Raw genomic sequence first — 142241 nt, forward strand, 5'->3', positions numbered from 1 at the left:
TGATGGTGCAGGTATGTAACCCTAGAATTTAGGAGGTGGAGGCAGGAGAACCTGAAGTCCAAGGCCATCCTTGATATGTAGTAAGCTTGAGGCTAACCTGGGCTACAGAAAATTCTTTCTCAAAAACGAGCAAAGCAAATTGTAGCGTTTATAGGACTATATACAAAACCCACTACAAATGTGTTTTACTCTGTAAATTATATGTTAATTTTTTAAAAAAGAAGAAACAAAAACCAGATTCCATCGCTCCTCCTTACAAACCTGCACGGCAGCCTCTCCCTCAGCTCTCCTCCCGCTGGCAGCAACTTTTTAGTGGGTCCAGAAAGGAAGTGGAAATCAGAGTCAGTATCATTGTGTTTTATTTTACTTTTGAGACAGAGTCTTTCTGTAAAGCCAGGCTTTACAACGATCCTCTGTTCCCAGTATTGTGATTACATGGGTTTCACCACACCTGACTTCCAGGTCATTGCCAGCGTGCCACCCCTGCCGCCATCATCACTAAGACAGGATAATAGAGATTGGAATCTGCTGTGTAGCTCTGGCTGCCCTTTAGTCCCAGCACTCGGGAGGCAGAGGCAGGTGGATCTCTAAGTTTGAGGCCAGCCTGGTCTACAGAGTGAGTTCCAGGACAGTCAGGGCTACACAGTCAAAAAAAAAAAAAAAAAGAAAGAAAAGAAAGAAATTAAAAAAAAAATTGCAAGTCTGCTGCCAGGTCTGGGCTGTCCCAGCCTAAGCCTCCCTTACCCTGTGACTGTCACTTAGACTCTCATCCCGACCCTGCTGCAGTCTTCCTCGGGGCTTATAATGGCCGTGCCATTCCTGGCATTCTCCTGCCCAGGGCCTTTGCACTGCTGCTGGGAACATTCTTCTTTTCTCTCTTCCTTTACTTCTTGTTTCAAATGTCAGTTCCTGCCTGGCGTGCTTAAAATAGCTGCGCTCCCAGCTCACTTTCTTTTTCCTGAACTGCGCTTGCGGCTCTCCACGATGTGTTTGTTTATCTGTTCACTTCCCTACACTGGAATGCAGGCTCCGTGTGCTAAGGACTGTGTTGATTTTCCTCGCGGTTGCACCCTGGTGCCACAATGTTTACACACAGTTGGATGTATGCTGTTCCGGTCTCCCAGGACCATGCGGTCTGGCTGAGACTGCTTCATGTGTGGCTCTGTAAATGGTAGCGTGCTGGCAGCCATGTCCAGTGTTGGCTGAGTGAACCCGCAGAGCTGAGGGTTCATGGGGTCTCATGGACCTGGTGAGACCCGTTGTTCCCCTGGGGCCTGCTGTTCTCTGGAATCCCTCCCAACTGGCTTTTCCAAACTCCCCCTAGGGAGCCCCCATTCCCTCTGGGGACTCTAATAACCCCCATGGAGCTGCAGGCCTTACAGAGCTGCAGGCGTTGCAGTAGCCAGGCTGAAAGACTTTGTAGGTCAGTTGCGACAAACTCTCAATGCAGCCGTACAACTGATGGCTTCCTACAGCAGAAGATGGCACTTGCTGCAGGGAGGCTGCCCTGGTTGGGAGTGTGGAGAGATAGCTACTTGTGAGTCCACACTTTCTTGGCTGCCACGGATCTGAGTGTGGAAGCACCAGGAAGAGAAGGCGAAGCCTCTGCAAACAGGACTCCTCCGTTCCTGATTCCCCAGGCTCAGACACTGTGAGAGTTCACGAAGACCACGAATGACAGCTCCATTCCCTAGACAGGGCACTGAGGTCGAGGCAGGGGTAACACCACTGATGTCACAGAGCGTGCTGGGGCTTCAGCCCCCCCTCCCCACGCCACCCCAGTAGCTGGAAGCCAACAGAGGCCGCCTAAGCAGGCCTAGGCCAGGCCAGAGGGCTGGAGCCAGGCATGTACCCTAGGCGCAAGTCAGGGAAGGTAGTTCCTTCGAAGCCAAGGCTGCATTTGAGGGACCCTGCAAGTTCAGACTGGCTGGACAGTTATAGGCACAGACTTGGAGGTGGGGAGGGAAGGATGGGTTGTTTCCAAGCTGGACGGTTTGTTGGAGGAAGCAACAAGTATAAGTATAGCTGATGTGCTCTGAGAAATGGGAGAGGATAGGCTTTTGGGGGGCAGCCCCAGTGTAACCTGGGAAATTTATGCCCAGTTCTCCACCTTTTCTGAACATGTAGTTCACAGGCAATCCTGTCTGTACACACAGGCAGAATATTATATGTGTGTGTACGTATCGTGTGTATATGTATTGTGTGTGTATGTGTGTGTGGTTGGATATCTATCTATCTATCTATCTATCTATCTATCTATCTATCTATCTATCTATCTATCTATCTATCTATCTATCTATCTTCTGAAAACCAAATGCTTTCTCTGGAGAGTGTCTAACCACTTCTTCACCCAGAACACACACACACACACACACACGCACATGCACACACACCTATGTACAAATATACATGTGTGTGTGATGCTATTTTAGGATGCAGAAGCTCCCAGTTGAGTGAGCCCCCTTTGGGGATTTTAGGGAATGGAAACAGGCACAAGGCCTGGGAAAATGGGCCATCAAAGCTGCCTGGCCATTCAGTTAGCCATGGAGGAGGGATAAGAGGGCTGCAGGGTCACAGAGGATGGCTAAATATAGGGACACTAGGAGATGGAAGAGGTTCCTGTCAACAGCAGGGGGTTCATCCAGTTCCTTCTCCTAGGGGTGGGGCCAGGATGCTGGAGAACCAGGGTGGATGGGTCTCCAAGTGCCACATTGTCTTGGGCTAGACTAGACACCTAGAGGGGCTGGGGCTGGAATCATGGCCAGGGTGGTCATGACCGTTGTGCCTGGTTCCCACTCTTTGTTCTGTTCAGCCTATATTTAGAGTTCAGGCTTGGAGGCGTGTCCTCTGAGGACCAAATGGTTTCTCTGGGAGGCACATATGGATGCCTGCAAGGGAAGGAGATGAGGGCTTCTCTCAGAACATCAGCCTCTGCCCCGCTTGTCTCTGAGGTCCCAGGGAAGACAAGGTACCTGTTGGCTCATTGCTGTATCCCCAGAGGTCAGCAGGTCAGGCTTTGTTCTGGGGCTGAATAGAACCCCAGGCTAGTGCCTTGGAGGATAACATATCAGGCAAAGACTCAACAATGTGTGCCGGGTTCAGAGAGAGCTTGAATCTAAATGGCGTGGGAGCCAAGTGTGAGAAAGGCTAGTCGAAGCCTAATGGGACCAGGAACGTGGCCAAGGACTCTGATGCGTAGCCTGGAAGCATCTAGAAGGATAAGCCTGTAACCCATTCTTCTTTTTTTTTTTTCCCCATTCTTCTTGGACATGGGGTTTCACCATGTGGATCCCTGGTTGGGCTGAAATGCACTATGTTGAGCAGGCCCCAAACTCAGAGAACCGCCTGCTGCTCTCTGCCTTCTTTGTGCTGGAAAAGGCGTGCCCACCACACCCAGCCACAACCCTTTTAGAAAAAAGTTCTAGAACTTTTACTTATACTTACCTTCTTAAAAGGAACTATTTAAGCTCTGCTAATATTTAAGATACCTACGAACATTGGCCACCTCATCTTAGCCACACTGTGGTTGGCCACATGGTCCCTCTAACAAGCATCATAGTTTTGGCTTTTCTGTGTGTGCCGTCTTGATCAGCCTGACACAAGACATCCCAGGGGCACTCACTTTATAAAGACAAATGGTAGACTCTCTGTAGAACGGATTATCAGCAGAAACAGCCACAAAAGCATACTCCAACTCCTCATAGCAAGGAGTTTCAGAGACTGACCGTCTTGATGGTGAAGATACCTTTTCCAGTCTTAAGAAGACCCAACAATACCTCTGTTTTGGCTCCCTCAGTGGGAGGGTATCTGATACAGACCAGAAGAGGACACCAGACCTCATTACAGATGGTTGTGAACCACCATGTGGTGGCTGGGAATTGAACTCAGGACCTCTGGAAGAGCAGGCAATGCTCTTAACCCCTGAGCCATCTCTCCAGCCCAACTCAGCCCTTTTGGGAGAGGGCATGGATGGCTAGGTAGGAAATCCACACAACTGAGCCCAGCTTTGCAGAGCCCCTTGGCACGATTCTGTTGTTGAAGTGGTGACCTGGGACCCCCGTCACAGCCCACATGGGAAAACAGGGAAATAGACTTTTATAGCTTATTTTGATGATTGATTGATTTGTTTGTTTGTTCAATGCGTATGAATGTTTGATTGAATGTATGTCCGTGTCCACAGAAGCCAGAAGAGGCAAGCAGGGCACCCACATCAGCCTGCTCCTCACCGCCCGCTTTCACTTTCTAGTTCCGCCTCTTTCCACAGCTTGTGAACCATTCTGCTTCTCTTTCTCTCCCATTTCTCCACCCTATACTCATTCATCACACGGGCACTCACTGGTGCTGCTGGCACTCGCTGCGGCAGGCACCACACAGGCCGATCCTTGAATGCCTCCAGGCAGCCCCGATTGTGAGGACCCAGGCTGCCCCATCGCGTCTTTTGCCTGAGGCAGGACTCTTTCTCTGCATCTTTAAGGGGATGCCTGCAAGGAAGAGAGGAAGGCCCATCCAGTGAGACAGCGGGGAACACTTTGGGGGACGGGGGCTGAGCCTGGAACAATTGGGGAAAGGGACCCAGGTAGAGGGAATGACTAGGGCAAAACCATAGGACCACAAGAGATAGCGAAATTTCTAAAGGACCAGGGAGGTCGCTGGAGGAAGCTTGGACTCCGGAGGCTCAGGGCCTGCTCCAGTTAGCTCCGGAGGACCTGAGAGTCAGCCACACTGTAACCCTTGGAGGAGAGAAAGCCCTGAGGGAGGGTCCCAGGCAAGTCTTTGGGCCAGAGATTCTCTGCTTTCCCAGGCTTATGAGGAGGAGCCCTGATTGGGGAAATAGAAATACATCTGGTTAACCTACAGACCCACAATGGGGAGACTAGGGCCCATGATGGGGAAACCTTGTTAGCCAATTATCTTTAAGAGGTGGATCCAAGTTAAGGCGTGGCTTTCTGGGACTGGGAGAGAGAAAAACAAAAAACAAAAAAACCCGACCCAGGTGCGCTCTCTGTGTGATTCCCCCGCGGGGCACAGCTGAGTTTGGACTTCCTGTTTTGTGAGTTTCCCCCTTATAATAAATAAAAATATAATTGTTTTATCCTTTAGCTAGCCTGGTTATTTCCCGAATCGAGCTAATTTCTACAGACCCAGAAAAAAGGCGATTGCTTATCTCAGAATACACTAGAATATGGCAGCCAGATAGGAAGGTGTGGCCCTTCTGCCAGGGTTTGAGACACCCCACGCGAGGAGCCCTAGGTAGAGGACCCTTGGCTCTCTCGCTGGTGTAAGTAGGGGAGTTTCCCAAGGGGGCCTGCTTCAAGACAGAAGCCTGTTTGCAGGGCTAGGCCACCTCTCACTGATGACCTAGAAAGGGAGGATCTGTGGTCTCCTGGTAGGCTGTTCAGAACAACTCCTGAAGCTCCCAACCTGGCTTGGAGGGCTTGGGGGAGAACACGGGAGGTACCCATGCTCTTCCTGGCATTGCCCCTCAGCCCAGCTGAGCCAGGGAGAGCGGCCCTGTGAGCAGTTGGTGAGGGGAGTCAGAAACCTCAGCTCTCTTAGGTCTGCAGTTGCTCTAGCAACAGACCGTGTTGTGGTGCTTCAGAGGCCCAAGGGCCTGTTAGTCAGAAGCAGGCAGGGGTCATCGTGTCCCCTCTGGCTCCGGAAGGCTTGGCAAGCTGGTTACGTCTGGGAGGGGTCCAAGGAGAGTCATTGTCTGGCTGCACTAGAATGAGCTCAGCCCAGAAGCAGTCCCTGTACGCCCTTTGGTCTGCTTTCATGGGGACTTCAGGCAACCCGTACCCTACTCTCCACAGGGGCAAAAGACTCTACTTACCAGTGAGAGAAGGCCAAAGGGGAGACGCTGGCTCAGCTTCTACTTAGCCCTGCAAACAAACTCCCCCCTTGAAGCAGGCTCCCTTGGGAGGCTCCCATACTTACACCAGGGAGAGAAAGAACCAAGGGTCCTCTACCCAGGGTTCCTTGTGGGGGACACCTCAAAACCTGGAGAAAAGGCCACGCCCTTCCCATCTGGCTGCCATAGTCTAATGTACTCTAAAGGAGACCAACACTCCTTCTCTGGGCCCTAGACTCCCCACTGTGTGTCCGCAGGTTTCCCAGGAGATGCACTTCCGCCTTCTCAATCAGAACCTCTCTCACTCCCATAAGCCTCCACTCCGTCCAGCCCTGTGATTTCCCTACATGGCCTCTCTCAGCATACATTGTCCTGCCTGCTGGGAATGCCTTATCCCATTGGCTGGCCTGTCACCTCCTGCTAACCTTTACCTGCCTGGCTGCAGTCAGCGTCCCCTACTATGGCTCTTGCCGTGGAGCTGAGGTTGAAGGAGGTAGAGGCCTTGCCCCACCTGGACCTTATGAACAGGCCTCTCTCAGCTGTAAAGAGACGGGTGGATCTAGGCGCTTCAAGGTAGTTCAGCAAGGAAAGGTACTGCCTCCACTTCTCACAACCTGAGTTTGATCCCTGGGACCCAAGTTGAGGGAGGAGAAAACTGATTCCTGAAAGTTGTCCTCTGACCGCGCATGCACACACACTCACACACACTCATACACACACCCTGAAAGTTGTCCTCTGACCGCGCACGCACACACACTCACACACACTCACACACACTCACACACACTCACACACACTCACACACACACCCTGAAAGTTGTCCTCTGACCGCGCACGCACACACACACACACACACACACACCCCAACATACAAATACGAAAGTATTAGATAAAACAGAGACAAGGAGAATTGCAGGGTCAATGACCCGCCAGCAGTCCCTCCCTAAGTGTCCCCTTTCCCGCCAACTGGGGGAAATCCAACCCTGCAGTTGGAGATGCAGTCTCGGAATGACCAGCGGACACAATCTCAGGGGCGTCACTTCCCTGCCTGTCTCGCTTTCCTCCACGCAGAGGAAGAGACTTGTGACCTCACAAGGAGGAGGATTACAGCAGAGCTGGTCCCATGTTTCTGGACACATTTAAGGAATTGATATTTTTATTACTATGTGGGCGTCTCTTGTGGGTTTTTTTTTTTTTTGGTTGTTTGTGGTCACACCCACTCCCGTCACCCCTTCTGTGGGGTAGATAGACTGGGGCCTGGAGAGAACTCCACCCTGGGAGAACCTGCCTCTCGTCTGAATGTCAGGAAGCCCAGGTCAAGCGTAGCTGACAATCCCTTGGTCCACCCCATCCCACGGGAGGGCTCAGAATAGATCCAGAAGCCCTTCCAGGAAGTGGCGTCCACACAGGGAAAGGCAAACTGAGGGATCAGACCCTCCCTTCTGAGGTGATGCACAGCAGGTTGTGTGCTGCCCGAGTTGTGACCTCATCCTGCAGTCTTCCTGGTCTTCCAGGCATCTTTCTGTCTGTCCCAAATCACAGCTGTGTGGCACTGTGGCCCTGTGGATCCACACAAGCTGGTCCCTCTACCTGGGTCATCTTCCCAGAATAAGAGCTCCTGGGTGGGGCGATGGCTCAGCAGGTAAAAGTGTTTGCCGTGCCAGCCGGTGACCTGAGTTAGAGTCCCCACATCACATGGTGGGAGCAGAGAATCCATTTTCCTCTATCTGTCAGGTGAGGAAACAGGCTGAGGAAGCTTAATAACCTGTCCTAATAACTCAAAGACCCCAGGACTGAAAACAAGATGGCTAGGAAGCCTGTGCCCCCTCTTGCATCCACCACACATCATCCTGCCTCTGATCACTCCATGAGACAAATTGTCACGGCCTGACATGAAGGCCAACTCAGCAAAGCCACGTGTGGAGAAGCAGTCCCCAGTGCCACGCCACACGCCGACTGCTCTGCCCACTGCCCGTGGCGTCCTCTTTGGTAGAACGTGATTTCTTATACTGATGAACTCAGTGAACTCTAAAGCCTGGGGGATGTGGGAGGCCACACTCTTCCCGACCCCAGCACCGAGGACAGTCAGGGTAATGGCGTCTGTGTGGTAACACCGTGCCGGCTGTGAGCTAAAGGCTTTGCCTCCCTTTGTCCTCACAAGGGCTAAGCAGTGTGGACACTGTTTTACAACAGTTTTACTACCGGTAGAAGATACTGGGGTCAATACAGGTTGTTGGGGACCTGGATAAGCATGCCACTCAAACACCAGGACCACTCCACTCCTAGGCTGCCCCTGCTTGTGGCCAGGCACCTCTGACCCAGGAACTTGCCAGGGACACCTTCCTGCACTTTCTCTCTTTTAGGGGCTACAGGATGTGGCTATAACTGACCCTAAGGACTTCTTGGGATGGTCCTCCCTGCTCCCTGTGCTCTGTTGACAGAGTGAGGGTTAGGGCAAGAGTTTGAGCATGAAGTCACAAACCTTGGTCTTTTCTCTGCGGTCATTTGCTGTGCTATGACCTTGGGTCACTCATTCACCCGCTGGCCTCCCAGAGACCCTCTGCCAGGTGAAGGGAGGATGTGTGAGCGGCAGGGCCGGCGCTTGGCAGGGGGGTAGGCAGGAGGAAGCCTGGGCCTAGAGTCAGAGTACCTCGGTGTGTGTGGTGGTGGTGGGAGCTAAGGAATAAGGGCATGAGGGCAGAGGTGCTCTTCCTTTTGTGGGGACTGGGGGTTGTTTCGGGGCACTCCCCATTTTCCTCTTCTGTGGGAAGAAGACACTTTTCCCCTTGGAATGTGCCTCTCTACCTCCCACGAGCCTCAAGACACAGACGGTCCAGCATTTGGACTGAATTAAGTGCTCCAGACATCAGCAGCCTCTGAATCATGGGCTGCCGAGAGCTGGGGGGCACACGGGGAGCACTGGCGGTTTGTGCACCGTCTATCGGCTCCGGGAAGTCTATAGGGGTACTCACGGAGCAAGGGACACGAGGCATCCCATGCCATGACCCACTGCAGCTTTCCTCTGTCTGCTTTTTAAAGTGGGCTCCTCTTAATTTAAGAGTTCTGCATCCAAAGACAGAAAAATCACCCATGACTCTGATGCGCTCTCTCTTTACAGAGGTCCAGAGAATTCACAAACCAGACAGTGGGAGGGTGGGATTAGAACCCTTTGTGGCTCATTCAGGCATGGCCGCCTTCATTCAGACATTAAGTCAAGGAGTGAGCATCCACTGTCCTCACTGAGCCAGACACAGTGGGGGCTATCGAGACACAGTGGGACCCAAATCGCACAGGGTCCCTGTCCTCAGATCCTAAAGCTTAAGGAACAGCATGCTTAATAACAGGTCTCTCATTAGCACTTCTTATGCCAGTTCTTTATATGTTACCATGACAACTCCATGAGGTATATAAATTTCCAATTTATAGATGAAGGATTATAGGCACAGATAGGCAAAAGAATATGCATGGGCCAGGCAGTTAATAAATGGCAGAGTTGGATTTGAACCTCCAATATCTGACTTAGGACTGTATGCTTGTTTGCACTTAGAATATAAATGTATCTTTTAGCCACGATAATGTTAATGAGTAATCTGTAATGTAAATAGATTGTGTAGCTTATCATCTGTGTTAGACTGCATGCCACTATATAAACACAGTCCGTGCTGCTCTCTGTGTGATGTATGTATACACTAGTGATGGAGGTGGGTCTTGTATTAATCTGTTCCTTTCATTGGTTAATTAATAAAGAAACTGCCTAGGCCCATTTGATAGGCCAACCCTTAGGTGGGTGGAGTAGACAGAACAGAATGCTGGGAGAAAGAAGCCGAGTCAGTGAGTCGCCATGATTCTCCCACTCCAGACAGACGCAGGTTAAGATCTTTCCTGGTAAGCCAGCTCGTGGTGCTACACAGAATATTAGAAATGGGTTAGATCAATATGTAAGAGCTAGCCAATAAGAGGCTGGAACTAATGGGCCAGGCAGTGATTAAAAAAATACAGTTTCCATGTAATTATTTTGGGTAAAGCCATGCAGGCAGCAGGGTGCCGGGGATGCAGCCCCGCTGCTTCATATTACAACACACCAGGAATCCAGACATGACGAGGTCAGGGTGCCGAGGCTGTCAGCCATGAATCCTAGGGAAATAACGCTTGAGTTAAAACGGAAGGACATTTGTGTGCAATCTCATCTCACAGATTTTCCCACATGGGAGCTGCCGTGACTGGATACACACGTTAAGGAATGAAGTCAACCTCCCACCTCACACCAATACAAAAATCAACTTCAAATGTGTCAAAGGATTGACACTGTGAGACTCTTGGGAGAATATATTGTCCCAAGTCCATGTGGTCTTGAATGGTTCCTTAAATATGGCAGCAAGAACACAAGCAACAAAAGGGAAGTCAGGAACATTGGAGATGATCCAAAAAAACCCCAGCTTTTGTTCTTCAAATTAAACCATCAAAAGAATAAAGCCAGAATATGTAGAATGGAAACAATTTTTGTAAGTCATGTACCCAACAGGATAATTGTATCTATAATATATAAAGAACACGTTCAGAACCCACTTAGGATCTGGGAAGCCGTGTCTCTAGATTGTGTGACTGGCCAGTGGGGCCCTGGAAAGATGACATCTCTAGCCATCAGACAAACACAGTTCAACCACAGCCACACTAGTCGTAACGGCTACAAGGGATATAATTTCAAAAAAGAGTCAAAGTGTTGACAGAAGTGTGTAGCTGTTGGAACCCTAATTCACTACTGGGCAACGTGGTGCAGTTTCTGTGGTGGGTCTGGCCATTCCTCCAAGGGTTATGCTCTGTGATCATATGACCTAGCGATTCCATTCCTGGGAATTTTCCCAAGAGAAATGAAAACATTTGCCCACACAAAGACTTGCGAACACAGACATTCACTAGCAGTTTTTTAATAACTAAGATGGGGAACCCACTCAGATGCCTACCCACTGGTGAATGAATCACCAGGGTGGCACCATCCCTGTACTAGGACATGATTTGGCAATATAAGGAGTGAAGTACTGAAGTTCAGTGTGGCTGAACCTTGAGAACATGATGCTGAGTAAAAAGAGTCAGGCACGTAAGATCTCATGCTGTGATTTCATCCGTGTGGACTGTCCAGGATAGACAAACCCATACAGACAGAGATAGTGGCTGCCCTAGTTAGAGGAAGCGAGTCACTGCTGAGGAGGACAGTCTTGGAGGGGGGTAATGTCAATATTCGGAAACTGGTGTTGGTGATAAGTGCGCAGTGGTGCTGTGATTACCATTAATGAGTAAAGAAACTGCTTTGGACCTAGAGCAGGGCAGAGCTTAGGTAGGCAGGGAAAGCTAGGCTGAATGCTGGGAGAAAGAAGGGCAGAGTCAAGAGAGAAGCCATGGAGCCGCCACCAGAGTCAGACATGCCGAAACTTTGCCAGTAAGCCACTGCCACGTGGCAATACACAGATTAATGGAGATGGGTTAAATTAATATGGAAGAGTTAGCCAATAAGAAGCCAGAGCTAATGGGCCAAGCAGTGATTTGATTAATACATTTTCTGTGTGGTTATTTCAGGTCTAAGCTAGCTGGGCGGCCAGGAACCCACAAGCGGCCTCCTTACAACACCATGGTGAATATATCAAAATCTTGAATTATATACTTTTAATAGATAAGAGTTATAAAAATAAAATAGTGGTTATTTTAAAAAGGTGACTGAAGAAATGTTGACTATGGGCCTGGGAGGGTCAGGGTTTGGAGGGACCTGATACATAAAAGGCACTGGGATGGGGAGCCTGGTGTGTTTAAGGAAGCAGAGGAGACGGTATAACAAGGAGAGGGAAGAGAAGAGGCGCCCAGAGCTGGTCATGGACCAGAAGTTTCAGTCAGGGGACATGGCCCCTGTATTTGCTTGGGCTGTCCTGCCACTTCCCCCTCTTCATTTCACCCTGGGACAGGATGCAGGGCACGGGAGTCCTGGTCACTTGTCAGCCATCCCTGTAAGCCCCAGACCTGACGCTTGCTGTGTGGCGTGGGCACAGTCTCTCTCTCTCTGAGCTCTGGTCTGCATTGTCACACGACTTTCCCTCCCTTCAGCGCTGAGCCCCTGTGAGTGGAGACCATGGGATAGTACCCAGCAGTCTGTAAAGAAAGTTCAAAGGTCACATGCTGCATCTGCGCAGCTGCCTTCCCCTGCATTCCAGTTCTGGGGGAGCAGGGCTGTGCATCCCTCATCTGGGCCTGAAGCTGGAGGGAAGGCTCCCAGGCCTGAAGGTCTCCCCACCCAACATTCAGGCAACTGGCAAGGATATCTAGGAGTAGGGGACCTGGGAGTCCCAGAGCGGTCCACATCCCAGGGCCTGAGCAACTGGACGGCAGTGCAGAAGCTGGGTCTTAGCAATGCTGTCTGTTCATCTGTTCTTTGAACAAACACTGAGGCCACCGTGCAAGCTGGGAGTTCATTCTGCTCAATGCCAGCTGTGGATTGACAAAGGCTGCTGAAGCTGGGGGATGGCCTGGGGTCCATCAGGATCAGAGGAAGCCAAGTCAGCGAGTCAGAGAGAGGAGGGAAGGGGGCCTTCTGGTCCGGCTTCTACACTGTGAACGCAGAACAAAACTCCACAGAGGCCTGTGGAGCTTGGGCCCTCAGCCATCACAGGTACAAACCGGCCTGTGGACATGAAGCGGCTGGGAGGGGTTTGTCCTTCTGTTTTTGATATTGTCCAGCTCTGCCCTAGTCCCCCAGTCAGCTTCCTGCTGAAAGGGCCCGGCCACCTTCCATCCATTCCAGCCACCTGCGTCAGACCTGCTACACACATCTTCCCAAGCTGGGGTTGAGCCCAGAACCAGGTCCCATACCACCATGCCTGGTACGTCCTCAGCAGAGCCTGTCAGCCGAGCCTGGTTTCCAGGACCCTCTGGTGGCATCCCTGATGTGCCCAAGCAGCTGCAACCTCCCCTGCCTCCCCTTTCCCATCAACCACTCCCCTCCCTGCCTTCGATGGACTCTAACATTTGCTGGCTATCTTCAGACTGGGATACCCCACGGTGTCCCAGCCCCCTCCCCACCTCACCCTCCATCCCCACCTCCTCACAGTATCTTCTCTCAGACACATGACTGATCACAACCCTCTGCTCACCCTTGAGGCAAAATCTGATTCTTCTGAATGGTCATGGAGGTCATTACTATTTTTTCTGGCTCTTGCAATCTTAAGAGCTGCTGTTCTCTGGCCCCTCCAACTGGCAGTATTCCTGACAGCAAGCAGCCAGACCTCCCGGTTCCCACCTTCCAACTCCCTCTGCCCAGGACTCATATCCAACTGCCTAGGAACCCTCCTAATATTTCAAGGATCGTATCTTCCAAAGATTTTCCCAGATGGTGGCACTGAGCCCCCTCCTATACCCTCAACTTCTCATTCCTTCGTACTTCACGCAAACCTTGAGGGCAATGGGAAAGTTCTGGGTATGTCAGGATCAGGGTCCTTGAGTACCCAGCCCTGCTTGTCTGCTTCTCACTAGAGCACAATAGGGGAGGCTTTGGGGATCCCAACCCCCATCTAAGGCTTCCACTGTGCATTGCATCTACAGTTCTGCTGCTTGGGCTGGCACCCTGGTTTCCTTCTCTGCAAAGTAGAAATGACACCCTTGCTACTACTCCATGGGGGTCCGAGTGGCACCTGGCACGCAGAAAGTGGTATAAAAGAGTACAGATCCCAAAGCTCGCCAGCTTGTGTGCCATGATTTTCTCTTCCAGTCAGGCTGTCTTCTTCACTGTGTATGTTGGCCAGGGCCACACTGAGGGAAAGGCTTCAAGGCCCCCCCTGAACCCCAGCGTAGCTCCTAGGGGCAGTACACATCCTGGATATCGATGAGGAGGACCTGGGGGACATTGCTGGCAGGCCTGCCGCAGTAAGACACACTACATCTGTCTGTGTCTTCTCAGGGCTGGGCCACAGGCACGAAGGCTCACATTCCCAAGTACCCCAGACGTGGCTGATAAGGACGCCTCTGCCTCCGGTCTGGGAACTTCTCTGACTTAATCTCTCTAGATAGGGCCAGGAGGGGGAGGGGAGGCATGCCTCTGGTTGTCTGAGAAGTCTCTAGAGCAGGCCTCTTGCTCAGCCCCACACATTGCTTCAGCTCCTGCAGGCTGGCTGTTCCCTCCTCTGCTGATTCCCATTCACCCTTGACCAGGGCCTGTCAAGACCCAGCCAGCCCTACTTGACTTCCTCTCGTATTTCGGTCAGTCCATGGGCAACCCAAGAAGAGGTCCTCACTGGTTGGAGGACACGGGGGCGGGGGGGACTCAAAACTCCTCTCTGCCTAGGCCTCTTAAAACCTACCCCTCTTTCCTCCCGACTGATCCATTCAAACTCCAGTTCCCGTAAGAGGCTCTCCTATGACAAACAAGGATTTGTCATGAAAGTTGTTGACCTGTTCAGGGGCCCCAGCCTGGGCTCTGCAATTCAAGCTGTGGCATAGAAGCAGGAGGGGTAACTGCAGGTCCATCACCATGAACTGTACGGCTACCCTGTGTTGAGTCACCAGCCACCTGAGACAGTGTCTTGACAATAACATTTATTTTGCTCTCCAACCTGCCTTCTGGCAGGGCTCAGGGGAGAGTTGGATTCTGTTTTAGGTGATCTTTACTGGGCTGGCGGGACATCTGGGGACGGCATTACGTAAAGCATCCTTCACGGGCACATCCCACCGCTGAGGCTGGCTGTTGGCTGCGACTTTAGCCGAGGCAGGGGCTTTCTCACCACGGGACGTCACCATCTTCATCACCAACCAGCAGCGAAGGTTACGCTTAGGAAGTGACTTGACGTCACTTCTGCCACATCCTCCTCATTGAGGAAATTCCAAAGGTGACAGTCCCCAGAGGAGGGGTGATGGATTCCATTTCCCCATGGGGGATTGATAAGGTTTCAGTTCAAAGCACTGGAAAGACTCCAGAAGTCGGCTGTAGAAGGTTATTGTTGGTCACGGGGGCCTGCTCTTGGGGATCTCAGAGTGCTTTCACTTCTTAGATGGGGGTACACACTGAAAGCTCCTCCCCCATTGGAAGCTTAGTCTCAAGTGGGGGAAGGGCGGAAACTATCTACCGAGTCCTAGCAGCAGTGATGGTCCTGCTGTGGGTACCAAGGGCCTTGTTTCCCTGGATCCCCACCACAGACCTCTTACAAGTGGGCCATGCAGCCTCTGCGGTGCAGGGAAGGCAGCTAAGGTCACCAGGAGCCACCAGGGAGGCTGCAGTTTGAAGCAAGCTCTATGCGGCTCTGAAGGGCCTATGTCCTGGCTCAAGACAGAGAAGGCACAGAAGCTGTAAGAGATCTTCACTTCTTAGTGTCAAATGGGATATTTCATCTGTCGGAGACTCAGTTTCCTTATCTTCCCAGTGAAATAAAATAACCCCTGTCCCAGGCTAGGCATGGCCTCCAGTCAGCCCTCCTAGATACCCAGCTCTTCTAGATAGTACTGGGGAGACAGGTCAGCAGACACCTGCGGAACGGCCATTGCCACTCACCAGCGGGGATTCCCCAGTTCCTGTTGGCTATTTTTAGACTTTGTGGGCAACCACAGAACCACATGTGGGGTTTAACACGGCCATCCGAGTCCGGAAGAGTGAGCAACTGCTCTGATGACGGAAGACAGGCATCTGAGGTCAGGGTGCACCTCGCTTTCTTCCTCGTGGCTCTGGCTTGATGCCGATTCCTCCTTTACATGACTGTGGGCCATTGCAGCCATGGCAGTGAGCATTTTCACCAACTCTAGGTGTCTTCTCAACTGAGCAAAAGTTGCCAGAAAGGAAGCTGGGTGGGGGTCAGGAATAGAACAGGTCTGGCTTTTACTCACTCTGCCTCAACCTCCCCAAGCAGATGGAAGTTCACAAAAATTAGTTAGGAATTCGGATGTGGGTTCATAGTTTAGCTGTAGGGAACACTGTAGCCTGGGTCTTAGAACTATGCCCCTGCTTGCCACATAGGTGACTCTTGCAGGGTAATTTCTTGCCATGACCAGAAGAAAAAGGCTTTTAAAAGCCCTAAGGACTTAAGGTCAGAGCCCCTCCCAATGCACACATGGGAACACTTTGGTGCATTGCTGCCCTCATCACCATTTTGGTTTACTGCGGTATCCTGAAGGCCTCTGTCCCTTCTCTGAGGGGCCCAAGCCCCACCCCGACCCCACAGGACCCCATTCTTACTTTTTGGGCCCCAGGAAATCATGTTTCTGGAAGTGGTTAGGACTCAGAAGTTCTGTGATTTCCCAAGAGAAAAAGAAAGAAAAGACAGAGCTACCGTTGTTGTGTGCGCTCACACACAAGTGCCATGGGCACAGGCACACTTGCCTCACAAATGCAGGCTTGAGGATCTCCAGCACACACTCATTCAACAAACACAAACACCTACTCATGTTCCCACACCAGGATGCCTGCCTCCCCCACATCACAGAAACCTTACATGAACATACCTATGTTCCCGCTCTTGTGTACATTAACATACTTACATGCATGCTTTATATAAAAAGGACAACCTGGGCTGTGGTGCACACCTTTAATCCCAGGATTCAGGAGGCAGAGGCAGGCCGATCTCTGTGAGTTCAAGACCAGCCTGATCTACAGAGTGAGTTCCAGGACAGCCAGAGATACATGGAGAAACCTTGTCTCGAAAAACCAAAAAAAAAAAAAAAAAAAAAAAAAAACCCACAAAATGCATAAATTTACACATATTGACATATATCCCACTACCATACGCTTTAGTGACAAGCAGGTGCATATACTCAGAGGATATTTGTCTGAACTATGAAATCTTGTATACACATAGATTCTTACGAAAACAAGGGCTTATCTGTGCAAACACGAGTATATGCATATACTCACTTTGCTTATATTCATACCCAGTAACAACCACCACAGATAATGAACGTCTGCACACTCAGAACACACCTGAGTCGTTTGCACACGCCTGCATACCCACACTACACGTGGAGACACATACAAAAGCACCGTGTGCTCACACGGCCTCTTCTGAGCCCCGAAAACCCCCAGCCCCTTGTGCGTAGGAGGTCAAGCCTTCCACACGGGGGTCATGGTGGAAAGTATGACCTGAGCTATCTTGTCAGAAGAGCGAAGGCAGGGTGGGGTTCAGGGGGGTTTCCAAGCTGTTACAGCATCAGTGTGTCTGTGTGACCAGGGCTACCCTAGCTGATCATCTTCCGTGGGTTCATCCAGCCGTTTGAGACATTCAGACTCAGCATGAGAATTAGTTTATTCTCAAGGAGGGAACCAAACCCTGAGGCTTCCTGCATGCAGACTGCCCAAGGGTTAGGGGAGGGGAATGGGTCTGGGGTCAGACTGGGGGGTGCATGGTTGCAGGAAAGATGCTGAGCAGGCCTTCTGGGAATATTAGGCATTTTTCTAAAGATGTGTCAACCCCATGACCAACTCCCAATCAATGTTTCGAGTGGCCAGTTTGCTGGATTTAAATGCTGAATGTCTTATTAAATTTGCCACTTGTTTTTCCAACTCAGTAGCGCACAGGGCCAGGTGAGATGGTTCAGCAAGTAGGTGTTTGTTGCCAAGCTGCTGACTCCAATCCAACCCTCAAGTCCCACGTGGTAGGACAGTCCGACAAGCTGTCTCCTGACCTCCACACATGTGCCTACACACAAGTGTAATAAAGATTCTGAAAGTGGGTAGCAATTATGTTAGACACATTGATATTTGTTTTCATTTTGCATGCAAAATAGCACTTTAAAGAATGTCCCAGAGGCCAAAAGTTATAGATCAAAGAAGGACTTAGCCCTGACTGCCTTGTAACTCGTTCTGTAGACCAGGCTGGCCTCAAACTAACAGAGATCCACCTGCTTCTGCCTCCTGAGTGCTGGAATTAAAGGCGTGTGCCACCAGCACCTGGTCTGGGGAACGGCTTTGTTTAATAGAGATGCTTAACACTTGTTCCTGGAGAGGAACTTTCTGGAGACACGTGCCAGGAACAGCCTTCTGGAAGTCCTGTAGGGACGTTCTGGAAATTCCTGTCTCCAGTAGCCATATGACCTGGAACTGCGTTCTTCTCTGTCTTCCCTTGTGAGTTTGGCCAAGTCCTTGTTTCTCTTAGGTCCTCAATCTCTTCATGTACAAAGGATTCAACTTCTGACATTTCACAAATCCCTCCAGCATCTTTGACCCCCCGTATAGCTAGAGCACTGAGCAATGGGCTCCAGAGAAGGTGCTGATTCTGTTGGGGGTGGACCAGTCCTGCTGGGAAGCCAAGCTGCTGTGTTGTGGCCTCAGTCTGAATAGTGACATGATTTCAGGCAGGGCGAGGGGGTGCTGGCTATGCTGGCTGCAGGGTGGGGCTCAGCTAACTTTCTTTTCCTGGTAGTGTGCCATAGTAAGCTCATTTCCCTTTTCTGCAGGGAAATGCCATTGACATCACAACACTGGATTTTCAGCGGGCCCGAGAAGAACTCGTGATCCTCTAGAAATGTGCGCAGCAGGGTGAGATGCAAATGCCCCCCGGGGAGATTAGCAGAGCTCTCATCTGAGGCCAAAGACATGTGGGCCAGCCCAGGTCCACAGAGGGAGGGTAGCATCTTCCTCATTCATTTTAACAAGTGCCCCACACGTCCACCATCTCGCCCAGCTCAGAACCCATCCTCCACCTGGACAAGCTGCCTCCCCAAACCCTCCTCCTTGCAATAACACTCATGCCCTTGCTAGGCTACCCCAATATGGGCCTCCTTGTTCTTCTCCAGGGCAGGTTCAGCTTCAGCTCAGTCTCCCCCTACACATCCCGACCTTTTTCTCCAGTCCATCCTCCACTCAGTGGCCTAGTGACATCAATGATGCGCAGAATCCATGATGTCACTCTCCAGCTGTAGGGAGTCCCAGGGTGCTTTAGGTGGGCATTGGGGGCAAATTCATGTAGCCCCACCCTCCTCTCTGCTGCTCTTCTCAAAGACCCCTTAGCTCAGAGACTATAGAAATAGCCACCCTTTTCACACCCTCACCTTTGCTGGTAGTCACCCCTGGGAAACTTGGCTGCCCTCTCCCTCCCTAGGGGGATGCTCATCTCTTGATCTGTTAGGTTATTTGGGGGCAGTTCAAAATATCAAGGGCTTTTATCTGTAAGTATTGTAACCTACATGGCATTCCAAGAATACTGTTCTGTAAATAATAATAGTAATAATAATAATAATAAATTCTCTTTCTGTATACACACACATACACACACACAAAGAGAGAGAGAGAGGTGAAATACTGTGTTTCTTATTAGTTATGTTACTGATTTTCAGAATCAGTGGGTTCTCAGCATTTATAGGAGTTATCCATTGAGGGACGGTGTTGGCAGGTGTTGTCTTGATTTTTTTATGTCATCTGCTTTTCTACATTTTTGACCCACAAGGATCTTTGACTCTTCCTGCATCCTAGTGATCCAATCCTATGAATATTTTGTAACTTCTTCACTTTCTGGTATGACAAAATGTACAGATTGCAGTCTCTGTGGAGACCTAGAATCCTGTTCCCCTCCCCAGGAGTCTTGTTTCTTTTTATGAAAAGTGGTATTTAGTGACCTCAAGTCTGGGAGCTTGGTTGCTTTTAATACCGTTTTGTTGGTTTTTTTTTTTTTTTTAAGACATTTTCAGTAGGCAGAGCTGGCAATTTATTTTTCTTAATGAAACATATATCAAGAATTCATAGTCAGGCAGTGGTGGTGCACACCTTTAGTCCCAGCACTCAGGAGGCAGAGGCAGGCAGATCTCTAGGTTTGAGCTCAGCCTGGTCTACAGAGTGAGTTCCAGGACAGCTGAGGCTACCCAGAGAAACCCTGGAGTTATAGCTCAGTGGGCAGAGTGCATGCCCAGCATTCACTAAGCTCTGGGTTCAATCCCTGGGACCACTTACATTGGGTATAGTGCACCACGCCCGTCTGCACTCTATGCGCTACCATACAGTCCGTGAACCAGGCAAGGGGCTGGAAATTGAAACACAGAGAGACACACAGACAGAGACAGAGGTCATCCTTGAAACAAGAATGCCCCTTTATTGTGTTCCAGGGCAGCTTACATAGGAATTCTTAACTGATAGCCACGCCCCAGCCAAACCCACCAGAAACCACTCTCCTGCCATCAGGAACTCCTGAGGATCTTGTGCTCAGAGCAGCTGCAAACATTACAAGTTGTTTACCAGAAATTCAGGATCTGGGGGTGTTCACAGCTCCCAACGATTGGGAATGGTGATATGTGTCTGCAAACCAAGTATTTGGAAGGTAGAGGCAGGAGGATCACACATTAAAGATAGCCTTGGCTATACAGTGAGTTAGAGGGTAACCTAAGCTATATGAGACTCTGAAAAACAAGCAAATATCGCATCTATATTTGGACGTCTATACCTAATGCTGGGAATTTTACTTGCTAATGATATTGACATGATTACTGACAGATCGGAGGAGTTGGCTCTCTCCTGCCCCCATTTGGGTTCCTGGGATGGCAGGCTCGGCACCAGCTGCCCTACCCCTTGAGACATTCCATCAGCCCTAATTTTCTTTTATTCTTATGAGGTATATTTTTTTGTTTCTAAATATTCTACAAGTTAGGTATTTTCAGTGAAGATCTTTTTCCATCTACTCTTTGAACCCATTCCTTCCCTTAATGTTTTCAAAATATTTTATCTATCATCTATCTATCTATCTATCTATCTATCTATCTATCTATCCATCTTACAACCTGACCACTCCTTCCCCTCCTTCCTCTCCTTCCAGTCCTCCCAAACTCCCTTCCACCCCCTTCATCCACTCCTCCTCTGTTTCTATTCAAAGGAGGGCAGGCCTCCCATGGATGTCAACCAAACCTGGGAGACCAACTTGAAGGCTAGATGTGGCAACCCGGCATGAAGATATGGGTCCTAAAAGCCAGCAAAAGAGCCAGAGACAGCCCCTGCTCCCACTGTTAGGAGACCCACAGGAAGACCAAGCCACACAACTGCCACAGCTATGCAGAAGCTCTAGAGTTTTTTTTTTTTTTGGTTTTTCGAGACAGGGTTTCTCTGTGGTTTTGGAGCCTGTCCTGGAACTAGCTTTGTAGACCAGGCTGGTCTCGAACTCACAGAGATCCGCCTGCCTCTGCCTCCCAAGTGCTGGGATTAAAGGCGTGCGCCACCACTGCCCGGCCTAGAGTTTTTAATTAAAGAAAATGTGCACGTTTGTGCATCCTCTTCCCTTTCTGATAAGTGATAATGCATGGCGCATATTTTATCCAACTTGATTCTCTCACTTGACGCCGTGCCCTGGAGACCGTTCATCAGAACAGTCAGAGAGCCCCTCCTTCCCTCCTGGGCAATCCTCCCCTATCCGTGGCCCTTCAAGTGTTCACACTGCGGAGGGCCCAGCTGTGATGGCTTCACACGCATGTGCTTTGCTTCGGCCAGCGTATCTTTGGAACCAATTCCTAGAAGTGAGATTGCCAGGACGAAGGGTACACACATGTAATTTTTCTAGAAATCACCAAATTCCCCTCCATATATGGTTCCCGCCATCCCATATTCCCAGAAGACAGGGTGTGTGAGAAGGTCCGTTTTCCCACGGTACTGCTGAGGGGGTCTGCTCTCCGGCCTTTGGCTCGTCGCCAGTCCGATAGATGAAAAATAACATCTTGGCCCAGCTTTAGTCTGATCACGCAGAAGCTTTAGAACTTCCTGTATGCTCAGGGCTGGATTCACTTCTGGGTGCCCAGCGCCCAGTGTGGAGAGAGCTCGAAACAAAGGAATAAACACACACACACTCAAGTGGGCACGCACATACACATAGACACACACACACACAAACACACACACAAGTGTACGCACACACACACACAAGTGTACGCACACACACACACACACACACACCATCCCCTCCCACATGGGCACACCCACGATCAGGTAGGAAAACAGTTTAGGAAATGAAGTATTGACGAGGTGTGACTGACATGACCCAGGTCACAGGTCCAATGGGCCTCAGGGCTGGGACTAGAGTTGCTTTTTCTTTTTTCTCTTTGTATGATTTAAAGTATTGGTTTTTCTGACTTAAAAGTGAAGAGTGGCACCCAACAGAGTCTGGAGAGCACAAGAAACCGTAAACAGGAAAATTCCACCTGGTCACCCATTTTTTCCCCAGGCTTGATGTTTCTGCCCATGACTTTACACAAAAATCCCTTAAAACATGTAATCTATTTATTTGTGTGTGTGCGTGTGTGTATGTGTCGGGGGTGGTTGTGTGTGAGGTAGAAGGACACCTTGTGGGAGCTGATTCTCTCCACCATGTGGGTTACGAGCACTGAACTCAGGCCATCAGGCCTGGTGACAAGCATCTGTCAAGCCTGGTGACAAGCATCTGTCAAGCCACCTGCCAGTCCCCTTTGGTTTCTTCCCGAACACTCAGCACATGTTTTAGTCAATAATGAATTGTCAGAGGCAAGCTACTTGTGATTTCCTCACAGTTTTGTATGCTGGAAGTCCAAGCAGTGAGGGCCTGACCTTGGGAAGGGTCTCACACGGAATCGCAGAGGATGGATGTGGAATGGAAGGGTGAGATCTGGAACAGGAAGCTGGAGGGTTGGTGTGATGGGTGTTTTTTGTTAACATGACACAAACCTAGACCCATCTGGAAAGACGACTTGATTGAGAAACCACTTTCATTGGATTGGCCTGGAGGCAAATCTGTAGGGCATCTTCTTGATTAGTGTTTGATGTGGGAAGGCCCAGCTTATCTGCAATGGTGCTACCCCTGGACAGGTGGCCCTGGAGGACATAAAAAGGCAGGCGCAGCAAGCCCAATGGGGCAAGTCAGTGAACATCGTGCCCCCTTGGTTTCCGCCTGAGTTCCTGCCTTGATGACAAATTGCAGCTTGTGGGGGTGAACAAACCCTCTCCTCCCTAAATTGCTTTGACTATGGTCTTTATCACAGCCGTAGGAACCTGACTAGGACAGATGGGGGCCGGCTCAGCCTCCTACGGTGTCCCAGGAGAGTTGCATCAATCTCTTTGGAGGAGGTATTCTCAGCAACCTCAGGACGTCATGTTAGACTAGGCCTCTTAAATATTCCATCCGCTCTCACCTCACCACCTAAAGAGCAAGCTTCCAAAGCACGAACCTTTGGGAGGGACAGCCAACATCCAAACCACACGCCCCATTCACGACGGCCCTGCCAACGAACGGCCGGCCTTACGCCGCCTTCCCTATTTTGACACGCGTTGGTATATTTCTTTTTTGTTACCGCTAAACTTCCAGATCATTTCCAGATTTTTTTGGTGTTATGAAAATATTCTACCATGTTGATCTTTGTTCACATTCTGGGTTTTTACTCCTTAGAATTGATTCCTGGAATCCCAGTCCCGTGATCCAAGTTCTTGGTTTTTCTTGGCCACACTCAGGGGGAGTTAGTTAAGCTTTGCCCGTGACTCTGTAGAGTCCCTGCCTTGGCCTGCATCTCAGAGTCTTCAGTCTTTAGTCCAGATGCACATCCAAGACCACTCAGAAGATGGATGGACTGTGGCCCACCCTGAACAAGGAAGGGCTTCTGGTAGCATCCGCTTGTAATCTCTGCCTTCCCAGGCTATAGACAAATGACCTGGAGCCCATGGGGGAAGCCACACACAGGCAGACGGGAAACTAACAGAGGGGAGGGGCAGTTTGGATGCCGAGCAGGTCTGATTTGTAAGCACTCACAGGGTAGAGGAGCAAACGCTGGGGTCAGACCCTTCCACTCTGTGAAGGATTGATTGCACAAGTCCGAGATGGTAGGCCCTGGGGGAGCTGTTGGAAGTAGCAACAAGTGAGCATCATGGTAGGAACATAACTCTCGACAGATGAGGTGGGGCAGTGGGGTTCTCCAAGCCGCATCCAGAGACGCTGAGTCTTATCCCACAGACGGTAAAGCAGGGCAGGGCGGTAATGTTCAAACTGAGATCAGTCCTGAGGCTGCTGGGGCTGGGGGCAAGATTGAGGGTGGGAACTGGGTAAATGAAAGGAGAGGCCACCCCATGCGGAGACACTGTGGACACACCACACAACAGAATCCACACGAGAGGATGAGATGAGTGATATCGGTGACACAGAATAGAAAAGTTGCCCCAACTGTTACAGATGACTGTTGATAGACAAAATCTGCCATGGATCCTAGGCTGCCTGAATTCCCGTCTGCTGAGTGTGACAGATTCTTGCTCCGTTTCCCATCGTCCAAGAAGGTAGCATGGGCTTGTCTCCGAAGACCTTTATGCCATCAAAATCCTGAGCTCCACAGGCAGCCAGGGTTCCTGCAGGGAAGCAAGGGAGGAGCCTGAGCAGAGGGAATGCCAGGGTGGGCTCATGGTCCCAGCTCCGTTTCTCCACCTCATCCATCTTGCAGGGCTAATAGCAGCAGGGTGGCCTGGGCCCAGGCCAGAGACCAGATGCAGGAGAGAGGAATCAATCGTCTCAGCTGGAAGGACAGAGAGGAAGAATGCAGAACGTCCAAAAAGCTGTGAACAACTTGTGGGCTCTGGCTGGGTGCCACCTGCCAGTAGCGAGCCAGGGTGGGGGAGGCAACCCCATTTCCCCTCTGTGCATCAGGGCTGCAAGCCCTGGATGACTGACAGCATTGGAAAGCAAACCCTGCCTCTCCTGGGCTCACTAGGTGTCACCTGGCCGCAGGGCTAGCCTCACCCCACCCCCACATAAACTACTGCTAGCAATAGCACAGATTGCTGTCTCTCCTGGCCTCAGCTGGTTCCCGGGACGGCTGTTACACTCCATGGCTGCCAGTGGCCGTGGAGACCTCCTGTTTGCCTGTGGTTATCTGGCTGATGGGAGCCTGTGAGGGGAGCCTGTGATGGTTCTCCTGGCCTGGGCTGGAATTCCTTCTCTATACTCTGAATGGGACAACTCGGGTCCTGATTCCATCTAATTACAGTCTCTCTGGAAATGCCCCATGCCAACTGGCTTAGAGCACATGGGATCCTGTCTGAGGGCCAAGAGTTGGGGGGGGGGACATTCAAACAGAGTTGGGGTTCTCTGAAGTAGTAAAGATGTGCCTGTGGGCCCCCTCAGTCTCAGGGGGACTGAATCAGGGGGGACATCCAGATCACTGGGGCACAGAGGGGAAGAGTGAGGGCCACCCAGAGGGTAAGTGACAGAGACAGAATTGTGAAGAATACGTATACAGCAAATCCCGTGGGCTGCAAGCTCCCCTCAAGCCCCTGCATGGTTTCTCCAGGCTCAGCTGGTCTGCCAGGTAGGGCTAGCTCTGTTCTAGTCTGTGGGTGCATGTACTTACCTATCACCCAAGTTGCTTTAGAGCTGACAGATCTCAACTGGGATCCAAGGCTAGGGGTGTGTGTTTTTGTTAACTGTGAAGTGCTGTGGAATCACCAGGTTTCCCTTCTGCCGGACACACTGAGCACCAGCAAGCTGTGGGGAACTGGCAGGCTTTGAATCTATTCGGCAACAGAAGAGGACATTATTAGTTCAGAGAGGGTTGGTAACCTGCCCATGGTCACACAGGACTAGAACTCAGGCCCGGTTTCCCAGCCTTGTCTCTTGCCCTAGGCTTGAGAAAGGTCCAACCCTAGCCTGAGGTGCAGGGGAGGTACAGCTTCAACTTGCCTGTGTCTGCTTGCACGTCCTCCAGTTTTTCGGGGGCCGTTCTTCAGGGGTTCACTGAGGCAAGGCCACACTTCCCTCAGGCGGCTTCCTGTTTTTGCCAAGCAATGACCTTTTCGGGACCTGGTGCCAGCAGGCTGCAGCTGTTGCCAAGGCCTTGACTTCTTGCAAGAGAGGAAGAAAAGGACCTGGTCCCCAGGGATGCAGCAGGTCTATGCTCATACACGGCTCTGAATTCTGTCATCCTTTCTGACATGGGCATGCGCATGCATGTTGGACTTGTCTTGGTACCCAGAAGGCCCAACTAGATAAGGTTCATTCAGCAGTTCCATGGACATTTATCCCGGACCTCTGAGGAGCAGGGCAAGGTGTGGCTGCAGGATCAGAGACACGCAGGACGGCCCCCCTTAGACTGACTGGCTTAGACCTTGGTTATCTTCCTTTCATGGCCTGGGAAGCTCGGAGTTGGTCCCTTCCTTTACTGTGGACTGTTTTGCTCTGAAGTCTCAGGATGCATGGGAAAGGGCCCCTGAGGGTGTGGAGAACCTGTAGAGGTGAGAGGGGACCAAGGTTTGGAAATGAAAAGCCTGGAGCTGGGACCTGACTTTGGACTTCACAGTTCCTCCATGATGCTTTTTAAAAAATTAAAAACCAGGCCTGGCGTGGTTGCACATGTCTTGGGAGGCAGAGGCAAGCGTATCTATGAGTTGGAGGTTAGCCTGATCTACGTAGTGAGTTTCGGGCCACCAGAGCTACGTAGTGAGACCCTGTCTCAAGAAAACAAACAAAAAACATTTTAAACATTTTATATATTTACTTATTTTATGGGAGGGCCCTCGGTAGCATGAATGTGTAGTTCAGAGGACCTATTTCCTTCTACTGTGTGTGTTCTGGGGATCAGACTGAAATCACTAGGCTATGCAGTAAGTGCCTTTACCTCCCTAGCTATCTCCTGCACCCCTCTGCACCCCTCCCCACCCTAGCAGCTAGTCCAACTGCCAGCCTCCTGGGATTGGAGCTGCTGGGAGGGGGGTCTATGGACCTATGGGATGGGGGGTCTGCTGTGAATGAAATACGCAGGAGAATGGATGAAGGGGATAATGGGAGGGAATTGATCGGTCCCTTGTGTGTTAGGCACATAGATATGCTCAATTCGACTCCACAGTGAGGGAATGCTGTCCCATAGAGGAGGCCCTCGGCTGAGAAGGCATAGCCAGCAGGGCCCTTATTCAGGATCTGCACTGAAGATGCTGTGCAAGGCTGCTTTTACTCCAGGCCTCCTCTCCAGAAGGGCTGTGTCCTGCCATGTCCTGATGTGTCCTGACGTGACCTGCCTTGTCCTGTCGTGACCTGCTGTGTCCTCCCATGTCCTACTGTGACCTACCGTGTCCTGCCGTGTCCAACCTAAGCACTAATCAAGACTCATGCTAACAGCCAGAACCGCCCCATCACTTGGCCACATGCCTGAGGCAGGGGGATGACTTGGCAAGACTAGCTTCCCCTAGGACCTCTGGGATTGTTTTGGGGCCTGTGCTGCAGCAGAGTACATGAGGAGATTTCCAAAGACGGGCACATGTCTGTCTCATCCTCTTTCCCAGGAAGGAGTGTTCCTCTGGGCCTGGGGACCTGGGAGAATCATAGTATTCTTGCTGAGAATCTTGGGGAGCAGTGGCCTGGTCTCAGGTCTGTTTGCCCACCTCCAGTTGGGCCTAGACATGTGCTGGAGACCGTGGAGATGCAAGAGGCAGAGACGCCCTGCTGGACTTTAGGGCTTCCAGCAGTCCCCCGGGGAGTCCCTCTTGATTCAGTAGCAGGAAGAGGCCGGGAGAGAGATTAGTCCAAAACTGTTAGAGTTTGCCTTCCTACAAAAGTAGGGTGTAGGTCTGGTACGGTGCAATGGGTAGACTGCTTGTCTAAATGCAGGAAGGCCTGGGTTCTCTCTCGAGTACCTCGTGAACTGGATGTGGCGGCTCATGCCTGTAATCCTAGTATTGAGAAGGTGGAGAGAGGATGATCAGTGGTTCAAGACCTCCTGGGCTATATCTGATCCCATCTCCACATACAAACAAACAAACAAGGCCCCTATCCACTCCAGAAACAGCAGAGTATGAAACAAGAGCTTGGTGTAACTAGTTTCCCATATATTAGGAGTAAGGGGTGAAGAGAGGGGACAGGGAATGGAGAAGCCAAAACCAGGGAGTATTTCATCGGTCTCTACTGTGGACAAGGGGGCTGTATTCATCCATCACCTGAGAAAGCCCCAGAATAGTCCCAGAATCATCAATACACAATGGAAGCCGGGAAGGGACTTATTGACTCATGTCACTTCCCAATGAGGGATTATAGACGTCTGAGCAGTGCTGCCTACGCAACCTCATCCCCATGATATCAAAGAACCCCAAGCAGCCTTGGAAACCTTCAGCACAGGGTGAGGGTAGAGCCTGTACCAGTAAGGAATTGTCCACCCTGGCTGTAATTTACATCCAGCCCAAGCTGAGGTAGCTGTGCAGAAGCATCCTTAGTTGTCAGTCTAAGAGGATGGCTGGAGCTCAGCTGAGTGTGAATGCTGGGTATTGAAGAAGCCGTGCTCGGAGTGGGACAGGCATGAGCTTTGCTGTCAGGTTTCCCGACTTCCAACCTTGGTCCACACGAAGCCCATGTCACCCTGGAGCCACAGTATCCTCAACTAAAAAGCTAGGTATGGTGGCATGTGCTCCAAACCGTAGAGCTGGGGAGGCAGAGACAGGCAGACCCCCAAGGCTTGCTGACTAGCCAGCCTATACTGATTGGGTGAGCTTCAGGCCCACAAGGGACTGTGTCTCAAAAGCCACATGGTAGGCATCCCGAGGAATTCAAGTATGACTTCTGAACTCTCCACGCCTATGGACCCATGTGTGCAATATGAGGTTGCACATACATCCTAATTAAATGCTTATGAGAATCAAATGAATGTATCTGGCAGAGTCCGATGTTGAAAGTCATTGCTTTCTCCCTTGTTAAAGGACAGACTGAATTCTTCCTCATTTCCTGTCTCAGCCAGACCCACTCCCACCTCCTTCAAGGCTGGGACCTGTATCACCTGTATGACCCAAAGCCCTGGCTCCCTGCCTGTCATGTAACTTTCCCCTGGTCTCAGCCTGGCCAATGCATCAGCAGCTCAGCCCCTCACTGCCCTACAGAGGGCGGAAACCAAGCGTCCTTCCTTCACGGGCCTCCGTGTCCATTGGGTCTGGGACTGTCTGTTAGAAGGGGAGTCTCCGCTCATTCCCCCAAATTCATGTGTTGCAGTCCTAACCCCAGAACCCCGTGGGATTGGGGTCATTGCAGATGGAGACTGGCTGGGGTGAAGTCATGCTGAATGACGTAGGGTAGGCATCCAATATAGTGCTTGGTGCATTTTTAGAATTTTGAGTAGAAAACATGTATATCAGTAGGCCATGTGTAGAGTGGGGTTACTTTGCCATAGGTTAGAATATCAGAGATTAAAAGATAGGTCTGGAATTGATTCTCTCTAGTGCTTAAAGGCGCAAAGCCAGGCTAATGCTTTGATCTTGAACTTTCCAGCCTTCAGAACCATGAGTCTTGCAGTTTCTGCTATTTTGTTACAGTAGCCAGCACACCATCTGAGAAGCCAAGAGACAGTTTCTTTTCCTGTTGCAGATATAATGCTTTCTCCTCATTTGCATACGGTCTTCGCATATCTGTTCCGGTATTCAGCCAGCTTTTTGTTGCAGTGGAGAGCCTGCACTAAGGTGAAGGGTGTGTCTTTGGCCTCAGAGCCGAGCCAGCCCATGGTAGGCACTCAGGAAAAGGGCCCGAAGCCCTCCAGACACAGGCAGCCCATTCAGCCTGAGATGGGCAGGTACTGAGAAAAGGAGGCATGGGAAAGACTGCAGATAGTGTGAGCAGCCACAGGCAGCCAGGGTATAGGCTCTATAGTAGCAAGGAGGGTGGCACCAGAAATGTTGAGGCACACTGTTGCGGGAACTTGAGGGTACATTCAGTTGGGAGATTATGTGGCAGTGGGAGCTGTGGATTTGGGGAACCATGCTGGGGAGTGGGGAAAGTATTCTACGGAAAACAGATGGATCATGATGAGGCCATGCAGAGCAGTTCCAGCAAGCGAGGGCACAGGTTAGACCCCTTATGAGCATGAGTTGGGAGACAAGACAAGGGTGAAATGTCGGCCAGGGTTAGTAGAGTCTAGCATGCACAAAACCCTGGGTTTGGTCCCCAGCGTTCCATAAATCTGGAATAGTGGTGCACACAGTAATCCCAGTACCTGGGAGATACCGAAAGGAGGGCCAGACATTCTGTGTCATCTTCAGGCACATAGCAAGTTCAAGGCCAACTTGGGTTACTCTAGACCCTGCCTCCGAGAGAGGGGGGGAGGGAAAGAGAGAGAGAGACAAAGAGAGAGAGGGAGAAAAGGTCAGTTTGATTGTTGACTGGTTTGTAGTTATTTTACTTTTAATTAAACTTTTATTGAATTTATTAATTTATCATTTATTGCGGTGTGTCTATGGGTCTGTGTGGCACAGCACACACATGCGTTGGGAGCAGTGAGACCCCAGATCCTGAATTTCTTGTTTTCCCCTGATCTGAGTGCCTACAGCTGCTTTGAGCACGAGACCTTCAGGAGTTCCTGATGGCAGGAGAGTGGTTTCTGGTGGGTTTGGCTGGGGCGTGGCTATCTCTATATAATCTGCCCCTGAACACGATAAAGGGGGCATTCTTGGGGAATTCAAGGATGACCCGTGTCGTTGTCTTTCTGTCTGTGTGTGTCTGTGTATTTTAACCTCCAGCCCCCTTGCCCGAAGCTCGGGTAACTGGGTGCCAGTGCAAAGAGCGCAGACACGGGGGCGCGGTGCACGGCACACATGGAGGTCAATTCCTTCTCCTCTCCTTCCAAATGTGAGACCTGGGATTGACCTCAGGTTGCCAAGCTTGATGGCAAAGCACCTTTTCTCACTGAGCCATGTAGGTTTTTTGTTTTACTTATTTATTTTTACTGTTTTAACTATATGTGGGTGGTATTTATAAGTGAGTGTGGGTCACTGGAGTGGCCCTGGCAGGTAGCTGTCCCGGCAAGAGGGAAAGTAAGACACTGAGTTTTGATCATTTTTCTGTCAACAAATAGATTCTATGTTTAGATCATGTTGGGCAGATGGCAGATTTTCTCCCATCTAGACGGATACTCGGTTCTCCCCTGAAGCACATGCTGCCGGTGATCAGTAGGTTTTCACCTAGTAGGAGGTGTTGGGGGAGGAGGGATGGACTCACAACAGAACCCTGGGAAGGCATCCCCAGCTTGGAAAAGTGGTCCCGGGCAAGTTGGAAGGTCTGCTGAGAAGAGAAGATTCCCGGATGCTGGAGGACCAGGGAGCCCAAGGATGAGAGCCCGAAGAGCTTTGGCTGTCCTGCAACCAGGTCAAGCCAGAGCTTGGCTCTCCCTTCGACCTCTCCGCTTCATGCTGAAATCCTGCTGTCCCTGTAGGCAGCTCAGATGCCTTCCAAGCCTACTCAATCCTCCAGCTGTGAGGCCTGTGATCAGCTGCAAACCTCCCTCACCCCTGACAGCTTCCTGAGTTGACGGCCCGCGTCTCCTCTCCTCGCACAGCAGAGGTTTTATCTAACAGTCCCCATGTTTCCCACAGACCCAGCACCCAGAACCTCGGGGATGCCCAAGCAGTCGGGCATGACAAATACGCATGCATATGAGCCCCGTTATACAGATGGACATCTGGAGACGTAATAGTGCAATTTGCCCTCACCTCCAAAGCAAAGGTGGCCCTTGGAGCTAGAGTGGCCCCAGTTCTGAGTTTGATTTCACAGGCAGAGCTTCCTCCAGGCCAGCCCGATGGGAGGGGTGGGGTGGGAGCTGGGTCCTGAGAACCAGCTGGCTAGAGAGACTTGAAGTTGGGAGGGCCAAGTTCAGGGAAAGCGCAGCTGTAGAGGGACCAATCTGTTTATTATGCTTGGTCTGTACTCCAAACAGAGCTGATGGATGGAGCCCCTCCAGCTCTATAAACAGCTCAGCCCTCCCTCCTTCCCTCCAGCCCCCTCTGTTCTCAGCACAGCTGTTTCTAGGGAGACAGAAGTGGCTGTGGGGTGGAGAGACGGGATGAGAAGACAGGGTGGACAAAGATAAGAGTCCTCAAGGTGAGGGGAGCTGGAGGACAGCAGAAGCTGACCAGAGGGCACACTTATGCACTATTGCTGCCCCTGAAAAGTCCGCGTCCTGCCACCCACTGCCTCTGTCCTCTCTGGATCCCCTGGGCCTGTCTGAGGGTGGATTTAAATCCAAGAGTTCAGAAGTACTGGAGGGCAGGGTCCATTAACTTGGGAAATCTTTTCTGAGCTCACATTCCCGGGGGACACACATACAGGGGACTCTGGGTAGGAATTTTTTTCCCAGGGCTCTTGATCTGATGGTGGGTCAGACAGAAACCCAGTGCTAGAGCTGAGGGGTCCATGGGGATACAGGCGGCGAATGAAGAATCCAGGCTGCCTCCTCGGAGGAGGTGGTCCAGTCAGATAGAAGCAGCAGGAGTTTGTGGTTGGGTCAGGGTGGGGGGGACAGACCTGGTGGGGGAGGGGTAAGCCTGGGGCTGTGAGGGTCAGATGCTAGGGTCACCAATAGTCAAGGTCATCAGCTCGTTGCTGGACGTGGTAGTGCACACCTGCCATCCCCATACGTGGAGGAGAAGGCAGGATGATGATGGGGAGCTCGTGGTCATTCTTATTTATTTATTTATTTATTATGTATACCATATTCTGTTTGTGTATGCCTGCAGGCCAGAAGAGGGCACCAGACCCCATTACAGATGGTTGTGAGCCACCATTTGGTTGCTGGGAATTGGACTCAGGACCTTTGGAAGAGCAGACGATGCTCTTAAACTCTGAGCCATCTCTCCAGCCCGCTCATGGTCATTCTTGGCGACATAGTCAATCCAAGGCCCACCTGAACCACAGGATACCGTGACTCAAAAACCAAAGAACAAGACGTAGGAGAGATAGCTGCAGTGGGTAAAAGCATTTGCTGCCAAGCCCGACGATCTGGGTTCAAGCCTCGATATCTACAGTGGTAGAAGGGGAGAACTGATCCTCACAAGTTGTATTCTGACCACCATGCACATGGGCTCAGACACAAATAAAACAAAAAAAACAATAAGAAAAAACTCACTGGCTTCAGAGAGGGAGGAACCTGGTTTAGGTCTCACCTCTAGAATCTCAAGATATAATAGGAATCTCTTCGAGCACTGTAGGAAGAAGGTCCATCGACTGCTCAGCCTGGGCTTAGCCGGATGGTCCACAGAGATGGTGACAGCAGAGAGGAGCTGTCACTACCTCCCAGGGGCGTGGAGGCTGTCTGGAAGACAAAGGGGTTTGCGTGGGCAGCTGACCAGGACCCTGGGTCTGGTGGAGTGAGATGGTGAGGCAGCTGGAGGGGTGGGGTACCCTAAGAGCCCACTAAACTGGGTGGGTTGAGCGTGACACCCCAGGTGCCTGTGACATAGCACACGAGGGGCCCCCTCTCCTAGAACTGGCTGAGAGTCCAGTAAACCGGATGTTCTGATGACCTAGTTAGCAGCTGTGTTCACATTTCCCTGAAAACAGGAATCTCTGTCCCACTGGGGATCTCGGCCAGGTGAAAGGGGGTCAGGGCCCTGGTGGGGTCCTGTTGGAGGCGAGGCCCACAGGTACTAGGCTGACCCCAGCCCATACGATGGCCTGGTCCAACTATGCCTTCACGGAGCCCATGCGGCGTGCCTCCCCAAGCCCAGGGCTGTCCTATGAAACAGCGGTGTCTTCTCGGGGGTGTGAGAGTGCAGACCAAGGATGCGCGGGAGAGGCTGGAGGCAGAGAAGGTACTGAAGGAATCTCCAGGAGAAGGCAAGGCTGTCTATCCAGGGCCAAGTGGCCACGTTGGCTGTGGGATTGCTTCCAGGTGCTTGGAGGGCGGGGGAAAAGGTTGGGATGGAAGAGAGGCAGGGTGGGGAGGAAGACCCAGAGGCCAGTGCCTGAGTGTTGCTGTACTGAGTTGGGCCCGAGAGACCAGCTAAAGTGCCGCAAGCCAAGTGAAGAGACTGAGGCAGGCATTGCTGTTCACACTCCAGATTCTGAACCCACTTCTCACGTGACAATCTCCCCACTGCTGCCCTCAGTAAGGCAGATCCTCCCTTCCTCAAAACTCTTTCTTGGTTCCAAGTTCATCTTGACGGCTTGCCGACTAAACTCTCCGGTTCCCTAGTCCCTCTAGGCCCGGAGACCTCAGTTGGGAGGTCTTCATCTGGAGGTGGCTGGAGAAAGAGGACCTGAGGGAGGAGAGAACGTCATGGATGGGGTGAAGGAGGCCAAGGGTGAGGTGGATGGCTATGGTGACCGGGGACAAAGACATGAATCTAAAAGTATGCAGATCTTCTATAAGAAGGCCTTGGGAGACCTCAGCTAAGACAGGGTAGGGTGGGCTGAGGAATGGATGGAGGGGATCTGCCATGGAGAGCTGGGGAAGGTGGGATGGGAGAGCCTTTCTCTGTACCCACCCTCCTCCAATCTTTAAACAAAGGTGTGGGGGGGCGGGGCTGGGGACACAGACACTGGCTGCAGACAGGTGGGAGGGGTCACAGTCACTACTTCCAGAGAGTTGGGGTAGGGCAAAGGTGGTGTTGGATGTGGCAGGGTTATAAAGGAGGCTGAGGCCCAGGGTGGAGCCAGCTGAGAGCATCAGTGTCCTCTGAAGTGCCTCATGAGGAAATGCATGCCACGGCCTGGGGTACCCAAAGTAAGCAGACTGGCAGGCCACAGTTTCTCCAAAATTATACTTTAATACATTCATGTGAGTTATACAAAGAGCCGGTCCCAGGGCCTGGCAGCGGCCAGCCCTGGGAGGTGACAGCAGCATTATGGCCCCGGGGCCGTGCGTTGGCCTCCAGGCCGAGTGCTGTGCGCGGTAGCACCTAGACCCCACCGGCGCAGCCCGTGGGGATGCTAGCCCTAGATTGCCCATCTGTTCTCTGAGCCTTTAACCCTCTCTGGGCCCAGTTTCCTCATCTGTAAAGCGGGACAGAAAGAATGGTGTTTCCATCTTCCTGTACGTTACCGAGCGTGCTTGCAGACTGTGGGCCAAGGCACAGCGGAACTGATAAAGCAGGTTCTAGGATTGGGCCCAAGGCCCTCCTTTCTCCCTGCAGCCCACAAGAATGAGTGGAGAGTCTGAGGGGGTCTTGCTTCTTATTTTCCATGCCTGGTGAGGATAGGCATGACAGCTGGTGAGAGTCAGAAACCACACAGGTGACCCGGCTGGGCACCTAGCTCAGGGCCTTGGGCGTGCAAGGCCAATGCTCTACCACTACCAGCAAGAGTCCAGCTGGTCTTCTCCTGTTCCTCCCACAGTTCCTGCCGTTGATTTGTGCGACCCTGAGCAAGCCCATAAACTTTGTTTTCCTTTTCTGTTTAGTGGCGGGGATTACACTCAACACTGTCAAACCCCAAGGTATGCTGGATGGAGGGAGAGTGGGAATGTGGGAGCAAGATGAGAAAGAGAGACTCATATTGGGGTGCAAATGAGGGGCCCTGAGGCAGAGAAGCAGAAGGTCTGTGGGTGCCTGTCTGAGAAGAAGGAGTGAGTGTGTAGCAAGGATGCTCAGATCCTGGTTAGGGTAGGGCCACTTCCGGTCCACTTGACCGCCTGCAGGCACTGCACTGGCAAGGCTTAGGTCCTGGAGACAGGAGGACGAAGGTTTGATTCATTTTTGGCTTTGGCATCTCTCTCAGCCACAGACTCTTAAAGGAACCTTGTTTTCTTCTTGCGTATAAGGCAGATAACACAGAAACCTCCGAGGGTTGGCTTGGGTTCGCCTCTGCAGCTGCTAAGCTGAGTGCAAAATAGAACCAGATAGCCAAGGCTCTCTCTCCCTCTTGGCTCAGAAGCCAGGGTGGGGCTCGGATGGAAGGAGGCCTGAGCAGGGGGCTGGGAATCCAGGCAGCACTGGGGTCAGTGTCTGTAACAGGAGAGCACACGGGGGTGAAGGGCTTGTCCAGGACAAGACACAGACCGACCTGGGTCTGGCTGGAAGTCCACTCTGGTTCAGCTGAAACATCAGAATCTGGTGCAGGAGTCCAGATTCAAGACCTTTGCGGGAGGTTCTGGCTCTCTCTTCCGGTCACAAGTTCTTCATTTGCAGAGAGACTGAAAGTCATTATCAGCAGACGCGACAGAGCTCTGTGTGGAAGTGGCCCAGACAAACCATCTCTCGGGTTGGGCTCTCTCTTGCCCAAACACAGCCAGCCAGGGTGGGCTCTCCATGACCAGCTGGGGACTGCAGGTCTGGGGGTTCAGGGCCCGCCACATTGCGTGGTCACTGGCTCTGTGACAGTGTCTCTTGCCAGAGAACAGGGTCTGGCCTGAAGCAGATGCTCAGTGGAGAGCTGTTGGTACGCTCTGTTCTGTAAACTGCCCCAGTCTGGGCTCCACAGCTGGATCACATACGCAGCCTAGGAAGCAACTACCTGTTCATGCGGTGGGATGCAGGATGCTAAGCCCCTGGTCACTGTGTAACCTGACTCAGACCCCCAGCTTCTCTGCCCCTCTGGCTACCACACCAAGGAAGATCCCTCAGGCTTTGTATTGTTGACTGAACTTCTGCCTGCGGAGGAAGCAGCAGGTGGCCAGCGTGGTGAGGACGATGGCAGAGGCCAGTGTGAAGGTGAGGATGATGATGAGGTTGATGTTCTTGAACCCACCCTTCCCACAATCCTTGGGACTTACACGGCTCAGGGGCACCTCCTCCCGGGAGTCAAAGCGGCAGGTGAGGTCCCGAGTAGCGTCCACATCCACCCGTCCCTGGTGTAGCTGAGCTGCAAGCCAGCCATTGCCGCAGCAGCTGAGCGGATTTCCCTGCAGGTACAGGCGCCGGAGGCTAGTCTCCAGGCCACCCATGGCGTTGCCCGGCAAGAGGCTGAAGCTGTTGTTCCGCAGATCCAGCACCTCCAGGGACACAGCCTGTGTCCAGGCAGGCAGGTGACTGAGGCGGTTCTCGGAAAGGTTAAGGAGCTTGAGGTGGCGGAAACATGGCAGATCCACCTTCAAGACATTCAGCCCATTGCCCTGAAGTTCCAGTACCTCCAAGGATGCCTCTAGGCCCACCAAGGCTCCGGTGGCCACATCCAGGCCAGGGTTGTCAGAGAGGTCCAGCTCAGTAAGTGGGGTGTGGAGGAAGCTGCCAGCCCTGAGCGTCTCCATTGAGTTCCCTGCCATGTTCAGAACACGAAGGGTGGGGATCCCAGAGAAATCCACACAGCCTGGGGGACCTGGCTCTGCTCGGCCCCCACAGGGACTGACCTGATTTCCCCCTAGGTTGAGTCTCTGCAGGCTGGCCAGGCTGGCAAAGGTATAGGGTGGCAGTTCGTGCAGGGCATTGTCCTGCAGGAGCAATGTCTTCAGGGACCCCAGGACTTTGGTGCCCAGTTCCAATGCTTCCAGCACATTGTGGCTCAAGTCCAAAAGCACCAGGCAGGGCAGGGAGCCCACACGCCGGGCCTCAAAGGATTGCAGGCAGTTTCTGCTGAGGTTGAGGAAGCGCAGGGAGATCAGATGTTCAAGAAAGCCGGCAGGAACCAGATCGATCTCATTGTAACTCAGATCTAGGTTCAGGAGCTGGGAGAGGGGTTTGGTGCTGGCATTGTTGGACAGTAGAGAGGCCGACCAGCCCTCAGAGGGTGCATGGAGGTCCTCACTGTCCTGGGGCAACCCCGCAGGGAGTCGGATGAGGTTGTTGGATACATTTAGGTAGCTAAGTCTTGGGAATGAGGCCAGGTCAGGGAAGTGGAGCAGCTTGTTCTCCCGAAGGTCGAGCCAGGCCAGCTGGAACTGGGCCTGGGGTTCCGGGGCCGTCTGAAATGCCTCGATACTGTTGCAGCTCAGGTCAAGTACTTGTAGCTGTTGGAGGCTGAAGTCTGAGATGCAGGTGAGGGAATTCCTGGAGAGATTGAGGTGGGTTAAGTGGGGCACGGCCTTGAAGGCGCCATCCTCGATGTCCATCAGTATGTTGCTGTGGAGGTCCAGCTGCTCCAGGGCTGGCATGCCCTGGAAGGTGTGGCGTGCCAGGCGAGTGAGGCTGTTCTCTGCCAGTGAGAGAGTGCGCAGGCTCGGAGCCTCACCCAACAGCCGCTCCACCAGACTGTCATACAGACTGTTCCCAGAGAGGTCCAGGGAGACCAGAAGGGGCAAGCGGCCCAGACTGCCGCTATTCAGTGCCGCGCTCATGGCAAGCCGGTTGTGGGCTAGGTTGAGGTGTTCTAGGTGGGGCAGGGCCTGGAAGACTCCCGGCTGGAGGAAGCTGATCTCGTTGACGCTTAAGTCCAGGTGACGAAGTGCCGTGTAGAAGCCCAAGGGGGAGACCAGGATGCTCTGTAGCCTGTTGCCAGACAAGGAGAGAGCTCGGATGTCCAATGAGAGCACAGAGGGGACCTGAAGGAGGCCAAGGCCCTGGCACAAGGCCTCTTTGTTCACCTAGAGAGAGCAAGGGTAGTGGAGAAGTTAGCATTAATAGGGGCAAGACAGTAGAACAGGACAGACAGTGTTCTCTAGGAAAGATGGCTACTCTCTCCAAGCTGGGAGGGGTGGTGGTAGTTTGAATGTACTTGGTCCCATAAGCATATAGGGAGTGGCACTATCAGGGGGTATGGCTTTGTTGGAGGAAGTGTGCCACTGTGAAGTTGGGCTTTGAGGTCTCATATGCTCAAGTCATGCCCAGTGTCTCAGACCACTTCCTGTTGCCTTTGCGTCAAGAAGTAAGAACTCTCAGCTCCTGCTCCAGTACCATGTCTGCCTGCGTACTGCCGTGCTTCCTGCCATGATGATAATGGACTGAACCTCTGAAACTGTGAGCTGCCACCCAAGTTAAATGCTTTCCTTTGTAAGAGTTTCCGTGGTCACAGCTTCCAGGTCCACATCCATTGGGCTGGGAACTCCTGCAGGGTGTTCCACCAGCTGCTTTGATTTGCTCCACCCAGCCTCAGATCTCATTCCTCTTATGACCTGGAGCAGGCTCTGGACACAATACTTTCTGCAGCTGCTACCTCCTCCCCATCAATGGCCCCACTTCTGGTGGCCTGGTCCAGCACGGAACCCTGAAGGTTGCAGGAATGCGAAGACTGAGCAGGGGAAAGGAATGCCAGGGCCCAACCAACACTATCTGATGACAGCTGAGTGGCCACTACCAAGTCACATCAACCCTCCAGTTCCTTACCCCCAAATTAACTGTCGTTCCCAGCACCGACTTTATATATCAGGGTTTTCCGACTGGTCACCCTGTCAACAACAGCCCCAGGTATAGGGGTAATCTGATGGAATTACACATTTTTATCAAAGCCCAGGTCGGAGAGGATAAGGGAATCTCTGGGATCACCCAGGTGGTGTGGAAGGAATTGGGATTTGAACATGGGTCTTTCTGCCACGCTTGTCCTTCCACAAAGCGCATCTTTAAGGGTCATATGCAAATGCATACCTCTATCTGGTCCCAGATAGTCACCCTAGGTCCCCCAGTCCTCCCTAGCAAATAGTGGGACTTCTACAACCAGCCAGCTTAGTTTCACCCCGTCCCCGCCTGTCTCCACTGGCTGCCCCCGCCACTGAACTACCCACCGCCTAAATGCCCAGAGATGGCTCAAAACCCACTTTGCCTACGGTATGCTTGGCCTTAGCATGGAGCGGAATCCATCAAGACTCTGTCCGACCTGTCTGCTGGCCTCAGTCTACCTAGCCACTCCTCCCACACTCTTTCATGCCCATCTCTGGACACATGTGGATCAGATCTGTATGAGACTTCCTCGTGGAGAACCCAACACCTCCAACTGTGTGTTCTCCCTATGGCCTGGTACCCCTAAACAAAGGCCAAGTGGGGAGCTGCAGCCAGTAAGCTTGGAGCAGAGAAGGACTCCATTGATGGACATGGATGTCTCGGACGTGGCCCACAGAAGGGCTCTGGAAATGTCTTTGGTGAATGAGTTGCAGACATCTGTATTTAAGTAAAGGGCTGGGGCCTTGATCCAATCAATGCTGGGGTGGTGGGGGGAGGAAGAGCTAATCTGGATATCCAGATTAAAGCCACGGGAGACATCAGAGCAAAGGGAACCAGCCCACCTGCTATCCATATGCCGAAGTCAAGGTCTGACCTGGTGGTGACTTGCCTGGGTCCTACAGGGATCCAGTGGTTGAGGTAGCAAGGAAGAAACACAAGTCTGTGACCCCTGCCTGGTCTAGCTCTGAGGTTCCTCCTGATGACCCCAAGGTGAGGGGCAAGGCACTGTCCGGCCATGGGCACTGGTGTGAACGCCTTCTGTATAAAGTACCCTGATTAGCCTTATACTTCCAGGAAAAGCTGCCAACTGAGATTCTAAGAGACCCAACAACACTCCTCACCCACAGAAATTAGATACCTATTTGCCACCTCGTGTGCAGGAGCACCCTGATGTAAGCTGCAACAAGATGTCCCAATGCTAGCATGGGTTTCCCTTTGTGTAAGCTGAGCTCTCAACACCCAGGTACCCAGGCTAGCTGGACAACACCACCATGCACGATTTACCCTTCATTTGCGGTGCACACGCCACACTCCCCCATGCCAGCCTACACCCACGTACCTTCCCCTCTGGATGAGCAAAAGCTCTCCAGGACACCAGCTCCAGAGGAACCATGGCGGGAACTGGCATAGCCTGATACTGTCTATCAGGTACTGCAGAGGCCCAAGGAGCACCTGGGGCAGGAGGTTCCTTGAATCCCATCTCAGTATCCTTTCTCCCCTTAATTCCAAGCTCCAATGGACTGCCAGGAGTCTCTGGGGCAGAGATGATAGGGGATGGGCCTTGGCTACGGTTTAGCATGCCTGCTCACACTGCTGTATCAACCACTGCTCTGTTTTCTTCCTGATGGGGAAAAGGACATGCCTTCCAACTCCACTTCCCATCCACACACACACAGGAGGAACCTGTGTAAGGAGAAGCACTGGCCATGAACCATGCAGGTGGAGCTGGATTTGAATTGAGACTGTCACTTCTACCCTCAGGGCCACAAGTCTTCTCTGCTGCTGTGTGCATACAGGACTTTTCTGTGATGGTTCAGAAAATCCTTTCCTGTCTATCATAGAAGGCTTCTCAGGGCATCTCTGCCCCGAGCCCTCTATCTGCTGGGTCAAAACCCTTCACCATCTAGGGCCTCAGTCCTCCAAGTCCCTGGGCATAGGATGATGTCTGAAGCCTTTCCTGCCGTTATCCTTGGTTATAAGACTCATAGGAGGCCTCCAAGGAAGAAGTGGTGGGCACCACAGGGCACACAGACCCCAGGAAAGAGCTGCTGGCATTTCTGGCCTCTGTAAGCAGCTGCCCATTCTGTGCCAAAGTGCAGCTGGTGGTGGCCTCTCCTATCTCAAGTTTGCTTCACAAATGTCGTAGAACAGTGGCTCCAGCCTTCCTAATGCTGCGACTTTTAATACAGTCTCATGGTGTGGTGACCCCCAACCATAAACTCACTTTTGTGGCTATTTCCTAACTATATTTAGCTACCGTTATGAATCATAATGTAAATATCTGATTTGCAGAGACCCCTGTGGGGCTCATGACCCGCAGGTTGAGAAACACTGACCTAAGGGGTCATTTCCTTGTCCTTCACAGGGTCACAATGTCTTTAGCATCTGTCCGGCTTGGAATAGGAAAAGAACAGAAATAGGTCAAGCCTGCCCTCTGTCCCCGAGGGGCTCTTGGTCTACAGGTAAGAAAGCCTTGGGCCATGCACCCAGCACCCCACATCCTCAGTCTGCTCAGCATGGAGGTGGGTGGAAGGGCATGAAGCTGGAAGAGGAGCAGCCAAAGGAGTCAGCCAGCAATGCCAGGGGAGGCTTTCTGGCCAAGGCGGCATTTGACCTGGTTGTACTGAGTGAGGGAATTCTAACCGGCAGGCAGGCCAAGTCCAGGAGCCCAGCTGGGAAGGGGATCTGTGCCCAGGAGAATCAGTACAGGGGAGCCTTTCCCAGTTTGTCTCTTCCCCAGCACCTTTCCCCCAATAGCTCCCAGAAGATGGGAACAGAGAGCCGGGGGTGGGTGTCCCTCTGTCCCTAGCCTAATGATCTTGGTTAGGTCACCTAACCTCCCTCAAACCTGTGTTCCTTGTATAAAAAGGGAACAAGAGCATTGTGTAAGCAGGTTTCTGAACAGCCTAGGGTATGCTCAACAAATACCAAGACAAAACTCGAACCTTTCCTAGGTCTTCCAACCTTTACTCCTGCGCTGGGCTGTGGGACACCCTTCGCCCAGCAAGGATGGGACAGGCACCCTTACTCTGCCTGCATGGTGTCTTACCGTCCTGCAGGGCAATTGGTCTCGGTGCTGAGAGATAGCCAGGCCCAGAGTCAGCATGGCCGGGAGTAGCAGGATCTGGTGGCTCATGGCTCTGCCTACGGAGGAGAGAAAAGAGGAATAGTGAGGCCACTACTCCCTGCACTACCGGCAGCACCCACTTGCCCTCCCTCGAAGATTCTAGACCAGAGCTAAGAGTAAGAGGCCTATGGGCTTCGGGACTCAGGGGAGCTGAAAGTAGTGGTGCCCATAACTTTCGGGGCCAGGGTAGGGGCCATGGATTGTGACTTTGAGGCCAAGCTGAGTTATTACTTAGAGGAAGCAAAACGTTTAAAGCAATGCATGACTTGTCTGCTTTGGGTTTACCTAAGGCCCACCTGAGGCCGTTGAGATAGCTCAGGGCTAAAGGCACTTGCCAGTGAGCCTAAGTGGCTTGAGTTTGGTCTTGGGATCCCCACGTGGGAGGAGAAAACTGGCCCCTGGACTTCACTAATCTCTACACATGTACCTGCTCCCTTCAAATCAAGAAAATGTAATTTAAAAAAATTATAAAGGTCAACCTACTAGAAGAAAATTAGAGTGCTAAAATTAGGGGTGCTCAAGACGAAAAGGGACCCTAGGGCGGGGTTGGCTGGAGGGAGACGGGCCTCAATTCGGTTTCCCCCCAGGACCCAGGCAGGCCCCAAGCCCAGCCTCATAGGCTCCAGATGGGAGGCCTCATGCTCCCTCATTTTGACCTTTTCCTTTCGGTTGGAATTCTCAGACTTTGTCATTGTTCATCATTGTTCGGGGTTGGCCGGGGCACTAACAGGAAGCCCCACCCCAGTGTACTGCCAGCCCTCTACTTTCACTGACCAATGCCTCGCATAAGCCCAGAGGCCCTCAGCAGGGGTGAATCCCTGTGGACTTGAGCCACATGCTGAGGAGACAGATCAGCCGATTTATCTGATTAATTAACGAATGAATGAATCCAGTTGCTCCCATGCTGGATGTAACCTCACATCTAGCTCTGTGCTGGGAAACAGCCATGAGCGTGGGCTGAAGAGATCACAGCCTGGACACAGCCGGCTCACAAGGAGGGATCGCGGGATTCAGAGCTGAACACCTGGCAGCTCCCTCCTCTCCAGTAGGTGCCTGCTGAGTGACCCTATACAGGTCCCATCGTCTCTCTGACCTTATTCCCGGAGATAGATGACAACCATGTCAAGTTCTGCTGAGGATAAACGGAACATACTCTATGGGAGTGTCACAGCTTATCAGATCTCCGCCGTCAAACCTGACAATTACTAACTCTTTCGGTCCCTCAAGGACTCAGTTCCGGTTTTCTTACACTTCTCATCTTATAGAAGGGGGGGAACCAAACAAATGACAAAAACCAAACCAAAACAAAACCAGGGCTCAGAGAGGCTGAGCCATATACACGCCTAAGGCATCACAGCTAAGTGGAAGCTACCTTCCGGGTCTGTGCTCCCTCCACACTTGAAGGTCTCCACAGAGGGTGCTCAGTGTGAGAGCCACCACTCTGAGGGTGGCCTTGGGAGACCGGCAGGCCTTTGGCGGTGTCAGGACCTAAGGCCATGAAGGCTGCTCTGCCTTCATCTTGCTGAGACACACAATGGCCGGCCAGTGTGGCCCTTTTAACTCTCCTTCCTGGCTCCCCCAGGGCCCAACCCCGCCCCACAACACTCTCCTTTCACTGCAGGTTGTGAGTTCACAGGAAATTTTGTTCTTTTGGTTCAAAAGCAGTCCCCACCTGCTTTTGAACATTAGCATACTCAGAGCTAAATGAAAACCCCTGGCCTTCATCTCTGGCTTCTTATAATCATACCCCTGCCACCTCTCTGGGTCCTGAATACGTGTATTTCCTTTGGACCTCTGGGTACCTTTCATTGCCCGAGCCTTGCCCTCTTTTGTTCCACCTATGGCTGAATACCTACCTCCCCACCTCACATGTCTTGGATGCCATGTCATCCGGGAAGCCATTTCTGGTTCCCCAGGGCTGTGTTCTTCAGACTCTTACAGTTGCTGAGCTTTGGACAACCCAGTGTGGAGCACGGAGCTCACCCCAATATGCTCCCCAGCCCATGAAAGGAAAGCACCCCAGACGGCCCACCAGCATTTGAGTCTCCAATGCAGAAAATGTGGGTGAGGGGAGGTCCCCCGACTCCCTGTGTCCCCTTGCCCCTGTCCTTCCATATCCCACCAGGTTCAAAGTTGCCAACCTTCAGTGCAACAGCCAACTGTACTTTCTGAGTTCTTGCTTCCCTTCAGTACGGGACAACCAGCTCCATAAATGGCAGTCAGCAATGTTTCAAAATCACCCGACAGATCTCAGGAGTCACTTTGAAATCTCCAGGAGCATCCAGGCTTCACTCTCTCTCCCATCAGCTCCTCCTACCACCTCCTCACCCCCAGCAACTCCTCAGTCACACCCCCAGTACCTTCACTGCCGGCCTGGGGCTCTGCCTTGTGCTCCCTCTACCCAGAATGCTCTTGCTTGGGCTCCACTATGTTGTAGTTCTCCAACGCCCATATGTTTCATTCCTCAAGTAGATGTTCACTAAAGTTCTCTCAAGAAACAAGCGGTTGACCGAGGGCAGAAGTTCTGCTGCCCAAAGGACATCAGGACCCAGGAGCTCCCACAGCAGACCTGGGGTTAAGGAGGAGATGCCCAGGGGTTCCATTGCTCCCCCCTCTGTCAAATCCTGTTCTGCCCTAACGTGAGGTTCTGCACGTCTAGAAGGGACAGCCCCCACTGCACCACAGAACTATGGTAGAAAGAAGCCACGGCTGTGCCTTCCCCCTTCAGCCTCTCACAGGGAGGACCAGGGGCATTAGAATCCAGGCTCAGAGTCCAGCCCCACCACTAGCTAGTCTGAGTCCCCCAGGGCAAGTTCTTTCACTTCTCCTACCTGGGTGATCTGTCTGCCGTCAGTGGCACACACCAGTTCCCATTGCACCACTGTCCACCCTTAGCCCAGGTGGGAAGAACCAGGATACCACAGTATCCTTCCCAGATGGTACAGGGACCAATAGGGCTGAGCATCCCGGGCGAGGTACACTAGGAACAGAGGTCTGCAGGCACATGACTGCATTCTGACATGGAGAAGTGTTAAAGACTCTCTGTGTACGTGCTTGTGTGTGTGTGTCTGTGCGTGACAGAGAGAGAAAAGGACAGATAGAGATAATGCCCTGCTCTGCAAGGAGGTTACATGTTTTCCTAAGCCCTTGACTGATCTCAGGTCTTTTCATCCTCACAACCACCAAGTGAGGGAGTTACTGCAATTCCTATGTACAGATCAGAAGACTGAGGCACAGGAAGGCGAAGTGCCTGATCCCCAGCCCCTAGATGTGGGGCAGGGGACTCACACAGATCTACAGACCCTTCCCGTTGTGTGGTCTCTAGCGGCACTGACCCCACTGGCCCCCTGGAGCACAGGAGCTTCAGAGAAATGACTTACCCAAAGTCACTTGTACAGTAAATAGAAGAGTGGGGGCCAGAATCCAGCCCCTCTGTCTCCAAAGGAGCTGCCAAGACTTCTCTCCTACGTTGCCCAGGAGCACACTGGGCGGTAGTGCTCTGGTTTGCTCTGACGTACTGGCAGAGGGGGCCTGGGAGGGCAGCTTCCAGACTCACAGGGCAGTGAATCACTAGGGCAGCCCTGTTCTGGAGCCATCCCACATCTCAGGGGAATCAGACCTTAACCCAAAGGAATGTGGCTTTGATGCGGAATGTCAGAGTGGAGGTGGAGCGGGGATGCCTCCCATCTATCACCCATAAAGCAGGTCTGCTGCAAGTCTCTCCAAAGAGCACTGGGGTATCCCCTCCAAAGACAGCAGTGGTGCTCTGGAGAGTCCATGTCTGCCTCGGGAAGACTTGAATTCAAACCCTGCTCTGGTAGCTCCACTGTGTGCTCCTAGGCACGTCCAGGACTTCCGGCCTTGATTGTCCCAGCTGTCAAATGGGACCACCCATCTGAGCCCTTCCGGGGGGAGATCGACTAAGACCTGGGTCCGGTCCAGGTTCCCGAGTCTCTGCCGCTGTCCGCTGCCCCTACCTGGCTCAGCGCCGCCGCCACCCGGCTCCTCGGCACATCGTTTGCGCAGCCCGCCGGGGTCCAGCCCGCCGAGCCACGGCCGCTGCAGCGCCGCTCCCGCCGGCCGCGAGGGGGCGGCGCCCGCCCTTTAAATCGCCCTCCCCACCCTGCCACGCCCCCAAGGGCGACTCCGAGCCGCGGGGTCCTAACGCCGCCACTCCAGCTGTGCGACATCTGGGAACGGAGTCTGCATCCATCCCCTCTGGCCTGGAACTGCCCGGCCCACGCTAGGGTTGGAAGAACCCCGGGAGGGAGGAAGAAAAAGAAGGAACCTAGGCTGCTGGGGCAGCCGCACGTGCAGCCGTGGGCGCGCGAGGCCCGGGGTCAGGGAGTCCGAGGTCCGCGGAGGAAATCCTGGCGCCGCTACACACGGGAGGCGGCCACCCAGAGGTGACTGACAACCGCTGGCACGGAAGGAAGTGACCCTTCTTTGGCCCTGGGACGGCCCTGAGGGGGGTTCCCCATACCTCAGCTCTCCTGTCTTTAAGTCATCTCCGAGCCTGTCAAAGTTCCCAGCTAACTGATGGAGAAACTGAGGCTGGGAGTTGCGGGGTGGGGAGCAGGGGTGATCTGACCGTAAATATATGTGAAAAAAATTAGCTAAGGCTAGCCAGGCCCCCATGTATAGTTGGGGGACCCGAGGCTCGGGAAGGTTAAATTGCATATCGAATCTTGGGACTTCCTCAAAAAGATACTTGGCCCTTCTCAGTCACTGGCGCCACACCCTGCCTGGAGCACGGACTGGAAAGACAGGTGTTCCTGAGAGTGTTACCACTGTCCTCCAGGCCTGGCTCCTCAGTCACAATGTTCTCCCTGATGGTCACAGCGCTGGGAGAACGTCCACCCCATCCTAACAGCGTGAAAATGAGTAGCGCCAAATCTAATGGTGCCCAGAGTCCTGACTCATCCTGAGGTCAAGGAAAGTTTCGCGAAGGAGGCAGCCCCTGTCGCTATGAGGAGTGGCTGGGGCTGCAGGTGAAGGATGCAGTAAAGTTAGGCAGAGTAGGCAAGCTTCAAGCTCCCCGACCCCACCGCCCAGCCACCTCGGGGCTCCCAGAGTCCTGGCTCATTCCTCGCCACTTCTCTGTACTATCTAGTCAGACTGAACTCAGTCTCTCTCTGTAACGCGGGGATGTCAAGAGCTACAATTTGGTTGTGGTACCGGGAGGGGAAGAAAGGAACGTAGGGTGGGGCCAGCATCCAGGGGGCTTTATAGAACGCCCCTCCTCTGCAGCGCTAATCAGGCGAACACCAGGTTCGTGTCCCTGGGGTCTCGGTTAGAGGAAGGGGCTTCGTAGCTACTCTGCAGAGTGAGCAGAACAGGGATGGCCAAAGAGATTCAGGCAGGCTGGGGCTGTCCCTGCCTGCTCACCTCTTAGGGCCTGATGCTGTCTTGCTTGCCCTAGAGCTTGGCTTAAGGTGGGGGCAGGGCGGGACTGGCATCGCCGCTCCGGGGTGAGCGGCCTGCTTCCCTTGTGCCCCCAGAGTCTGCGGTTGTGGTTAGGAAGCACATGAAGTTCTGCCTTATCGTATTCAGTGCCCGGATGGGGCTCCCCAAGAGGTAAGAGATATAGGGGCAGCCAAGCATGCTCCGCTACAGGGCTACAGAGGTCTCTCGGGCTTGAGGACCAAGCCGGAACTCTTCAGCCCCATCTCGAGCTGTCATGAGAAGGCTGTTTGCTGTGGAGCGAGACAATGGTTCTGCTGCCTGGGAGACGTCAAAAACATAAAACATAAGACAGCCTTGGTTAGAAACCCAGTGAGGGGCCTGACCCCCTTCCCTGGTGGGCCCTGAGAGACTGGGAAATAAAATTGCTCAGCTGCCTCTCTTGTGGGCAGATGTGAGGCTGAGGAGGGAGAACAAGGAGGTGGATTGATCCAGAGGTGTAAAGGGTCTCATCCAGGAGGCAGAGCTGGAGTCTGCAGGGGAGAGAGGCCAGAATCTAAGCAGGGTCTGGTTTACAAGGTCACTGTGGAGTGCTTTATTCTAAGGCCCATGGAGAACAGTTTCCTTCCAGAAAACACCCCAGAAGCCACGTGTTTTCGGTGTGGTCATCAGGTGGCAGATCAGACACCAGCTTAGCTGTTTTAATGGAAATGCTTCCATCTTGACATTTCTTATCCTGGGCCCTTATTGCTCACACTCTGAGAGTGTGTCTCTCAGGCACTGAGTCTTGCTCAAGGCTCCTTGGGAGGGTTTTGCTCAGGCAAGCTGACACTTGAGGACACAGGCTGGAGCTAGTGATCCAGAAAGCCAATGATGTCTATAGCTTGTGGGACTTGGAACAGGGGGCTAGACCTCTCTGACTTCCTGTTTAACGACTGATTAGAGTGAGAAGGAGCATGAGAACACAGTTCCCTAATTTAGCTTCCATCGCTCTTGGCTGAGCACCCGCTCTGGGCCAGTCATCCTTATTTGGTGTACCAGAGTAAAGATGGCTACAAACGGCTTCAGTGCCTTTATTCTCACTCACTGGTAAGTGAGGCTCGGAGAGACCGAGTAACTGTCTCAAGCCATACAACATGGGGGTCAGCAACTAATCCCAGGCTTCCTTCCTACACCAGAATCTCGTGCTCAGCATTGGCTGTCTTCATCCTGTGCCCCTGCCCAACACCCGTGTGGGCTCCTGGGAGTCGGGGAGTTCCCCATCAGCTGGAGGGCCCTGACTGCTGGAGCAGAACCCTGGCTTCCCCAGTTCTTCCCCTATTTTTCTTCCCTTAAACACAGAGGGCACTGACCACACCCGCTGAGGAGCGTGGCTCTGAGCATGGCTCTTGGAGGGACAGTAAGAAAGTCCAATCATTGCAGCTAGATGTCAGATGTCTCAGAGAAGGGAGCTTGAAACCGAAAGCCAATGCTGAGGAGCCAGGGAAGCAAGCCCGCACAGGGACCAGGTGTGTCGTAGGCACTGGGGAGTTGGAATGAGGTCAGGGTAGGTGCATTTCTGGAGTTCTCTTGATTGGTCATCACGCTTCTTTTCAGGACTGCCTTAGGGGTTCTGGCCATAACCTTGCAATGGGCAGGGCAGGGCATCTTGAAGCCTGCAGGCCATTGAGCCTGGCTGACCCCAGAGGGCTGGATTTCTGTACTTAGTGGAATATGTGGTAGTCAGACATCCATGCAGGGGTAGGAGGAGCTGTTGAGGCTTGGTTTCCCTCCACTCTTCCACAGGGGCTCCAGGCTCTGAGTCCCCGCAGTGAGCACCTTGACTAAGCCCCCTGCAGGCTCCCCAGGCCCCCAGGGAGTGGCGAGGTGCCAAGTGAAAACTTTTAAGACAAACATGAAACTCCAAGCGCATCTGTGCTGAGCCAAGAACCGTGAAACCACAATACTGCGGCTGGGGACTGCTGGGAACTGGGGGGGGGGCACCCAGCTCACAGGCTTCCCGGTTAACCGTTTGAAGGTCAGGTCCCTGGGTGTTTCTCGATCATGAGGGTGGTATAGCATGGGAACTGGGCTCCACATGGAGGAGAAGGGAATGGGGCATACCCAGCTCAGCATCCTTATTGTAGACTCAAGATCAGCTTCTGTAAAATGGAGCCCAGTTTTGGGGTGGTGGGGGCCTGATGGCACTAGGGGAAGAGAATGGCATAGGATTGGGTTGGTCTGGCTGGTAGTGTCATCTTCTTCAGGGGACAGCCTGAGTTCTGCAGGTGATGGGAGGAAGGGATTCCCACGAGGGAGGAAGGACCTGGGAGGCCTGATCTGGAGGAAGCTATAACAGGGAGACATTGCCCCTCAGGCTCCATGCACCCAGCAACTGGGAGAGCGGCTGTGGCAAAGTTCTCACGGTGGGCACCTTGTCCTGGCAGCTTCCTGAGGCTCTTTCCCAAGATGGAGACTGGATGCCAGGCTCCTGTTTGCTGTAGTCTTCAGGCTCCATCTTCCTCAGAGGCTAGAGCCTCTGGAAACTGGCTCCCACAAGCCAGGCTGGTCACCACAGATAGGGTTGAACTTCCCACACTTCAGAAAATGCCACCTGCCTCCTCTTCCAGGTCAGTAAGTAGGAACACAGCCCGTGGTCACACGGGGAAGAGTCCAATTGTCTCAACCCAGTCTGCTCTCTTTGATCTACTTCACACTGGACATGGGGCCTCCAGACTCACACTGCAGCCTCTTCAGAGAAGGTAGAGCCCTGCTCCCCACTTCGTGGGAGTTCTTGAAACCCATTATAGATTGCTGCTCCCCCAGCCCCCAGCGGGAGTCTGGTTCAGCAGCTGGAGTGAGCCCCAGAATCTGCACCTCCAGTTAAGCCTGGTGGTGTTGAGGCTGCTGGTCTATGGACTGCCCTCTGAGAGGGCACCTAAACTAAGATGACTTTAGTTGTGTGATGGGGGACAGTGGGCAATGGGGCAAAGGGACAATGGAGAGATGCTGCGAGTGCCCCACCCCTTATCCTTACAGCCAGGCAGCCTTCACCTGTGAGGCAGAGATGACGCAAGGAAGGGGACGGAGCAAACGGCCTGCTTACAGGATTACTGGTCTTCCTTGCTAGGGGTGGCTCCAAGCTGGGAAGGGAAGGTTGGGCTAGGTAGCTTTTGATTATAGCCCAGTCAAGCATCAGTAACCTAATGAGACAGGTTTATAAATCATCATCACCATCATCATTATCATCATCACCATCATCATCACTGTCATCATCATCATCACCATCATCATCACCACCATCATCATCACCATCATCATCATCATCACCATCATCATCATCATCACCATCACCACCATCACCACCACCATCATCATCACCACCATCATCATCATTACCACCACCATCATCATCACCACTACCATCATCATCATCACCACCACCATCACCATCATCATCATCACCACCATCACCACCACCATCATCATCACCATCATCACCATCTTCATCACCATCATCTCCATTTTGAAGGTGACATGTGCTGGTGGTAAGTGACCAGCTCAAGATCACAGAACCAGGAGTTAACAAGCAGATCCAGCCTCCTGTGCTGTGTCATGAATCCCCCCAACCCCACGACAGTCCGTAAAATGTCACATAGGCACGCAGCAATCACCAACCCCTCAAGCTCATAGGAATGCCCTGAAAAGCCTTCTCGGGGCTCAGTGGACAAAATGCTGATCAAGTGTGAAGAATGAGTTTGGATCCCCAGAACCGAAGTTGGGTGTGGTGGAAACACTTCTAATTTTAGGGCTGGGTTGGGCTGGTGGTGGGAGTTGGGGAATGGAGGAAGTTAAGAGACAGGTTAATCCCTGGAGCTCATTGGCTAGCTAGTCTAGCTGAATCAGTGAGCTCCATGCTTAGCAAGGGACTTTGTCTCTAAAATGAATAAATAAAAAAGGTGGAGAGTGACTGAGGAACCAACCCAACTTTGAACTTTGGCCTTTACACACACATGCAAGCATGTATGTGCACCTGGACAAACATATACACACATCTACATCACACAGAAGAGAGATAAGTCACATAATCACCACACATGGATACACACCCTGCACAAATCCAACACAAATGCACACGACTTGGACAGAACACACCACAAACACAAGGAACACACATAATGCATGCTCATACAGGAGATACAGAATGCAAAATGTGGCTCACATCTTATGTGTACAGAGGGATAAAATGCTCCAACTCCCCCAACCACTGGACCGCACACCAGGGACATGGAGAAAAGCCTCTCATCTATGTGCACAGACACACACATACGCAGACACACAGGCACACTTCTACATACAGTGTGCACAGTTCATAGGAACTGGGCTGCATTTTCAGGCCCACAAGATTTTCTCGGTGTTAGACCACACATGAACCGGGTACCTTTTACTGGGGCTGATTCCTGGGGTACAAGAAGGAACGGGGTAGACAGATGAGTTTTGACATCAAACTGCCGCAGTCTTGGGGATCCCATGACTAATCCAGGCAGATACAAGGAGGCTGGACTGTGTCCGTGGACACTTGACCTCCCGAAGCCGTTCTTTTCCAGATCTGAAAGTCTGGATGTGGTTATTGGACCTGAAGGACTTCTGCTCTCAGCCTCTTCCAGGCTAAGTGACTCCTGTCTTCCTGCTATGTCACTCCTCTGTGTGACAGGCAGGCAGATAGGACACTGGGGCTTGAGGTTTCAACTCCATTTTCCAGAACAAACTTGACCTTGTCCAAATGGGTCTCAGGTCTGCCCAGCCTCCTGGCAGTCTGTCTGTGCTGCCTGCTGCCAGACACAGATCCTGCAGGAGGAACTTTCTAGACAATTCTCCTCCCTGTGTATTTTTCCACCAGTAAGGAAAGAGCCCTCATTCCCAGCCCCTTCCTAGCCAGACCTAGAAGAGAGTCCACTGCTCCCGTCTCCCACTGCTGCCTCTAGCTCTTCAGGGCCTTCAGATCAGCGCCACCCTGGATGGTCTCTGTCCCCAGCTCCTCACCCACGGGTCTGCACCCTTGCCTCTGTCTTCTCTTACTTCCCACCTCCTCTCTGACCCTGGAACCTTCCCCTAGAATGGCTTTCTAGTCCAGGATCCCTGTGGCAGTCATGGACGAGGCCACCCGCCACGTGAAGATTCATGATGGTGCTGGGCGTGGGGCTCACACCACCCTTTCCATTTTCCTGTCTCTGCTCACACCACCCTCCAAATCACACACCCACACATGTCCTCTGTCCCTCTCTCCTTCCTGCTCTCTCTAACCCGCCTGGTTATCTCCACCAAAAGCCCTTCTCAGTCACCCCTCTTTCCTCTCCATCTCCCCCTTCTCAGCTTCCCTCCCCACTGCCTGTCTCTCTCTTTCTCTCATGGAAAATTCCAGAGGCAAGGGCTGGAGAAATGTCCCAGTGGGCTCCATGCTGACCGAGCAAAAGTGGCCCAAAGGGGTGCCTTGTGTCCTGACTCTGATCTCAAGAGTCAGGAAAGGGCACCGTGAGAGGAAGAGGGCCACCCATGGAAGCTGCTACTGCACACAAGAACAGACGCCTGAAGTGTCCTGGGTCTCTGGCCTTCCCTTCACTCTTCCCCAGCCCCACGCTCACACCATTGGCTTGCCCCTGACCTCAGTGCCCTTCCTAGTTCCTCTCTCCACCATGCAGACATCTGGGCATGGGGTAGGACTAACTAGTCCCCCTTTATCTTCATCCCAGAGTGCTATTTTCACTGCTGGGATCCCATCCTCTCTCTGTGTGTGGAGGGAGAGCTGTTGAGTCACTTTACAACTCTGTAGCCTGTGAGGTTGCCAGGCGGTTTTGGAGCTGAGGTTCAGTTCTTTCATGGGGTTGCTGGGTGACCTTGAACCCAGCCTGATTGCTAGGATGAGAGGTTCACACTACCACATCCATCTTTGTATAGGGGATCTGGGGATCAGAACTCAGGTCTTTGTGCTTGCATGGGAAGCATATTGCTGACTTAGCCATTCATCTAAAAAGGTGGTCCCTGCTTACCCCGTGGGACTGTGGAGAAGATGGAGCTCCACACAGTCCATCCCCGTTAGTTCCCTTTTTTGGTGACATGAAAGATGTTCTACCGACGATCCACGAGAGCCTCGCAGTGTGCCCAGTCCAGGAGAATGTCTTAAGGGGTCCAGGTCTGAGGGTTGCAGGAATGGCAAGAGGGCCAAGGGAGGCTCTGCCCTTACAACAGCTGGATTAAGACAATGGCAAAATCTAGATGGGAGAATAGCTGGGTATTATGTGCTCAGGGGTGGGTTCCGTTCCCCAGCACTGCCAAAAAACAAAAGGGTGGAGTGCACTCTGGTGGATTGGCTGGGTTGGTGACTGGTATGTAGCAGAGAGAAGGGGGCCACAGGGTGAGGACAGAGACACCACCGGTCTGGCTCTACCATGCACAGTCGGGAGACCTGGGACTCCCCGAGGAGATGTCTGTAGTCTGGGGCCCCGAAGGAAGGTCAGAGCCCCCGGTGGTAGAGTACCTAGTCACTGACCATGAATGGGACAATCGGCCCGACTACGGAGAGAGGATACAATAAGCCACGTGAGCCAGGGAGTGTGCTTAAAATGAGCAGTCCTGCAAGTGTGAGGAATAACAGCCCTATAAACCCGTTGACACACGCCTCCCAGTGCCTCCAGGCCTTCTGCGTGGTGACAGGACATTGCAACCGCTCACTGCCCTTCAGTGGTCAGGAGAATCCCCAGGCACACCTTGCTCCAGCTGAGTGAAGGCCCCCCCCCCCCCCCCCCCCCCCCCCCCCCGCTTCAGTTCGGACAGTCAAGCCGGGAGCCTGTAGCTGAAAAAGTCCGTCTGTTCCTGGAATACCTTGCCTGCCCCCTAGTGGATGTCTTAAGACCCATCCTGCTGAGACTGGAACCTTGAAGCGGACCTGTGTGAGGGTTTGGGAGCAGGGACTTGCAGACTTAGACCCTTCAGAAGGAAGCCAGGATTGGCTTGGGGACCTTGGCTTCTTCTCCTCAGGACCTCAAGCCTTGCCAGAGACTATGTATGCCCCAAGCCTGTGCCCTCCGCTGCCGCATTTAACAGTCTCCCCCAGAATGTAGCCTCTCCCTTTGGAGCAATGCTCCACACACGAACATTAGTAATCCTGATTCTGAGGCTCACCTGATCACTGTAGCCGCCTCTACCTCTGCTGCCTCCCTAAGCTCCTTCTCTATTGACTAGACACAAGAGTCACAAAAGCAAAATGTAGACCCCCGCCCTGCTAGAGGCGTACACAGAGAGAACGGTACAGCCAGAATGGCTGGGAATGAGGAGCCAGGAGAGGCAGGGAGGAAAGTCTTCAAGGAAGGCTTCCTGTTGGAAGTATCAGCGAGCAAAGACCTGGGAGAAGAGGAGGGATCTGTCAGGAGGGGTGGAAGCCAGGGTCTGGGAAGAAACACCCAGGCTGGCGCAGGGCTGGAGACGCGGAGGGACTGAGCAGAGACTGGGCTGAGACCTGCGGACACACTGCAGAGCCGAAACCATTGGATCCCGAGCGAGCGTCAGTCCAAGAATCCCGTGGAAGGGTTGTCGTAAGAAGCCTACGAACCTCTTAGCTTTGCCCCTTATCCGCTCAGTAGCTCCGTCCCTCCTAACTGCTTCTACATAGGCATTGAGCTAAAGGATGAGCTGAATATGGCTGCTGCCCCAGTGATGGCGGTCATAGCATCTGCTAATTCTTTCAGAGGAGGGATGAGAGGGGGCTGTAGCAAGAGGAGGAGAAAGGGGCTTTTCAGGTAGGTTTTGACGGGTGTGTAGGGGTTTGCTGGGCCTTGGAAAGGGCCAAGGTCATTTTGGTAGGCAGCAGCAGGAATAAAACTGTAGTATATTTGAGGGGTCAGGGGAGGAGTGGAGAGTGTGCCAAGCAAACGAACTGGGGGTTCCGGGAGCCTGTGGTGGGGCAGGTGCAGAGTCTGGGGGTTCCGGGAGCCTGTGGTGGAGCAGGCAGGTGGATACCCAGTCTGGGGGTTCCGGGAGCCTGTGGCAGAGCAGGCAGGTACCGAGTCTGGGGGTTCTGGGAGCCTGTGGTGGGACAGGCGGGTACAGAGTCTGGGGGTTCCGGGAGCCTGTGGTGGGGCAGTCGGGTGTAGAGTCTGGGGGTTCCGGGAGCCTGTGGTGGGGCAGTCGGGTGTAGAGTCTGGGGTTTCTGGGAGCCTGTGGTGGAGGAGGCGGGTGGGTACTGAGTCTGGGGGTTCCGGGAGCCTGTGGTGGAGCAGGCAGGTGGATACCCAGTCTGGGGGTTCCGGGAGCCTGTGGCAGAGCAGGCAGGTACAGAGTCTGGGGGTTCTGGGAGCCTGTGGTGGGACAGGCGGGTACAGAGTCTGGGGGTTCCGGGAGCCTGTGGTGGGGCAGTCGGGTGTAGAGTCTGGGGTTTCTGGGAGCCTGTGGTGGAGGAGGCGGGTGGGTACTGAGTCTGGGGGTTCCGGGAGCCTGTGGTGGGGGCAAGTACAGAGTTTGCCAAGCTAAAGCCTTTGCAGTTTTCCAAGTCCTCCACTCAAAACTGCGCTCAGCTGCAGATTGTAGGACTCAGTGATTCCAATCACCTGGCACTACCAGGCCCCCTCTGCCAAAGTGTGGTCCCGTCTCCTAGCGAGGGCCAGGATGGTCCTTCACTGGGAACCCACTTCAAAGGATAGGCTGGTGGGACAGAAGGCCTCTCCGTCACCATCTGAATGCCCACAGAGGGCTCAGGCTCCACCTGAGGATGTGTGTGAGCTCATGCAGACACTGGGCTGGCTCCTCTCCAGAACCCCAGTGCCCAGTTCTGAAGGCCTCCCAGTTCTATAGAGCAGAGCCATGGTCCTTGAGGCAGCTCCTTGGGAGAATATTGGGGACCATGGCTGTTTTTTATGGACTCCTCTAGCATTGTTATCACCTCAGGAGGCAGAGGTTAGGGAAGGGAGAGGGCATGCTACCCACGCCCAAACTTTTTCTGTCTTCTGGGGGCAGGCAGTTTGCAGGGCATGGGGAGGAGTGCAGACACCTGCCCAATTCTGAATGACAGGGAAGGATAGGGCAAAGGACCTCAGAGGGGCAACTCACATGCCCACTTGCGTTAGTGGGCCAGTTTGGAACCAGAGCTACCCCACTCCCCTCCCCAAGCTCCCAGGTTCTCCCAGAGGGGGCTGTGCAGGAACTTGAGAGCCTGCTGCCTGAGCCAGCATGGGGACATCTCCTGGGTGACCAGTTGGCTGACTGCTTTTGCGTACTGCTCAAGTGCCAAAGTCCAGGATGACTGGGTAGTACAGGATGTCTTCATGGTCCTTGCTTAACAAGATCAGACCCAAAGCTGTGCAGGTAGGACAGTCTGGTAGAGAGAATTTGGACATAGTGACCCTATATAGGTTTTCCCAGAACCCTCACAGTCCTCCAGTCCCCTCCGAGGGATCTTTGGAAGGAAAGTTTGTTTAGTGGTTTAACCTGACCCCCATCCCTGGGCTCTCCCCTCGGTGGGGAAATGAGTTACATGTGTGTGCCTGATTTCGCTGGCTCTGAAATCACCCGCAGGGATTCGGGGAGCGTTCTTTGATGGGTCTCAGTTTGATGAGTCAGGCTTTCTTCTGAAAGAGAGAGCTCTCATTTTCCTGACTGAGGAATTCGCATTCCTACACCCTGAGGTTCCGGAAGCACCCACTGGGTCTCGGCACAGTGCTCCCAGCTGCTGAAGTTGTGGGTTGGTTCTGATGAGGCAGCAGGAGGGGAGTAGGCGGGGCTGGGCCCTTCCCGTGGCACCAAGGATGTAATCTAAGCACTCTGAGAGTCCTCTGGAAGCTCTTAGAGAGGATGAGACCCAGGTTCTGTGTGTTAGGGTTCTGCAAGCTGTGACAGGGGTGGGGGCGCTGTTCCAGCCTGGGGCGCCCTCTCCTTACTTTTACAGAAGAACGTGGCTGCTTAGCCATGAGGTGGGAACAGCCATAGGAACCACCGACTTGGAAACAATGACTTCTCTGCATCAGAATGGCTTGTCCAACAGAGTGAATAACTGCAGGACCAAAGGGAGTATTTCTATTTTATTGTTTCCCTGGCAGGAGTAAGGCCACCCAGGGAGTCACTAGGGAAGACGCCAGCTCCTGTCACTCGTGGGTGGAAGATCTCCAGGGAGCTGATTAGGCATTCCTTGCAGGGGGTAGTGGTGGGCATCTTGGCTGCCAGGTCTGCTCACTGATTTTCTATCAGGGACCTGGCCCAGCTTCCCCTGGCCTCCCGGGCTCAGCCATACTCTGGCGTGCTTTGGCAAAGCCGGTCCGGATTTCTTGGTTTATGCGGTCATGCCATGGGTCTCTGAGGAGGGCAGAAAGAGGAGGCTCATAAACGACTGGGACAATGGTAAGAGGTGGCTGAGGCTTTCAACGGTGGCAGGCACGCCTTCCACTCTGTGCCCCGGGCACATTGGGCACACGGGGCACTCGGGCTTGATCATCCCCACCTTTGCGATGTGGGAGAAATGCTCAAACATGTGATGTCTTCTCCATGGCCACCAGTGGCTCCTCAGTTGCCCGTGTGGCCGCCTCTCTGTGTCCTACTCTGGGAGACCCTGGGGCTGCGGGGTTCCCTGCACACCCCACATCCAGCTCACTTTCTCACGCTCTGCCCATAGTGCCTGGAACTGGCCAACCCAGGCATTGCTTTGGTCAAGAGAATGAAGCAGGCATCTGAGGGACAGCCCAGACTTCACAGCAATCCACAGGGGACATCTGTTGACCCTGGGGGTAAAACCCAAGGCTTTAGACATGTTAGGTAAGCAATCTGCCCCTTTACCATACTCCCAGCCGTTAGGGACACTTTTGATGGTATTTAGCAAGGGCAGAAGGAAGAGAAAGGGAGCTTTGTGGGGTGCCTCCCTGAGGTGTGATGGGAGGGGACTCCCTAAATCCGGCCACCTTGGTCGGTGGCTATGCCATCACATGGTCAGGGCAGGGCTTCTGTCCCTGACTTCTGCCTGACTTTTGATGGAAATAGTGTGTGCAAGCAGATGCTTTGTGTGTGTGTGAGTGCCTGTGTGAGCATATACGTGCTTGAGTGCATTTGCGTGCGTACGTGCATGCATGCTTGTGTGTGTGTGCGCGCGCACGCACAAATTCAGAGCCTTGCCAGCTCACTTGCAGGCTCTGAGCACACCCCCCCAAGCCCCCCAACTCCCCACCCTGCCTGCCTGGGGCTCTGGGCCAGGCGATGCTCCTTGCAGCTAATCTCCCCGTTTCCTCCCTCCCCGAGCCAGGAGATGAAAACATTTCTGGCACTTTCTAAAGTTTCTGTCTAGGAATGGAAAAGCCATCAGCCACCGGAGCTCTGGCTGATAAATGGGAGCCAGGCCTACAGGGTCCCCAGTCCTGGGACAGGGTAGCCGGGGGCAGAGAGAGCTTCCCTGGAGTGTGGACATGGACAGAGCCTGGCCTGGGGAGGTGACTGGGGTGTCATCAGGGTATGACCAGGTCGGGTGCATAGAGAGGCTTGTGAGCGGAGGCCTGGGTGCAGAAAGGGGCTTCTGGTGTGGCTCAGTGGAGACCCAGTCAGTGCTAAAAAGAGATGAAACACTTGACGAGCGACACGAACGAACAAACACAGGGCATCTTAAGCCATAGCAAGGGCAAGAGCAAAGGCCCTGGGGCCGGGAGACTTGAGGTGTGCTTTGGGAGGCAGCCCAGGAGCCCGTGAGCAGGGCAAGTGCTGGGTAGGGCAGACCTGGAAGTGGCTAAGCCAACCAGAGCAGTGGTTCCCAAATTTCCTAATGCCTAGACCTTTAACACAGTTCCTCATGCCGTGGTGACCCTTCCCCAACCATAGAATTATTCCGTTGCTACTTCATAGCTGTAATTTTGCTACTGCCATGAATCTTAAGGCAAACATTTGACATGCAAGCTCCAAACGGGTTGCAACACACAGGTTGAGAACCACTGGGTTAGAGGCTCTGGTGGAGGGAGAATTTTAACCCAAGGCTGGGTCACCTGGGAGGGGCCCAGTGCATTCCCGGCCCAGCCTCCCCTGGTGGATTGAGCCCCTTGGCCATCATGGTCCCAGGATGGTCTGTTCCTTGATAAATACCTGTGCCTGCTCCCTTTGCCTGTAGAGGTTCTTATGTGGGCAGGGGAACGAGGGACAACCTGTTGGAGGAACCTGGTACTGTTCCACACGGCCCTCGGTGAGGGACACGATGCCCCCACAGACGCAGGGCAGAGAGCATGCTCTCAGAGGCCCGAGCTCTGAGGTCTCTCCCTCACGCAGCCTTTTGGTGTCCTTGCAATGTGAGTCTCATGACTGCGGAAGAGGGCACCCAGGACACAGCTGGCCAGCTCAGAATAGAAAGACCCTTCGGGCTGGGAGTGCATGGCATGCCCCTGTATGCTGTCCCCACAGATGGCCTGTTTATGCAGATTTTGTGGGGATTCAGGATGCTCTCTCATGCGGGCCAATTGGGCGTCTTGGGACCCCCCAAGTGCTCCCCTAATAGACTGGCTGGGCCAGGCTGTGGAGCAGAGATAGCTACCACCCAGCAATGCAGACAAGGCTTAGCACCGGGCAAATTATGTATTTTTCCGGTCTCGTTAGGTCTTTGAAAATCTAAAATAATGGGTCATCCCTAGTGGGGACATGTTCTGGCTTTGGGGACTCACCCAGGTCTGATAGGCAGAGGTGTAGGGAGGGGCCTGCAGAATCCCAACTTCCCTGTCAACCAATAGGTCTCCTCTGAGCCCTTCCCCTAGAATAGAGAAGAGGTGAGAGGTCAACTATGTAACACGAGGCTAATTTGTTCTTTGCACAGTTGCTCCGAGGGCCTCGTGTGCTGCGTGTGTTGGGCACCAGGGCACTGCACAGGTGGTTCACTAGAGCCCCAACTTCTCTGCCCCCGCCCCTGACTCTCGCAAAGAAACAAATGGCTCCCAGGAAGTTTTTCTTGATTCAAAATTTGGGGAGCAGAGAGAATCACCTCCTATGCCCAGCTTGCACAAACGGGCCAGCTGAAACCAGTCCCCAGGGCAGTCCCTCACCTTCAGCTCAGTCTGGCCTCTGACATCGATTGTGTAGCCTTCATCAAGGCTGAGCAGGGTCTGCACGGTGCTTCTGCTCACATGGATTCTGTGCGCTGAGGAGAAAGGCAGAAATGAAGCACAGCTCCCTGGTAGTAGCGTCTACTTCTCTAAGAGCCTGTGACTCTGGCGCTAGTCAGCCTCCCAAGGCCCAAACCTCTCGTTCCGGAGACAGATGGTCACTGAAAGAGCCCCCAAGAACAAACAAGCCACGTTAATGAAGTGTTGGGAGGGGAGATCCCTGCAACACGATGTTTTCCTGTGGGGATACCACACCCAGTTACACAGTGTGTGCCCCAAGCTACCTTAGGATGGTACAGCGTCTTCTGTGCACCTGAGCCAGAGGCCCTAAGACCTGGCAGTTTGGGGTGGCCTTCTCTAAGCCATCAGAGTAGATCCTCCCCAAGTAAATATTAGAGATGTTAGAGACCTAAAATGTTAGCGATGTCTACATGGCGGTGTTGGAGCTGACTTAGCATAACAGGGGTTGGCATGCAGCCAAATAAAATCCCAAACTGGAAGGGGCGGGGTCACCTCAATGTAAAAGGAGAACACCAAGGCCTTCCAGGCAGAGCCTGATAAGGACACTGGGCAAGTCAGTTGCAGAGCCAGAAGGAGGACCCAGGAGCATTGTCTTCTCTGCTAATTCTCCCCTGAGATCATCCGAAAAACGCCATGGACAGTTAGAGAATACACACCCCTCCCTTCTGTTCCCTTTGCTGTCACCACCAGTTTCCCATAGCCAGCCTGGGTTTGCCGAGAAAGACTCCCCCATGCGGGATAGGAGTTGGAGACACTCACGCAGCCCTGTGGATTCCATCCCGGAGGCGGTGTTGACAGTGTCCCCAAAGAGGCAGTACCGAGGCATGGTGAGACCCACGACCCCTGCCACACAGGGCCCTGAAATCCAAATATGCAGAAAATCTTAAACCAAGTAAGGCGTGAATCTGAGTGCCCAGAGCCTTTGGTCACAGGCAGCTAAGGGTCACAGAGCTTTTCTTGCAGAGAGTCTGGATACCACAGGCTCAGGAGCAGCACCTGGGGCTGATCCACTACCCTGGCTGTAGCCCCCAGCCCTCTGCCTACCTGAGTGCAGACCGGCCCTGACACAGATGGGCACATCGGGCGCATGCCTCATCCGGAAGTTTCCAGCATAGCTAAGTATATCCAGGGCCATATTGGCGATCTCAGCCGCATGCCGACTCCCGTTGCGCCGAGGAAGCCCAGATGCCACCATGTAGGCATCCCCGATGGTCTCTACCTGCAGGTGACAATCTCGTGTTGGAACAGCCTTTCCTGCACCCAAACCTATGTGCCAGCAATCGGGGCCCCCAGATCCCCCACCTCCAGATCTCATACACTCTGCAGTCTTTCCAGCCTTCGGGCCTAGGCACTCAGCATTGAATCATTTAGGCGGCCGATGTCTATAGGGTAGGTGACTGTCTGTCTGTCTGTCTCTGATAGCAGACCCAGTAGGTGACTGTCTGTCTCTGATAGCAGACCCAGGGAGCAATATGCATTAGGTCACAGCCAGCCAGGGCTTCATCTGAAGGTGCCACCTATCAGGGGCAGTCTGGTGTCCTGACTCTCGTGGCTTCCATGGGTACTGGAAAGAAAGTGGGTTCTAGGGCAGCCTGTAACAGCCTATGTTCCTTGAAATTGTGAGGCTGAGGCAGGAGGATTGCTGCAAGTTTGAGGCCAGCAATCCTTGGGCTGTATGGTAAGACCTTGACTCCAAAGGAGAAGGGCTTGGGGGAGGTTTGAAATGACTCAGTGGGTACGGGTGCATGTAGCTAAGCTTGATGACCCAAGTTTGATCCCCAGAATCCTTAAAGTGGAAGGAGAGAACTGATCCTCACAAGTTGTCCTCGTTCTCCACACAGATGCACACAAGCACATTCTCTCTCTCTCTCTCTCTCTCTCTCTCTCTCTCTCTCTCTCTCTCACACACACACACAAGCACATTTTCTCTCTCTCTTACACACACACACATACACTCATACATACATACACACAAACACACATAAGCACATTCTCTCTCTTTCTCTCTTACACACACATATACACTCACACATACATACACACACACACAACTAAAAAGGAGGAGGAGATAAAGGAAAGAAAGTTCTGGAACTAGACAGACCATTGGTTCCACCCCAGCTTTGCCGCTTGTACAGGCAGAGGGCTTCCCTTGTAGCTACAGCTTCCCTTGCAGCTCAGCTTTCTCTCTGTGAGTGGAATGCATTCACAGAGCCAGCTGTAACACTGCCCCACAGAACCCCTGCCAACCTCAGGACCTGAGGTCAGTGCGATGCCCCCTCCACTGCACCCCTCTACCGTCAGAGCTGTTTGTTTCTCAGGACACTCCCCACCACCACACACACATACCCTGGCTCTTACTGGCTGTCCCTCCCACAGCCCAGTTCTTCAGAGCTCAGGGTCAGCCACACGCTGGCCCTTCAGAGCTGGTGTGCCCAGAGATGCCTGGTGATGAACAGCCACCTGTAAGTGAGGCTGTGGCTGCTTGTCATATATATGCTTCCTTCAGAAGGGGCAGGGTCATAGCAGAGGAGAAGCAAGATCGAGGGAGGCCTTCTAGTGGAGCCTAACTGTGCCACTGACTCACTGTGTAACCTCGACAAGGGATCTTGTCCTCTCTGAGCCTCGTGTGTGTCGAGGGCTAAATCAGAGGCATGCAGTGAAGACCTTCAGGTCAAGCTCTCCCTCCTAAGGTCCTTGCTCAGCATGCATGCTTCTTCCTTCCAGGTTTTCAGTGGAGGCTGGGAGTGGGGAAGAGCTGCAGGCAGCTAGTGCTGGCATTATGTTGTGACTGGGTGAAATCAGCAGAACATCCTGAGCCACAGGCTCTTCAACCCTACCTCTCTAACAGGAGCTTCAAGCTCAGAGGGCAGGCAAGCTTTAGGGCTGTTTAGTAGCTTTGGTGGCCAGGGCCTCATACCTCCACACTCCAGGCCAAGCTGGGTTGTCACAACCTTGTCCCCTATCCCCCTATCTTCTGTCCCATGCCTTGTCCTGAACCCTGAGCCCCAACACTCAATTTCACGCTACAGTCAGAGCAGAGCTTACTCAGCCATGCTGATGCTGGGGTGGTCCTCTCAGCCCCGCCCCACCCCTCCTCCCCATCCCCACCGCTACCACTCTCCCCTTCACCCCACCCCAATCCCCACACATGTGTTTGTTTGAATGGCTGCTTTTCAGACCAGAAAAGATCCAAAGCTGTAACTAGATCCTGCTGCGGACGGGAGGGAAACCGAGGCAGATGGCATGAGTGATGAGAGACGCGTCACACATCACAGGGACTGGGGCCTGCTGCTCCCCACATCTGGAGGGGTGTGCAGGCCTTGTTTGATTTCATTTCCCTCTGCCGGGAAGATGCAGGCCTCTTGGCCAGAGTTCAGAGCGAAGAAGCCAAGGCGTGATTCAGAGCAGGGAGGGGCACAAGTGTGAGGAAAGATTAGCAGAGGCAGGGAGAGACAGGCCAAGGTGACTCAGGACAGATCAAAGGAAGGGGGCTCCGGGGAGACTCCTGTGGAACCCACAGGAGGCTGGGGTGTGGGCCGCCAGACACCACTTGGAGCCATGGAATCCCCCACACACACCCCTGGCAGCAAGGGGGGAGGTTGAGTACTCCAGGGGCAGCAGCATAGGCCTCTGTGGGTCCCCACCGTATGTTTGCAGGGGCTAGTGTCTACCCTGAGGACACTCGGGTTCCTCCTGGCTCTGTTTTTGTCTGTGCGGCCGCAGGCAGGCCTCCTTCTTCTCTGGGGCTCAGGATTGAGCCACCAAGTTCTGCCAGGGGGAATTTTGAGAGCACCAAGCAGAACACCTCACAACGTCTAGCAGGCAAGGGAGCCAATGGGAGCCTGGAAGTCTGGCTAACTGGAGCAGGCAAAGAGGAAGAGGTGGATGAACCAGGAGGGGGAAGGAGCGTGTGAGAAGAGCTGGTGAGACTCGAACCCTCAGAGAAATACGAAGGTCCACAGAGAAGGAGGAGCGGCAAGTGACTCAGGAGAGGTGGGTCGTCTCCATTGTGAGCCACTGTGACCTACCACGTTATCCTAAAAGAGTCTTCGTCATGAAGAGGGTGAACGTCCTACAAGGGGCTAAGGACCTAACTGCAAGTTCAAGCCTCGGGTTCACATAAGCCACCAGGCTTATACCATCTCATCTGTAAGTTAGGGGGGCAGCACCTTCCCTAACAGATCAAAGCCCTTGACACAGCATCCTGTATACAGTAGGTGCTCCATAAGTGCTGGGACAGACACTACAAGTAATGCAGTCAACAATATGCTTGCCTGACCACCCATCCCCTGACTCCTTCCAGAAGCTGCCCCTGCCTTACTCGCCCTCCCCCTGCCACTCCCAGGGCTATGGCTCAAAGACCACACAGGGGGATGGAAGCCAACAGGGCTGGAGTAGAATGACACCTGAACCCCCTTCCCCACTTTCTCTGTCCCATTTGGAGTTGCCCTGGGCACCAGCTCCTAGACCAACAGTTAGAGACTGGGTTGCAGGAGGCAGGGGTGTGGGAGACTGGGTTGTAGGAGGCAGGGGGTAGGAGGCTGGGTTTCAGGAGGCAGAGGGATTGGGAGGCTGGGTTGCAGGAGGTAGGGGTGAAGGAGGCTGGGCTGCAGGAGGCAGGGGTGTGGAAGGCTGGGCTGCAGGAGGCAGGCTGCAGGAGGGTCTCTACAGCACAGTGGAGCTGCAGAGGAATCAGTGAGCCCCTTGCTCTCCCAATTGCAGCTGACATGCGCTTCTATGCGAACTGCCAGGATAAAGGTTGTCTGATCCACAGATAAGGAAGTAGGCCCAGAGAGGGGAAGATATTTGGCCAAAGCAACACGTTTTGCCACTCTGGAACCAAATCCAGGATCTAGAGATACACCAGAATCAGGTCACAGAAGGTCTGCCAAGACCCTGAAGCCTGTCCCCTCTCTGCGACTGTTGGCCCATGTTGTGCCCCGCCATGGTGACCCATCTGGGCCCCACGGCCTGCTGAAGTGGCATTACCCAAACTGGACGGTGCTGGGGAGAAGTCTCCTCTTCCGGAACCCTCCCTACTCTCCTCACACCTGTTCCTCACTCCCTCAGCTTTCTCCATTGTCACTATCAAGAGGGTTATTGCCATCTTCCACCTACAGGACTGAGAGTCCCCGCAGGGTGGGACCAGGACTGGCTTGTCTCTGCATCCATGTTCCCGGCACAAAGGGGTCCACCCATGAAGACGATAGAGGATAAACACACAAACCAAGGACCTGTGAGCATTGTGAACAAATATACCCAGAGGACTCTCCATCCCTCCTTGGAGCCACATCCCTGCAAGGTGACTGCAAGGGCTCCCATCCCTGCAAGGTGACTGCAAGGGCTCCCATCTCTGCAGTGTGGCTACAAAGTCTCCCACTCATGTCTGGTGTTGCTCCTCCCCCCTCTTCCAGCTGGCCATATCTTCTCCCTTGGCCAACAGAGTCTGTCAAGGAAAGCAGTGTGCCAAGCCCAGGCAAAAACTCAAGAAGCCAGCACACCTCTGCCCTCTCTTAGAACCCAGCCACACATGTAAACTATCTCAGAGAGTGATAGGCCAGAGCTGAATCCCTCAAGTCAAGGTTCCAGAGACGCAGAGAACCAAGCAAACATCACAAAGCTCCCACCTTGCCTGCAGCTAGCCAGAGGTGTGTGTGAGTCCATTCTGAGGCTTGTAACCCACGCTTTCCCCGTATGCTCCTGGACTTTGAGAGCATTCCTTATACAGCAACAATTGTATAACATTGCAGTTAATTGATGCAAACGCACATGTATGTGGATGGAAACAGATTTGCAGCGCGCGGCTGCAGAGGGAGGGAGAGGAGGAGAGTCTCCTACTGTCCTCACCTTATACACATCGTGGCTGTCCAGAACAGCATCAAACAGTGTGTAGAGGTCATTGAGGAAACCCACCACCTCAATGGGCTCACTCAGGGCTGAGATGGTGGTGAAGCCCACGATGTCGCTGAAGTAGATGGTGACCTGGTCAAAGTACTCCGGCTCCACGGTCCTCCCCATCTTTAGAGCATTGGCCACAGACCTGAAGGGACAGGAGGGGCCGGGTGAGGACCACGTTTGGAGGCAGAGGTATGAGAGGGAGGAAGTCCCCAGGTAGCCCATGTACCAGTTATGCTGAGCAGACCTGTCCTGACTTCCTAGGAAGTGATGGGGAGCACTGTGGACACTCCTTGCTCCCAGGGCATGGGCAGTAGGAACCCAACACCGGTATAAATAACTCAGTGCCCAATGCATGAGGAAAGGCTAGAGGGGTGGAAGGATCAGTTGGTATAGGTGCTGTATGACAGTAAGGACCTGGTTTTGATTCCTAGAACACACATGAAAGTCCAGGGTTGTATGCATGCTTGCAATCCCAGTCTGTGGAGGCAGAGCCTGGAAGGGCTCTGGGGTTGCCCATCAGCCCAGCCAAACCGCAGACCGTGAAGAGAGACTCTTCCTCAAAAGACCAACGTGGAAGGCATTCTAAGAAATAACACTTGACGCTGAACTCCGTGCTCATACACATGCGCACACATGTGTGCTCAAGCATGGAAACATGTGCAGGGGGCACAGAGCTGTTTGTGCTCACGACATGCACGAGGGGAACCTAGGACATTAGGCACACAGAGTTGTTCCTTCAAGGAAAAGAATACAAAACCCGCTTTCCTCCCAGAAGGCTGGAACCACCATAGTTTTCTCCCTAGCCTGGTGACCTTTGTGCAATCTGTGTGGCCAGAGCCGGCACCTGGTCCCCTCAGACCCTTTTCCTAAAGTCTTTCTCCATCACTGTACAGAACCCATCTTTATGGAAGATGTTACATGCACTTTACAAAGAGTTTCAATGTGGTCAGGTCTGATATGTATTTAGCTGGTTTTGTTCCTCAAAGAGATTCAGGCAAGCTTTGTTGTGCAGGAGGGTCTGAGTTCCTCATCGCGAGAACAGTTTTTCTCCAGATTGTGCTGTGCTTCAAAATGCCTGAAGTGAGCGACTCGGGTCAGACTCCCGAAGTATGAGCTGATGCGACCAAGCTGCCGTCGCCCACCCCCTCCGTCGTGTCTGGTCCCATGCTACCCGCAGGCAACTCACGGAGGGAGCATCTGGGAGAGCAGCCTTTCTGTCTTCCGCCTCTCCAGTTCCAGCTCCTCAGTCCGCTCCTGGACCAGGCCCTCCAGACTTTGGGAATACTTCTCCAGCATCCGCAGCATGGAGTCAGCCACACTCATCTTCTTGCCTTGGTTGATGCTTTTGAACTGGAGAAAGAACAAGATCTCAGTTTCACTCATACGGATCAACACCTCCTGCCCACAGCTTGGGAGTAGCCAGGCGGAGCCCCCGGCTGGGGAGATGGGTTGAAGTGAAGGCAGATATGTGGATCAGGAAGACACAGGGGTTCAGAGGGAGGTGGGGGGGGAATCTCTGGATTGGATGGGAAGTAGGAACAGAGTTTGGCAGAGGAATTTGTGTTTGGACAAGCATCATCATCGACAAGCAGAAAACTGGATTACATGTGGTCTCACGGTAACATTGTAGGCAGGATACTCTGTGTTCTTCTCCAAGGCAGATGGATGGATGGACAGAGTTGTTATGGGTGGGTGAAAGCATGAATGGGGGCCTGATGAAGGGATGGATGAGTTGTGGGCAAATGAATGGGTGGACAGATGGACAAACGGATGGATGGATGGATGGATGGATGGATGGGTGGGCGGATAGAAGGATGAACAAATGGATAAGTAGAATATATAAAATTCCATTTTTCTTCTCCCTCTGTAAGTATCCAAGAGCATTAGAACCAAAGGAAACTAAATATTAAGGGGAAAAAAGACTAAATTCAGGAGCGGGGTTTCTACGTAGAAATTGATCAGTGTTTGGAAGCAAATTTCTTAGCAACGAAACCAAAATGGAAACACAGATCACACGATCCACCAATGCCCATGTAGACAGCAGAGGGTTAAACCCATTGTTGTAAAGAAAAACAGCTACTGCCACTGCCAAGCGGAGAGAAGCCTCTTTTGGGTCTTCATTTCAGGCCGCTGTGGCCAGCTCTCATAGGAGGCTTAGAGAACAGGGGAGGTTAGTTACCCCAAACAACGGGTGAGAGTTGGCGTGGCTGGTTCAGGCCTTCTGACCCTGCCCTCTCTGAGGCGGGATGCAATCCCACCTTCATCATGCTAAGCACAGTGTATGCCCGTAGTTTTCTTTGCCATGGGCCTCAGACAGGGGTCTTTCTCAGTCACAGATATGGAGTAGCAATACCAGTGCCTCCTTCCCTGGCTTTCTAGCCAGGATGACCTCTAACCTCCCCAGGGAGATATCACCCTGGTGTTTCAGCCATCTCTCTTCATCCTAACTCATCTAGCCCCCCCATCATCATGGCCCTTGGAGTTTGTTAACTCTGAAATCCAGAGGGTCATCTGTGAAGCGGGTGCTACCCCATGATGCCACGGTATGTGTGGGGTATGTGCCAATGTCCCAAGGAGCCCTGTAGATCGTCTCGGTCTGCCATGCTGCCTCTGTCCCTCCTCACCTGCCTGAGATGCTGAACTTCACCTTGGTAATTTGGTGTTGTGGCTGGGGACGATGAGACCGGAACAGGACGTAGAGCTGGGTTTGATGGGTTGGCCCTGGGAGAGAGCTATCCTGCTCAGTCAGGTGCAGACTTGCCTCAGCCCTCCGACTGCTGTCCCAAAGCAGGCTAGGGGGACCCCAGAGCTCATCTAGTCTCCCCGTCACTGACTCGGGGACCAGGACTGTCTCCATTGTCACTAAAGTCTCCTCTGCTCAGGTCCTAGGAGGCTTGGTCCTGGGTGTGGCTCCTCAGCAGCTCTTCAGGGACACAGCCAGTCACCTGGTGAGGTCCCTTGGGACCTTGCCTCTGCCTCCTGTATCTTCTACAGAGCCAAGACCGTGGCAGTGTACTTCAGAAGGTTGCCGTGAAGACGGAGTGACCGAGAAAAGGCTGGACCCGCAGGACAGCACACATGGCCCTCTCTTACGGCTGTTCTCCTCAGAGTGGTACTGCTGATGTGTGTCCCCTGACAACCCATCCTTTCCAGGCCCTGGAGATGCAAGAGCCTGCCCTGGGCCGAGCCAGGCCTGTGGACAGGAGTGCTTGAAAGGCCCCGCGCCTCTGGGGAGCACCGACCTGCGTGTAGATCTGGTCCACGCTGGGCCTGTAGTCTGGATCTTCCTCCCAGCACTGCTGCATCAGCTGGATGCACTCCCGGGGTCCCTGGTCAGGGGACACCAGTGGCCGGCACAGAGGAGGGGGAGACGCCACCTTCCGGATGATCTCTGCAGCAAACCCCATGGATACCTTGGGTCAAATGCCCTGAGGGATTATGGGAGGGGTCTTGTGGGAGGGCAGGGGAGGGGGAATTGGGCCCTCAGGGATGCTCCCAGGACTTTCCATGTCTCCTGCACAGCTGGTCAGGACACACAGCCTTGCTATTCTCCTGGGTCTGCCTCAGGCTGTGGCCAGAGGAAAGGGCTCAGCCTTTGACCAGGAGAGCTGGGCTTCAGTTCCAAATCTGCTACCATTCTCTATGGGGTGGCAGAGAAGATGGCAATCCCTTCACCCCCAGTCTCCTCATCTGTGAAATGGGGTCAGTGGGCCTCCTCTTGAGGGGTGCTGAGGTAGGAGGTGCAGAAAGCAGTGCCTGGCATGTGGCAGGCTCTCCCAAGGCTGCTGCTCTGGAAATTCCCAGCCTTGTGGTTGAAACCTGACAGCCTAGCCCTCCATACCGGTCTCAACACCAGAGACCACAGCATTCCTCACAAGACCTCATCATCCAAGACATCCCTGCCTGCTCCACCAGGTGAGGCCCGTACAGGGAGGCCACAGGGACCAGTGCTCGAGTTCTCTGGCTCTGCCACCTGTGCCTGCGTCCCACACCCCACCCCAGACAACTGCCTCTGGAAAAGCCAAGTGTTCATCAAGACTGAGAAGAAGAGGGGCTGGGCTCTGTGCTCAGGCTCTGAACCCGCAGATCAATGAAGGACATCGATCATCTGGACAGGTTGGGCCATAACGGGGTAACCTCCAAGGAGGCCTGGGGCCCTTCTCTCTTCCTCTACAGTCCCCTTCTCCCCACCCTAGATTGGCCACCTTATAGGGGATAGTGAGAGGTCACCGTCTCTCTATGGTTTGGGGTAGGGGTTTGTTTGTTTGAGATAGGATCTCCCCCAGGCCGGCTTCAAACTTATTACATAGCCAAAGATGATCTTAAATGTCTGATCCTCATGCACACCAAGTGTTGATCCCAGTTCAACAGACGTGTGCCACCACGCCTGGTTATGCTATGCTAAGATTCAAACCAAGCGCTTTGTTCATACTGGCTATGGCTCTCCTGGGTGCTCGTCCTGATCGACACCACTCCTGAAGCAGGGCAGCCCACGGCTTGTCTGAAACTCACAGTTCAGCTCAGGCTGTACTCAAATTCGCTATCCTCCTGCCTCCGCTGCCCAAATGCTGAAGTTACAGGTCGGTGCTACCACACACTGGCTATTAATGTCCAGTATTACAAACAGGAAAACTGAGGCTCAGAGCATAAGGGAACATCTCTACAGGCAAAGAGCAGACATGACAGTGGGCTGGCTTTCCACTCAGTTCATCTAGAGGGTCCCAGCCTCAGGCAGCAGACCCCAAGGGCCTCAGACCACAGTCACAGGGAGGCTGTGTGCTTACAGCGCACAGATGGAAGTGATGCAGAGCGCGCTCACACGCGCAGCTGTGTTTTTAAAAGCATGCCGCCGATTGCATTGTGATGAATGAGATGTAAATCCATTTCAAAGCATTGCAGATTTCTGAGCAGTGTCTGTCATCAGGGGTTTCTGCAGCCAGCAGATAGTAAAAGCTGAGGACAGTGTGGAGGTTCCGGTATTCCGTGTAGGGTGTGTGTGTGTAGGAGTGTTGGGGGTGCGTGTGCGCAGATGGCACAGATGTAGAGGCCAGTGATCAATGCCGAGTGTCTCCCTTAATCGACCTCCATCTTACTTTTAAAGACAGGCTCTCTCGCTAAAGCTGGAGCTTGCCAGTTTGGCTGTCCAGCCAGCAATCCCTGGGGTCCCCCTGTCTCTTCCTTTCCAGCCAGCAATCCCTGGGGTCCCCCTGTCTCTTCCTTTCTAGTGCTGCACCACCACACGCAGCTTTTTACGTGGGTGCTGGGATTCAAACTTGGGTCTGCATGCTTGCTCGGCAAACGTTTATTCCCCCAGGCCTGGGTTTCAGCATCTTAGAGGGTGATAAGAACATAGCCCCGGGGTGGTCCCCGGGTCCTCTTGCTGTGCCAGGTCTCCTGTTCACACCCACTGCACTTGACACTGCCCTCAACAGTGCTGGCTTCTGTGTAGGAGGCTGCTCACCTGGTCCCCAAGCACGCCATGCCTGGATGGGGAGAGCGCCACCCAAATCCCACTTCCCTCCTTGAGAAGCCCCTGCCCTGCTTTGAGTAATACTTAAATCTTCTCTGAAAAAGTCATCCCTTACCAACCAGGGCATGAGATGGAGTGCTAGAGAGAGTGTCTGGGAAACCACAAAGGGCCCTGTGCACACAGGCATCCTCCAAATGTGGGATACAGGAGAGAATGTGAGACGACCCCACATTAGCCCATCCCCAAAGCACCCAGGCAGATTTGACTGAGCACCTATCAGGTTCCAGGCCCTGGATCTGTGTGCAAAGCCGCACACAGAGTGACTTTATGAGGCAGGCCCCCCGGTCCCCATTTTATGGGCAAGGAAACTGGGGCTTAGACCCAAAAAGGATTTATTCAAAATTGCGGGGTGCATGGTTGTGGAGCCGGCTCTAGACCTAGTTCAGAAAGCTAAGCTCTAGACTCTGCACTTTCCAAGGGTGGAGAAAGCACATTCCAAGAAGAAGCAGGCTTGGGCTGATCCCCATCGGAAGGTCTCTGATCCTTGCACCCAAAGGTTGATGCCCTACCTGGAGGGCCTCACCTGGAAGCAAGACTTGCAGAGCCTATCTGGGTGGTCTTCCAGATGTGAGGCACAGAGACCAAACGGCTCCCTGCATCTGTTACCTTGCCCCTCCCTGACTCTCTAAACCCAGGCCTGAAATGGGCAGTGTCCACTGGGCAGGACTTTGGTGGAAGAAGGCAAAAGTCAGGCCCCTATGGATTAAAAGACCATCCATCAAGAGCTCGGCTGTGCTTCTGCCCCAACTTTCTGGCTGAGATACCCTGAAAATTTGCAGGACAGTTCTCTGGGACTGGACAGTGGGGTGGGGTAGGAGGACAATTGCAGGATCAGTCTAAGGTGCAGGGTGTCCCGACAGGGGAGGACACGTACCTTCTGCTGAGAGTCCCCAGGAGCAGTAGGGTGGGCCTCGGGTAAGCACCTCTTGCAGGATGATGCCCAGGCTGAAGACATCGCCTTTGAAGCTGGCCTTCCCGGATCCCCCAGAGCCCCGCAGTAGCTCGGGAGCTGTCCATAGAAGCTCTGCAATCGTAAGAAAGGGTCTCCTGCCGCCAACTCTGTACCCCAGAGGACCTAGGAGAATCTGTTCTCCTGCATTCCCAGGTCAAGGGCCTTAGGTTCTTCCAGCACAGAAAATCCACCAATTCCAGATCCCAACACAAAAACTATGGATGGGCACCTCCCCCTCCCCTTGCTTCACAAATGCCAATACAGCACACCCTACAGGTGGCCCCTACCGCCCAGCCAACCTTCTGGGTCTGGCTGTGGCCTGGGAGAACAGTGCAATTCCAGGAACTCTTCGTAACCATGGTCAGTGATCTTGAGCACAAAACGGCTGTCCACCACACAGTTCCTGGACTTGAGGCGCCCGTGGGGGAACCGCCGATGGTGCAGATACCTCACACCCTGGGAGGAGACATGTGAGGTCATTGAGGAGTGAGAAGGACCATAGAACGTCCACGGGACCCAGAGGCCTCTGGCCTCAACTTGTTTTTGATATTGTCAGATTTCAAAGCTGATGTGGAATTCCTCTCTGTGTGCTGTGAATATGTTTATCATCATTGGTTGATAAAGAAGCTACTTTGGCCTATGGCAGAGCAGAATATAGCTACGTGGAAAATCCAAACAGAGAGGGAGAAAAAAAGGCAGAGTCAGACAGACACCATGTAGCTGTCCAAGAAGCAAGAGGTGAGGCAGCCTTGTGGTAAAATGTAAAATAATAGAAATGGGTTAAGATGTAAGAGCTAGTTAAGAATAAGCCAGAGCTGTTGGCTAGACAGTGTTGTAGTTAATATAGTTTTATGTGATTATTCAGGTCTGAGGGCTGGGAAATGAAAGTGCAGTCTCCGTTTACACAAAGCTGTGGGAAATCTAAGCGTGTCCCATCTCCCCATGCCCTTGACTCTTAGCTCCTTGGGGGCCTCTCACTCTGATCAGATCCAACAGCAGGGAGGCCTTGAAGGTCCAGTCGAGCTTCAGGGCCTCATTCCGAAGCAGGTCCTCAAGGCTGCCGCGGGGACAGTGCTCCAGCACCATGGCACTAAACTCGGGGCCCACGAAAAGGCCCAGGAAGGCAGTGACGTTCTCATGCCGCATCTCCCGTATCTACAGAGGCAAAACGGCATGTTAGAGGCCCCTGGGCATCAAGGCCCTGGGACAGGTGCGTGGATGGTGTGAGCTGATGGGTGGGTGGATGGGCAGATGAAGATGAGGATAAGTGGATAGACAGAGGGGTAGTGGGTGGGTAGGGGTGGTGGATGGCCAGTAGGTGGGTGAATAATTGAATGGATGGACTGACGGGCAGACGAATATAGACAGACAGGGACTGGATGAGTGAAGAGGTGGGTGGATGAGCAGACAGACACATTGATGGCTAGATGGGCAGATTGGTAGAAGAATGAATGAATGAATGAATGAATGAATGAATGAATGAATGAACGCATCATGGATGGAGGAGTGGAGGAGCTGAAGGTACCTCCACAGAGTCAGGTCTAGGTCTGTTTCTCCACCTGACTGATACCATCTGAATCCTATCAATCCTCTCTGCAGCAGCCTACAGGACTGCAGGAGGATGGAGCGCAGAAGGCTCCTGACTGCCGCGAAGGAAGGCAGCTCCCTAACGGAGGGCCCAGCCTGACAGATCTAACCCTTGACTGGCAAGGCCTTCTTCACAAAGATGGCTCAGAGGTCAACTAAATGGGGAGGGGTAGCTGCATGTTCTCCCTCCTCTGAGAGCCCCAAGAACAGCCTCAAAGCTGTTCCCGCTCCTGCCATGGAGAGGTGACCTCTGTCCCTCCCTAAGTGTGCTGTTACTACCATGAACTACTGAACAACACAGGGGCAGTCTTATATGTTTTGGGGTCCAGGTTTTAGGAAATGACAACTCCTATTTCCCATTTCTTGCAGTACCCCAAGACCGTCCCTGAGTCCTGAGAGACCAGTAGACGGCTATGAGAGTATAGGAAGTCAGATCACACTAGACTCCATCCTCACCGGCCTTGCTCATGAATGGAGATCTTTGGGCCCTCTGAACCAAGAAACCACAAGGTTTTCTAAAAAGGTTCCAGTAATAAATATTTTAGATTTTGCACATCTCCATCACATATACTCACCCTGCCAGGGAGACAGGATTGCAGCTAGAGACAAAACATAAAGGAGAGAGCATGGCTGTGTCCCTACTTACTTATAAAGAGAAGTAGTGGGTCGGATTTGGTCTACAGGTCATGGCTCACCCATTTCTAACTGCTGAACCCCATAGGCTGATCTCCACCCATCATAAAACTGAACAGAATCACCCAACTGAGCCCTAACCAAATTCCTTACAAAAGTGTAAGACATAAAAGCACCGTTGTTTTTGATCACTGCGTCTTGGAGTACATTGTTATACTCCAATAGATAGCCAGAATGGCATACAATAAAGGCTCAGAGAAGTTCTGGGGCTACCCTCAAGCAGCCCCCAAACTTGGTTGACCTTTCTCAGAGACGCTGCTCACACTGACTACAAGGGAAATGCCTAACTGCCCCTGTCATGCACTCTCTCGGCATTTCATTTCAGATAGCCTGTGCTGGGCATAATAAAAAACAACCAAAGCCACAGTCTGATGAAATCCCCCATTTCTCAAAGGCATGCCACTTGCCAGGGACAGTTCTGGGTTGTTCTGTATACATCCTGTCCTCCTCACGGCTCTCCTGGGCTGGGTAGTGTTGGCTCTGTCTTACGGGGAGGGGGACACCAGGAGATCTTCCTGAGCTCTGCCTTCCCTCCCCTGTGTCTCTATAATGGTGATATTCTTGACAGAAGGTGCTTATACAGTCCGTGATGGTGACTGAAGTTTCCTCAGGAAACAGAACATCTTCTCCTCAGCCCAAAACTTTGCCCAGCTTATGAGTAAACAACAGATACAGGGATGGATACAGGGATGCAGGCACAGACTGAGGACCCTTGGTGGTACCCAGATTTCATTGCTGGAGGAGGACGAGTTTGCCAGAGAGCCGTAAGGCTTATGCTGGGATGTCAACATGGCTTGCGGGATGCTGGTATGTGATGGTGACCACGATGATGACACGTCACTGGGCAGTGCTAACAACGAAAGCAATGACTCTCGGGCCAGAAGCCTGCCCAGGGAGTAGGGACCAGTCCAGACCAGTGAGGGTGTCCTGAGCACATGCCTCTCTGGCCCCCTGCACCCCTCTGTCTATGGTCCTACCTTCCTCAGGAGTCTGAGGCTGCCCGGCCGCAGCTCAGGAGCCGTGCCTGCTTCAAACTTCTTCAGCCACACCCAGTCTCCCTGTTTAAGCAAAACAAAGAGTTTGTGTGTGTGTGTTTAATCAGATGGTGGTGGCACACACCTTTAATCCCAGCACTCGGGAGGCAGAGGCAGACAGATCTCTGTGAGTTCAAGGCCAGCCTGGTCTACAGAGCAAGTTCCAGGACTGGAGAGAAGCAGAGGTGAAGGAGTAGATTGGTACAGGGAGAAGGGGGAGACTGGGAGGAGAGCAGAGAGGGATAACTGTGGTCAGGATGCTAAAGAAAATATAAATTAATAGACATGAACATAAGAACAAGAGCCTGCCCACTTTAGTTCACCAGCCGGGCCATCTCAGGCCAATCCATCATCTCTTGCACTTAGCGGCTACCCTATACGTCACCTTCTGTGTTCTGAGCTGGGCATGCCCTGGTCAATGGGAGCAGTAAGCAGACTTGATGGAGGTGGGTCATTTGTCTATCTGTTGCTTTCATTGGTTAATTAATAAAGAAACTGCTTGGCCTTTGATAGGACAGAAAATTAGGTAGGCGGAGTAGACAGAACAGAATGCTGGGAAGAAGGGAAGTGAGGCAGAGTCGCCATAGCTCTCCTCTCCGAGATGGACGCAGGTCAAGAATATTCCTGGTAAGACACCACCTCGTGGTGCTACACTCATTAGAAGTGGGTTAATCACGATGTGAGAGTTAGCCAGTAAGAGGCTAGAGCTAATGGGCCAAGCAGTGTTTAAAAGAATACAGTTTCCGTGTAATTATTTCGGGACATAAGCTAGCCGTGCAGGAGCCGGGCAGCGGGAAGTGGCCTGCCGCTCCTCACTACACAGACTTTATTGAGAATGGGGGGGGGCTCTGAATGGCGGACCCTTCCTCACTCCACCTCCCTGGAACCCTGAGACCTAGGTAGATAACGTCTAGTCCTAGCCTCAGCTTCGGGCTCTGCGAAGCGAGGCAACCAACCAATGAGGACTAATGAGGTACAGCCAACGAGCAGGTCCTGGCTGGAGGCCAGCTTTACCATGCAGGGCTCAGGCCCTGTGATACTCAAGCTGTGTCTAGGGATTCCAGAAGGGTGTGAGAGGACGAAGCCCAGCTCCCAGCGTGGTCCCAGCCCACCAGTTCTGGTCCCTAGCGGGTTGCCCCCCCAGTCCCTAGTGGCTTTCTGGTCCCTAGCGGGTCACCTCTGCACAGCCTCACCTGCAGTCTGCTGGCTATTGTGCTTTGTGTGTCATTAAAGCCCCCCTTTGGAAGGAAAAGGAAAAGGTGGGGTTGCTGAGGGGCGGGGAGAAGGTGGAAAATAAGCCACAAGAGCCTTGTACTGTTTCCTATGGAAACAATTAGCCAAGTTCAGTAAGCACAGCAACCATAGGCAAAGAACCATATATTAGTATACATTAGTAAATACTTGTACTTGAGACTAACGGCCTCTGGAAAATGGCTGTGTTCTTGGCAACCGTGATACGGCTTTTCTGACCTTTGACTCTGTAGATTCCTTGTGAGCTGGAGGTGCCTGTGACTGGGTATTGCCTTCACCTGGGTTTTAGGGTCTGGGGATCTCACTGATTGAGAGGTGGGCGTTCTGGGCCAAGGCCTAACAAAGCCAAGCAGCTGAGACTGACTGATTCCCAAGGTCAGCCCCTTAACCACGCTGGTGGGAGGGAGGTGTCCTGTTTCCTAGTTCTGGGGCTGCTGTCTGTGTACTCGGGGAACCAGGAAAGTCGCAACAGAAGCCAAAGACAGTCTTGTAGGGCTGGTGTGGGGTAGCGACAGCCCTCACCTGGTACAGGGCCACATTGAGATGTTCCAGGATGGCTGGTAGGCTCCTTGCTGACCCCTGAATCACCGACCTTGGGCTCCCACCTTCCACCATACTTCTTGGCTCGCTGCCACCATCCCCACGCAGCCTCTGGGACAGGAGCAGGGGTGATCAAGATGCCAGACCCTACCTGCTCACCCAGCCCAGGTCCGCCCACCCACCCGCTGACTGGGGGTCCGCTGGAGGAAGGTGAGATCCTGGGACGTCAGCAGGATCCGATGGGGGCCCAGCACCAGCTGCAGTTGCTGGAGGCCTAACCTAGAAGTGAGAGACAGCAGGGCCTCGGTCAGACTCTCGATCCTGCCTCTGGCTCAGCACCCACCTCAGCACCCGCCTCCTAGTCTTTCCACATCTCCTCCTGTGTCAGCTTCAGAGATGGTGAGCACTGAATACTGTCTACTCAGAGACCATTGGCCTTGGGATCAGGTCTGCAACTTCCCTGATGGGCCTACTGATGCATACACCTGTTTCCTTGTTAGAGGTGAGAGCAGATATGGCTGGGGCTTTGGAGCTTCTGAATTCAGGCACACAGAGGGAAGAAGCATTTGTAACGCTGAGGGAATCCCTGGGCTGGATCTGGCTAGTCCCACACTGCACCAACAGGAGCCTGAAGCTCAGAGGCAGAGCCTCATCCAGAATCACAGGCTTCTGCCGCAAGTCTCAAGCAGAGCTCTCGGGAGGCAGCCAGGGCTCCTGGCTCTTCTTGGGTGCAGCCAAGACAGGGAAAGGAGGCAGTAGGCCTTGAGATCAGGAAGTAGAGGTGGGGAAAGCCCCTGTTGGTTGCTAATGGAGAGGGTCCCATTGGACGGGGATGCAGACAGCCTGAGCTGGGTCTATCAGCTTCACCTGATGAGGTAAGCAAGGACTCCACCAATCAGTGCCAAGACACAGGCCAGTGTCAGAGTCAGGAGGCCGTCCAGGGGCTGCACACCTGTGTGGGGGGGGAACAGGTGTCATTAAAGCAGTGACCATCCCCTCACAACCTGGCTACTGCCTCCTCCAGTCCCTGCCCTGTGAGGTCTCCAGCCATTCCCGCCGGTCACAGGCTGAAGCCCCTGGAGGGCTTTGTTTTCAAGAGCATCCATGGGAGGACGCTCTTTCTTCTGCTCTCTCTTCCTGAGAGTGAACACTGGCAGAACAGGAGGCGGGATTTACTATTTGTAGAAGAAAAGAGGGGCAGATGGGCAGGTGAGGGTTTCAGCTCCCTTCCCTCCCCAAGGAGGCTTAGGATAATTCCGTGATGTGGGATGCCCCTCTGTATGTTTTATTACCATTGGTAAACAAAGGCCAGTAAGAAGCCTGAGCCACTGGTCAAACAATCATAATTAATATTAAGCCTCCGAGTGATTATTTTATAAGCAGCTGCAGGGACCAGCAGGCAGGAGAGAAACCCAGTCCAGCTAGACCAGGCAGGCTAGAGAAAAGTCTCCATCTACAATCCTGCCTGGTTGGGTGCCCTGCTGTGAACGTGGAACTCAGCGGAGGAGCTGATGTGTAAGGACCGTGGAATCAGGGACGTGGCTCAGGCCTTGAGTGCTCGCTTATGATGAGGAACACACGCATCACAGAGCAGATGTGCTCAAGCAAGCTGAGGTGGCCCTGGGGTCAGAAACTCAAGCATTCCTGCCAAGGGAGGCCTGATGGGGTGGCATGTGTCTGGGAAGAGGCAAGAGTTGATGTGTCTACAGATTTGGGCTGGAAAACAGGGTTGGCCAAGCCTGGGACAAAAGGAGGCACAGACAGGAACGTACCCAAGCCTGGTCAACCCATCACTGCTGCCGCAGTGAGCATGTGTGCTTTAGGGGATGTGCTTGCATGTATGTAACTGTATACACATGCGTGTACTTCCCTGCGTTCATAGTCACGTGCGTCATAAAGGACAATGGCCAGGATGGATGAGTGACAGAAATCAGTCTGTGTGGGTGTCATGCCCCATAGCCCCCAGTGGACATAAGGAAAATGAATCCTGTACTTGGAGCCAAAAGACTTGGGTCCAGCATGAGCTCAGCCACTGACTTCTTGTGTGACTCTGGCAAGTCACCAAGACTTTCTGAACTTCAATTCTTTAATGGTGTCTATGGGAGGTAATAGCCTACTCACAACGCTGTGGGACTTTTAGGAGATCTGTGAGCTGGGGGCTGCCCTAGCCCTGATCATCCAAGGGAGGCCTTGCTGGTCTCCTGGTGTTTCTTAGCTACTGACCGCACCTCCCATGAAAGGTCATAGCTCTTCTTTATATTTTCTCTTGCCCCCTTTACAGAACTATCCACGTAGAGAGTTTTAGTGAAGGTAGATTTGTAAACAGTTGGAGAGAAAAGATAGAGTGATGAATGAGTGTGTGGTTGGGCTAGATAGGTGAATAGAGTTGGTGGTACCTTGATGGAAGGTAGTTAGGCCAGTGAGAAGATGGTAGATGGATAGCTAGGTGGGTATGTGGATGGATGGATGATGGATGGGTGGATGAATGATGGATGGATGGATGATGGATGGGTGGATGGATGGATGGATGGATGGATGAAGGATGGGTAGACAGATGGATGGAAGGTTAGGTGTATGGATGGATGGACAGATGAGAGATTAGTGGGTGAGCAGTGAATTACCTCTTATGCATAGTGTGTTGGGGTCGAACCAGCAGCTGGCATCACGGGCTGGAGGGCTCCCTCCAGGGAAGTGTATAGCCTTTCCCAGGGCCTGCACCTGCCATGTGTTTGTGTCCAGGATGTGGGTGGGAACCAACTGGCTTCCTTCACCATCTGTGTCCAGGATGACATATTGAGCTAGCCTTCTGCCTTTCCGATCCATCTGGATTCTCTGGCTAAAACCAGCCACATCAACAGTTCTTGTGTGGTCCCCTAAGTGAGCCCCTGAGAGCCCTGCTCCATGGTTCTCAGAGCGGTTCAGGGCATAGGCCAATAGGATGACAGCATCGTAGATCGTTCCAAAGAGTGGGGACATCTGTGGAAGAGAAAGTCTTCACCCTACCACCCAGGACATCTCACGGGCCTGCAGGATTATTTAGATGGTAGTCCTCTCCCCTAAACAGTCTGTTTGGACACATATTGCCCCAGCCCCACTGAACAACCTCACTGCCTCCATGACTGCCAACACTATGCTTCTTCCTCTATCTCAGAAGTCTTATAGGCATCTCAAACCTTCCAAAAGCAAAACTCTTGGCTTTAGCAGTTTCTACCTCGTTGCTCTTTGTTTGGGTCCTCTTCTGAATGTTTCCCGATCCCTCAGGGCTCCGCCCAAGAGTCCTCTCCTCATGGAGGCCTTTCTGGTCCATCCTGTGCCCAATGTCCATTCCTCTATTCCAACCGCTCTCCATCCTTTGGTCCTCGTCTACCTCCTTGGCAGAACCATCACTGTTTGGATTTGTCTATCTTGTTTTCTGGTTGTGGTCTGTGTCCCCCAGTAGAATGAACCTTTTCTTTTTTTATTACCAGCCTCCTGTCACCTGACATGGTAGCACATGAAAGACTCAGTTCTCATCTTTAGATGAACAACCTCCATCAGCTCCTGCATCCCTGTCACCACCTCAAGTCAGTCTGTTTTCTTCATTAGATGCAGGCACTGGGGTTTGGCTGAGTCCTACAAGCCAAAACCATGCTGGTAGTCACCCCACCACCACCACTAGTGCTTTTCAGATTCACAGTGATGACCTCGAAAAATCCACTCCCGACACCTTCTTTTAGTCTCTACAGGCCGCTAGAGAGATGTGAGGGAAGAGAAGTGGGGTGCCCCAAGAGAAAGCGCTAAACAGAAACTAAAGTTACGGGAACTGAGTATGCCATCCCTGGAAGTTACAGAGCAGGCACGAAGATGGGGGTGGGCACAAGCCAGCACATGCAGGCTAGGCAGGCACAGGTCACGTGGCCACAGTGGGGTGGAGCTGGCTAGCCCAGTGGGTCCCTAGCCCAGGCAGAGGTCTGTAGTGGATACAGTGTGCCCATATTCTGGCTCAGGGTCCCACCTTCCAGGCTGCAGCGAACCGATACACCCACCTGCTCTGTCTCCAGTGGGGAAGGAGCCCTTCTACTCATCTTAGTAGCGGTGAAAGCATGATTCTCAGGACCGGACTCCAGGCTGATAGTGAGTACCGCGTCGTAGGCCTCCTGCAAGGGTCCACGGCCACCCAGGGCCAGGTAGGAGCGGTTGCGGTAGGGCAGGGCAAAGAGCAGAGCGTCGTAGGGCAGGAAGACGAGTCTCCCATCTGCCAGGCCCTCCTCCCATGCGCGGCGCAGCAGCGTACTCTGCTCCAGGCCCCCCAGCAGCGCCGAGTGCATGCATAGCACCACAACTGGGGGTAGACAGGGCAGGGTCACCTTCACACTTCAGCACTTGCTGGAAACCCAAATCCTGAGGCCCTCGGAGCTCCCCAAATCTGTGGTCGCACTTCTAGTCCCAGCCCCTAAGCATTCCCGGTATGAGTTGAGAGTTGACCTCAGTCTGACTCCATAGTGATTATGGCTAAGGTGAAAAAATCCCAAATTCAAAGAGGCTGCAAAGAAATTACTACGTGAACTAAAGAGGACACAAATAAGCAGCAAATGGAAGAAGTCAGTATTTATATGGAAGGGGATTCCATACAGAGAAACACTGGAAGAGGATAGTGGGTAAAGATGTTTGCCACATATGTGGCAGATCTGACAGCCTGTGCTCAGTTCCCAGAACACGCCTGTGTACTATAGCATGGGCATCCACACACTCACAACATACATGCACATCATCATACATACACACATCATCACCATCATTACTGATTTCAAAAGAGATACTGGAGGTCAAGTTCAAATAGTGAAGGTGAATAGTTCAATAACTCAAATAAAAACTTAGTGGAAAACCTCAGCACAAAATGAATCAAGCGTTAGACAGAGACTATCGGGTCTTGAAGTCAAAGTACATGAATTCCAATATTCAGACAGTGGTGAAGACAAGAAGAAAGTGTGAACGGAGCACATGAGATCAATTCAGTGCCACTAAAGGGCTAGACCTACGAGCCATGGACATAGAAGAAGGAGAATTCCAAGGTAAATGCATGGAATATACATTTACTAAGAGTATCAGAGAATTTCCAAAACCTAGGGGACTATCCAGATAAAGAGGCGTTTAGCATGTCAGTCAGACAAGACAGCCCCATGTCATAGCACAGCTGAAACACTGGCAATACAGAGCAAAGGGTCTGTGTTGAGAGCTGCAACAGAGAAGCACCAAGTCCCATCCAGAACAGGTCTAGCATGGTAATAGCAGATGGCTCAACAGGAATCCTAAGAGTCATGGACAGTAGTAGTTCAGTCCCTGAACACAGATTACTATACCCAGCAAAGCTATCCTCATAGTATCCTTCTATATAAAACAAAAGCAAAGACATTCATGACTGCTGAGACAAAAAAGGATAAACTACACAAGAAAGACGAAACTCATTTAGGACTGGGAAAGTACAAAATATTACAAAAATAACAAAGTGACAGAAATGAATGCATACATTTCAGTAAAAATCCTGAATGCTAACAGTTTCAATTCCTTAAAGACATAGATTATTGGATTAGATATCAAAGAATTAAAAAAAAAACAGCACCCATCTATTTGTTGTCTATAAGAAAGACGGCCTTTGTTTGAAGGATAATAAAAGATATTCCAAGTTAATGGAAAGCATACAAGTGTTGCATTTCTAATATCTGGCTAAATAAACTTTAGATTTAAAAAGATCAGAAAAGACAAAGTCAGTGTACCCAGTTCCATGAAACAAACAATGCCGATGTAAAGGTGCCAGTTGATCTCAGCACGGTAAAAGGGAACGACTAACTGGCTGCATTTTTGGACACAGAGTAACTCTGAACAAATAAAAAAAAAAACCTGAGATAATTTTATTTATTGCATCTGATGTCAGTGTACTGAAACCATAAATCAATAGCGAGAGAACCTGTGCAAACTGGAGACTGAACGGTGCAGTCCTGAATAACGAATGAGTTGTCAAAGAATTGGAAGGTGAACTTTTAAATTTCTAGAATCAAATGAAAATGAAAACACAGCAGATCAGAACCTGTGGGATACAATGAAAGTAGCTCTGAGAGGTACACACACACATACACTCATACACATACCCACATACATACACACATACATACACACACATGTACACACTCATGCAAACACATAGATACACACTCACATACACCACACACATACACACACACCACACACACATACAGATACATACACATGCACACACACACCACACACTGTTCTATTTTATTTTCAATTCTATTCTTTTTATTCTCTCTTCCTCCCTCCCTTTCTTCCTCTCTTTTGCTTTAATGCTAGCCATGATTAGATCTTTGTTACACTCCTGAAACTTTCAAAGACAACCACCAAGAATGCCCTGGACTTCACAACTCACATTTGGACCAGAGCTTATGATCCTGACGATCTGCCAGAATACTATGACAAGCTTCTCACTCTCTCTGGGCTGCCAGAGGAAGCCTTCAGCAAGGATGGAGACTTGACAAGAGCTCAGCCGAGCTGGTAGACAGGGCCTCCTTGTGGCCATGTGACGTCCAGGATGCCTACAGCAGGGTGGACCCAGGCATACTTACTTTTCAGACCACGCACACTGTGGAGTTGTTTGCAAACTTCCGTGGCCTCCTTCTCTCCAGGTCCCAAAGAGGTCACCAGTCCAATGGAGAGCCCATGGGCCCTGAAAGCTGTGGCCAGCTGCTGGGCTGTGGCTAACCAGATGTCCTGGTGAGAGGACACAATGGCCAAGCGGGCCCAGCCGAAGTACCTCATGACAGACAATAGCACATGGACAGCAGAAGGCAGGGTGGGCACCAACTCACCTCCTCCCTCTGGAGCTCCACAGGCCCAGGAGAAAAGGGACTTGCCCCAGCCTTGGGCCAGCAGAGCTGCTGCTGGGCAGTATCCAGGATTGACAGGGCCCACAAAAGCAGCCACTGTGTCCTTGTGGGCCACGAGTGTGGCCAGGGCATGGGGGGTATCGCAGCCTGTGGGGATGACCTTGAAATCCAGATGGGAGCCCAGCAGCAGGGAGGCATCCTGGTTGACTCGATCAACAGCCAATTGGGCAGCCATGCTGGGGAGTGCCTGAGCAAAGATGGGGTCACAGTCCCAGGGACCCAGGACCCCAAGGATGAAGGTCTCTCTTGCCCATGCTAGTGGGGAAAGGGAGTCAGCCCACAGGACACCCCAAAATACCACATTGAGAACTGATATGGAAGAGGCTTTCCTCAGATGACAGACAGTGAGCCCCCACCAGCTCTGGCAGGGAAGGCGGGTCTTCTTGTGCGGTGCTATCCAGTCCTGGCATTCAAGGTTCAGGTCCTGCTGCAGTCCTGGGGGAGGAGCATGGATAAGCCTCACTGTCTAGCCTTTTTGCCGTTTCTCATATTGGTACATAAGACATTTGGAGCCATGATCTGAAGGACTCCCTAGGACTGGCTCAGAACTGTGAATTCAAGCTGAGCCTCAGGCTGGACTTCAAACAGGATATTGCCTACAGAAATAACACCAAGACCCAATCCCTTGCCTCCAAGGCTGTCTTCTTCCTCTGAGAATATAAAGAGCAAAACTCCTCAGAAGTCTCAGTACGGTGGTACTCAATGTCCCACCTTATTACCCTGTGATTGCTGCTGCTTCTTTTGCTTGTCCTTAGGAGGACCAAGCCCTCCCTTCCATGTCACCGCAAGCCTAGCTCCACCCAAAGGTCCTGGCTGCAGAGTCCAAGGTCCAGGGAACAAAACCCATGTGTCAAGAGCTATAGCTCATGTGCTGGGTGTGTTCAAGAAAATTGGAGTTACAGCAGTGTTCACGCTACACCTCTGTGTTCCATTCCTGGCATCCTTCACAGACCTGCCTGGATTAAATGGCTTCTCTAGCCCGCTGTATAGAGGAAGAAGCTAGGAGAACTGGCGTGGAGTTAGTAGGAAGATGAGCTACGACCCAAGTCTATCCAGCTTGGAGGCTCCACCCAGAACTTGACCTTCTCAACCAGGATGCCTGGACTTCCCTCTGAGTACACTTTTCTCTGTCCTACAGAATATCAGCAAAATTCCCTGCTGGCCAGACTCAGCGTCTCAAGAGTTCTGTAAGAGCCGAAGAGCCTAACAGGCCCACTTCTGAATAAGGCAAGGGCTGGCTTTCACCTGAGCTCTACGGCTGATTCAGGACACAGAGTCCATATCCCTGAGTTCCTGCTGGTAGGACACAGTCCCTAAATAATACTACAGCCAATGGCCTGTCGTAGGACAATGACCTGTGCAGCGGGCCAATAGGACAGGGCAGGGCAGCCTTTCACTGCAGCTCTGGTCCTGATTTGTAGCACATGATCCAGACCTTTCTGGGCCCTGGTTTCCTCAACTGTGTAAAGAGAGCTCAGTGCACATCTTAAGTCTCTAAACATCCTTCAGCACTGATATTCTATGAGCTGGTAGAACACCTAGAGACAGGGATGTCTGTCTCTGAGCTTACCCAAGTTCTCCTCTAAATACCCCTGGTCATAAGCTCCGTTGGTCCCTCTGTAACAGCCACAATAGGTGGAAGGGCCACCCTTAAGTGGGAAGGGGATTTACATTTTTTTTTTTTTTTTTTTTTTTTTTTTTTTTTTTTTTTTAGAATTGGAGATAACCTTAGGGTTAGGTACTGCTTGGTTTATGAGGCCAAGAACACAGAGTTAAAGGCTCTCATCAGAGTCCTGGAACTCAGAGATGGAGAAGTCTTTGTCTGCATGAAAACACCAAACCAGAGTGATAACAGCCCACAGGACAAGGATGGAGAATTCCTATCAGCCCAGGGTCACCCCCTTTATCCCGCCCCTCTCTTCAGGGCATGCTCCCAGCATACTCACCTGCCATGGTGGCCTTTAGAGTGAACACTGCGTCTTTGTCAGTCCTGAGGTTCTCCCACCCAGTCCTCAGAGGTCAAGCTGTCTGAGCGCTCTCTGACCCGGGGCCTCCCGTGGTGTCCTGGCTGCTGCTGCTGTTGTGTGCCAGCTTCCTGAGACTCCTGCCTGGGGAGTGCCTCAGACATGGTTCATTCCCTCCTGTCCCCCTTAGGAGCCCAGAGAAACCATTTGGAAAATTGGATCTGTTCAGACCCCAGGGCTCTGGGGAGCCACATCAGAAAGGAACGGAAAGTTGAGGATAGGAGGGAGGGAGAGAAGGTAAGTGTGTGCTTCAGCACTGTGGACAGCTCCCGTCGCGCTGGGGCACCCGGAAGGCAGGGAGTCTGGACCCAGCATCAATCAGCGTCCTTCATGTGCCCAGCACAGTTCATTCTACCCACAGAGGCTCTATTATTACTTTCACTTTAGAGATAAACAAAGTCTGGTCCAGAGAATTTGGTAATTTGGTAGGGTACAGAACCAGTCAGTGCCATGACTGACTGGTTGAAGCTTCAGGCTTCTTACTTATCGCACCATGCTGGTCATGAATGAGACGGCTTTTCTACCCTCCTTTTGGTTTGAATAAGACCTCAGGTCCAGTGGGCTTTCCCGCATCCCTTCTCTACCTGTTCCCTCTTACCTGGGCAGCCAGCTCTTCTTGAAGGCCCTGTGTCTGCTAAGGGCTGGCATTATGCCCCGCCTCACCACTTAGACAGCTTTGTCAAGTGGAAATGTGTCTCGTTTTCTTTGTCATGTTATTCATTCAACTGGAAATCACTAAGCACTCATCTCTCAGTTCTGTCTGGAGTGAGTCGAAGCCACTTTCCCCTGCTTCCCTCAGTTATACCCCTAATTCCCCCAACTCATCTTCCTCCTACATATTTCCCTAGATAACTGGGCCCCATCATCATATGAAAAGAAGAAAGATTTTTGCTCTTCACAGACATCTTCTGTCAAGGATTGGGACATTATAAAGTAGGTAGATGTCATTTTGCTGCTGAGAGGAGACGGATGTTATAAAATGAGCATCAACTACCACATACATAATTTGGCACAAGAGTTTTATGTCACTACACAGTCTTTAGCATGATTTTAACAGTCAAGAAAGAGCAGATACATCATAAGTTAATTCGGACTGTGTATTTTTATATAGCCTGGGAGGGCTTCAGGGCCTCTGACGATGTGCCAGGCATGGGCCCCATTGGCTCTCATATCCGTACTCCGAACCCTCAGCAGGCTGGCTAGGCTCACAGGAAGGAGCAAGGGAGGAAAGCTGGGGCTCTGCATTCACTGCAGGGACAACCCAGAAACTCCCAGCATGCTTTGTCATGGCTGTTGGCTGGTTTCAGCCAATGGGAGACACTCACAGACATCAGGAGGACGGAGAAAGGGGAAGCTGGGAAATTCTCCCCCTCACTCTGTAGGTGTATTTTGAGCTATTTACACTTCTTTCTATTTCTGTATGTATTTGAAAGTTTTCATCAGTTAAAGTAATAATATCAACAAACTATGTAGGGCTATGAATTCCACTCCTCAGCACTAATAGGTTAGGTTTTGTTTTCTTTTTCTTACTTACATGGCACTTAAAAAAATTCTGAACTATATTTTTCTGTTTTCTTTTCTTTCTTTTTTATTGTTGTTTTCTTTTGGGTTTTTTTGTTTTGTTTTGTTTTTGAGACAGGGTTTCTCTGTGTAGCCCTGGCTGTCCTGGAACTTGCTCGGTAAACCAGGCTGGCCTTGAACTCAGAGAGTTCCACAGCCTCTGCCTCGTGCTGGGATTAAAGGCATGCACTACCACCGCCTGACCCCAAATTATATTTTCTTATGTCGCATCATGTATTTCCACAAAGTCAGTATTATCCCACAGGTTCTACAGGTCCTCAGTCTGAACACAGGTTAGCCGGAGACTTCTGCTTCGTTCTGGTTCCTGCAATTAAGGAACCAGGCCTGGGTCTCACCTGGAGACACAATTAAGGAAAGATCTGCTCCCTAGCTCCCTTAGCCTTGAACTGTGGGGTCTAGCTGCTTCTTCAAAACCAGTAACAGAGAGTGTTGGCAGGCAAGCCAACCTAACATAGTATAACATTAACTGATCTTATTAGCCATCTCTGCATGTTCTTTGTTTGGAAGCCAGCGACAAGCACCCCCTCCCTCACTCATGGAAGTAGGGATTGCATTGTTACAATCTGATCACTGCAGGCTTGTGGTAGTGGGAGAAGCCGACAGTTCAAAGATGTCCAAAGGTTAAGTCATTTTCTCGAGCAGGATCAGGAATTTAACTAGGGCCCCAGCCTCACTTCATCTCCACCTGCAGTTCTGCTGGGGGTCAGCACAGCTGCCTCCCCACTGCCCTGATTCCCAGTTTCTCCTTCCTGCTCGCTGCCTTCCCACTGCCCTGATTCTCAGTTTCTCCTTCCTGCTCAGCTCCATGCTCCATCTGTTTGGAGCTAGCCACTGATTAGCTCTAGAGGCCAGGCAGTGATGGCACACACCTTCAGTCCCAGCACTCGGGAGGCAGGGGCAGACAGATCTCTGAGAGTTCAAGGCCACCCTGGGCTACACAAGACTGATCCAGTCTAAAGAGAAACAGAGCCAAGCAGTGGTGGCTCACACCTTTAATCCCAGTACTTGGGATCACATACACTCGGGAGGTGGAGACAGGAGTGACATGGCCAGGTGGAGAGAGGAACAGAAGGCAGAAGGAGGCAGAAACTCAAGGCATTCAGTCTGAGGACTTGTAGAGACAGGATACCCCCATTCAGTCTGAGGATTTTGTAGAGGTGAGAGCTAGCAACTGGCTGCTCTGCTTCTCTGATCTTTCAGCTTCCACCCCCTACTATCTGACTCTGGGTTTTTATTATTAAGACCCATTAGAATCCATGCTACACCGAGGAGGCCACATGGCCAAGGGTGGGTCCAGCTCACATCATCTGGAGAACCTCTGTACCCGCTAGATCAATGGTTCTCAACCTGTGGGTTGAAGCCCCTTTGTGAACCAAATACACTTTCACAGGGGTCGCCTAAGACCACCAGAAAACAGATATTTACATTATGCTTCATAACAGTAGCAAAATTATAGTTATTTAATTTTATGGTTGGGGGGGCACCACAACAAGAGAAACTGTATTAAAGGGTTACAGAGCTAGGGAGGTTGAGATCCGCTGCTAGGTTGAAGTGCTCCAGAACCCCAAGTCCAAGACGACAGAAACAGGCAATGCATCTGCAGGATGGAAGTGAAAGACCCCCTCCCACCAACCCCACCTTCACTCCTTGGTTCCCAGCCCATTGCACTCCATCATCCACATACATCCTACAACACGGCCCCAACTGACCCGGTCACAGCCCTACCTTTCTCTATCCCATCAGCACGGCGCTGAGTGACAGAGGAGGTAAAGTCAACCAGCTCCCTGCTCCTGTGCCCTAGCAGTAAAACGCCTCCTCCAGGCAGGGGTGTCGTTCGACAATAGTAAAAGGTCTGTGTGACTGCAATCATGGCTTCAGCAAAACCGCTGGAGGTGAGGGAAACAGACACATGTGCAGCCCAGCTTCTAACTATGTTTAGAAAGGGGGGACTTTCTCTTCCGCGAGGGAGAGTAGAATAAATCTCCAGGTCGTTACCCTGTCTGCTACGGGAACTGTTGCTCAGCAGCGCCCTCTGCTGTTGGCCGCTTGGACACACAGCAGTGGCGTAGCCATAATAGAAGTTCACACTGCCCTGTGTAGGCTACATTCTGGCTCCCAAGGCTCCTTCCACCTAGTGATGGAGCCCTAGGGTATGGGAGAAGCGTGACTGAGAGCCACAGGTCATCTTGTATACCGAAGTGCTAAGGACACGCACACACACAACACTAATAAATTATATTAAATTTGGTGCATGCTCTGTCTAGGGGTTCAGGTCTGTTTCTCCAATAGTTCATCAGGTGCCTTCCCACAACAGCCCAAATGGTGAAGCTGATCAAGAGCATGGAAGCTTTGCAGGAGGCCCTGGACGCTGCAGGAAGTAAGTTTGGGGTGTTGGATCTCCCAGACTGGAGACCTTGCAGAAGGATCAGCTCCTTTCATTTCCCCTCTGAGAAGTATCCAGCGAGCCATACTCCTTGAAGTGGCTGTGGAAGACTGTTGGGACGTTGCTGCGGACGGTGAACTCACATGCATGCTGACCTTCAAGTCTTATACATGGGTCCAAAGGCCGGTGGCTTTATCTGGAGCTAAGAAGGAAAACCTAGAAGCCGCTGTTAATGGATTTGCCTAACCTTGTCCTGAAAAGGCAAAACCAACCACCAGCTGGTTAAAACCTATTGTTTTTCTAATCTGTGAAGAAGTATCAAGTACAGAAATTTATACCCAACTGCCATCAGATGATAGGTGGCAAGGGAACATTAATTCTACTGTTCTTAAAAATTAAATTTAAAAAGGTTCATAGTTCCTGAGAGACAATGCTCAAGGTAGGCTTCTGACTTCCAACCCAACCCCAACACAACTGTGCCCACACCTACAGCCCCCCATGAATATGCACACACAGAAAGAAAAGAGAAGGTAATGGAAGGGAGGGAGGGAGGGAAAGAGGGAGGGAGGATGTTCCAAGGTGGCTTAGGCCATCTGGGCCCTGGGGTGACAGCCTCCTGGTCCGCTGGCTCTCCTAGCTCTTACCACGGTGACATCTAGGATTCCAGCAACGCCCTTAGCGTCAGGTCCAATTAGCAAAGCGGCATCAATACAATCTACCGCCAGGATACTCTGTGGGACAGCCAGCTTAGCTAAGGTCCCTTAAGCCCTGTTATGACAGAGAACTGGAGCGCTGGATCACTCTGGGGACAAAACAGTAGAGACCTCTGTGTCCTGCACACCGCTCCTAATGTTCTTCCTGAGGAATGGGACGGAAGACGTTTGCCAGGACAAGAACCACAGAGCTGGGGTCAGAGACCGTTGACCCGTCCAGTAAAGACAGCCGGGTTAGAAGCTTTCCTCGGCATCGTGTCAGGCTGCATGGGTGACAATCGTCTTTGTCCCCAAGGACCCATCCATCTTTTCCCCAGTCAAAATGCCAGTGTGGTTGCAGGAGAGATGGCTCAGCAGTTAAAACCTCTTACCACTCATCTAGAGGACCCAAGTTGACTTTCCAGAATCCATGCTGGGCTGCTCACAACAGCCTGCAACTCCAGGAAATCCGGCCCCCTTTCTGGTCTCCATGAGCACCCCTACACACATAATAAATACTAATTTTTTAAAAGAAATGCAAGCTAATAGAGGTGTAATAAGAATGACTACCCCTTTTTCGGGCATTTCCCTTCAGGCCTTCAGGGATGGAGTATCGCTCTGGCCGTGTTCTCTGGGCAGGGGTCTCGGAGCTCCCGTTTCATATTCCCTCCTCCAGAGCCCTCGTTTTCCAGGTCGGGGACTCCGGATGGCCACCTGCCTGCTTGTTGTACATGCCCACTTCTATCAAGTCTTTCTGGAACTCGGTGAATACCTACCGCTTCCTCCATGGGGAAGGCCCAGGCCAAGAGCGCCCTGCTTGCTGTTTGTTTCCCAGCAGCTAACACTCAGTGGTCAGAGTCTATGTCTAGTAACCTCCAACTTCCCTCCTCCATGCAGGAAGATTCATAGCATCCACTTGGCTCAAAGAGACCCAGTGTCCACCCTCACCTTTCCTCTGTGAGGTTCCGAGGCAGGAGACTGACTGTGAAGCAATGCATCCTCACTGTGAGGGCTCTGGATAGTGTTTGACTCTCCAGCAGAACTGCAGACAGCTGCCCTCTTTCTCCCCGTGGATGCGACAGGGATCCCCACAAGGAGAGAAAAGCAGGGAAACCTCTGAGTCCTTAACCGGCCACCCACTCAAAGCACAATTCTGCTCCATACTTGCTCCCTCTCAATAGCCGCGACACAGAAGGCTGGGTCAGCCCACAGGATGTTTATAGGGACCAGCAAGCCGGTGAGGTTCAGGGTGGCTTCACTCAAATCCCTCACAATCAATGAGTAAATGAAGGCAAGGTAGAAACCACTACCAAGGGGAAAAGTCATCTTAAATGAATGGCAAACCCCAAGAATGGACTCAGATGTCCGGTCTGAGCCTAGTGACGACTCTTGCTTTTGGCTAATTAAAAATCACTAATCTTGAGGTCTTGTCTCTGGGTGGCACATTCTCAGCTCCACCCTATCATCACCATGAAAAACAAGCACTTTCATTGAAAACACAGAATTTTTTTTAACATATGTCTGAAGGAGGACTAACCAGGCGGAAGGCATGGCATCTCTGTCTTCATAGTGTGTGTCTGACCCTTTGCCATCTTGCCCTAGTCTGTCTTCACAACGTGTCTGACCCTTTACCATCTTGCCCCGGGAGCCAGATTCTACTTGGCCATGCATGTAGAAGCACATTGCTTATTTACGATGTTTTGTGCATGAACGAGCATGCAGAGTTCACTTGGCCTAATGCCCACTGGGGCTGGAATGTGTTCTTCCTAACCTTGCCGCCTCTTCAGTAGCCCAAACACTGGAAGTCTTTCTATCGCAGGGCCACGACTACACTAAAGGCCAGGGCATCCGTGAGAGATGCTGGTGTCCACAGCAGAAGTAACTTGGCCTCTCCTGGGTTAATATAACCACTCGATTAACTTGCAAACCTCACAGCCAGATGTTTGTACACAAGAAGATAAACCATCTTCTGAAACTATACCCAGCTTATCTGACTACAGCAGATCAGAGGAATGCGTGCCCTTTCCTACGCTCAGTGGGCAGGTCCGGCTCCCTCTTTGGGCAGTGCTAGCTCACTTCTACTCACAAGCCTACACCCCATCCAAGTCCTGCCTATGTTTTCAAAAATGATTTTATCTTTTGCAGCGTTGGCGTTTGAACCTCTGCACATGCTAGGCAAGACTCTACCAGCCAGCTACATGCCCAAGTCACTTTGTCTGACCTGGTACCTTTTTCTCCATCTTAAGTCCATTAGTTCCACGCCAGAACATCCTGCCTGTGGTGACAGGGATACAACAATTAGTTAGAAACCCTCACAGCTTCCAGAAACACTTCCACAATCGCTCTGGACTGGTAAGTCTGGACTGGCTCACTCTGGCGATTGTATCCACTCATTTGTTTCTGATGGTCAGGGGCTCTTCCCTATCTAGACTCCCGGGCTACTATTGTCCACACTGACCTCAAAGAATGCCCACTGCCTCACCCCCACAGTTGAAGTCTTCAGCGCGAGCAGGGCCCTACTCTTTGCTCTGCTGCAGGGAGCGTGCTCCTGCTTCTCCTAGGAGGCTAGCAGGTGCTATATTTATCCTCTTCCCCGATGTGTCTGCTCCCCTCGGCCTCCGGATGCATCCCTCTCCCTGTTCCAAAGATGTTCTGACATTTATTCTCTGTGAGTGAGGCCTTTGTTGAATGCAAACTCCGGCTCATCCACCCAGCAGATGAAAAGACTCCTGAGTGATCAAGGCAAAATATTTGATCCCGAAAACCAGCTCCCGTGCCAGTCTAATTTTAGCATTTTTTTCCTCTTGATCTAAACTTTGGGGGATTGGCATGGACTTCAAAGTCTTTCACTGCATGTGAGACTGGGTACCGGAGCCTCTCACTTGACCCTCATTTCATACCACCCCCAAGTCAGCCTCCCAGGAAGATCACTCTCTGGGACAAGGTGGTCCTCCATCTTCCAGTCAGCTAAGTTCATGGTAATAAAGCCTTTCCTTCCCCCTCCCTTGCCTCATAACCGACTGACTCTGTCGTCAGGGGTCAGACCCAGCTTTTTGCATGCTAACATTGAAACCTGCTGTTGCTAGTAGTTTGGACCTTAGGCTTCTCCAGGCTGTGCTGGAATGGAACCCTGGCTGTGGTCTGAAAGCAGCGAAGTGATGAAGGCATGGTCTAGGGAGCAAAGGAGGGGTGCCCAGAAAGCCCTGCAGGGTCTGCCTTCTCTGGCAAAGGAGGGGGTGCCCAGAAAGACCTGCAGGGTCTGGGGAGCAAAGGAGGTGGTGCCCAGAAAAACCTGCAGGGTCTGCCTTCACTAGCAAAGGAGGGGGTGCCCAGAAAGCCCTGCAGGGTCTACCTTCTCTGGCAAAGGAGGGGGTGCCCAGAAAGACCTGTAGGATCTGCCTTTGCTGCAAAGGAGGTGGTGCCCAGAGAGACCTGTAGGATCTGCCTTTGCTATAAGGAGTTCAAGACAACTTGAAGCTTTAGAGTTCTTACACCCATCCCTGGTCTCCTAAATGTCTGTCCCATGTGGCTTGAGGTCCTATTCTTTAGTGTACAAGAGGTCATGACTGAATGCTGCCATCAGATCCTGAGTCTGGGCCTCCGCTGAACCATAACTGTCCCTGCAGGGCGTGAGGGACTTAGGTGTCATGGAAGCCCTCAATTATGTGATGATAATTTACATCCTTTATTTCCCACATATAGATACACATCACATAGCAGTCGATGGCAGACTGCATATGTGTGGGTGTGATTGTGTGGTCTAAGCATGCATAAGGCTGTGTGCCATCAGAATTTGTACATATAGGCTCTGACGGCCAAATAACAATACAAGTGCCCAGCAGTGTGCTCTCCAGACTGGATCCCTGTTAAGGAACACGTGACCGTAAGCAAGTTGTCTTGACTCGCCACTATCCTTACAATTGTTAACATTGTCACAGGGGCTTAGTGCCAGAGCCCTGTGACATCCCAGGATAGGTATTGTCCCATGCTACCACCTTGCTTCTTCCCTTTCTCCCTCAGCAAAAAGACTATTCTAGTATTGCACAAATACAGGGGACTATAACTGTATTTCACAACTCAACTCCATATTTATTTTGTGGTTCTAGGAATGGGACCCTGGCCTTCTGCATAGGTAAATGCTTTGACCCAGATCATAGTTCGGTTCCAGCAACTCAGCTCCATCGTCTTGTTGGGCTGGTCATTTCCCAGCACCCCTAATCCTAGGATTGCAACAGAAAATGTACAGCCAGACTGTGGCCACTCCAAGAGGCCCTTGCTCAGAAAGGTCTATGCTCAAGATGGGGGTAGTGGGCTGACAAGATGGCTCAGCGGGTAAAGGTACTTGCTGCCAAGCCTGACCACCTGAGTGGGATCCTGGAGACCCACATGGCGGAGGGAGAAAACCGACTCCCACGGTTTTCTTCTGGCATACACACACTCTAAATAAATTCATTAATAATTTAAAAACCTTTAAAGACAGGTTCAGGCTGTGGAGAGGTTGATTTCAGGAGCCCCACAGACAGGTGATTGCCTGGGGAGAAGCCGTGGCCTCTGGTGAAAAGTCACACCAGACCGCAGCAAAATGAAAAACAAGCTGTGTGGAGTGGTGTGGCTTAGTCTGAATGTTCCAGACACTACAACTGCTGTCCCATTTTTCAGATGAGGGAACTGAGACCCACAGAAGGAGCTTTCATGGGCTGACACAACCGTGCGAGGACATGCTGTATGTTCTAGACGTGTCTCTCTGAATTCTGAAGGGGACGAGCAGAGTATGGCATTGGGCTCTAGTTATCTAATGAGCTACAGATACCTGAGAGGCGAATGTTTAACATAACCCTCGGTTATTTTGCTCATGCATCTGTAATTTGGGAATGGCTGGGCAGGGAGAATTGTTGTATCCATTAGTTTTTCGTTGCTTTGATCAAATGGCTGACAAAACCACCCAGGGAAGAAAGACCGGTTGGGGCTCACAGTTGATTCTGGGTTGGTGAGAGGCAGAACGCCACGCCAGACACACGTAAGAAAAATAACAAACCATGGGAAATGTCTTGAAACAAGCCAGTCACTCCCTTCCGCATTCTTACAGAAGTAGTGACAGTGACAGTGGCTTGTGTCTGTGTCACATGGGCTTCATGATGTCACAGTGCAAAATCAAGAGGGTCCCCTCCTGCCCTGCCCGCTGATGTGTCCCAGGGCCACGCACGGCACACACTACACGCAGCAAATAGTCACCGAGTGGTTATCAATGAAATCTAAGCCTCAGAGAGCCCAAGACACTTGACTGATGTGGCCGCTCACTGTCTGCGGTGTCCCTAACGTGCTGTGGTCAACAAGTGCCGTGTTCCAGTCTCCCCATCAGGTCTGTGGGGCTCCTAAGGCTTCCGAGCTGCTGACTGACAGACAGTGAGAAAGAAGCCCATGGATGGGGACTCTGTTTATCCTTCTCTGTGGCACTGAGGCCAATGTTGGGACCAATGCAGAGGAAGATCCTGCAGATACTGCAATGAAAAGCCCAGGGAAAGGGGTGGTGTCTTTGAGACACAAGTGATACCAGGAGTGGGAGGAGTGATCGTGGTTATGGGAGTAGGTGTATGGATATAGCCAGGGGCTTGTAGGCAGATGTGGGTGGATGGATGGACGGATGGACAGACGGATGCATGGATGGATGCATGCATGCATGAATGCACGGATGGATGCATGGATGGATGGCTGCGTGCATGTATGCATGGGTGGGTGCATGCTCAGATGGATGGATGGATGGATGGACGGACGGACGGACGGACGGACGGATGGATGGATATAACTGAATGGGTAGGTGGATGGATGAATATATGGTTAGATGGTGGATGGATGATAAGTAGATGGATGGGTGGATGGTGGCTGCATGAATATGTGGACGAGAAGATCAAAGGATTTGTGGGTGGATGGAGGATTGGTATCCGGACAGGCAGATGGATGAGTGACTAGCGGAATGACACAGGGAGTAGGTGGGTGAATGAGGACAGGGAGACCGACTAAATGCACTTTAGAAACGCGGTTACAGCATTTCTGCCAGCAGAGGGCGCCAGGACTGCGCTCACTGGCCTCCGCTAGAGTTCTTAGTGAGCCACCTCCTGCCACAGGTTCACCTGTAGTGAGAGCTGAGCTTCGGGACTGCGCGCCTGGGAGAGGACGGACTCACGGTGCAGAGGACCAAGCCAGAGTCCACAGAGCCCAGGACAGAGACAGAAAGCGCAGACTAGATACTCAGTGCCACCCGCCACCTGCCGTGGAGTCCCCAGGGGAAATAGTGATGTAATTGTCTTCCGCACGTGTCTAAGAAGTGAGAGGAATGTACCGCAGTGTGGAGCGTTTGGAACTCGGAGTCACCCGAGACCACCCAGCAAGCAAGGTGGGAAGTAAGCTGTCCAACGTCTAAACACTGCCAGTGTGCGGCTTCTCTGAAAGTGAAGTGTCTGATGAAAGTAGAGTGGGCGTGTGTGCGTGTCTGCGTGTGCGTGGGGGGGGGGGCGCGCCCGCGTTGCGCCCGCGTTGGGGGTTATGTTCTGAGGCTGGGGAAGGTCATTGCATACACATGATGCTGAGTTAAAAGGACTCATCCTGCCACCTGGGAGGATGTCGAGTGCACGCTTCCCACGCCACCGTGATCACCAGCTGTACGTTAGCAATGTGCAAACACAGCTTTTTTTTTTGGATTTAGGAACTCTTTTTTTTTTAATTGATTTTATTGAGCTCTACATTTTTCTCTGCTCCCCTTCCTCTCCCTCCCCTCCCCTTCAACCCTCTCCCATGGTCCCCATGCTCCCAATTTACTCAGGAGATCCTGTTTTTTTTCTACTTCCCATGTAGATTAGATCCATATATGTCTCTCTTAGGGTCCTTATTGTTGTCTGGGTTTTCTGGGATTGTGATTTGTAGGCTGTTTTTTTCTTTGCGTTATGTCTAAAAGCCACTTATGAGTGAGTACAGGTGATAATTGTCTTTCTGTGTCTGGGTTTCCTCACTCAATATGATGTTTTCTAGATCCATCCATTTGCCTGAAAATTTCAAGATGTCGTTATTTTCTCTGCTGTGTAGTACTCCATTGTGTAAACGTACCCCATTTTCCTTATCCCATTCTTTGGTCAAGTAGCATTTAGGCTGTTTCCAGGTTCTGGCTATGACAAACAAAGCTGCTATGAACATAGTTGAGCACATGTCCTCGTGGCACGATTGAGCATCCTTTGGGTATATACCCAAAAGTGGTATTACTGGGTCTTGAGGAAGGTTGTTTCCTAATTTTCTGAGAAGTCGCCACACTGATATACAAAGGGGCTGTACCAGCTTGCACTCCCACCAGCAATGCAGAAGTGTTCCCTTTACCCCACAGCCTCTCCAGCATAAGTTGTCATCAGTGTTTTTGATCTTGGCCATTCTTACAGGTGTAAGATGGAATCTCAGAATTGTTTTGATTTGTACCCCGTCTTGGGCTCACGGGGCCTTTCCTTTGCGTCCACCCCCATGAAGTTCTCCCGTGCATCCTATCCACCAGTCCTGCTTGTTGTGAAGCTGTTATGCACATGTGGGTTGCATTATTCCCCATCTCCTGCTCAATGGTGCATGGGATATTTACACGCCCTCGAAACACCTTCCCACAAAATGTTGTTCATTGTGCACGGGATGGGAAAGCATCCTTTCTCTCCAAGATTTTACAGTGGGGAAGCCTGACAAGCAATCTTCAAGAGACCAAAGAGCAGAGACCCTCAGTGTTGGGACAGGGTGACGTCATGTGCCCCTGACAGGAGGCCATGACAGTGGTACCTGGAACCTTCCTGTCAAGGACCCACCAGGCAAAGCCACGGTGAAGTGCGTCACAGGAAGCGGGCCTGTCATATTCAAGAGTTTTGTTCACACGAAGGGCAAGTCAGGTCTGCAGCTCTGACTTGATTTCGAGTCTAAGAGGTGGACAGTGAGAGACTTTAAACTGGATCACTGGCTCTAAAGGACTTCACTGGGACAGCTGAAGAAACCCACAAAGAGCCTAAGAAGCAGACGGTGATAACACATCCACACTCACGCTGTGCTCTTTGATTTGATGATCCTGTTGTATACAAAAAACGGCCTTGTTTTGTCAGTCACAATGGTTTGTCTGGCTTGCACCTTTGGATACTTTCTGTGTGTGTGCACACAATAAAACTTCCAAAGAGGGTCTTTCCCATAAACAATACCAAAATTTCCAGAAATAAATAACTCCTAGTTTACACTACTCAGCCATATCTAAACCAAAGTCTATATGTGAAGTAAAATCATGTTTTCAGGAGCATGAATGTGAAAATCCCAATAACGCACATGAGAACTCCGGCACTGGCTCCCAGGATCTCTTCTTTGGGTGAGCCAGCCTTTTGCCCGTGCCCCACCCTCCTGCTTGCCCTGGGCAAAGGGTGTGCCAGCCAGGGTGCCACCTTGGGCCAACAGCATCAGCTCACGGGAAGAGGTGCAGCACGCAGAGGGAGGACATTGTTCCTCCTGATTTGCTTGCCAAACTCCTCCCGTACTGTTCGCTCTGGGTTCGTCTCTAACAAAGACAGCTCCCTCATGGGAAAACCAGTACTTTTGGGTTTTTAGTCATTTGCAGCCAAACCCAATCCTCCTAGCATTCAACCACAGGGAGTTAAAGGAGAAAGATTATACTTCATCTCATAAATGAAAAAAAATGGATTCAATAAAGTTCAATGTCCACTCATGATTCTAAAAATAACTCAGCAGACTTGGAAGAGACAACACCTTCTTTGATTTCATAAAAAAGAAAAAAGCACCTACAAAAGTCCCAGGAGCTAACATTGGTTCACCAGGGGAATTTGTTGTTTAAAGCCTCTTTAGAACTCCACAGGAGATAGAGATTCCTGCTGTTGTAATTTCTATAGCGTTTCCCCCTGGAGACCCTAGACAGCACAATAAAACAACACCAAGAAATGAGAAACGTACAGAAATGGAAGGAAAAAAACTAAAGCCCGTTGTTTGCAGAGGATACTATTATCTACATAGAAATCATAAACACCCACACATAATTAAAATAAGAGTTTAGCAAGGTGCATGGGTAAGAGATAAATATATCAAAACAGGCACATTGTATATCTTGACAACACAAAGTTCAGAAACATAATTTTAAAAGATGTATTTATAATACTAACAGAAGTTAAAATGTACTTTGAAACAAATTTAATAATAGACAAATAAGGCTTTATGAGAAAAACTTTAAACATTGTTGAGAAACACCAACAGAGACCTATAAAGAAGCAAGACATTTTAGATCCATATACTGAAAGATATCAATTATCGTTGTAGATTTATGGATTGTGTGCCTTTTCAATCCAAATTCTAGTGACTGCCCTGGAGAACTGTGTAAATCACTTGTATATGGGCTTTTAAAGAAGATTAACTTAGTTATTTTTAACTGTGCATGTATTGGGGTATGTGCGGGTGTCCTTGGGGACCGTAGGCTCCCTGAAGCTGGAGCTATGAGTGGACCACCCAATGGACCTGAATTCACCAGAGCAGAGCAGTACAGGCTTCTAACCACCGAGCCATCCATAGCCCGCAAAATAAGTTCTTCTTCTTCTTCTTCTTCTTCTTCTTCTTCTTCTTCTTCTTCTTCTTCTTCTTCTTCTTCTTCTTCTTCTCCTTCTCCTTCTCCTTCTCCTTCTCCTTCTTCTTCTTCTTCTTCTTCTTCCTCTTCTTTTTTCCTCCTCCTCCTCCTTCTTTTTTGTTACATGGGTTAGCAAAAGGCCAAGATACTGTCCCCAAAGGAAAAATAATGTTAACAGGCCTGTCGAACTAGCTCTTGAGACGGATCACAGTCCATATGGAAATTATGGAAACCTGATAAATGACAGCTACATTGGGAGGAAGAAGAAGAAAAAAAAGCCCTTCCTCAAATGGCACTGACACTTCTGGTTGTCCTTGCAGAGAAGCTGCAACTTGATCCATGCTTAACAACCAACACAAAAACCAGTTCCAGGTGGACCAAGGTCTTTAATGTGGACCAGCCGGTTGTTTTTGCCGACTGACTCTGAGGTGGGAAAGAACTCCAACAAGACAATTAAAGATGCAAACAGAAAGGGAGAGCCTGTAATAAACTCAGTTACTGTAGCGGTTGGAAGCTCTGTTTATGAAAAGGTGGCATACAGCAAGCGAAAATCAGGTGTGAACTGGGCATGGCAGGGCTGTATTTTCCAAAGACAGCTGGGACGACACCTGTCTAAAATGCTTCCCGAGGGCCCTGCCACTCCCAGTCAAGAGGGAGGGTTCATCTCCAGGACCCTGGAACTGCTCGGATGCTGGGGACTGAAATTAGGTCATAAAGGGCCAACTATTCAGCTCCTGTCCTCTTTGTCAACTGTCCCCATAGACTCTCTTGTTCTCCAACTGGTGGCAATATTCTGGGAGACTGTGGGGCCTTGAAGGTTGGGGCTAGCTGGCAGAAGCAGCCATTAGAGGTAGGTCTTACAAGGCTATAGCCCACAGCTCCGCTTGTTCCCACCCCTGTGAACGCCACACCTTTGAGGAACGCAATGCCTTCTGGGACCATAAACCAAAATAAGCCCTCCCTCCTTGTCTCTGTTAGAGGTCAGGGTCACAGCGCTACAAAGTAACCCGTTCACTCTGTAGCCTGCTGAGTGCTCACCCCGCCCAATCAGGTGAGCTTGAATGATGATATCTGCCCAGCCTGAGAGGTGGAGAGAACCACAGAACAGGAACTAAAGGACTAGGACTTATTTACTTGTGCAGAGAAGTCAGAGCGGGTGCAGGTGTGGCTTGGGAAGCTGTGTTGTCACCGCTGCCTGTCTGTCCTCTGGAGTCATGCCCTGTAAGGAAAGATATGGACCCAGGGAGTTGAAGTCTTTGATCCGTCTCCAAGTGCTGAGTGACACAGGGCAGGTCATTTTGCCTTTCTGGGTCTCAGATTCCTTAGCCCCAAGGTTCCTGTATGTATCATTTTCATAAAGACCATATACATAAGGAAGCAGAGTTGGAGGGATGCCCACAATGTACCTACTCAACAAACTCCTGCTCAGTTGTTCATCAGTGCCCATCTCTTTGTCAACTTGTCTCAGAAGCTTCCTTTTCTTTCATCTCATCAAGCCACCATGAGGCCTGTGCCTCCTTCCATCCTGGCATACGAGACTATTCATTTATCTGTTTGCTTTTTTATTTATAACATAACACAAAGCTCCTAAACTTGCAAAATACATATATGAATATATCTTCTTCAAAAAATATAAAAATAAGCAATATGTGAAAACAGGCAAGTTTCCATCAAATAAATGAAAGACTTTAAAGATTTGTTTTTAAAGTAGGCATTATATATGCATATGTGTACCTGTGGGTGCAGGTACTGAGGAGGCCAGAAGAGGGCGCCAGATCCCTTGGAGCTGGAATGACAGGTTCCTGTGAGCGCTAGGAACCAAACAGAGATCCTCTAAGAGAGTGTTAAGCGCTCTTAGCCCACTGAGCCATCATGCCAGCCCCATGCCATTTGAAGTAGATTTGAATGGATGCCAAGCTGGTTTCAACGGCATCCATTTCTTCTTGCAAACTTTCTTTGCTGCTTCTAACATGTCCTGGGTTTCTTCTTGAGAACAGCTAATGAAAGCATCTCTCGTCTGACAGGGTATCATTAAACAGTCATCGTGTGTGAGCCTGACGCCATTCCAAGCAGCTTGTAAACTCTGGCGTTGTTTCTCTTTCTTCCTTTAGCTCTGGGATGCCCCTCCTATTCCGTGCCAATGGCTTTTTATCTGATGTCCTTCAAAAGCGATCCTGGCATCTTCTGCAGCCGTCTTCTTCGTGGTGGCCATCATCCCAGCATCGAAGTGACGTCCTGTCTTGATCATCAGCGTCTCTGTCAGTGGAAACCATGTGGGAACCATCTGTGCACTCCAGACCCAAGCTCTTGGCTGGCTTGCGCTAGGACGCAGTAGCTGCTGGATTCGATATTTAATCAGTATATAACAAATCTGTCCTTCCAAGAGGACCCAGAAGAACCTGTTCTGCTGTAGGCCATAGGGTCTGTTTACAGCCACCCTTGGGATTCGATCCCCAAGCTTCTTTGGGAGTTCCCTATAGGTGCCATGTCTTAAAGCTGCTGGGGACCGTCACTGTCATCCAGACAGCTGGTCCCTCAGCAGACCTCAGATAGACTGAGTGTCCCTTTCGCCATCGACACTGGCAGTCTTCCAACGGGACCAGTCTTCTTCCTCCCCATCTGCAGGGAGTTTATAAGGTAAGAAGTGGCATCCACGCAGTCTGTCTTTAACCCTTTCGTGACTTCTTCTGAGGCACAGGGCAGACTCTGTGCTGTGTGTGGGGGGGGGGGACGGGGATCAGTCACCGTCAAGGTGCAGTCTCATACGGTTCATCGCCCTCTCCCATCCCCCGCAACCTAAAGTCAAGAACGCCTGATTTCCAATCCAGTCGGACCCAAGAAGGGCCGATATTCACTCATCCTCATCTATAGCTCGATCCAGCTCCACCCTGTTCAGTTTTGCAGTGAATGTGGACAAGAGGCAGCCCAACCTGTGGTCCTATTGTGCCTGACCCTCTGCCCCTCTCCCTGGTCCTCTACACCAGGGGTTCTCAACCTCGGGGTCAGACACCCCTTTCTCATGGGTGGCATATCAGGTATTTACATTGCAATTCATAACAGTGGCAAAATTCCAGTTATGAAGTAACAACGAAAATAGTTTTATGATTGGGGGTCACCGCAGCATGAGGAACTATATTAAAGGCACAGCATCAACAAGGTTGAGCCACTGTCCCATGCTCACACAGCACAGCCTTGCACCCACAGCCTCAGGAAGCCCTCTTTTAGAGAGGGAGACTGAGGTAGGAGACATAAGCCAGCAGATGCTGCGATACCCACTGGGGAGCCGGAAAGACCCCTCCTAGTTTCAGGGAACAGCTGACTGATTCCCACCTCCTGCCTCAGGAGCCATGAAAAGAGAGTGGGGCTTTCACAGAAGCCTACACCACCTACGGATACCTGGGGTCCCTGGCAACCAGAGCTCATTCCCTCTCTACATTATTGCCTTTTCTCCCCACTCTCTCCAATCTTTGTTTATTTCTGTGATCACGCACCCTCCAAATAAACTACGTGACCTAAATCATCTCAGGATCTGCTTTTGGGGCAACCCAAAGGCAGATAGCCAGGAGGAGGCTGAGGGAGAGGAGAGATGGCAGAAATTGAATCAGGAAAAAGCCATGAGAGTGGGCAGAACTGATTGACCCTGAGAAGGTCCGCAGTACAAGGAGAGGGAGCTGGCAATGATTAGACACACAGGGTAGTGGGAGAAGGAGGGTTTTCCAATTTGGACAGCACCTTCCCAGCAATGAGAGAGAATGGATTTTTGACAAATTTCAATTTTAATGGATTTTAAATCCAATTTTTAAAATTCAACTTGAATTTTTAAAAATTCAGTCCTAAAATTTACATATACAGAATTATAGTTAATCCTCATAGCAACCTCATAGCAACTCAATAAATATGTTGATTTCTCATTTGTCAAAAAAGGAAAGCAGGATTCAGTGTGGCTTATATGAGTGCTCTCTCTCTCTCTCTCTCTCTCTCTCTCTCTCTCTCTCTCTCTCTCATCTTTTGAGAGAGGGTATCATTCTATAGCCTAGGATAGCCTGGAACTCACTACGTGCCCAGGTTGGCTTCAACTTTTGAAAACCTCCTGTCTCGGCCTCCTGAGTCCTGGGATTTCAGGTGTTGTGGCCCAGCTAAGATTTCATAAACCTACAAGACAGTGTGGTGTGTAAGGATTAAATACTCAGTTATCAGTGAGCTGTCAAAGGTGGTCACAATCAAGGACATTTAACAACATGGAAAATTGTTTAAAGGTCTTTATTGGGTTAGAATGCTTAGCCTACAAGTTAATACTTATTGATAAGAACTCATCTGGGGGTTAAGGATTATATACCTACTTATGTTCACATGTATGAAAATAATGGGTTACAATTTTAGATCACACAAGAACACAAAAACTGCCAACTTCATCTTTCAAATTCAGTTTGATTTCTAGGATAAGCTACCCATTCTACAAAGTAGAAATTCACCTTCAATTTTTCCTAGGTCCCTGTCCCCATCTCCTTTTTCTTATTTCAATAGGAAAATCCTCAGATGTCACCTGTCTGCAGTGGCATGCCCTAAGACAGACATCTCACGATCTCGCCTGAGTCCTGGTTACCCAGCTCCCACTGGTCTCTGCTAACCCTTGTCTCCAGTCAGAAGGTTTATTGATTCCAAGCAGCGTTCTCGGCTACTGTGATGTCTTTACCCACAGATACCTCCACTGGCGAAGCCCTGGAAGCAACCGTGACCTTATGTGGCCAAAGAGCTGGTGGAGATGATGCTCTTCAAGGGAGGGGCCTGTCGTGAGAGATGGACAGACACACAGAGATGTGTGCAGAAGGCACGGGGAAAAGGCAGCCCCTCACAGAGGACTGACAGCCACCAGCAGCTGGCAGAGGAAGGGAAATGCCTGTCCCAGAGACTCCAGAGGCATGCAGCCTTACAACACACTGATTCAGTTTCTGATGCCAACTTCAAGCTCCAGGCCCCCAGAATGATGAAAGGACACATGGCCTCAGGAGTCGGATCCAGCTGCTCAGCATGCAGCCTGCAGGTCACTTTTTTTGCGTCCACACTCCAGGGACCCAGATCCTCTCTCAGCTGTCCTGAACCTTCCCAGGGCAAGAGGCGTTTATGAGGCTCTCTTGGTCTGTCTCCTCAGCTGCCTCTGCTTTTCCAGCCTGAGCCTCTGCCGTAGGCACAGCCTGCTCTCAGAGCCCACGGCGGCCTTTTCCCTCTGGAAGCTGTTTCCCACATCTCTCTTTCTGGGACAAAGTGGGGTGAGGTGTACCCAGCCAGCCCCTACCTTTTTTCCAGCTCTCCTTCCCTCAGCTAAAGCTGTCTGCTTTAGAATGTGAGGGCTTGACCCTTCATCAGGCCTTCTGAATGAGCGGCTGACCCTCCAACCACAAAGGCCAGTGGGTCCAGCCACACTGCATGAGACCCGCCCTGGCATGGAGGTATCAGGCCCAACAGCTGAGTAAAACCAAAGGCTTGAGGCTAAGGGGACTGGGGGAAGGGTGGAAAATGTTTAATAGCTTCACTTTCTTCTACACACTCCACACACTCACACATACACTCAGACGCGCCCGCATGCACAATGACGAGAAGGACTGCAGAAAGATTAAAGTGCTATCTTCGAGTTATACATGTTCTCATTCATGGTCCTTTTCCTGTATGTTTTCCAAAATATCTCACAGTAACGGTCTTATTTCTGTAATTGAGGGAAAACGTGATTTGCAAGGCATTATTTAAAGGAGATAACATTTAAAATGTATTTTTAAAGTCGGTGTGAAAGAGCCAAGCCCAGAAGCCACGTCAGAGCTGTGTGAAGATGGCCACGCTTGCTGTGAGCCGAGCATTGCACTCTGGGCTCCCAGCAGCCAGGAAGCATGAGCCACGCTGTGCTCATGAGCGAAGCCGACCAACTGCTCAGAAGGAGTGCTATTCTTAGGTCTAGAAGCAGACAGGAATTTCTGCCAAGGATCTGGGAGGTGCATAGTATTAATCTACTTTTTTCAGAGGCAAGTGAGGCAAAGCAGAGAAATCACTCACTCACGGAGACAGCGACAAGGGGGAGCTGGGCCTGGGGCCCGTGAAAAAGCCAAGGGGGGGTGGTCCTGCTAAAACAATGATGATCAGGGTGACCTCTGTGTTCACAGCTTCTCGAGGCTGCAGGGTCATGTGGGAAAACCAAAGTCCTCCTCATGGCCTTTAAGGCTTCTCCTGCACTGTGACCTCATCCATCACACCTGGACTCCTCTGCTGCCAGCTCCACCTTAACAAGCCAGGTAGGCTCCACCTCAGGGCCTTTGCCCTGCTGCCCTTGACCAAGAACACCCCCTCTCCCTGACCTCTGTCTGGAAAGCGCCCTCCTCTCCTTCCAGCCTGTGCTGCCCCCACGATGACTGCCACCCACTCCCCACCACACATCCAGCATCACTCTGTTTCCATCCAGAGCCCTGTCACCTTCTGAAGTCCATCGCTGATGGTTGTCTGTCCCCTTGACCAGAAGGCATGAGGCCTGTGACTTTTGTTCCCTGATGTCACCCAAGCTCGTAGACAGAGCTGGTGTCTAGAAGATGATCACTAAGCATTTAAGTAATTGCATCAGGGGTACGAATGACCCGGCCCTCGAGGACTTCTCATTCTGAGGAAGGGTATATGCCAACTAACATAGGCAGAAAGCAAGACCCATTTCCACCGGAGAAAGTGTCAGGATGAATTTATGGGCCAGCCTCAATCTCAGGTAAATTGTCTCCCTAATGGTCATAAGGCTCACAGGTCGGGACAAACAACTCCATTCGTGAAGCAAGTGAGTCAAGGCTCATTGATCAGGTAAACCCAGAGTCAGTAATGAGTCATCCCAACCAGATCTTAGGGTTCACGGTGGAGTTGAGGGTAGGTAGGCTATCAGCAGGAATAAAAAGCCAAACTGCATGACCCTGGCGTTGGGAACGGCAGGAGCTGAGGCACAGACATGTGACGTGCGGTACGTCTGAGGGCAGCCAGAATCAGGAATCGGCTTGTCTGCCTAGTATGTGGTCTTGGCCCATGCTAGGCGGGACAGGAGCCAGGTGCCCAGATCAGGACCACAAGAAAAGAATAAAGCCGTAGTTATGGAAACAGCCGAATCCCTGGGCCTATATCCTCACAGGGAGAACCGTCCCTCTGACCTTAGCCTCCTTGTGCCTGCTTCAATCATAGCCCCTGGGGCTGGACGGCTGGCTCCTCAGCAGCTCTCGGGCACTTGATCAAAAACCTGCAAGAATAATCTCCAGGCACCTTCTCTCAACTGCTGTGGACCTAAGGGTCACTGTGGACAGGCGGGGCCCTTTTCCCAAGATCCTTGGCAGTGCAGGTCTAAATGGGGACACCGTCCCACCATTTTGTATTGCGTTTCGTCCCTTATATATAAGATGAATTTTGTATTTCAAGTCTTGTGCTATGGAACTTGTAGTTTATACACGGACTACCATTTATTGAGCACAGACCACGCACTTTGAGGTTTCTCATTTAATTTTGTTCTCCTGCAAACTGCCATGTACACACATGTTCCATCTCCGCTTTCCCGAGGACCTGTGGGGTACGCAAGGCCACAGCTGATCAGGGACTGAGATTCAATCATTTAACGGCTGCCCGAGGCAGGTACCCTTACCGTCTAACTCCTACCCCTCCTGAGGAGAAAGCTACTATCCCTTTGAAAGAGTGTTAATGTATCTTCAAAGATATTCATTCTTTCCTTTTGCGTTTAGCTGAAAGTCTTCGGAGAAATTTACCAGAAACCAGCCAAGGTCACAGAGTCATTCTGATTCATTCTTTTAGGCAGTCTAGAGTCAACTTGGCTCGCTGCAATCCTGAACGGAGTGCGCATGCCCAGAAGTGTTCACGGACGGACGCTATCTTTTCTTTCTGAACATGCGCTCCCTGACCTTTGAACTGATGGTGCCTAGAGATGTACCTGCCCCCACAGGGTTTTCCTACACTTATACGTTCAGGCTTCCCAATAAACCCCTAAGCTTTCTTTGTTCCCAGAATGCACCGCTTCACAAATAACCCCAGCGCTTCCCCAGTTTGCTGCGGTGCATCTCTCTCCACTTTATGTCCCGGTTGTGGGTTTTGGTGCAGTGCTCACGAAGATGTGAACCCACTGCCTTCGGTTACAATTCGTCTTCTCCTCTTTTCACTTACTCTTTCTTCTGGACGTCTTCCCTGCGGCAATCGCAGGAGGCAAAGATGGGGGTTTAAACCCCGCTCCCCGACTCCTAGCTTATTCCTTTGTCTAGCGTTTACCAATTCCGCCTCAAATAAAACTTACCCGCGAGCCTTCCATGTTGGACATTTCATCTGTGACATAACCTTCCCGTCTTACTACACTGCACAGTGGGAACTCTATTCTGTCTTCAGGAGAGGAAACACTAGAAACAGGAAGCAGTTTGTCTAAGACCGCACCACTATCCCCTCCACGCTGGCAAGGCCGATCCCAGAATCCATCAGGGCTGAATCGTCCCAGTCAGTTCCCACTTCAGTCTGTTCTTACTTCTGTCTTGACACCTCTTGCTTGGGTTCGCTTACACCCCTGTGTCCTGGGATCTAACTCCTTTCGGATGTCTAAGGGCCCAACAGACTCTGAGATGAAGGTGACCAAGGCAAGCAGCCCTCTGGGGAAATTAAATGCAGCCTCATAAAGGAAATTGCTCCTGGCCAGGACACCAGAGCAGTTTAGAGACAGGAGGGGGCCAGGCTGCCTAGGTAGGGTGGAGGTGGGATGGCTTTAGGCTGGAAAGAGCTCAGATGACCTTAGCCATGAGTCATAGTATCTCCACCTGCCATCCAACCTGCAATACCCTCCCAGGACCTAACTACCTCAACAAAGCAGTGTTAGGAAATGGTAACATCTACCACAAGCTCACTGACCTTCCTGGAGCGGACCCGTGGGGGTGGTGTGAAGGTGGAATTCAGGCTTGTCGTATGGATAAGGGACTTGGGGAAACTGAGAGCCATACTTTGTCAGACTGGTGAGGCCCAGGAATCAGGGGTGTCTTCATGGAGGGAGAGACAGAGAAGGAGGGAGGAAGGGAGGGAGACAGAGAATCCATAAAACTAGCAAGCCAAATCAGAAAGCTGGGCAAAGCATTCAATAGGAATGTCACAGAGGGGATAGGAAGGATTCATGCGTGCGACCATGTCCTCCTTGCTGCTTGTCAGTGGATGAAAGTCTGAAATAGCATTGCTTGAGATCAGTTTTCATCCATAAGACTGACAAACTGTTGACGACACCTGTATTCTTGACTGTAGAAACACCTGAGGCTTTTTATAATACTTGGTTAAAGGCGTTTACCCAGCTCACACTTCTGGGGACTCAAGGGTATGGATGACGTCGCAATGGCGGCAAGGATAGGAGGAAGCAATCACATTGTTGTCTTGCAGGAAGCCAGAGAGAAGGGTCCTAAGTCAAGAGAAATGCCTACAATGCTTTCCAAACACAGCCCTCAATGGCCAAGCCAAGGACATCCCCCCCCCCACCCAGCACCTGTCTCTTAAAGGCCCATGCCACTTCTCAACATTACCACATTAGCGACTAAGTTTTCATGAACTGCTGAGGGCCAAGCCACAAATAACCCATAGCAACATCCAGTGTTGATAAGAGTTACAATTCACGCGGGGGCTGGAAAGGTGACTCGGCCGGCTGTTGAGAATCCTCTGCTCTACTCGTTTCCAGAACTCATGTAGGGTGGCTCACAACCACCTGTGACTTAGTGTCCACGGGCACCCACACTCATGGTCACATATCTATATGTAGACACATAATTAAAAATAATACATATTTTAAAAGAAAATAGAGTTGCTGGCCATATACGTTGTACAGAGTTTTTTGGAGACCATCTGACACTACTAGAATTTTAAATACACTGTGTATTTGCCCCAGAAGCAGAGGACTGGCCTGTATCAGCGCTAGGCACAGAAGTGCATCCTTAGTATTTAAGTCTGTGGTTGGCTGACCAGGCTTTGTGTTGGGTCGCCCTTCTGCCTGGGGCATCTACGGTCTGGAGGGAGGCAGAGGTACTATGCCAGGAGATTGCCTGGGGTGACTGTCTCCATGGGGACATTCCCATGGGGGGGCTTCACTGCCGGCCTCTCCCCAGGCATCTGCTGAGCCCACATTTCCAACTGGCAGACCCAGTCACGAAGGACCTGGGCATTGAACTTCAGGGGCTCATACAGACCATGAAAACTGACATACAGATGTACTGATAGATGATACCGTGCAAAAAATGACTTTGACAGCCTAGTAGTGGACGGGAACTAAGAGGGAAAGTTAGGGGAATGAGAGAACACAAGGGGAAAGGCTGATAAAGTATTACACCTTCTCTAGATATAAATATACACGACATGAAAGCAAAGGGGTTCAGTTTGGGAAGAAGGGAAAAAAGCAAGAATGGGTGGAAGAAGAATGGGAGAAAGGGCTGCGAGGGGATGAATACAAGCCAAGCACGATGCTTATATGTGTAAGAATGTCCTACTAGCAGGGCGGTGGTGGCGCACGCCTTTAATCCCAGCACTTGGGAGGGAGGCAGAGGCAGGTGGATCTCTGTGAGTCTACAAGAGCTAGTTCCAGGACAGGCTCCAAAACCACAGAGAAACCCTGTCTCAAAAAACCAAAAAAAAAAAAAAAAAAAAAAAAAAAATGTCCTACTAGAACCCATCGTTTGGTACAATAACTAATGTCACATGTGTAAAAATGTAATAATAGAACCCATCGTTTGGTACAATAACTAATGTTACATATGTATAAAAATGTAGTAACAGAACCCATCGTTTGGTACATAACTAAAAATTTTAATGAAATGAAAAATTGGAAAAGAGAAGCTAACTAACTTAAACAAACAAGCCCTACTTGAGCTAGGAGGAAGAGTCTAAACCCCCATCCCCACCTAGTCCCATCCCAGCTGTGTGAGCATCAAGCATCCACAGTGTCAGACACACAAAGTGCAGGGGTCGGTGTATTACAAGGGCAGAACTCTCAGCTTCCCAGTGGGCTCCCAGAGGCCCCACCGTTCTTGGAACCCCGGCACTGCCGGCATCGTTAACCTCACAGCAAGTCTGAGCATCCAGAGGTAATGAGCTCAAATGGGCTCCGATGCAGTAATTAAGTCAGGGTGGAAGGGAACGGGATAATTAAGGGCAAGGAAACAGGAAAGGAACGTAAGGTCCTGGAGTTGTAAGAAGCTGGGGAGGCGTTCATGCAGGGGCAGGTTACCGCTCTGGGGGAGGACACGGGGACAGGGACACACCCTGCTGTGGTTTTCTCCTGGAACATGTACAGCCTTAGAATCCCATGTCCCAGCCCCTCTGTGCAAGGATTTGAGGCCCAGAGGGAGGTCCAGCTCCTTGAGGGGGCCCTGTTGAGCAGAACTGAAGCCAGGCCTCTGATAATGCCCACACACACCACCCATACCTCAGGACTCTGAAATCCAAAGACTGTATGTGACTTAGCCCCTGCAATCGGGGCTTTGTTGACTCATGAAGTTACCCAGTCCCAGGTGGATCCCATGCAGAGCCCTTCATCAGCAAGACTAGTTTCCTGTCTCTAAAGTTGTATGTAATCTCAAGGTTTGTTGGCCAATTGGTAAATTCAGCAGATGGATTTTGCTTTTCTTTTTTGGCTTTTTGGATGGCACCTATCTCCTCTGACATCTGCTCTGTCACGGCACACAGGAGACAGCAGCTTTGATTGCCTCTCAGGACACAGAAAGCATCCAGAACAGCATCAAGACTGCTGGCTGAGATGATCCAGCCTCACAGAATACTCCAGTCAGGACTTGACCATAATCCTACATTTTCTTTGGGTCCCCATAAGGTTATCAGCACCCCCAATCAGCAGGAAGTAGCCTAGAAAACTATGCCCACATTCCCCAAAAATGGATTATGGATGTTTGCCTTTATTTAGAGTATTGGGTTATGAGTTATTATGAATAATGGTTAGGAAAAGGGTAAACAAAGGAGATTAGATTCAGAGTTCTTGTTTTGAAAAGAAAGGGGGAAAGCTGTGGTCTAATACTCATGTACACTGTAAAGATTTGTCACTCATATTGGTTTAATAAAATGCTGACTGACTAGTAGCTAGGCAGGAAGTGTAGGTGGGGTGACCAGACTAGGAGAATTCTGGGAAGAGGAAAGGCAGAGGCACAGTCATCCGGAAGTAGAGGAAGCAGGATGAGAATGCTTCACTGAGAAAAGGTACCAAGCCACATGGCTAAAGAAGAATTTAGTGGCCGGGCGGTGGTGGCGCACGCCTTTAATCCCAGCACTTGGAAGGCAGAGGCAGGCGGATCTCTGTGAGTTCGAGACCAGCCTGGTCTACAAGAGCTAGTTCCAGGACAGGCTCCAAAACCACAGAGAAACCCTGTCTCGAAAAACCAAAAAAAAAAAAAAAAAAAAAAGAAGAAGAAGAAGAATTTAGTGTTAATTTAAGTTGTAAGAGATAGTTAGTAATAAGCCTGAACGACAGGCCAAACAGTTTATAATTAATATAAGCCTCCATGTGTTTATTTGGGACTGAATGGCTGTGGGACCTGGTTGGACAGAAACTTCCTTCTACAGTGTTGGCCAGGGAGAGTAGAGGAAGAGATCACCTTCAGGTCCTGGGTTCTTCCCTAGGACCTGTAAAAGTCTTGGGTGTGACCAGGGAGGTTCGAGCTATGCCAGATTTTAAAACACAAGTGGCTTTGTTTCAAACTTCCATGAGAAGATGATTTGAAAGCTGGCTCCATACTCTTTCCTCTCTCTCAATAACAATTTTGTCTCTTTTTCTGTCTACTGGGTTGTTGTTACCAGGAAAGAGGCAGGCCCCCTGCAGCGACCCATGGAAGCAGAAGGGACTGCACGCAGAGCGAGAGACGCCAAGCTTTAGTGAGCATCCGTCATGTGCAGAGCCTTCTGTGGGTGCTGCGCCTGCAGTTTCCAGTGCTCTGGATGGGACTGGAGTCAGTGCTGTGTCTGAGCGTGCTCAGCGAGTGTTGATTGTGTCGGTATTAATGAAAACGATTGTTAATTGGAGCTGCTCAGGCCCGCTGTGTCTCCCACAACGCTGTTCTCTCTACATTCACACGAGCACTGCCTAAGGAAGGAGTCATTATTTTGATTTCAAAGCCGAGGAAATTGAAGCTGAGGGACTGGCGACTTGCCAGGATCTCCAGGCATGCCCAGGGTGGAGCCAGACCTTGAACTCAAGTCAGTTTCCAAATTCCTTTTACCCTCTGGCCCAACGCCACAACTCACATTGATTTGGGACACGGAAAGGCACTGAGCTGCCGGTTGGGACACTCAGGCTGGAACAGGCTGTACACCAGAGCACTGGGTGGCCTTGGGCAGGTCCTTGCCCTCTCTGGACCCCACTCTGTCCACTTCTGTGATGCAAAGGCTTGAACTCAACTGTCTTCTTGCTGTGACTCTCTCTGGACCTATGTATGAGCGAGCAAGGCTGGGGCCACTCCAGGGTGAGAAGAGCAAACCGTGGCCACCCTGCGCTTTCTGTCACTCCCTGGGGTATTTGTCTGACCCTTCCACAGGGAGGATTTATCTACAGTGTCTGCTTGAGGAGCAGTGGGCAGGCAGTATGTGCAGGGTGTATGATGTACAAAGGATGGCTTGCTTCCTGGGCGAGACTCACAACTGCGTGTGACGTAAAGGTCAGAAACCGTTTCTGGAATTTTTCCATTTGAAACTATTGGCTTTGTTTTCTTGAGACAAGGTCTCACTGTGCAGTTGGAATTCCTCGTCCTCCTGTCCTTGCCTCCCCAGGGCTGGGATTGCAGGAGCAAGAACTTGCTTCTATTTAATATATTTGGATCATGGTGGACAGCGGGTCACGGAAGCCCTGGAACACAAAACCACGGAGAAGGGAGGCTACGGTCATTCCCAGTTCACCGAAACAGCCAGGCTCTACGGAAGTACTTTGGGAAAAGATGCTTCAAGAAAGCCTGTTTTCCTGCAGGGCATGAGCAGGCTGGAGGTGATGGGCCCAAGCAAGGAAGGTTTAGGGGCCCCATGCCCCTGACGCTGGGGAGGTGACATCCACTGGAGAGACTACTGCTGCCTCTACTATGGAGATCTTCCCATATGTGTCAGGGCTCTAGACCAGGAGTTGGGGGATTCCCAGGCCTGGAAATTCTTGCTAAAATAATTCCACGCCCCACCTCAAATCCCCACAAATCGGTCACTCTCAGCTCCGTTTCTTGGAAGAAGTTGGCTCGTGATCAAAAGTTCTGGAATCCACCACAGGAAACGGCCACTTGAGCAAGGAGAAAGGACTCTGATTACAGAGCCAAGCATTCTGGGTCCTGATCTCCCCTCCTGTAATTACAGGCGTGTGCCAGATGAGCCTGGTTTCAACCCCAGCTCTGCCATTGGGAGTTGCCCGGTTCCTGCCAATGCAGGAGCCTCGCTGAGCCCTGGCTTCCTCTTTGAAGTATCTGTCTGGCGGGTTCTCAGGAGGATTTCAGAGGGAGGGGCGGGGCTTGCAGTACCTTGAGGATACTGCTCACTGCTTTGTAAGAAGCTGCTACCCACAGAGCGAGTGTCCCTTTACCCAACCTAGCAAGACACTCCAGGACACTTGGTCTTTCTGACTGCTAACAGACACAATGGGTGAACCAGTGCTCTGAACCACCAGTTGCTGTTACCCCACCTCTCCAGCCCAGGTCCCAGCCTCTGAAACACCTCCAGGGCCCCTCCACCCAGAGGTCTGGTAGCCCTGAGCTTACCCCATCTCTGCACCCCCAGGTCCCAGCCTCTGAAACACCTCCAGGGCCCCTCCACCTAGAGGTCTGGTAGCCCATGTGCTTACTGAACTGTCTCTCTTGTTAAATCTTTCCTGTCCTCCCAGGCACTGGTGCCACCTCTGCCCCTATGTTCCAGGGTTCCGAGTCCTTTCCCTGATCAGTCTCCCCTGTTCTCTAGGTTCCCTCAGATCCCCCCTCTTACCACCTCCACCACCTCACGCCCATGTCAGCTAAACAGCAACAGCCATGTCTTCTCTGACTTCCAGATTCCAATGTGTTCTTCTAGTTCATTCTCCCACTCTGGACAGAGATGTCCTCAAAAAGCAGGGTTCCCTCATCACCCCTTGATGAGATGTCACCCCTCATGACCCTCCCTATGTGCTGGTTGCTGCAGGTGGAGCTCCTGGGGAGGGAGACCAAGAGGAAGATTCGCTGGCAGAATGCTCTTTGGGGGGAATTCTCTCATAATCGGTCTCTATGGGGAGCAGATAAAGTAGGACCAGGCGGAGGGACAGATTGGACTTCGAAGCAAACCCCTCAAAGGCCTTTGCCTGCTTCTCCTGAAGGTCTGGAGCTGGAAGGGCTATGTGTGCACAGGAGTGTGTGTGTGTTAAGATACAGGTGTTCCCGTGAGTGCATGCATGAGTGTGTGCCAGTGCAACACACATGTTGTTTGTGGAGATCAGAGGTCAACATTGGGTGTCTTCTTCAATTGTTCCCCATTTAAGTTTGTCTTCATTTGTGTATGTGTGTGTGTGTGCACGTGAGTGTGTGCGTGTGTGCTCATAAGCTCTCACCTTGTCTCTCATGTGGACATTAGCGGACAGCTTGTGAGTGTCTCTTCTCCCTCTTCACCATTTGGGTCCTGGGATCGAATTCAGGCTGTCAGGCTTGGCTGCAAGCCCCACCTCACCACTAAACCATCCCACTGACCTTCTACTTTATTTCCGGAGACCAGGCCTTTCACCAGACACAGAGTTAATTCATTTGAATGAGCTGACTGACCAGGGAGTTCCGACCTTCCTGTCTTCACCGCCTTAGCGCTGGGATCACACACGACATACGTGCCTCTGCACCTGAATTTTACACAAATGCTGGGGGTCCACACCCAGGTGTTTTCAGGCTTGCACAGCAAGGACTTTTTGTACAGAACCATTTCCCCAGCCTCTAAATGACTTCTCATGACTGTCCCAAATTGAGGGAAGAGTCCTGGACCCCCACGCTTCTTACGAACCAGTTACCGGACACAAGAAAGAGAGGTAATGGTAGGGAGGGGAGTCAACCACTGGAAATCTCAGCAACTGAAGAAGGAAGGATCCAGCCTGGGGATACAGAGGCGTCTGGGCTGTACTCACGGTGAACACCATGAAAGTGCCCAGGGGTTGAGCAGAAACTTGGAAAGTCTATCGTGTGATGTACAAAGCGGCTCGGCCTTCAGGCTAGGTCAGGCGTGATTTAGTACCCCAGGCTCTGTGAGATCTGCCCCAAACATCCTCCCCTCCTCCCTCACAGCCTTGTTTGCCACTTGCTCTCAACTGTCTAACTTTGCTGTGCCTCTCACAGCTTCCCAGGCTCGGCAGGGTCATTTCACACCTCTCGGCCTCTGCTTGTGTTATTTCATCTGCCAGGGATGCCTCTAAATGGGAAAGAGAAATCCTCTCCTCCTCTATCAGCCCGCTCCTACTCTTCCATCAATCCTGCCTCCCCTGGGAAGACTTCCGCTAATTCTTTCAAAGCTGAGGCTGCCACATGCCCAGGACACAGCCACAGGGCACTGATCTGTCCGTGAGGGCCAGCACCTGGCTTCTTCCCAACTCACAGGGCAGGCCCTGGCTACTTGGTGTCTCTGAATGTGTGTACTAAGGTGGGATGTCTTAGAGAAAGGCATCCAGGAATAAGCCACGGTGGAGCCAGACAGCATTGTGGTTGACATCATCCTTCTCCCTTCCCTTGCAGTCTCCACCACCATCATCGTCTGGCCAAATCGTTCTCTGAGTGCTGACTATGTCCCAGGCTCGATGCCATGTGTGTTTCGAACACGCTTCCCATCGGTCTGTATTTTATCCTCACCCTGAACAACCCTCTGAAGGTAGGCACTATTGTTATCACTGTTTTACAGGATGGAAGGCGGAGGCTGGCTGGGGTGGGAAAGATCCAAGGACACCCTCCATCACACACATGCTTGGGCAGCCGCCACAGTGACCTCAGCCCTTCTGGGTCCCTCCCGCTTACATCACTGTCTGCTTGCCTAAATGATCTGTGATACAGGGTGGAGCCGTATGAGCAGCCGCAAGATCTAGGAGGGGCCTTGGGAGGGGTGGGGGAGACCACTTGGAACCACATCCAGCCTTCTAGACCCAACCAAGACAGGGTTTGATTCATCCACAATTACTTCATATTATACGTTGCATGTCTGCAAATCTGGAATCTGCCATCTCACAGAGAGGACTTGCAGAAGGTGTAGCTCAACTGGCGGAGTGTTTGCCTACCACGTGCAAACTTGGTTTAACCCCTGCACCCACATAAAGTCAGGGGTGGTGGTATACCTTACCCTCCCAGCATTCCAGAAGTGGAGGCAGGAAGATCACAAATTCAAGGCCATCCTTGGCTATCTACACATCAAGTTTATAGCCTGAGATTCATGAGTCCTTGTCTCAAAAACAAACAAGCAAACGAACCCCAAAGGGTAGAGACCTTTGCAAGAACACACGACCCATCCAGCAAAAGCCAGCACTGCAGCCCGGGGTCTGGGCTCCCTGCCAAGCTAACTGGCAGAAATGAGCAATCGGAGGGTGCTGAGCAGGGGTCTCCTCACTCAGAGGAGTGTACATCCAAAAATTGATGGTAAGGCTCAGAATCTTCCGGAGAAAATGGATCTTGAGACCCCAGGGGTGAGGCCTCTGACCCCAAGTCAGCCCCCACAGTCAGGTGGCTAACAGAAAACCCCACTCTGTCTCCCCTGACTTAGAAACTGCACAGTTAGTCAGGGGTGGACCTGAAATGCAGTAGACTCCAAACCTGGCCACAGAAGCAACAGATGCACAAACGAGGGACAGCAGAGTCCATGAGTGACTTCCATCCACACTGAAATCAGGAGTCATTGTGCCAACTGTGTGGATTTTGGAGAAATGTCTGATTACTCAAGCCTCGATCTTCTCCTTCTCCACACAATGGGAGTGAGAGCTATCACCTGGCGGGGTTGTCACGCACACTCGGTGAGAAAAGCAATGAAGGCATTCAGTCGGGTCACGAGATCTGGGGCGAGAAGCTCTTAATGGCAGTTGCATTATTATTTTGTTTGGAGTGGACACAGATGGTGGATTCGTCTGTGGTTCTGGTCCTCACTAGACAGGGCTGAGTCTTCTATGCCCCTGGAGCCCAGCACGAATTGAGAAAGTATCCCATCTCTGAAGATGGAGGAAGGGACAGCTGTGACTGTCTTACGGATAAGAGGAGCAAAACCTGGGGGAGGCAGAAGATTTACTGAGGTCACCAGGAGTGTCAATGACAAACCGTGGAAAAGGACCTCACCCTGATCCTGAACCAAGCCCAGCAGAAAGACTTGGCCCCATAGTCTCCTGTGGTGAAAAGACGATTCTACCAACTGCTGCCCTGCCTCTGCTCCAGCTGCCAGTCTGAGGAGGAGTCCTGGCTCAGGAGAAGTGTGGCAACTCCGAGATCCCAAAGCTACACTGGCTGGACTGGACTGGGCCTATACTCCAGCCTCAGAGACTGAGAGAGAGACACCAGCTCAGGAGAGTAAGCTCACTTGGGAAATTCTGGATGGGCAGACCCCTGGCAACAGTTGCTTCTCCCTGGATAGCCCTCACTCTCAATCAGCAGGAGGCACATCCCATGGGACCCTAACCTAGCACCTTCCTGGACCACACCCCCCCAGCATCATGTGCCTGTAACCCCACACAACCCCACTCCATCCCCACAGTGCCATTGCAAGTGTTGTCCTCTGCCCAGAAGCTGCTCTTGCCTTGTGCCTCTAATCCTTGCTCCTCTTTGGTTTCTGAGCAGGGTTCTCTGCTTCCCACACGAGTCATCAGCTGCTGCCAGCTCTCACATCCCCAGCCTGGTGCTTCTTGGGGACCAGGTCACTCTAAGAATCACTATGTCTGTGTTTCTGTCTTGCATCAGATAGAAGTCTCTAGAAGGCAGACGTGAGCTCCGACACAAAGCAATAGTCCCCAATGCGTTAAAGGCTGACTACAAAGGATCTTCGGCTCCCTCCCTCCTTCCCCTCCTCCCCCAAAGACCGCCTGAACACCTACTATGTGCCAGGCTGTAGGAAGAGAGTAAACACTCTTATGTGAGTGTGCATTGTTTGTCACAGACAGTGCCTCAGTCCCAGGCGAGAGGCAAAGCCACCCTTTGATGTGTGTGTAGATACTGATAATGTGGACAGGAAATATCCACCATAGTTTTCCGTCCCCACCAAGATGTGTGCAGTCTGAAGACCGCTTCCCTACAGAGACTGCTCCCCGACATTAGCCTAGCCAGCCTCCTCATTCAGCTGTACACTCTAAACCCCGCTCCCTTGTTTTGTTTTTTTTTTTTTTATATGCTATAAACCTGCCTCCCTGTTAAAGTGTTTATAATAACAGGCTGAGTTGCCAGGGTGCTGTGGCTTCCCTACCCTGAGGGTTTTTCTGTGTACATGTATCTATGTGTGCATGTAATCGTGTGTGCATGGATTCATGTGTCGTTTTCTTTGTCCAGGACCCACGTCGTGGAAGGTCTCAGCACCAGGCAACTGTTCTGGGTGTGGGAGTTGGAACGGTGATCAACAGAGTTCCTGCAACATGATCATCATTCTCCTAAGGGGAAGCGGAGGAGAGACCACAGAAACTATGAAAATCCTGACGCATTTGGGTGGTAACAGACGCTAGAAAGTATAGAGCATTGAGAGAACCCAGGGCTGCGGGCTCAGGTTTGCTACCCATCCTCTCAGGCTGCCCAGGGCTGCAGGGGAGACACTGTGAGCAGGAAGCTCTGGTCCCAGGATGTGCCAGACAGCCCCTGCCCACAGCACACTTCCTGGCTCTCCAGGAATTTGATGCAGCAACCGTTCTGAGGAGTCAGTTGTGAGCTGATCACAATAGATACCATTATGGAGGGCCTTGGAGCCCCATGGGTGGAGATGACCTTCCCATTACAGAAGCCTCTGTCCATCTGAGCCTGACTAGTCTCCTCTGAAGGAGGGCCCAACGTCACACAGCCCACACAGCCCATCCATGGCCCAGCTAGGATTTGACTCCTGGGTCCCACTGTCTCCCTATCCTATAGCCTCCCTAAGACTTGGAGCGGCTTGTAAGCAGTCTGTCTGGTGGTGCAAAGAGTCAGGGTATGTCTGGATAGCGAGGTGCTGATCCCAGTCAAGATTGCTGAGTGGGGTGCATGCTAGCCCCTCCTGAAGGTTGGGGGGGCATGTTCACACCAGGAGTCCTCTCTACCCCTCCATGCCAACTGTGTCCTATGCCAAGATGGCCTATGAACCATGATAGGTTTGCTCTGAACTTGGGCATAGGTGAAGGCAGTTATGTACCCAGCACCCAACTGACCTGGCTGGAAGCCCAGGTCCAAGGCCAGGGCTTAGCTGAGGGCAGGGTTAGCTGCCAATCAGGGCATTAGATGAGGGTGGAGTCAAGGATAGGGGGATCATGGATTCTTGCTGATACAGAATGACTCTGCAGTATTCCAGGTCTCCTCTCCCCAGAGGGCCAGCTGCTGTTCCTGTTCTTGGGACACAAACAAGGAACTTTCGCCGAGGCCCTACTACTCACCAGGCCTCCTCTTAGGCATTTTCTAGCCTCCTCTGCCAATGCAGAGTGGAAGGAGTTGCCACGTAGGCCGTCTGGCTTGTGAGTGCCTTCCCGTCCCTGTGTACCTGAAGGCTTGAACAACAGAATTGTGTTACCTTACTGTCCTGGAGGGCCAGGCATCCAGGGCTCAGCTGGTTTGGTTTCTTGAGCCCTCACTTCGTGACATGTTGACGCCACCTTTATAGTTACATGGCTTTCAACACGTAGATCCACATGCAAATCTGCTCGCCCTAGGAGGACACCAGTAACACGGAAACAAGGCGCAGCCTGTTCAACTCATTGTCACTTGTACCTCTCCCCAGATAGTCACGTTCCAAAATACTCTAGGACCTGTAAGAGACTGGGGGAGTGGGGAAGGGGTCACAGTCAGCCAGGCTTTGAACATGGGTCTTTTAGATTCCTCTTTGGTCCACCCCCTTTCCCTTGTACCCAAACACTGCTTGCTGGCCTGCACGCGTGTGTCAAACCCATACACGTGACTTCATCCACAGGTGCCTCAGAGTGAGCACGAGGACTGTGAGGCTAGGGGGTGGGGCATGCTCACACCAGGAGTCAGGAGGGACAGAAGGGCGTGAACCTGACCTCCCCTTCACCCACTACCACCATGCACGTCTGTCAAGAGGCCCCGGCCCCTCACATTTATTCCAGCCCCTAGGCCTGGTCTGGACTTCAAATCCCAGCAGGCCATGTTCTGACCCCTCCCTGGGGGTGGGAGCAGGACCACTCCCCAGGATATTTAAATGAGCTCCCAAAAGAGGAACACGGGGTCCCTTTTCCTTCCTTCTGGTGGTCACGTTACCGCGCAGAACTCCCATTAAACCTGGATATTTCTTGATTTGGCTTGATTGGGAATTTTGCGTCGGCAGGGAGCTCACGTTAGGAAGTGTTCCTAACAGTGTCCACTTCAGCAGTGTCGGGGTATGGTGCCTTGACTGGCCCTCCTGGCTTGGGCAGAGGCCCATCATGCATGAGCCATTAGATTGCTGGGAAGCCCAGACTGAACCCCGCCGGGGGGGGGGGGGGGCAAGTGCAGAGAAGGCTTCCGTCCTTGGTCAGTGGAGACGTCTACGGATAATTGTAGCTCTGGTGCCCATGTCTGGACGGCACGGCTTCTCTCCTACCATCCTCAGACGCTCCTTGAGTGGAATATTTCCTAAAGCTGCCAGGACTCCTCCTCTCTAAGAAGCGTGGCCACAGTTTCCTGTCTTCGAAGAGTCTCACCTAAGTCAGCATGCAGAGCGGGAATGCCAGACTGAAAAGGACCCGAGGAGCGGCCCCTGGAGCAGAGCTGTTTGCTAAGACTGTGCAGGGGACTAGCCCTGAGCCAGGGAAGGGCACCGCCTCCCCTGCTCCCCAAGACTCCAGAGTCTTTGGTTCTATCAACTCAGGTGCCCTGGCCAGAGAATACTCCCTGCCTGCTGTGGGCCGGACATCCCTCTTAGCAAATTGATCCCAGGACACTGATTCTGTGGAAACTCCTTCACTGTCCTCGGGATTCTACAATGCCCGGGAGCACACACACAAGCTATAGTGTCCCTGTTAGGAATACTTTCTAACAGGAGCTCTCTGCCGACCCAAAATAACCCCAATCAAATCAAATCAGACGAAATTAGAAGATATCCAGGTTTAACTGGACTCCCACGCTCTTGGGTGGCCCCGAGAAAAACCAGAAAGCGCCCAACGTGACCACCGGGGCAAAGAGGGAAACCACGTGTTTATTTTTTGGGGGAGCAGTTTAAATAGCCTGGGGGAATGGTCTTGACCTTTTCTGGGGAGGGGTCAAAGTTCAGGAGTCCTACCCTACCACCCTTGCCTCTCCTCCCAATCATCTGATTACCCCAGCTGAGCAAGCAGCAGCATTACTGTTTGAACAGACTCACAGTTGGCTTGTGTTCCTAGAGATAAGAACTGTCGGCCCAGGTCACCTACCATGTCTAGGGCACCCCAACCTGGAGTGCCTTGAACCAGGCTGGCAGCTAGCTCTCAGTCCACCTGCCCCTGGGGCCAGGCCAGCTCCCTGTGCTGTTGGCTGAAGGGCCTGATGCACCACCACCCATCAGTGAGAGGGCACAAGGAGAGTGGCTGGGTCTCCCCCAGACTTCCCTCCCCAACACTCTGAGAGAAGCCATTATGGTAGTGACTCTGATGTAGAAGGTTGGATCCAAAGCTTCCCGTTACTGCTCTGGAAGCCGAGGAAGGCGGCTGAGGCTATCTTGTCTGTTTCTCCCTCTGAAGAGGGTAACAATAACAACGGGGTTCTCCTTGTGGGCCTGGGAAGACTAAGAACAGAATTATGTCATGTCTGCTGGGAGCTCCAGTTATGATGATAGGTGCTGACCACGTAAAACCTTAACTTCAAGCATCCCTGCACATCCCTTCCCTTCCCCCCCCCCCCCAAGCTTCCATTTGTAAAATGGGTAGGAGTTCACCTCCCAAGGTCACCGCAGGCCTCAGGTGTGGCCTCACCGTGAACTCTGGGAAACGCTCCCGACATTCAGCCACCAGCAATGATGAGGACCACAGGTGCGGGCAAGTATCCTTTCTCCTTTCCTGAGTGGCAGTTTCTCTCCTGCAGCTGCAAAGGACGCTTTAGGGCTGCCAGGGTGGGGAGTTGCCTGCTTCGGCCACAGGCAGCTCACTAGCCACCTTCTGTAGGTGGACTGGAACAACCTTCCTGTCAAATCCATCCTGGGATGCCAACGCTGGCTCTTCCACTACCTGGCAGGGTCCTGATTCTGGACGGCAGGGTGCTCCTGCCTGCCCCGTTGACCCTCTCCTCTCATTCCTCCCTCCCCTCTTCCCTTCAGGCTCCCAGTTTTAAGAACAGAACTTACTTGGCCTCCCAGCTCCTGCGTCTTTAACTGGAAACTCTCGGATTTCAGTTTCCAGGGCTGAAGGGACGGGACATTCTGCGAACTGGAAAGAGAAAAGGGAAAGAGAGCATCCAAGGCACCACAGGGTCCAATCCCACTCAGTAGGAGAGGACACTGTCTGGGGCTGGGGGTAGCCAGTCCTGAAGAGGGAAGTAGAGTAGACAGGCAGGCAGGACCTTAGATGGCGATCCTCGGGAATATGGGGGAATAGAGACCGGAAGAGGTGCTGGGAAGATTCTGATAGTCGGTGTTCCCCTGGGACCAGGACCCACTCCGAGGGCCCAGCATGACCCAACAAAGATAACCGAGTGGGTCTCTGAGCAGAGAGGGGACACATCTGTAAACATGGAGGCCGCCCTGGGACTCTCAGGTCCAGCTGCCCACGGTGTGGATCTGTGTTTGCTCTCATGGGATGCAGAACCTTGCGTCCCTTTCTGCTTCAGCTTCCTACCTATGAAACCAGACAGCTCAGTGCTCCTTGCCGTGACCACTTGGGGTCAACGCCAGCAGCTGCGACACTTTGTGTAGCGCCTGACTCAACGCGGGCGCCCAAGGATTTCTAGTCTCTTCTCACCACCGGGCTCCTGCTCACTGCCTTCCCGTTGCTCTGGAGTCAACTGGTGAGCGGGGTCACCCCTGTTGTTCCACAAGGTTTCCTAACCCTACCTCTGTTACTGCTAAGACACCACCCAGTTGCTGCCGTACCCAGGATTGTGTCAAGTTCCATATGATTCCAGGGAGTCCCTTCCGCCACCTTGCAAGATAATAATTGTCTTCATTTTGCAGAAAAGGAAGCAGGTTTCAAAAACAGCTCCCTGGGAAAGTGGTGAAGCTGAGTGTCTGCCGAAGAGCTGGGCCCACTCCCACCTCTTCCCCCATCAGGCTTCTGCTCTGCCCGGGTTCCAGAACACGGGGTAGAGAAGAGACATAAGAGGATTGTACGGAGCAGCAGAAAGATTGGGGGACCCAGAGTCAGAGGCTGGGGTTCGGGTCCCAGTTCTTATGAGCTGAGTGAGCTATGAGGTTCTGTTGATGAACACCGGATGCAGCAAGGACGGGAGGGGAGAGAGTTTCTTTTCTTTTCTTGTTTATTTTCAGAGACAGGGTTTCTTTGTGCAGCCCTGGCTGTCCTGGAACTCACTCTGTAGACCAGGCTGGCCTCAGACTCACAGAGATCCTACTGGCCCTGCCTCTGCTGGGATTAAAGATGTGCACCACCACTGGAGAGAGTACCCTGAGCAAGAACCCTGTGAAAGTGTGTTTGTGTGTGTAAACACAAACGTGGGGAGTGCCCGGATAGGAAGGGAAGGCGGGGCTGCATTCCTCTGTCCACGCGATAGGAGCCAGGACTCCTCAGTGCCTGGAGGGAGCAGAGGTCAGTTTGTGCATTTCTACAAGGAAGAAGGGCAGGCAGGAAAGCTGGAGCGCTGAGTGCCTGTTGCCGTTCATCCGCTGAGCTGATCAAGGAGGCTGGGAAAGAATTCTTTCCTCATGTCTCATTTTGTTTTAACGACAGACTAAAGCAGTGTTTCCACATTTCCCATTATAACTGTTGGTGGGATGTGAGTTATGACCATCATTGTTATTCCTAACAAAACAGGGCAGAAAAGAAGCCATCAGAGGGCATTAGAGGTCCAGACACTGCTACAGAACTTCTTTCAAATATGGGCGCTCTCTTTCTCTGTCTGTCTGTCTGTCTGTCTGTCTCTCTCTCTCTCTCTCTGTGTGTGTGTGTGTGTGTGTGTGTGAGAGAGAGAGAGAGAGAGAGAGAGAGGGTCCAGTTGTATACTATGTGTTTCTTATCGTGTATCATCATCTAGAAATCTCTGGATAAAACCCATTTGCTCTTGGCTGCCACTGACCCTAGCACACACGGAGATCGACCTTTTGAGATTGTAAAGTTTCAGAGTTCTGTTTACACTGGGAAAGAAAGTAATAAGCCGAGTACACAGCCCTTTGCACGCGAAGCTCCAATAACAAAGTTATCACCCTGAGTAAGATAACAGAGGTCCCCAGGGTCCACTAGCAATCTGGGATACCTATTCCCGTCCGATTTCTGGATGACAGCGCTATCAATGGACTCTTTCCATACACAGGTGATCCAGAGGGGGCCAATGAAACAATGGTCCAGAAGGATTCTGGTGGCCAGAAAGCTTCCTGTGGCCACGTTAACGTCAGAGTCAGCAGTGGCAAAGCCGGGAATCCCGGGTCCGTCTTGAAGACCGGGTGCCTGCACAATCTAGTGGAAGGGCATGGCCAGGTTCTCAGCAGGGAGATGGGACAGGGGATGAGTGGGAGGGGGGGCCTTGCTAGCAACCCCCCCCCCCCCCGCAAGGCTCCAAGGAGAGAACGAGATGACAGAGCTCAGGTGAGGAGAATGAGTAAGAAGATATACATAGAGGGAGGCAGGGAAAGCAAGAGAACTGCCAGGCCTCTGTGGAGAGACCAGCAGACTAACCAGGTGACTCCCCAGGACTCTACTCCCCCCTCTTCTCTCCTGCCGGACCTCACTGAGGTCCCTCATTCCCTGTTCTTCAACCACACTGGACACTGCTTGATCCACTCTTTCTCCTGCAGTCTTGGTTATATTGTTCCTTTGCTAAGCCCACGTCCCTTTCTCTGGGCCCAAGAGGATTGCTTCAGCCACTGCCCCATGACAACTTCCCAGACTGCTCTGAATATGGAGTCTCTATTTCTGGCAGACATTTAAATTCTTCAGGATCTGTGTTAGGCCTGTGTCGGCAAGTCCACCTCAACTGTGAACTCCCAGAGTATAGTCAAGATCAGACGTGTGTCGGGGCTCCTCCGGGAAACATGTGGACGGGTGGAGAAACAAACAGAGAATAAAGACAGCAGGACAGACGACCTAAGCAGGGGCTGCCATGTATATAGAGAGGCAGAGAGGTAGAAATGATAGCCCTTGCCTGGGAGTCTGGAAGCTGTCCTGTTTATTCTGTGGCCTTGGACAAGTCATGCAGCATTTTTCTGGGCCTTAGACTTCTCCTGCACGAGGAGTGAGGGGCAAATGGGGAATAAAGTGCCTCATGATTACTGAATCCTCAGGACTTCCAGCTCCCATGTCTGAGCCACACGGGTAGGAGTATTACCTGTTGTCTGGAGTGAAGGAGAGCTCTGCTCCTGGATGCAGGGATCAGAGAGATAGGGAAGGGAAGCGGAAGGGAGGGAAGGGAAGGGGAGGGGAGGGAAGGGGAGGGCCTCAAGCGTCTCAGGTTTGTATCCAGACCCCTAGAAAGAGACCAGCGTGACAACTACTTGGAGAACAGCCTCTGACCTCCAACCACACCCAAATTGGGGAGCGCAGAGGTTGGGATCGAAGCAGCTGACACCGAGTGCTTCTTCTGAGCTGTCACACATCTAGAAGGCAGTGAAGAGGGGTCATTTTAACCGTCTGTCTGTCTGTCTGTTTGTTGAGACAGGATCTTGCTGTGTAGGTCAGGCTGGCCTTTAACTCACAGAGATCTGGACTCCCTCTGTCTCCAGAGTGCTGGGCTTGAAGGTGAACGCCACCCCCCAGCTTTAACCCTTTGTAAGTGTTTGGTTTGGTGAAAGGAGGAGGTTGTGCCGCCCTTACCATCGCCCTTCTGAATCTTTTCATCTTGTTAGACTGAAACTACACCTCGGAGTGAGGTTTCTCCATCCAAGAGTTCAGACGACCTGAACCCAACTGTCTGTCTGTCTGTCTGTCATTTCCTCAGTCCCTCACTGAGTCAGCGGGGTCTGTCCCTGGAGTAAACTGTTTATAGTTCAAATCTACTTGTGTAATACTGGTGCAGCCACCCTGCACGCTTGGGTACAACTTGCCTGAAAGATCTTTTTGCCATTCTTTTATCGTAGAGCTATTTGGCTTTGAATCTAAAGTAACTGTCTCTTCGGAAGCCCCTATCAATGGTCCCTCGTGGTTCCCTTTGTGCCTCTGATACCCGACGCGTAATCGTTGGTTTGACTTAATTATTTTTCACTTGACATTGGCAGAGCGTAATGTAAAATCAATAGGCAATCAGCAGGAGCCGTGCTTTGAGCTGTTCCCCAGCTACCGATAATACGTCCGACGTTCTCCTACAATGCTGGGCTGCTCCAGTCAGCCAGACACAAGTACAACCTGTCCCCTCCAGTATGTTATTGTACTAAACCAAGATGCCTCCCGGATTAAGTGTGTGAGCACGTTTCTAATAAGGTATTCCAGCTTAAAGTGGGTGTATTGTTTCATAACCAGTTGTAAATAAAGAGCAGCTGTCGTTGGAACCCTCTTTTTTGTCTGTCCATCCTGCCTTGGCAGTTCACACCCCTAATCCTAGCACGGGAGAAGCTGAGGCAGAGGGATTGCAAGTTCCAAACCAGTCTCAGCTACAATTGAGATTCTACATAAATAAATGGAACTGGGCTTGGTGACACACACCTTTAATCCCAGCACTTGGGAGGCAAGGGCTGGCAGATCTCTGAGTTCAAGGCCAGCCTGGTCTAAGTAGTGAGTTCCAGGACAGCTAGGGCTACACAGAGAAACCCCATCTCTAAAAGTAAATAAAAATAATAAAGTAGTTGCAGTACTTTCCCTTGTCCAGAGTTTTCTTTCCCACAATTTAAACTGCCCAAAGTCAATTAAGGTATGAAAAATTCCAGAAATAACTCAAGAGATTTAAATTGCTCTGAGTAGCAAGATGAAATTTCACCCAGTTCTGCTCCGTCCCACTCTATCCCCTCCAGGGCACAAATATCCCCTTTATCCAGATTCTCCATTCCGTAATATAATCCTTATATAATCCATTGTATCCATTATATAACGTAATCCTTATAAATGCCTTCTGTGTCAGAGAGAGGAATATTTGCCCATTGTTATGGTATGTTGCTGTGACGGCTCCATGGCTTTGTTTTATTAAATATTTCTGCTAATCTCTCATTGCACCTGATTTATAAGTTAAGCTTTCTCACAGATGTGGATGCCAATGAAAACCATGGCATGTATAGGGCTCAGCACCCTCTGCAGTGTGTGTAGGGGGGTTCTTGGAGCATATCCTCCACAGAGAAGGATGACTTATATATATATATGATTTTATTGAGCTCTACATTTTTCTCTGCTCCCCTCCCTGCCTCTCGCCTCCCCTTCTACCCTCTCCCATGGTCCCCATGCTCCAAATTTACTCAGGAGATCTTGTCTTTTTCTACTTTCCATGTAGATTAGATCCTGTAAGTCTCTCTTAGGGTCCTTGTTGTTGTCGAGGTTCTTTGGGATTGTGATTTGTGGGCTGGTTTTCTTTGCTTTATGTTTAAGAACCACTTATGAGTGAGTACATGTGATAATTGTCTTTCTGGGTCTGGGTTACTTCACTCAGTATGATGTTTTCTAGCTCCAAGAAGGATGACGTCTGTACTTGTGTGGAGGTTTTACTCTAGCGTCTGTTTGTTTTATACATGTCTTGTAGTTTTGTCTCTTGTTTCCTGCATTCTGTTTTCTTCTGTATCTGGCTGATTTTTGGCAGCAAAGCATTTAAATCCCTCCCTCATTTGCTTTCATTTTTATTCTGTAGCTGTCTTCATTGTGAGCTGTAGGATTATGTTTAATATCTTAAAGGTATAATGCTCTAATTTGAATTTATAACAACAGCTTAGCTTCAGATGCACACACACACACACACACACACACACGAGAGTCCCTTAACAGTCTTTCTTTATCCCCTTTACTTGTCGAAATCACAAAATTACACATTTACACACTACACGCCTCAAAAACTAAACAAACAAACAATTCTTTTCAAACAACACAGAAAACCGGAAGTGAGGTAGCAAGCCGCCCTTACGGCAACACTAGCGTTTATAATTGTCTGTGCATTTATCCTTATCGGAATCTTCTGCCTACCGCTTGAGTTGCTGCCCCATCCCTTTCTTTCACCCTAGGGAAATCCTTCAGTGTTTCTTGCAGGACAGAATGGGGATGTCTTAATTCGTCCCTCTCATTTTTGAAGTTTTGCGAGGTGCGGGATTCTTGATTGACAGGTTTGTGCTTGGTTCCCTCTTAGCTTTCTGACTGTCTCCATCCCTGCTTCCGGCCTCCAGAGCTTCCAGAGTCCCGCTGAGATTCCCGCTGGGAACCCCTGTAGCTGCTTCTCTGGGCTGCTGTCATCAAGAGTTTCAAGATTATGTCTGGTTTTCAATAATTTGATTATAATGTCTTAGCACAGGCAGGCCCCGCTCAAGGGCCTCCTTGGAGTTGGCTGAAATTACATCAAATTTGCAAAGTTTCTAGCCATCATTTCACCAAACATAATTCTCTACCCATGTCCCTTCCTCTCAGACTTCATGAAGCAGAAGCACCTCTTATTGGCAGAGGGTGTCCACATTGTCTAATTGTTTGCTATTTCCGTCCTGACTTCAGGGTTGCTGGACCTTTCTCTCACCTCCTGTATCCCCGAAGGGAAGTTTCCAGCTCAGCTGCTGTGTTTTTCAGCTCCAGGTTCCTTCCCTTGGAGGTTTTCTTTTCCTGCTTGTTAACGGTCGTCTCATGCATCGCTTTCTTGACTTCCCTGTGGTTATTTTCAAGTTTTCTAGAAGAAATCTGTTGTAGGTTCCTTCTCACTTTCCATTTGATATTTAATTTCTTTAATTTTGTTTTTTCATTTTTGGGGAGAACAGGGTCTCTCTACATGGCTCTGGTGGCCTGGAATTCACTACACAGACCAGGCTAGCCTTTAAATCACGGAGATCCGTCTGCCTCTGCCTTCTGGTGCTGGGATTAATGCGCCACTATGCCTGGCCTCTCTGCTTATCACTACAGTTTGTATTAGTGTTACTGTGCATGTTGATGGGGTGTGTGTGCATGTCACGACATACACGTGCCAGTCACAAGACGGCCCAGTCTCTCCTTTCACCTTTATATTTTTTATTAGGATTGCAGGTCACCAGGCTCACACTTTACCCACAGAGTCATCTCACCCAGTCTCCCTTTTTTCTTCAAATAGTGTACATCTGGTGTTTGACAACCTTGTAGTGTTTTGTTGAAATTTTGACTTTTTTTTTTTGATTTTCGAGAAAGGGTTTCTCTGTAGTTTTTGGTGCCTGTCCTGGAACTAGCTCTCATAGACCAGGCTGAAATTTTGACATTTTAAACTAGTAACTCACTAGTTCTTGAAATAAAAGTTCTCCACTCCAGGGTTCATGGAGGTCAGTTAGTTGGTTGGTCATTCTTCGCTGACAGCTGTCCTGGTGGACATTGGGACATTGGGGTACATGCTGCTCCTCTCAGCTCTGAAGAGGTAGAGGCAGGGGGATACAAGTGTTGGGCCGTTCTGTGTTACTCACTATATCGTTCCAGGGCAGCCTGAACTATACAGTGAGACTTTGTCTCAAAAAAAAAAAAAAAAAAATCAAAATTAAACAAAAGCTGTAGCAAGGATCAGCTTAGGGTATAAACTGGTCTTTTTGGGTCATTTTGAGCCTGTGCCCTTCCCTGGCTTTGCAGGGTCCTCCATCTATAGGGCTCCTTTGGAATAGGAGATCTTTAGTGCCTGGCTCCCAAAGGGGCAGATCTTTAAGTTCCCTGGTAGGGGCTTTGGCTGGGGGGGGGGGGCTTTGTCTGTGTCCCCACCTCTGAAGTGACAATGAGAATCGGTTCAGGACTCTGAGCCTGTACTGAGAACCTACATCCCTTTTCTAAGCAACATACAGGTCATGGCTTGCACAGCTGCCTTCCACAAGTCTGGGCTACAGGTCACTGCTGCCGGATTACCAGCCCAACGGACTGAAATCAACCAGCTTGCCAACTAAGCCCCCCACCCCCACCCCCGCCCCGCCGAGAGCTCCCAGCATTCCACTGACTCCAGATTTCCACAGCAGGCACGGCAGACAGAATCCAACAATCAATTGTTGTGACATTTGGGAGATAGATTTCTGGTGCTTCCTCTTCTGCAGGCTTCCCAGAATCGTCTTTCCTGTCCAGTTTTACAAATATTTTTTTTCCCAGTGCTGTCAAATGAATTAATAAATCAAAGAGAAGTAGCTAGTATTCATCACGAGCTTGCTATATTCCAGGCACAGATCCACACATTCAACATGAATTAATCCGTTAATCCTTACTATAACGTCGTCTCAAGTACGGGTCATTATTTCTTCACATTACAGAAGAGAAACATAAGGCGGGGGATGGGTGGGGAGGCCTGCTGTGGGAAACTTGTCTCCTCTGAGGTTGAGATTCAAACCTGAGAAGGGTTTGCCTCCAGAATCCATGCCTTATCATTGTGTTTGCAAAGAGGTATCCTTGACACCCAGGGACAGCAGAGGAAGGGTTCTCCATGGTGGAAGGGGCGGGGTGCGGGGGGCGGGGGATTTCCTGAAAGAGGTTTACCTGAAAAGGTAAGAGATGAGCTGGGCATGGGGGGCTTTGTAGAAAGAAAGACCAAACACCTGCATCTGTCAAACTGCAAGAAGCTGTGCCCGGGCAAGACAGTATGCAGGCCGCAGACAGAGCTGAAGAGCAGTCTGCATCAAACAAGCACTTCCAATGTAGGGAAAGGAAACTGGGAAATGGAAATGTCTTTGCGAAGGAGGTGGCAGCTTCAGAAGATAGCAAGGACCGCAGCTGGCAGATTGGGCCGAGAAAGTCTTCCAGACAGGGGAAGGCGTGGAGGTGAGAGAGTGGGAGAGAAATATTTAGGGACACGTTCGGCTTGGCAGGAGGGGAGAAGTGTTCATCACACAGTGACGGCTGAGGTATTGGCGGAGCCCACTCCGGGTTTTACAGTAGGAGGACTGTGAATTCTTACGGAGTCAATTGGGGGTTTCGGTGGTGTGACCACGGAGGTGCCAGGAGAGTCCCAGTTTCCATGTCTGTGAAGTGGAGGTGATGCTTCTACAAAACATTTCTCAAAATTTCCAACTTTCCCAGGTGTCCTTTCCCTCAAGCGGGAAGTCCAGGTGTGTCCATATTCCTTATTTATAAGCATTTGACCACCGGTCTACTCTGCCCCTGTGACTTCCCTTGTGACATCCCACACTGGTAGTGAGAGGCCTGACAACAGTTACCGGTTAGTGTAAAACCTGAGTCAACAAGGCTGTGGTCCCTGCCTGCTGTTGAATCCAAACACGCTCTTAGGATGAATTCCCATAGGGAATCCTGCTAGTCTCTTTCTTCCCAGCTAAACCCCCCTTTTATTTTGTTTCGATGAGTCAGTGAGTTTAATCAAGGCTGCTTATGGAAGCAAAGGTGAAAGGTTATTTAGAGGCACATGGGCAACTTAGTAATTACCTGCACTGGCTGTATAAAAGCCTTTCCCACTGAGTCTAGAAAGACCAAGAAGGGCACAACAGCACTTGAACATGTAATCTCTCTCTTTGTGTACTGATATTTGTTTGTGTTTTAACAAATAAAGCTTGCCTGAAGATCAGAGTACAGAGCTAGGTCACTAGAGGCCAGGCAGGGATGGCACACACCTTTAATCCTAGGACACGGGAGACGGGAGACAGCTGGATCTCTGTGAGTTCAAGGCCACCCTGGGCTACACAAAATCGATCTAGTTTAAAAGAGAACCAGAGTTCACACAAAGGTGATCCCAGCACTTGGGAGTCACACACCTTTAATCCTAGCACTAGGGAGGTAGAGACAGGAGTGATATGGCTGGGCAGAGAGAGGAATATAAGGTGGGAGGAGACAGGAGCTCAGTGCAGTCTGAGGACAGGATTGCCCCTTCGGTCTGAGCATTGGTAGTGTTAAAACTCTAGTGGCTGGCCACTCTGCTTCTTTGATCTTTCAGCTTTCACCCCCAGATAGTTGACTCTGAGTTTTTATTATTAATAGCAATTAGAATTCGTGCTACAACTTTGGTCTCCCTTCCTCTTGATAGTCAGATGATAAATAGCTCAGCTTTCATCTAAAACAACAAGACACAAGGGATTAGTGAGGCTCTTCAAATAAAGTCTAACTTTATGTGATACACACGGCCGTTAGAAGGCAGGGAGGGTTCAGACATTAAAGAGGCCCCTTAATAAATAAATTAATACAAGAAACTCAACAGTCCTGGCTAACTCTCCTCTCAGTGGCATACCTGAGGTCTCCTATCACACTCCTGAACAGAGACCCATCTCAAGCCCATTAAGGTGCTATGTAGAAGAGGCCATTCCTTCAGATAGATCTTTCATTAGGCCCTGAAACGCAACATCTTACCCAGTATGTTACATCTCAGAAACCAACCACCGAGACGGTTAATGATCATCAAGACAATCACAGCCCTGAATCAGACTCTTTCTCACCAAGTGAGCATGCCCAGTCAAATCCAGCCTCCACAGAAGGCTGCAGAGCTGCTCCCTCTCCAAAGTCTGCCTCCCTCTGGAATCGAACACTGAGCCCTCAGAACTGTTATTGTTTGTATGGTGGAAACTGTGTGATGGGAATGGCATGATGAGTCACCCTCATCAAAGAAGATTGTGGGCTGGTGAGATGGCTCAGTGACCTGAGTTTCGTCCCTGGAGCTCACGTGGCGGAAGAACAGGATGACGCCCCACGAACTGTCCGAAAACCTCCACACAGACAGGTGTATCCCATGATATAAAGTGTACCGCAGACACATGGTTCTCTGTTACTCCCTCCTCCCCTTAAATTCTCCCAGTGTGTTCAATAAACTTTTTTTCCCTACTTTGGTATAATGGTGAATTCTTTCGCCGACCCCTACCATTCCCCTTATATCCCCACTCTTTAGGTATAGGAGTTCAGACTTCACAGGAGACTCCAAGGGTGCAGCACTCAATCCCAGCAGCCCAGTTGGAAGGGTGACCCTGCCCACACAGATGCATCTCAGATGAGGCCACAGTGAGAAGAGCCCCCAGAGGATCCCCTGGACGATGGAATTCTTCTTTTCTTCTTTTGGCTTCTTGAGAGTCTCACTCTGTAGCCAGGCTGTCTAAAAGCGGATGGTTATCCTGCCTCCACCTCCCCAGTACTGGGATAACAGGGAAACTTACAGAGGTGGGCCCCTAAGGAGTGGGGGTTCAGCCCAGGTGAGTCCCCACGGTCACACCAAAGGAGGCAAGGGTCTGAAAATCCGCTTTCTTCTGAGTGTGAGCCTGATTTTACCGACTAAGAGCTTCCTTTTCCTCCGGCACACACAAACAAGCCCAAGCAAAGATTTTTGTTTTCAAAGAAGGAAGAAAGAAACAAGCTTGGGACGTGGCAGGGGAACCTTGCTGGATTTCCCCCACCCAGGGGCCCTTTCCAAAGTGGCAAGCTCCTGGGGGTCCAGAATCAATACCAAGCCTCCCACCAACCCTTTATTGGGAAGGGCTCCCTGAAGTTTGGCATTGTCTGGACACACACACACACACACACGTATATCTATGTGTATATATATATATACATATATATTTATTTATTTATTCTTGCATAAATTTCGGCTGGAGAGGAAGGCTGCAGAGGGAGGGGAAGTCTTAAGCCGCTACTACAGTGCAGTTTCCCTTCTTGGAAATGCAGCTAGAAGTTGACATTCCCTCCAGGAGAGAAAAAATAAGTCTGTTTTGTCTGTTGCTTTCTCCCTCTCTTGCTGTCTGCCAGCTTGCCAGCTTTCTCTCTCTCTCTCTCTCTCTCTCTCTCTCTCTCTCTCTCTCTCTCTCTCCCTCCCTCCCTCCCTCCCTCCCTCCCTCCCTCCCTCTCTCTCTCTCTCTCTCTCTCTCTCTCTCTCTCTCTCTCTCTCTCTCTCACACACACACACACACACACACACACACACATTAATGGCTCGAGACCCTTTTTTTAAACTTTTTTTTTAGTGGGAGGACGGAGACTTTGAGAGAAAATCCTCATCCACCCATTCTTACCAACTAACTCAGCGTGCACGCGCGCGCGCACACACACACACACACACACACACACACACACACACACACACACACACACACACACACACTCTCCGGCGACCTCCAGATGTTCCCAAGCCAGCGGCCATCTGCTGAGATTACCCGGCCGCCCAAAGGGGGAAGGCAGAGGGGGCAGGGATCCTGGTTGCAGGAAGCTGGGAGAATCTTAGTGGAGTGGGAGGGAACCGCGCACTTTTGAGACGCTCCCTAGGGTGGAACCCGTGCTCGGCGGGCGGGCGGGGGCTGGGCTGCGAGAGAGCCTTGCTAGACTTGCACTTTGACGACGCTCCCTGAGCCTCTTGGCGGCGAGCCCGGGCAGCCACTGGGTGCCCAGCGAGGGGAGCCCGGCGGCGGGCGGAGACTCGGGGCGGGACGTGCGGCGCGGAGAAAAGCGCCGGCCCACCGGCCAGCGCCGGGCCGCCTAGGTGAGCGTGCCGAGGCGACAGCTGTGGACCTGCCAGGTGGGTGCTGTCCCGTGGCGCAGCGAGATCGGCGTGCCTGGGGATGTCTGGAGCCTCGGACTCCAACCTCGCCGCCCCATCCCGTGGACGGGCGGGCGCGAGGGGCGGGTCCGGGTCCCGCCGAGGCCCCTCAACTTTTCCGGGACACCGGGCCACAGCCGCGCAGGGTCGGGGGAGGGGGAGCAGCAGGGGAGAGGGCTTTCAGGAGACAAAGACTCCGCCTGGGGGCCGTGGGCGTGGGCCGGCGCCTCCAGGGTCTTTGTAGGAACACGTGCATCTCACGGGAGTGGGTCTTTGGTGGATTTGGGTTCAGAAGCCAGCATCTGCCGGTGCCTTTGTGTGTGCGTGGCTTGGCACGGCTGTCTCGCGCCGGTATCCCCGCTCCGCAGCCTGGCGCTTGGTTGTGGGGACCGGTGGGCGCTCCGCGTGTGTCCGCATACGTGGTCTGAGCCTGTCGACGTGTCTGGGTTGGGTGACCGTGGGGCATGTATGCGCGCTCAGAGCCTGAGCCGCCCCGACTCTCCGCTTCCCCTGCTGTCCACCGTTTCCCCCCCTACTTGGCTTCAAACTTTTCTCCGGGTTCCTCCAGCAACGCCTGCTGGCAGCCCTCCTCTCTCTCTCTCTCACCTCCGGAGGTCCTTCGAGCAGCCAGGGAGTGGGATAGGATTGGTGGGTCGGGGGTGATCGGCAGTCCCTGGCGACTGGCCCGGGCCAGGATTGGGCGGAGCATGCTGGACACCCTCACAGGACCCTAGTAGGAGGAGGGAGGGACGCGGCTGGTCTGGGCTCCGGCCTGAGGCTGGAGACCCGGGAGTAGCGCGTTGCTGGCCGTTGTCTGCCCTGCGCCTCTGGGACAGAGTGAGTGTGGATGGAGGAACCTGGCAGCTTGGTTTCGAGTACCGCTGTGTGTTTATCCGGACTCCAGGGTTGAGGGGACCAAGCTTCCGATCCCATAGGTGAGAAAGGCCAAAGCTTGCTTGCATTCGGCCTGCTGGCGGCCCCTAACCCCGGATGGGCTCTGGGGAGAGGGGGGCCTTGCACACTTTCCACGGGATAGTCAGTGCCCCACGGTAGGGCAAGCCCGGTTGAGATCCGGTCCCTGTTAGGATGGGGGTAGGAACTCCTCGCAGCCTCTGGAGCAGAGCGCTCAGTGGTGGTTACCAACGTTGGGAGCTTAGCTGAGAGCAGCGCCCCCCTACACTTGGCCAGGCCAGAGGCGACTGACTCAAACTTAGATCTTTGCCCATGCTATCCTTTTGGATAAGTCTAGACTTACAAAGACCTCAGAGTGGGAGGGGCGCCGTCCTGCCTGGGCTTTTGATCCTGGGTGGCAAAGATAAGCCAAACACTTATTTTCCAGCCCTCCACCCCAATCTTTAACCAAGAACTTTGTCCAGTACTACGGCAAGGGGTCAGGGGGGTTGGGGAGAAGAGCAGGGAGAGACACAAGCTGGCCACAAACTTGGGAAAGAGGCAAGGATGGCCACTTTCCTTTTCGTTTCTAGTCCTTCCTCTTGAAAGAGGGAATACTGAGTGCCTTGTGATCACCCCCTTGTGATCCCAGAGCCTGGAAACTATTGTGTTCCCAGGCATTAATTTGTTCCTAGGAAGAGCTGGAATGTGTCTTGGGGAACTTGAGTTCACAGGACTCCCACCCACCCTGTTGCACTGACCCATGTAAAGGCCAACGCTGATGTTGCTTATCTTTACATGACAGACTGGTCAAGAGACAGAGTCCAGACCAGTCCTCTTAGTCATTACTTCTGGCCCAAAGCAGAAGCGATGTATCTGTTGGAATTCACCATCCTTTCTCAGGGCACCAAGCCTAGGAATTGGGGATAGTTCCTGAAGAGGTCTGGGCCCACCCTGGAAGTTCCAGGTTCCATAGGAGGGGCCACGGGAGGGACCTGGCAGAGCACATGATTCCACTTAGGGTTTTGAAGTTTTCCAATACACAGCCGAGCCAAGTAGAGCCTCCCACAGTACATGCAGGGCTCTGCACCTTCTGGAAGTGGTGCACACAGGTGGTTGCCTTTGTTTGTGGGGGGCAGGGCAGGGAGTCAAGGTTTGGGTGTTTAGGTATGGGAGTTACTCAGAGGCTCGGTAGGCGAGGCAGTGGCTGAATCATAGAGCATCAGTTTGGGCTGAAATGAACCTGTCTGCAGAGAACTCCTGGAGGAAAGGGTGGCCTTGATCAGTCTAAAGCCTGGCCCTGGCTTTCAGATGGTGCCGGAGTCTGCATGTCTTCCAGTCAGAAAGTCTGGGAGCTGTGTCCTTGCTCCATGGCTTCCTCCCTCTGTCTCCTGTCAGATTCTTAGTCTCCTTCAAATGGAGTTATGGATTGATAAGTTGTAGATGTTAAATAGCATAACAGATTATAAATGCACTAATAAATTGAGATGTGGTTTTGGGGTGTCTGATTGCGTTGTATGAACACAAGTGGAGGCAGAAATAGGGCTTGGGTCTCAATCTTACACCTGGTTTTACCACTAAGCCTAATTCTGAGTTCCAGGAGGCCCCGAAGCAGAAGGAGGCTTCTCTGCCCATGTCGTTTTATTCCTCTAGCCCCCCCTCCTCCACCATCCCCCCCCCATGCTAGTATCCACACTGGAACTGGACACTGGACACATTCCTCGACAGTCACAACCCAGTGAGCCTTTGTGGGGAGTGGATGAGAACCGGGTTAGGCTGGGAAGGCCTCACAGAACAGGTAGCTTCTGAGTCAAACAATTGAGAGTTTGTAGAAAACCAAAAAAGGAGGGGTGGGGCTTTGCCATCTTTGTCAAAAGAAATAGCCTCTGCAAAGGCAAAGGGCCCTGGGGAGTGACAGGCTTCTAGTCTGAGAGGCTGTCTTTGTGGAATGGGTTTTAGATGGGGCACCGCGGTGGGATCTTGATCTTCATTCGGAAGCTGTCTGTACTCCAGTGTCCAGCATGGCAGTGCAGTGGTTCGGAGCTGTAGCAGTGTTCAGAGGTGGAGGCCAGGGGCCAGGTGGCTACAGAGGTGTCCTGAGTTTGATCTAGGTAGGGTGAGGTGGCCACCCACCTTGAGGAAGAGGAGAGACACAGCGCCTTGCTTGCCTAGGAGTGACTGCTGTTTTGATGTCAGATTTCCTTTCGGTCATAGGTGGCACCATTGCTTCAGCCTCCTCTGGCCTTCATGACCTTCCCAGATCCCAGAGGAGCTTGGTCGTGGGCTCTGGATGGGACCCTGAGAGATTCCAAGGCCTCTCAGGATGGCTTTTGAGCTCTCCTTCCTGTGTGTCTTTAGCATCTCCTCCCTGACCCTGCAGTCACCCACAGAGGCGGGACTGAACATGCGCTGAGACCCACTGGTGCCGGCCGGCTAAGTTCTTGCTTCCCTAAGTAGTCGGAACAGGCCAGGCTGGGAGCAGCATGGGGCTCCGCTCTATGATGCAAGACCAGACTCGGTCCTCACAGTCTTTGGAAGCCTGCGAGGTTGCTACCCAGTCTGCAAAACCTTTCTTCTGCCCCGTGCAGCCTCTCCCTGTGTTCTCACGTGCGGTTTAGATTGGTGGGAGACTGGCAGTTTTCCCAAAGATCAGCTGGAAGGAGAAGGTAGCATCTGAGCCTTGTCTATATCCCTGCAGCTGGTACTCCTTGGGTGGGAGGGTGCTGAAGTTCCAGGCCCCACCTATAACTACAATGTCGTGAGGGAGGCCAGGTGCTCCGTTCAGAATACGTGGGTCCAGCTTTTCTCTCCTCACTGACTGTGAGACCCTGGACAAATCGTTGAACCTCTCTAGACTCTTTAAACAGCTATAAGACAAGTGCAGTGCCATCTAACTTCCTGGTTTTCACAGGGTGACTGAAGCTAACAGTTGAAGATGCCTGGGACAGGCTGAGGTGTTCTTTGGTGACAGCGTCACCGTCTGTGTGCCTGATATGTCTTTTAGACATTTTGGCTTGGTTGATTGGTCGCTTCTTTGTTTTGAAACAGGGTCTTAGTATAGAGCCCCAGCTGCTGTGGAACTTGCTGTGTGAACTAGGCTGGCCTTGAACTCTCGAACTCAGAGAGCTCCTCCTGCCGCTGTCTTTTGAGTTCTGGGGTTAAAGGCACCACCACACCCAGTCAGTACCTGGTGTATCTTAATATAGTACCTGATCCAGGGGGAAAAATAAAACATCCTACCCCCCTCCCTGCCCACAGAGTACTGGAAGGTAAACATGTCATTACAGTCCAGCTTTACCAGCTCTGAGCGCCTGTCCACACTGCCCGTTTCTAAGTGGAGGCCAAGGGTGGGTTTGGAGCTCACAGATCTAGGTCTGGTCCCTCTGTTACCTGGCTGAGTAGCGTGCTGCTGTTTGTGCAGTGGGGATAATAATCACCACGGTTAAGGGCTGTCGGGGAGCTGATGTGCTTGCCGTATCGATTCTGTAGAGAAAGCCAGCCCTGAAGGCTCTGAGTATGTCCCCAAAATTCTAATGTCCAGAGCTACGTGGTTGGAGGGCAGGACGCTTCTGAAATTTCTCCCTGTGGATGTCATGGCCGTCAGGATGCTAATGACTGAGGGGCAATGCCACGTCGGGTTGAGGAGCAGCCGGCTGATAGAAAACCCCGTCCTAGGTGGGTGTCGGGCACTGGGCCCACCCACAGTGATTCCCCAGCCCACCTGGCTCCTGCGCCAGAGGTTCCGTGTAGGCGTTAGCAAAAGCTAGAAAGTTTTGTAAGTCAGAAGTGCTATGGCACCCTGTACCAGGGCCTGGCAGGACTTCAGCCTCTAATCCCAGAGAGGTGTCTACAGAAGAGGAGGGTGTGTGGGGCCTCGCCAGCAGACCTGTGTCTGAGAGGTCAGTGTGAACCGTGGACCCGTGGGGTGCTTGGTTCTGTGTATAGGAACCTGGTAGAACACGAAGGATAAGTCATCACCTCCAGAAAGTTTAGAAAATCATGGCTGTTGGTGGCCGCCAGGGTCTAAGCATTTACAGAACAGGATACACCAGCACTGTATTTTCCCCAGCCATCACTTCTTGTCCCTGTGGGGGACTCTGAGGCTCCAGTGGGCAGGGCTGGATTCCCAGCTGGCTCTTGGTCTTGTAGCTGACCCACATGGCTTCTTGCTGGGTTTCTGTTGCTGCCTCCTGGCGCCCAGGTCTGACTTCGACCCCAGGTGAGGAAGGAAGCCTAGGTTAAGGAGGGGAGCGGCTCACATTTGATGTTTGAAATTTGAATTTTCTCATTTGCCTCTCAAGGAGGCCTATTGGTAGCCTGAGGTGCGAGAGGCCAGGAAGGAGGGGTGGTGGGAGACTGTGCGAACAGAGATGGCTTTGTTCCACCGGTCGGGCAGGGACGGGCGGGGAGATGTGTGTGA

The 142241-nt window shown here is 51.7% G+C and overlaps 3 protein-coding genes across 4 annotated transcripts in view; 1 reads left to right on the forward strand and 2 right to left on the reverse strand.

Annotated features, from left to right (window-relative positions):
• Positions 1-34275: 34275 nt before the first annotated feature.
• Lrrc32 (leucine rich repeat containing 32) lies at positions 34276-45955 on the reverse strand. The gene is made up of 3 exons (XM_057756216.1): positions 45867-45955; positions 41812-41906; positions 34276-37972 (listed from the first exon to the last, which is right to left on the reverse strand). Exons 2-3 carry the CDS (start codon positions 41896-41898, stop codon positions 36077-36079), a joined length of 1983 nt encoding a protein of 660 aa, XP_057612199.1. The 5' UTR covers positions 41899-41906; positions 45867-45955; the 3' UTR covers positions 34276-36076.
• Positions 45956-57500: 11545 nt separating this feature from the next.
• LOC130865528 (guanylate cyclase D-like) lies at positions 57501-86771 on the reverse strand. Its single transcript, XM_057756636.1, has 19 exons — positions 86765-86771; positions 84498-85253; positions 81906-82201; positions 80502-80856; positions 78748-78832; positions 78063-78159; positions 77863-77991; positions 76033-76113; positions 73754-73930; positions 73075-73231; positions 72698-72847; positions 69536-69684; positions 67480-67643; positions 66243-66435; positions 61440-61614; positions 61155-61253; positions 60315-60409; positions 59940-60025; positions 57501-57609 (listed from the first exon to the last, which is right to left on the reverse strand). The coding sequence occupies exons 1-19, from the start codon at positions 86769-86771 to the stop codon at positions 57501-57503; spliced, it is 3360 nt and encodes a 1119-aa protein (XP_057612619.1).
• Positions 86772-136799: 50028 nt separating this feature from the next.
• The window catches only part of Tsku (tsukushi, small leucine rich proteoglycan), an 11573-nt gene continuing 6131 nt past the window's right edge, over positions 136800-142241 (forward strand). Inside the window, exon 1 of one of the 2 annotated variants that reach the window (XM_057756169.1) lies at positions 136800-136909. The gene's annotated coding sequence lies outside the window, so the exon portion shown is untranslated. Of the gene's footprint in view, positions 136910-137757; positions 137866-142241 lie in introns of those variants that run through there. The other variant, XM_057756170.1, reaches the window with a different exon arrangement.

This window comes from Chionomys nivalis, chromosome 23 (assembly GCF_950005125.1).
Source record: "Chionomys nivalis chromosome 23, mChiNiv1.1, whole genome shotgun sequence".
In the NCBI taxonomy this organism is placed as follows: domain Eukaryota; kingdom Metazoa; phylum Chordata; class Mammalia; order Rodentia; family Cricetidae; genus Chionomys; species Chionomys nivalis.

Bases quoted from the DNA above. Each gene is read 5' to 3' on its own strand.
- Lrrc32 (XM_057756216.1), bottom strand. From the start codon at position 41,898: ATGAGCCACCAGATCCTGCTACTCCCGGCCATGCTGACTCTGGGCCTG. The intron at 37,973-41,811 runs GTAAGACACCAT...TGCTCTCTCTAG, and splicing joins ACCAATTGCCCTGCAGGACG to GTGAACAAAGAGGCCTTGTG.
- LOC130865528 (XM_057756636.1), bottom strand. The intron at 73,931-76,032 runs GTAGGACCATAG...TTGCCTCTGTAG, and splicing joins GCCTCAGACTCCTGAGGAAG to ATACGGGAGATGCGGCATGA. The intron at 66,436-67,479 runs GTGAGTTGCCTG...CTGTCCCTTCAG, and splicing joins CTCTCCCAGATGCTCCCTCC to GTCTGTGGCCAATGCTCTAA.